The 144,179-nt window shown below is 45.3% G+C and overlaps 2 protein-coding genes across 4 annotated transcripts; one reads left to right on the top strand and one right to left on the bottom strand.

The window, feature by feature from the left end:
• Positions 1-31,745: 31,745 nt before the first annotated feature.
• On the bottom strand, positions 31,746-68,889 carry LOC121291627. 2 transcript variants are annotated; one of them, XM_041213080.1, is made up of 13 exons: positions 68,592-68,889; positions 63,112-63,212; positions 61,525-61,669; positions 59,970-60,233; positions 56,213-56,319; positions 54,161-54,236; positions 53,647-53,901; positions 52,494-52,588; positions 51,855-51,936; positions 50,238-50,477; positions 35,584-35,695; positions 34,610-34,722; positions 31,746-31,992 (listed from the first exon to the last, which is right to left on the bottom strand). In XM_041213080.1, the coding sequence occupies exons 1-11, from the start codon at positions 68,798-68,800 to the stop codon at positions 35,626-35,628; spliced, it is 1,644 nt and encodes a 547-aa protein (XP_041069014.1). In that variant the 5' UTR covers positions 68,801-68,889; the 3' UTR covers positions 31,746-31,992; positions 34,610-34,722; positions 35,584-35,625. The 2 variants fall into 2 exon arrangements, with proteins under 2 accessions (XP_041069014.1, XP_041069015.1); XM_041213081.1 differs by having other exon boundaries at positions 34,610-34,725; positions 68,592-68,888.
• Positions 68,890-69,218: 329 nt separating this feature from the next.
• On the top strand, positions 69,219-92,283 carry LOC121291098 (zinc transporter SLC39A7-like). Of its 2 annotated transcripts, XM_041212148.1 has the most exons (8): positions 69,227-69,396; positions 79,305-79,766; positions 84,866-85,034; positions 86,092-86,175; positions 86,485-86,613; positions 88,988-89,116; positions 90,455-90,651; positions 92,010-92,283. In XM_041212148.1, exons 2-8 carry the CDS (start codon positions 79,320-79,322, stop codon positions 92,259-92,261), a joined length of 1,407 nt encoding a protein of 468 aa, XP_041068082.1. In that variant the 5' UTR covers positions 69,227-69,396; positions 79,305-79,319; the 3' UTR covers positions 92,262-92,283. The 2 variants fall into 2 exon arrangements, with proteins under 2 accessions (XP_041068083.1, XP_041068082.1); XM_041212149.1 differs by lacking the exon at positions 86,485-86,613 and having other exon boundaries at positions 69,219-69,396.
• Positions 92,284-144,179: the final 51,896 nt, after the last annotated feature.

Genomic DNA, 144,179 nt, shown 5'->3' with positions numbered 1-144,179 from the left:
TATGTGTGTGTGGGAATGAATGAGAGTGGGAGTGTGAGTGGGTGTGTGTGTGTGTGGGGGAGTGAGAAAGTCTGTGTGTGGGAGTGAGTGAACCTGTGTGTGTGAAGAAGAGAGCGAGTGTGTGAGAGTGATAAAGCGAGTGATTTTATATATGTGGGGGGGTGAGTGAGTGAGTGTGTGTGTGGGAGAGTCAATGAGTATGTGTGTGGGGGAGTGAGAGTGATTTTGTGTGTGTGAGAGAGAAAGTGGGACAGTGAGTGTATGTGCATGTCTGTGTGTGTGTATGAGGGGAGAGGGAGTAAGTGTGCTTGTGTGTGTGTGGAAGAGTGACTGACTCTGTGTCTGTGTATATAGAGAGCGAATGAGTGTGTGTGGGGCGGGGGGAATGGGAGAGAGTGAGAGTGTGTGTGTATGTGTGTGTGTGCCTGAGTGTGTGTGAGGGAATGAGAGAGTGTGTGTGTGCGCGCGCGTGTGTTGGGAGTGAGATAGAGTATTTGTGGGAGTGGGTGTGTGGGAGTGAGAGAGAGTATGTGTTTGTGTCTGAGTGTGAGAGAGAGAGAGAGAGAGTATGTCTGTGAGTGGGAGAGTTAGTGAGTGTGTGTGTGTGTGTGTGTGGGGCAGGGGAAATGGGGGAGAGTGAGAGTATGTGTATGGGAGTGTGTGTGTGTGTGTGTGTGTGTGTCTGAGTTTTTTCTAGGAGTGAGAGAGAGTGTGCGTGTGGGAGTGAGAGAGGGAGAGTGTGTGTGTGGGAGTGGAAGAGAGAGTGTGTGTGTGTGCACGTGTGTGGGAGTGAGTGCTTGTGCGTGTGTCTGTCGGGGAGGGGGGAAATGAGAGAGTGAGTGTGTTTGGGAGTGAGTGTGTTTGGGAGTGAGTGTGTGTGTCTGAGTGTGTGTGTCTGAGTGTGTGTGTCTGAGTGTGTGTGTGTTGGAGTGAGAGAGAGAGAGTGTGTGTGTGTGTGTGTGTGTGTGTGTGGTGGGGGGAGGGGGGAAAATGAGAGAGTGTGTGTGTGTGTGTGTGGGAGTCTGAGACTGTGTGTATCTGCCTTACTCCCTGTCTCAGGTTTCTCACTCACTCACTCTCACCACCACACACCAACACATACACACATCCACTCACAGCGGGTGAGGGTGAGTGAGTGAACTAGACTGGAGCCTGGTACGCACACACTCTGACACTCTCAAACTCTGATCATTTTTATGAATGACTTTTTTTTCAATCTTTACAATTTATTGCTATGACATTGCTTAACTTTTGCTCAGCAATTGTTTCTTTTCTTAAGCCTATTTTTTGAAATTCAGTTTAAAGTTGTGCCAAACCTTGTCTTTCCAAAATTTGCTCATCACCCCTTGAGTGAGAGAAGAAAATGGAAACATATACTCTCCCAACCCCAAGAGAAAAGATTGGACAAGCCAGGTCTACCGCAATGTTCTTGCTAAGTGCAGCCACATGGCTGGAAAGCAACACAAATGTTCTTCTGCGCAAGTGGCTTCACAAAAAATTTAAGGGGCTTGTGTACTTGAACAAATTGGCTGCACATTTCAAAAGAAATAGTGGCTATGTTGTTCTACAGTTATCCAGTTACATATTTCTTCCTTCTTGATCATAGAAGTGAATTAGGGAGAGTACCAAGGTCTTGGAGAAAGTGCACAGGAAGTTTACCAAAGGTACCAGGGGTGAAGCACTTCAGCTAATGTGGAGAGACTGGAGAAGCTGAGATTTCTCTTCTTAGAGCAGAGAAGGTTGCAAGGAGATCAAATGGAGATGTTTGATATCGTGATGGGCTTAGCTCAGCGGTCCCCAAACTATGGTTCGTGACCCCAATTGGGGGTGGCTAGCTTCCCCTCCTCCAAGAATGTGCCCTGCACCGGCATCAAGGCCCAGGTGGCATCCGGCCCTGCCCTCGCCCTGCTCGTCTCTCTCTCTCTCTGAGCCTGTTGCCGCTTCGCTAGGTGGCGATGCCTCCACTGCTGAGTGCAACCTGTCTGAGCTCAACCCCGTGAGCCTGGCGAAGCAGAAAGACCTGGGCTCCAACACCAGTCACCTCAAGACCCTCAGCCCGAGCTTCTGCTACTTCCTGGTCAAAGTCCATGAGCTGGAACGGCTCAGATGAATTAATAGACTGGTGAGTACTTAAAATAATAATATTTTTACAAACCACATTAAAAGCACAGATTTTCAGATTTATATGTTGGTCCATAATATGTGAATTTTAATAATTATATGCTGAAAGTTACTATGCTGTTTTGTTTTTCCAGACATCTGGGGGTAAATTAATTTTCAAGTGTTTAAATTAAGTTGTTTTGGAAAATAGCTTGGGAAGCACTGGATTAGATAAAGCAAACTGATGGATCTACCCAATTTTACAGAATCACAGAATTGTTATGGTGAAGGAGGCCATTCGGTCCATCATGTTGTACCTGCTGTCTGAGCATTTTAATTAGTGCCAATCTCCTGCCTTTTCCCCGTAACCCTGCACATTGTTTCTATTTAGATAATCATCCAATGCCCTCTTGAAAGCCTCAATTGAACCTGCCTCCCCCACACTTCCAGGGAGTGCATTTCAAACCCTCAATGTGTGAATAAGTTTTTTCTCACCTCACATTTGCTTCTTTTGCAAAACATTAAAACTGTGCCCTCTATTTCTCGATCCATTTACGAGCGGTAACAATTTGTCCCTATCTACTCTGTCCAGACCCCTCATAATCTTGAAAACTTCTATCAAGTCTCCTCTCAGCCTTCTCCTCTCCAATGGAAACAGTCCCAACTTCTCCAATCTTTCCTCATAAATGAAGTGTCTCATCCCTGGTACCATTCTCGTAAACCTCTTCTGCACTCGCTCCAACGTGTTCACATCTTTCCTATAGTGTGGTACCCAGAACTATACACAATACTCCAGCTGAAGTCTAGCGAGTGTTATATATAAGTTCCTCATAACCTGTCTGCTCTTGTACTCTATGCCCCTATTAATGAAGCCTAGGATACTGTATGCTTTAGAAACAGCTCTCTCTACCTGTCCTGCCATCTTTATTGGCTTATGAACATATACACCCAGGTCTCTCTGCTCCTGCACACCCTTTAGAATAGTATCCTTCATTTTAAACTGTCTCTCCATGTTCTTTGTACTAAAGTATATCAACCTACACTTCTCTGCATTGAACTATCTGCCCACTCCACCAATGTGTCAATGTCCTTTTGAAGTTCTACACTGTTCTCCTTACAGTTTACAATTCTCCCAAGTTTTGTGTCGTCCACAAACTTTGAAATTGTCCAAGCAAGGGTCCCAAAACCGACCCTTGTGGAACTCCACTACAAACCTTCTTCCAGTCCGAAAAATACCCATTAACCATTACTAATATAAAAACAAAAAAACTGCGGATGCTGGAAATCCAAAACAAAAACAGAATTACCTGGAAAAACTCAGCAGGTCTGGCAGCATCGGCGGAGAAGAAAAGAGTTGACGTTTCGAGTCCTCATGACCCTTCGACAGAACTTGAGTTCGAGTCCAGGAAAGAGCTGAAATATAAGCTGGTTTAAGGTGTGTGTGTGGGGGGCGGAGAGATAGAGAGACAGAGAGGTGGAGGGGGTTGGTGTGGTTGTAGCGACAAACAAGCAGTGATAGAAGCAGATCATCAAAAGATGTCAACAACAATAGTACAATAGAACACATAGGTGTTAAAGTTAAAGTTGGTGATATTATCTAAACGAATGTGCTAATTAAGAATGGATGGTAGGGCACTCAAGGTATAACTGCCCCGGTAGACCGATCGTCTCAGCTTGCTCCTGCCCCACAGAACTCATTTCTCGTTATCTTGACTCCCTTCTCTCTCCCCTTGTCCAGTCCCTTCCCACCTACATCCGTGATTCCTCTGACACCTTACGTCACATCAACAATTTCCAGTTCCCTGGCCCCTACCGCTTCCTCTTCACCATGGACGTCCAATCCCTCTACACCTCCATCCCCCACCAGGATGGTCTGAGGGCCCTTAGCTTCTTCCTCGAACAGAGGCCCGAACAATCCCCATCCACCACTACTCTCCTCCGTCTGGCTGAACTTGTTCTCACGCTGAACAATTTCTCCTTCAACTCCTCTCACTTCCTCCAAATAAAAGGTGTGGCTATGGGTACCCGCATGGGCCCCAGCTATGCCTGTCTCTTTATGGGGTATATGGAACATTCCTTGTTGCAGTCCTACTCCGGCCCCCTTCCACAACTCTTTCTCCGGTACATCGATGATTATTTCGGTGCTGCTTCATGCTCTCGTCAGGACTTGGAAAAATTTATTAATTTTGCTTCCAATCTCCACCCCTCCATCATTTTCACGTGGTCCATCTCTGACACTTCCCTTCCCTTCCTTGACCTCTCTGTCTCAATCTCTGGTGATAGACTGTCCACCAATATCCATTACAAACCCACCGACACCCACAGCTATCTCGACTACAGCTCCTCACACCCCACTTCCTGTAAGGACTCCATCCCATTCTCTCAGTTCCTTCGCCTCCGTCGCATCTGTTCCGATGATGCTACATTCAAAAACAGTTCCTCTGACATGTCCTCCTTCTTCCTTAACCGAGGTTTTCCACCCACGGTCGTTGACAGGGCCCTCAACCGTGTCCGGCCCATCTCCCGCGCATCCGCCCTCACTCCTTCTCCTCCCTCCCAGAAACATGATAGGGTCCCCCTTGTCCTCACTTATCACCCCACCAGCCTCCGCATTCAAAGGATCATCCTCCGCCATTTCCGCCAACTCCAGCATGATGCCACTACCAAACACATCTTCCCTTCACCCCCCTTATCGGCATTCCGTAGGGATCGCTCCCTCCGGGACACCCTGGTCCACTCCTCCATCACCCCCTACTCCTCAACCCCCTCCTATGGCACAACCCCTTGCCCACGCAAAAGATGCAACACCTGCCCCTTCACTTCCTCTCTCCTCACCGTCCAAGGACCCAAACACTCCTTTCAAGTGAAGCAGCATTTCACTTGCATTTCCCCCAACTTAGTCTACTGCATTCGTTGCTCCCAATGTGGTCTCCTCTACATTGGAGAGACCAAACGTAAACTGGGCGACCGCTTTGCAGAACACCTGCAGTCTGTCCGCAAGAATGACCCAAACCTCCCTGTCGCTTGCCATTTTAACACTCCACCCTGCTCTCTTGCCCACATGTCTGTCCTTGGCTTGCTGCATTGTTCCAGTGAAGCCCAACGCAAACTGGAGGAACAACACCTCATCTTCCGACTAGGGACTTTACAGCCTTCCGGACTGAATATTGAATTCAACAACTTTAGGTCGTGAGTCCCCTCCCCCATCCCCACCCCCTTTCTGTTTCCCCCTTTTTTTTTTCCCAATAAATTATAAAGATTTTCCTTTTCCCACCTATTTCCATTATATAAAATAAAAAAAAACCCACTAGAGCTATACCTTGAGTGCCCTACCATCCATTCTTAATTAGCACATTCGTTTAGATAATATCACCAACTTTAACTTTAACACCTATGTGTTCTATTGTACTATTGTTGTTGACATCTTTTGATGATCTGCTTCTATCACTGCTTGTTTGTCGCTACAACCACACCAACCCCCTCCACCTCTCTATCTCTCCGCCCCCCACACACACACCTTAAACCAGCTTATATTTCAGCTCTTTCCTGGACTCGAACTCAAGTTCTGTCGAAGGGTCATGAGGACTCGAAACGTCAACTCTTTTCTTCTCCGCCGATGCTGCCAGACCTGCTGAGTTTTTCCAGGTAATTCTGTTTTTGTTTTTTCATTAACCATTACTCCCTGTTTCCTATCCCTCAGCCAATTTTGTATCCACGTTGCTACTGCCCCATTTGTTCCATGTCCTATAACTTTCCTCACAAGTCTGTTATGTGGCACTGTATAAAACACCTTTTCGAAGTCTATATACACCACATCAATGGCCTTGCCCTCATCAGCTACCTCTTCAAAAAACTCTAGCAAGTTAGTTAGACAAGCTTCTCCTTTAACGAATCCATGCTGCCTCTTCCCAATCAATCCAAATGTTTCCATGTGACTATTAATTCTATCCCGAATAATTGTTTCTAGAAGTTTCCCCACCACTGAAGTTAAACTGATTGGTCTATAATTACAGGACAGATCTTTGCAATCTTTTTTGAACAAGGGGGTAGTGTTTGCAATTCTCCAGTCTTTCAGTACCTCCCCCGAATCCAGGGAACATTGAAAGTTTATTGCCAGCACCTCTGCAATTTCCACTCTCACTTCCTTCAATATTCTTGGATGCATTTCATCCGGTCCCACTGCCTTATCAGCTTTAAGTATCGACTTATCCAGTATCTCCTCCTTATCAATTTTAAGCCCTTCTAGTGACTGAGTTTCCTGTCACCATGGCCTGGGCAGCATCTGCTTCATAGGTAAAGACAGATGCAAAGTATTCATTTAACACCTCAGCCATGCCTCTTGCCTCTATGTGTAAATCCCCTTTTTGGTCCCTAAGCGGCCCCACTCCTCCTTTTAAAACTGTTTTACTATTGACGTGCTTATAGAATATTTTGGGATTTCCTTTTATGTGAGCTGCCAGTCTTTCTTCACAATCTCTCTTTGCTTCTCTTATTTGCTTTTTCAGATCCCTTCTAAACCTTCTGTAGTCAGCTTGGTTCTCAATTGTATTTGCTGCCTGACACCTGTCTAAAGCCCACTTTTTCCTTCTTTAACTTAATTTCTATCTGCTTTGTGATCCTGGGAGCTCTGGATTTGAATGTCCTACCTTCCCTTTACTCCTGACTTAAGGGCTAATATTGAGTGTTAAACCAGCATTCTACCTGACCCCGTGTCTTCCCCGCTTTCTGAGTTACATTAAAGCAGATGCTTCCCCCACCCAGGAGACATTATACAATGCACAAGGGTCGCGAAAGGTTTGCTGCAGCAGTTACCCATTTTGAAGGATGGTGTAGGGCATTCGGTTAGCGTTCAGTTGCGGCACAGACACGCAGGTATCGGTGAAGATCTGGACGCCAGTGTCAGCAGTCTCTGCCTCCATCTGGACGAACAGCGTCCCATCCAGCTCAGCTTGATAGGGGAATTGCAGGATGGGGTCGTCGAAATTTACGGAGTGAAAGAACTGAAAGGATACATTATAGTGTCCAAAACGAACCAGGTGGTTGGTCTGCAGCATGAATCCCATAGTCACACTCTCGTTCAGCGACATCTCGCATTTGATCTCGATCTCCAGGCGGTGGATTGGGGCCTGAGGGATGCTGCCATAAATGGTGTTTACGTAGACGATCTTTCCAGTTTCATTCTGCCACAAGAGGAATTTTGATCATTGCAAACGTTTGTAGCAAGCGCAACAAGCCGAGGCCAAAGAAAGATAATCGGACTACTAACAGCAATAAGGGATTAATGCAATTCCAATCAAGTGCCTGATAACTACACCAGGATTTTGTTTTCACGTGGTCCGCCATAGCGTGGAATTCGGTATAACGTGGGTCTGTCTTGGATTTTTATTTAAATAGGATTTGTCCGGCATGGTTTTTAAAACAATGGAAGTCAGGAAGACTGGTCACTGAGCTCTGTTAAGGCAGCAGTAAAGGCATTTCAGTTGGCCCCAACCACCCCTGTGTTAGAAAAGAGCCAAATCTGCTCATGCTGCTGCTGGCTATCCAGTAATCCCAGCTAGATCGTGCATCATGGGCATTAGGTAAGGATGAAAGTTCCCATTGGCTTGAGAGGTCATAGGCCCACATTGTCTGGACCGGGTCCACCATTTCTGACTAATCTAATCAGTCACTCTCAAAATGCAGCCACACACCGTCCTCCCCTTCCCTACTTTGGGTGGCAAGGTGGACCAGTGACCAGAGGCCCAGACTAATGCTCTGGGGATACGGGTTCAAATCCTACCACAGCAGCTGGTGGAATTTAAATTCAATTAATAAGATCTTGAATTGAAAGCTAGTTTCGGTAATGGTGACCATGACAATTATCGATTGTTATAAAAACCCATCTGGTTCACTAATGTCTCTTACGGGAAGGAAATCTGGCATCCTTACCTGGTCTGGTCTCTATGTGACTCCAGACCCACAGCAATGTGGTTGGCTCTTAAATGCCCTCTGAAATGGCCGAGCAAGACACTCAGTCTTGAGGGCAATTAGGGATGGGCAACAAATGCTGGCCTTGCCAGCGACGCCCACATCCCATGAAAGAATTTTTAAAAAACTGTGGCAGTACACTTCCCACATGCTTTCCTGCAAATGCTTCCCCCTCCTCCTCCAGCAACTGCAAACACACCCACCCACTTTAAAAAATAAAAATTAAAACCAGCCATTTAAATATTTGCTATTTCTTTGTCAGTCATTCTTGGGATATGTGCCTCGCTGGCTAGGCCAGCATTTATTGCCCATCCCTAATTGCCCTCGAGGAGGTGGTGGTGAGCCGCTGCAGGTATGCCCACAGTGCTATTTGTTTTTGGAGTTGTTTGATCCAACTGAGTATCTTGCTCGGCTATTTCAGAGGGCAGTTCAGAGTCAGCCACATTGCTGTGGGTCTGGGGTCACACGTGGGCCAGACCAGGTAAGGACGGCAGATTTCCTTCCCTAAAGGGGCATTTGTGAACCAGATGGGTTTTTACAACAATCTGGTAGTTTCATGACCATTATTAATGAGCCGAACTTTTTATTTCAGATTTTTTTTTTGTTAAACTTAAATTCTCCCCAGCTGCCGTGGTGGAGTTTGAACTCATGAGGCCCTGAGAATTATTTCAGGTCTCCGTGTTACAAGTCGAGTAACACTACCACTATGCTACCATCCCCCTCAAGGAGCGGGTCTGGAAACTATGGAGATATGCAAAGAATATTGGTCCTGGCACTGGCACAGTCAAGCCTTGGCACTAGGCACCAACACATGCATCCCATGCATAGACTTCTTCCTGGACTGGGAGGAAATACTTATTGATCTACGAAACAAAAATAATGTGGTCTGACCTATAGCATGGCCTCAAGTTATGGCCCTCAGAGGCGGCATTGTAGTATAGTGTAGTTAACACTGATTCTGGACCTGCTGATGCCTATCTTACTCTCTACTTACCAGTCACTTCATAATGCCAAGGTTTAAGGTTCAAGCACCAAGTCCAGGCCAACACACTGAATGCAGTACTGAAGGAGTGCTGCACTGCTGGAGATGCCACCTTTGAGAGGAAACATTAAACTGAGCCCCACCCCACCCAAACCCCCACCCACCCACCCCCCAACCCAACCCACTCAACCCCGCACACCACCCCCCGCAATCTGCCTTGTGTGGTGGGCATGAGAGTTCCGTGTGACAGTTGAGGGGAAACCGCTGCACCCAGCACAGTGAGAAGGTGGACCTCACTGCCACACAGAGTAAAGGGACAAAGAAAGAAATGAGAAATAAATTAAAGCAGCAAAAAAAAAATCGCACAAAACCAAAAAATGGAGGCAAGATCCAGTGATGACCTGTTCAAAAACTTGGACACAACCCACGTGTAACTCCCTCTCCAACCTATTCCCCCGGTCCCATGACCAGCAGAGCGGCCCTTTCAATTTGAACTCCCATTGCAAACCCATTAAATTCAACACCCCTTGTTTCAAGTGTCACTCCCACCAATCTGCCCTTCCCCGCCCCTCCCCCCATCCCACTCTATCCCACGCCACCCCTCCCCCGACCCCTCCACACCCGCCCCTCCCCACACCGCCTCTCGTCCCACCCCATCCTACCCCACCCCATCCCACCCCCATCCCCCCACCCCATCCCTCCCTACACCCTGCCCCCACTCCGCCCCCCACCCCATCCCTCCCCACACCCCGCCCCCACCCCACACCCCACACCCCATCCCACTCCTCCACACACTCCGCCCCCCACCCCGCCCCACACCCCACCCTGCCCCACCACCCCATCCCATCCCACCCTTCCCCACACCCCGCTCCCACCCCACTCCTCACCCCGCCCCCCCCCACCCTATCCCACCCCACCCCTCCACACCCTACCCCTCCCCCCACCCCACCCCTCCACACCCTACCGCTCCACACCCCACACCCCCCCCCACCCCACAGCACCCCCTCACCCTCCCCCCCCCCCCCCCCCCCCCCAACGACCCCAAATGCAGCCGAGATTAGAGTGGCCCGACTTTTCTCGCCAGCGGCCCTGGTTGCCAGTCAGCCAGCCAGCCGGACGGGTACTTACGCTGATGGTGGTGCCGCAGGCATCGAAGGGCGCGGTGATGACAATCCAGTTCTCATCCTGCCGCTGGGCGCGGCATGTGGGGTCAACCAGGTGGACGTCAGTGACCGTCACCCCCGCGCTGGCGAGCATGCTGGACGGAAAGGTGTACTCGGCGGCCTGGGCCAGGCAGACGAAGGTGGCCGACTTTCTGTTTTCTGGAGCGGGAGGGAACAAGCAGGGGCGGGGTGCGAGGGGGGTGGTTTCAGTCAATGGCACCGACAGAGAGGAGCCCGAGTTTCTGTTCCCCCTAATGCTTCAAAGGCTTGGCCTAAATAGCCAAGTGGTTATGGTACTGGGTTTGTAATCCCAAGATCAAGAGTTCAAATCTCACAATGGCAAACTATGAAACAATGTAACTTCATCTGGAACAGATGGAAATTGGTTTGTACTCGAAAGAGTTACACCATTAATACAGAGATCTTTGCTTGGCCTAAATAGCCAAGTGGTTATGGTACTGGGTTTGTAACCCCAAGATCAAGAGTTCAAATCTCACAATGGCAAAACTATTTATCCCAATTTTGTTGATTTGGTTTTCATTTAAAAGATTATCAAGAGTTTAAATCTCACAATAGCAAACTATGAAATAATATAACTTCATCTGAAACAGATGGAAACGTGTTTGTACTCGATAGAGTTACAGGTATAGCAAGTAATTAAAGAAGCTAATGCTTCAAAAGCTCAAGGTCCAATTGAGCGCAGCCACATTCTAAGAGTCGGTCGGCGGGCTGGTGGGCGGGGGGGGGGGGAAGAGAGTGGGGGTCTCTCCTTTATTTCTCACTCTCTCTTCCCCCCCCCCCCCCCCCCCCACCCCCCCCCACCACACACACACACCCCAAAGCCTCTCGTGGATCTTCTGCCGAAGCCAGGAGATTCGCGATGGGCGGTATGTGCCCGCCGTCCGGTTTTCCGTCCCACCAGAACAGGAGGAGGCCAATTCAGGCCCTCAAGCCTGTTCTGCCATTCAATGGCTGATTGGCAACCTACTTCCATACATCCGCATTTACCCCCCATTTCCCTTCCTACCTTCGACAAACAAAAAATCTCACATTTAACACTGAACAATTGACCGAATAGTAAACTCCGTTTACAGAACAGAGTTCCAACCTTCTGCCACCCTTTGTGTGTAGATGTGTTTCCCAGTATCACCCCTGAAAGGTGTGGCTCTCATTTTTGGACTATGTCCCTTAGTTGTAGACTCTGAAGTGGGATAACTGAAATGATTTCACATTAAGATTGATATTAAAACATACATTATTAGGTTTTGCATTAATAATAGGTTTTAGACTAGACAAATTTAGAATAGACAAGTGTGAGAACTCTTTCTAAGCATGATGGGAAATTTAACCAATACTATAGGCATGATGGGATTTGTAGCTAGTACTGTGGGAATCTAGTTAACCATAAAACTTAATGGCCTTCACAAGTTGTGAAACAGGCAGGGAGTCATTAGGCCCCAGACACAAACCTCCAGACACCAAACGCTGAGATAACAGGGAACCTCTGCAAGCATGAACTGCCCCGCTCATTGATTAGGTTGTGATGTATGTGCTAAGGCAACATCAGTGATTGAGTACTGTACCAGAGAGCGTATTGCAATGTGAGAACCAGGAACTACAAATTGTGACACAGACTTTGTATGATTGAGAAATCCTTGGGAAAGCGACCAGTATAGACATAGTCTCTCCCAGCATATGCTTGAAAAAAAACCTTTGCTTCCTCGAACTCATAGACTCGAGAGTGGTCATTTTACCACAATGACTCTAAACAGTGGCAAGTTTCTTTCTATCTTACATGTTTCCCTTTGCATACTAGGTGGGCTCCATAACTGGGGGCTCAAGTGGGACCAAATTTCTCCTCTTTTGTCTTGATTGATCTCCGCTGCTGTGCATGAATACCCAAGTGTGAAGGGGCGAAGCACTTACCACTGTTGTTCCTCTTGCCGCCCATCGAGTATGCATAGGACTCACCACGTGCGATCCCATAGACATAAATCCCGAACAGCGAGTCAGCGTGAAATATAACATAGCGGCCCGCAGTTTTGCCCAGGTAAACACGGGTGGCTGTGAAGTCCCAGAAGGTGATGTTCTCCGTGGGGAAGTTGGACAGGGGCTTGCCATCCAGAATGATCTGGTTGGAGGTCGGCGTGGACGAAACGATCAGGATGTAATTGTAAAAGTTGGCCATGGTCACAAACACGTAATATGCGCTGAAATAGGCTGGCGAGATGATGTTCACCAGGGAGGGGTCAAAGGTCTGAACCAGGGGCGTGCTTCCTCCTGTTGACAGGTAGACCACCATGACTGCTTTAGCTGAGTTTACAATCATGCCCCCCATCACGGTGAGGTTCACGTGGCCCCCCTCCTGCAGGATGAAATTCAGGCTGCCCTCGTTGCGGTAGATGTTCACGGTCGTCTCGTTCTCGGCGGACACGATGGTGACGGTGTCCAGGCTCTCCTTGTCCAGCAAGGGGAAGATGGCGAACGAGTAGGACCACTTGTCCACTGGGTGCAGCTGCTCGGCAATGTGGTCGCAGTCGCTGGAGGAGATCATGATGCACCGGCTGCCGGTGAACACAGCCACGGGTTTGGTGGACACGACCTTGGTGCCCGTCATGTCGACTTCGCTCTGGAACTGAACGGCCTGGCTGGGCTCCATGGCGAACGTGAAGACCTGGCCTCCCGCGTACTCCGTCTTGTTGAACTCCACCAGGCCCGCCACGGTTAGGGTGACCTGGACCCGCTCGCTGGCGCTGGGGTTGGCGATGGCGAACTGCTTGTGGTTGGGCCTGACTCCGTTGTGGGTGACGATGTAATAGGTGGTCCCCAGGTTAACGAGGGGCAAGCTTAAAAAGGCATCCGGGGTATTGTACCGCGTGTTGAGCACCACGACCGTGATGTCCTCGTCTGAGGTGATGGTGATCACTTTTTCGGAGATGTCGTTGCCTTTCAGCATGTAGGAGGGCTCCAGGGTGATGACTGCACTGCTGCCGGCCCTAACTGCTTGGGAACGATGGAAATGGGGTTTGCGAACCGAGACAGTCACATTAGCTACTTTGTCGTACGTGATAATATTCAAGGCCAGGACTGCCGAGTTGGAGTGGTTTTCCAGGAAAATGGTGACAAATTTTCTTCCGGAAATAATTAGCCCAGGAGAACCTGTTAATAATGCCACAAGCGAGTTAGAGAATAGAAGCGGCTGGTGAGAATTGAACACATGAGGCTTTTTACAAACTGGGTCAGCCAGACGTTGACCTTTCTGCCGTTGCGATAAAGGTCGGCTTGGGTTACAAACCGCAAGTGACATGTACTGATCGTAAACGTTAGTCCCATAAAGTCGTTTCCAAGGCCCCCAGGGACAAAAAATGGCAATTGGGCCTAATTTTAACCGAAGGGTGGGAAAACATTGCCATCACCGAGTGCCCCACTATTAACATTTGGGGGGCTTGCCTTTGGCCAGAAACTGAAGTGGGCCAGCCATATAAGTAGTGTGGCTACAAGAGCAGGTCAGAGGCTGGGAATCCTGCAGTGAGTAACTCACCTCCTGACTCCCCAAAGCCTGTCCACCGTTTATAAGGCACAAGTCAGGAGTGTGATGGAATACTCCCCACTTGCCTGGATGAGTGCAGCTCCCATTACACTCAAGAATCTCAACACCATCCAGGATAAAGCAGCCCTATTGATTGGCAACCCATCCACCACCTTTAACATTCACTTCTCCACCACTGACACACAGTAGCAGCAGTGTGTATCATCTACAAGATGCACTGCAGGAATTCACTAAGGCTCCTTAGGCAGCATCTTCCAAACCTGCGGTCTCCACTACTTTGGAAGACAGGGGCAGCAGACACATAGAAACACCAATACCTGCAAGTCCCCTCCAAGTCACACACCATCCTGACTTGGAACTATATTGCTTTTATTCACTGTCACTAGGGCAAAATCCTGGACACCTACAGTGCTGTTAGGGAGTTTCAGGTTTCAGATCTAGTGACAACAAAGTTCCAAATCAGGATGGTGTGCAGATTAGAGGGGAGCTTGCAAATGGTAGTGTTCCCATGCACATCCTGCCCTTGTCCTTCTAGGCGGTAGAGGTCACAGATTTGGTAGATGCTTTATAAGGAGTCTTGGTGAGTTTATTGCTGCCACTGTGCATTGGTGATGGGGGGAGTGAACGTTGAAGGTGGTGGATGTCAATCAAGCAGCTGCTTTGTCACAAGAATGCAAAAACACAAGGAATAGGAGCAGCAGTAGACCACATGGCCCATCAAGCTTGCTCCATCATTCAATATGATCAAAACTGATTTTAGGCTTCAACTCCATCCTCTTCCCAAATCCCTTAATTCCCTGGGAGACCAAAGGCCTGTCTACCCCAGCCTTAAATATATTCAGCGATGGAGCATCATAACCCTCTGGGGTAGAGATTCACAATCCTTTGAGTGAAGTAATTCCTCCTCATCTCAGTCCTAAATGATCAGCCTCTTCGCCTGAGGCTGTGTTCCCATGTTTTTGATTCCCCGACCAGTGAAAACAATCACTCAGCGGCCACCCTGTCAAACCCCTTCAGAATCTTACACATTTCAATGAGATTGCCTCTCATTCTTCTCAACTCCAGAGAAAATGGACCCGGTTTGTTCATCCTCTCATCCCTCCTCAGCCCAGGGACCAATTTAATGAACATTCAACCTTGCACAAACTGATCTATCAATCAATGGATTTGTTCCACCTCCCTTTTATCAATATAGAATTGATATTAACTGTACTCCAGCTCTCTGGTCCTATCCTCTTGTCTATTACATGGTTTAAATTCCAATGCCTTTGTTATATTTTTCCAAGTTTCTTTGACTAAAGGAATGTTTTAAGGTTGCTATGTCCACATTCACAATGGAATCTGCCATTGCATTTACACCCACCTGCTAGTGGTGCCAATCTTAACTATGTGGCTCATGCACCGAAGACAGATTCTCCAAGAATTGTCCTGGTGTCCCTCGGGATTAAAGATTAATCTCTGTTTTCGGACAACACGGGGTTCAAAATCATAGGGGCATCAGGTTTTGCTGAATAGCTTTGTTGGTTCATTATTAGGCTGGGGAAGAGTCAGCTGATGAATGGGAGGAGGGAGAGTGGAGATGGGCCATATGGAGGTGATGTGGTAAAACCTGCCGGAATATGTCCACCCAGAATTCTCAACATACGTGCCCTTTCTGCCCAAGTGATCTGAACACTGGTTAATGAGGAGGGGCAATGCCAACTCTGGTTAATGAGAAGGGGCAGTGCCAACACTGGTTAATGGGATGGGGTAGTGCCAACGCTGGGTAATGAGGGACAGTGTCCTCACTTTGCACCCAACCAGACTCCGCATTCAGAGGATCATCCTGCCAACCCCAGCATGATGCCACCACCAAACACAGCTTCCCCTCACCCCCACTGTCGGCATTCCTCCTGGAAACCCTGGCTCACTCCTCCATCACCCCCAACACCTCATCCCTCTACCACAGCACCTTCCCATGCAATCGCAGAAGGTGCAGCACCTGCTCCTTTACCTTCTCCCTTCTCACCGTCCAAGGACCCAAATATTCCTTTCAAGGGAAACAGCGCTTCACTTGCATCTCCTTCAATTTAGTCTACTGCATTCATTGCTCCCAGTGCAGTTTCCTCTGCATTGGAGAGACCAAACGCAGACTGGGTGACCGCTTTGCGAAACACCTTCAGTCTGTTCACAAGCATGACCCAGAACTCCCTGTCGCTTGCCATTTCAACACGCCACCCTGCTCTCATGCCCACATGTCCATCCTTGGCCTGCTGCAATGTTCCAGTAAAGCTCAACGCAAACTGGAGGAACAGCACCTCGTCTTCCGATTAGGCACTTTACAGCCTTCCAGAATTAATATTGAGTTCAACAACTTCAGACCATGAACTCCCTCCTCTGTCCTCACCCCTTTTTGCCCACTGTTCTCAATATTCATTCTTATTTTTATTTTTTATCCACTTTTTATTTATTCATTGTTTTATCCCTACCTTTTTATCCTATTTTCGATCTTTTTCACTGTCCCCTCCCCCCACCCCACCCCACATCTGTCACTTGTTCATGTTGTTATTTTCTGAGTGCTTACCCTTGTCCTGATATTATCACATTCTGCTTTCTTACCTCAGTGCCATTATCAGCACCTCCTCTATCCCTTACCACTACCATTAACACCCCATTTGTCCTTTGCTACATGTCAACCTTTCCTTTGCCCCCACCTATTGCTGGCCTTCTATCCAGCTTCACCTGCTCCACTCCCCTTAAACAGTATAAATTTAATCACATTTTTACTTTTCTTTAGCTCTGAAGAAGTCATACGGACTGGAAACGTTAACCCTGTTTTTCTCTGTTAGATCTGCTGAGTTTCTCCAGCGCTTTACGTTTTTATTACCTTTCCACCTAGCTTTCTATCATCAGCAAACATTTCTCTCTGTCTCTTCATCTAAGTCATTAATATAGTTTGTAAATGGATGAAGCTCTGTGGCTCCGTGCTCCCAGCTGGTCAACTTACTGCCTCTCTTGATTCCTGTCACCTGAAAACTTGACTGTACAACTCTGGATTTCTTAATTAGGGTGAAAAGTTAAGGCCCCTGTATGGATTCTCAAATGGGACACCATTGCACCTATCAGAGAAAGGTCTTTTTAACCCTTTTGTCGAGTTCCTACCTCTCAACCAGTTTCTGACCTATTTCATGAGGTTACCTCCAATTCAGCTTAGTTTCATTTTTGCTAACAATCATTTGGGCGGAACCTTATCAAAGCCTTTGAAAGTCCAGATAAAGAACATCCATCGAAACCTTTGATCAGTCATGCTAGTGACCTCCTCAAAAAATTCAGCGTGATTGGCAATTCCCACGTCCATGCTGATTCTCTGAGATTGGTCCATAATCGTCCAAGTATTCAGTCAGTCTGCCCCTGATGATAGGTTCCAGTAAGTAAGTAAGTAGCCATAGTCCACAAAGGACCATAGGCATCTCTCTCTATTGGAGGGAGACAAGTGGGTGAATATAGCTTGAGGGGCATCATTCCACAAGCATGGTAACTCCCCCAAAACTGATGTTAAACTGGCAAGTGTGAGGTTTTCTGGATTCTCTCGTCCCTCTTTTTAAGCAAAGGTGTTCCACGAGCAACTTTCTAAGCCAAGGACACAATTAGAGGAGTGTAAAACAAGAGGTCCTTGGAAAGGTTGCGGAGGAAATTTACCAAAGTAATAAATACCAAGGATGAGAAGCTTCAATAATGCTGAAGACATTAGAAAATGTTCCTTTCCTGAGGTGAGTGGGTTCGGACGAGTTTCAGTCGAAGCGATCAAGGTTAGGAGGGGCTTTGAAAGAGTAGGAGGGGAAACTGAGGGTCACTAACCAGAGCACCACAGATTTAAGGGAACTGGCAAAAGGGTCAGAGGACCAGAAGCGAAGATTTTCTTTTTATACGGCAAGTTATGATTTGGTGTGCACTGCCTGAAGGGGTAATGGAAGCAGATTCCATAGTAACTTTCAAAGGAGAATTGGATTTATACTTGAAAAGGTGCAGGGCAATGGGGAAAGAGTCAGGAGTGTAGGACTAATTTCAAAGATTTGGCCCAGGTCTGATGGCCTCTAGCTGTGCTACAAGCTTACACAGCTATCAAATTTAGAGAAGCGACATAAAATAACAACTAACCCATCTTGAATTTACTGACCTATCTAATACTTCAGCATTGAACTTGAATATTTGTCAACCTTACATCCTCGCATTTCTCTAATTACCTTTATCATTTCTCCCCCTGTAGGTTCCACCACAACAGTGACTTGCCCCCCCCCCTTTTTGAAAATGGATACAAAGTCCTTATTTAACAAGTCTACCATTTCCTTGATGCCCATTGCAGTGTCCCTCCAATCATCTTCAGTCAGCTTGCATTCTATTTTACCATTATATATTTATATATTTTTTTGTTCTCTTATCTCTCATAGCCATTGCAAGTTGTCTTGGCCCACTTTGTTATGGCCGATTCACTCCTCAGCCCTTGAAAGCCTGCCTCGAGTTCCATTTAAAACTCTGGTTTATGACCACCACCCCCCCCGCCCCACCCCACCCCAAGAAGTGTTACCTGTGACTAAGTAGGTAGCTCTCTTGCTTCTGATTCACAAAATTCTGTGTTCAAATCCCACTCCAGGGACTGAGTGCAAAAAACAAACACCCCAAAGATGACGCTCTCGCACAGTACTGAGGAAGTGCTGCATTGTCAGAAGCGGTGTCTCTCTGAGGAGGCAGTAAACTTGAGGCGCCGTTTGGGTGGTTGCAAATGATCGCTACTTTGAAGAGGACAGGGAGGTTATATTTATCCCCAATATTTATCCCCTCACTCAACATCAGGAAAACAGATCATAGCTGTTTGTGGGAGCTTGCTGTGCGCATGTTGGCAGCCCCGCGCTTGCTTCCTACACGACACTGGGAAGCTGCTTGGAAGTTTACAGCCCTGAGGAGCTGTTTTGAAAATAAACCAAAAACAGAGTCCGCCGTTGGCTATAAAGCGCATGGAGACAGCTGGTGGCCAGGCAAAAGCACCGTGCAAATGAAAGCTCTGTCTCTTTTTTTTTAAATTACTATTTCTCCCTCTCAAAAACCTCAAACTCACCCCAAACTCAGTCAGATGGCGGTCGCTATTCGCACGACCATCAAGATGGTTAACGAATCCTGATCGCGAAATCGAGTCCGGTCTCACCGTCCACTGGACCTGCTTGCTGCCCGTGTCTGGGGTGATTCCAATGTTGCCAAGAGGGGCAGTGGTGCATGAAAACCCTTCACACAGGAGGAACACTGCTTCCTCCCGCTCGCACGGATAGGGCCGGCGGGGCGCTCCGGCTAATTTAGCTCGGTTATTGAGCGGCACTAATCGCCGCTGAGGCTTCACAGTCCGTCTCCCCACCACCACCTCCCCCCCCCCCGGCCCCCCCCCCCCCCCCCCCCCCCGCCTTAATGAGTAACTGCGCCACGGAAAGCGTGAAGCGGGTGGCCACGACCTGACCAGGGATATTCATTGAGTCATCCCGCTTCATCCGAATTTGGGATATTGGTTACGCTGAAGATTGACAGACTCGAAACCGCGTTCAGCGCCAGGCGCAGCGCTGGCAGCGAGTCCGATCCCATTCTTTGATGCAAGGAGTTTGCGCTGAATAAGGGGGCAGAATGGAAGCGCATCACTTTCAAGTCCAACACGCGGACTGGGAACAGTGCCATTTCCTGTGCTTAGCAGGAATGAATGCAGAATCTTGCTCACCTCTCCAAATCCACTCTCGGACCCAGCACGTCCTTGGCAAGCGAGGGACCCTGTTCAATGGGCAATAGCGACCCCTTTATCCATCGCCTCCCACTTCCATTCGCCAAGCTATTTGGAAACGTGGGTCAGGGGCGCGCGGCGGAGAATGAAAGGAGGGGAGAGGGCACGGTAATTCGGGTGTAAGGGGGGGTTGGGGACGGGATTATTCATCATAAAAATCTTACCAGCAGCAGATCCACTGGAGGCGGGAGAAGCGCTCCATTTGCCATTGAACTCTGAAAGAAAAGCGAGAGCAGCTCTGTCAGATTTTGGGTGACGGTGAGGGGGAGGGGGGGGGGGGTGAGGTGAGAGGGGTGAGAGTGGTTGTGGGGGTTGAGGGTGAGGTGAGAGGGGTGAGGAAGGGGAGGAGGTGGGGTGGGGTGAGGTGAGGGGAGGGGGTCGATGCTTCGGCTTGCAGCTAAGACTGATCGATCGCCACTTTATACTCACCGTTCCAGCTGAGCAAGATACAATGCAGCAGAAAGTGCAAAGAGTTCCTGTGCCCCCAGGTGCCCATCTCCAGCCTCCCGTTTACGCCTGAGCCTCTTCAGTGGACTTCGGCGGCTTTCCTCGCTGAAGACTGGCGGCAATTTTCGTGGTTTTTGACAGGTTGGAAAGGCGGGGGGAGATAATTAGTCAGGCAGCAATAATATAGTCCGATGACATGTCCTTTTTAAGCTAATGTCCTGAATGGGAAACCCCAATACCTCCTCCCCCACACCCCAATCCCGGTTTGACGCTTAGTCCCACTGACTGCAATGTGGACGAAAATCGGGCGGCATTCACGCTCCTGCCCGTCTGCCAGCTTAAAATCGCGCCCCGTCCCAAATGCAGACGGGACAAAGGTTTCCCAATCTCCCATCCCACACGCCATGTTCATGGGAAACGTGTGGGGGGGGGGGGGGTGGGGGTGGTGGTTGGCGCTGTTGAGATCTCTTACTTACCAAAAATTCGTTGTCAAAGCTGCAGATTTAAGTCCTAACTTTACATTTACTTGTTATGCAGAGAATGGTCGCAGTTGCAAAGAAAAAGCGCTCCAAAAATGTGTTTGTTGTTTAAAGTTGGGTGTTATAGAGGGCTGGTCATTTTTTTTGTGTGCGGTTGCGATGATTGTGGAAACTCCCCCATTCCCCTCACCCCCACCTCCCCCTCCCCCACCCCCCACAGCCCCTTCGTCTCCCTTTCCAGCTGAAAGCGTTAGTAGTGTCACAGGAGTTGGAAGGAATTGAAAGAAAAGCGCTTTGGGTGGATGGAGATTGCAGCCTTTTTCTTTGGTAAAACATTCACCCGCCCCGAATCACACCTTGTTCTCCTTAATGCAGGTAATGTTCCTGGCTGGGGGAACATACTGAACCTGGCCAGGGTCAGAACCACCGCCCCCCCCCCCCCCCCCCCCCCCCACTCTCCACCCCCCTTCCCCCAAGCACAGCTTTGTGTACACAGTAGGCAATTTTAATTCTGGTAACAATAACAATGGATAATAATCCCCTACCTGTATTGAAAAAAAATCCCCTCCATATTGACACAAGATGGACAATTGCTTCCCAGTCCAAAATGTGACTGTAATTCAATATGTTTATTTTTTTTAACTCTTTGAGTTCCCCCTTTCAGATCAAATCATGAATGGGACACATTTCTCCCGCTTCTGCACAACTAACTTGAGTTTGTGTAGCGCCCTTCACGGCCTTGTGGAGGATGGGGGTGCCAGGAAAGGGTTGTCCCAAAGTGCTCCCTGGCCATTGACGTACTTTTGGAGTGTGGTCACTGCTGGCTTGTCACGGTTGCTGTTTGTGGGAGCTAGCTCTGCACAAATGGAAACCTCCCCCACTCAATAAAGGCAAGAGGGCACAGAGGAGACTGAGCAGGATGGGACCAGGGATGAGGGATTCAGTCTTGTGGAGAGACTGGGGAAACCCGGGATTATTCTCTTTAAGGGGAGATTCACTTCAGAACAAAAAGAGGCCATTTTAGTCCTTTGAGCTTGTTTCGCCAGTCACGCAGGCCATGGCTCATCTTTACCTGAACTCCACTTACAAACTTTGGTTCTGTAACCCTCGATACCTGTACTCAACAAAAAAATCTATCAGTCTCAGTTTTGAAATATTTAGTAGGCCCCCAACCTTAACAGTGTTTGGGGGGCGGGGGAAGATAGTTCCAGATTTCCACGACCATATGCATGACGAGACGATTCTTGACATCAGCCCTCAATGGCCTAGATCTAATTTTAATCTAATTTAATTTTTATACCCACTAGGTCTGGCCTCCACCTCCAGAGGAAATAGCTTCTCTCTATCTGCCCAATCAAATCTTTTATTCATTAAAAACTCTTCCATTGGATAACCCCTTAATCTTCTATATTCAAAAGAATATAAGCCTAGCCTGAGCAAACTCTTTACATTATTTACAAAACAAAAACAAAAATACCTGGAAAAACTCAGCAGGTCTGGCTGCATCTGTGAAGAGGAACACAGTTAATGTTTTGAGTCTGCATGACTCTTCAACAGAACTAAGGAAAAATAGAAAAGGGGTGAAATATAAGCTGGTTTGGGGGGGGGGGGTGGTGGGACAAGAAGAGCTGGATAGAGGGCCAGTGACAGGTAGAGATAACCAAAAGATGTCACAGACAAAAGGACAAAGAGGTGTTGAAGGTGGTGATGTTATCGAAAGGAATGTGCTAATTAAGGGTAGAAAGCAGGATGAGCAAGGTATAGATAGCTCTAGTGGGGGTGGGATGGGGTGAAGGGATCGAAAAAGGCTAAAAGGTAGAGATAAAACAATGGATGGAAATACATTTAAAAATAATGGAAATAGGTGGGAAAAGAAAAATCAATATAAGTTATTGGAAAAAACAAAAATGAGGGGGATGGAGGAGAGAGTTCATGATCTAAAATTGTTGAACTCAATATTCAGTCTGGAAGGCTGTAAAGTGCCTAGTTGGAAGATGAGCTGCTGTTCCTCCAGTTTGCGTTGAGCTTCATTGGAACAATGCAGCAAGCCAAGGACGGACATGTGGGCAAGAGAGCAGGGTGGAGTGTTGAAATGGCAAGCGACAGGGAGGTTTGGGTCATTCTTGTGGACAGACCGAAGGTGTTCTGCAAAGCGGTCACCCAGTCTGTGTTTGGCCTCTCCAATGTAGAGGAAACCGCATTGGGAGCAATGAATGCAGTAGACTAAGTTGAGGGAAGTGCAAGTGAAATGCTGCTTCACTTGAAAGGAGTGTTTGGGCCCTTGGACGGTGAGGAAAGGGGAAGTATAGGGGCAGGTGTTGCATCTTCTGCGGTTGCATGGTAAGGTGCCATGGGAGGAGGTTGAGGAGTGCTGGAGGAGTGGACCAGGGTGTCATGGATGGAACGATCCCTACGGAATGCTGCCGGTGGCGGGGGGTGGGGGAGGGGGGTTCGGTGAAGGGAAGATTTGTTTGGTGGTGGCATCATGCTGGAGTTGGCAGAAATGGCAGAGGGTGATCCTTTGAATGCGGAGGCTGGTGAGGTGATAAGTGAGGACAAGGGGGACCCTATCATGTTTCTCAGAGGGAGAAGAAGGTGTGAGGGCGGATGCGTGGGAGATGGGCCGGACACGGTTGAGGGCCCTGTCAACCACCATGGGTGGAAAACCTTGGTTAAGGAAGAAGGAGGACATGTCAGAGGAACTGTTTCTGAAAGTGGCATCATCAGAATAGATGCAACGGAGGTGAAGGAACTGAGAGAATGGGATGGAAGTGGGGTGTAAGGAGCTGTAGTCGAGGTAGCTGTGGGAGTCGGTAGGCTTGTAATGGATACTGGTGGACAGCCTATCACCAGAAATTGAGACAGAGAGGTCAAAGAAGGGAAGGGAAGTGTCAGAGATGGACTATGTGAAAATGATGGAGGGGTGGAAATTGGAAGCAAAATTAATAAATTTTTCCCGGTCCAGACGAGAGCATGAAGCAGCACCAAAGTAATCATTGATGCACCAGAGAAAGAGTTGTGGGAGAGGGCCGGAGTAGGACTGGAACAAGGAATGTTCCACATACCCCATAAAGAGACAGGCATAGCTGGGGCCCATGCAGGTACCCATAGCCACACCTTTTATTTGGAGGAAATGAGAGGAGTTAAAGGAGAAATTGTTCAGTGTGAGAACAAGTACAGCCAGACGGAGGAGAGTAGTGGTGGATGGGGATTGTTTGGGCCTTTGTTCGAGGAAGAAGCAGAAAGCCATCAGACCATCCCGGTGGGGGATGGAGGTGTAGAGGGATTGGACGTCCATGGTGAAGAGGAAGCGTTTGGGGCCAAGGAACTGGAAATTGTTGATATGATGTAGAGTATCAGAGGAATCACGGATGTAGGTGGGAAGGGACTGGACAAGGGGAGAGAGAATGGAGTCAAGCTAGCAAGAAATGAGTTCCATGGGGCAGGAACCGGCTGACATGATCGGTCTGCTGGAACAGTCCTGTTTGTGGATTTTGGGTAGGAGGTAGAAATGGGCCGTCCGAGGTTGGGAGACTATCAGGTTGGAAGCTGTGGAAGGAAGATCTCCAGAGGAGATGAGGTCAGTAACAGTCCTGGAAACAATGGCTTGATGTTCAGTGGTGGGGTCATGGTCCAAGGAGAGATAGGAGGAAGTGTCTGCGAGTTGACGCTTGGCCTTTACATCATTTATTTCTTTTAGCCCTGGTATCATTCTGTGCTGAACATTCTCTGACGCCACTATGTCCTTCCTGGGATGCAGTGCCCAGAACTGAACGCTGTGCTCTGGATGGGGTCTAAATAGAGCTATATATAACTGAAGTATGACTTCCACCCTTCTGTGTCCCAGTTCTCCAAAGGCTACCGATCTTTACTCTTCTAAATTGTTTGTACTTGTCCACTGGTTTTTTGTGATTTCTGCACACAGACTTCTACAATCCTCGCTGCTTCTGACATAGCTCTTTGCATCCCACCATTTAGAAAATATCTTCCTCACGTCCAAATCCTTAAACTTCCCCACATGGATCTGCCGCAGTTTTGCTTGCCACGTTAATCTATCAGTGTATCTTTTCTGCAGCTATTCTTTTTTCATATTCATTCATGGGATGTGGGCTTGCAGCCTAGGCCAGCATTTATTGCCCATCCCTAATTAAGGGTCAGCCACATTGCTGTGGGTCTGGAGTCACATGTAGGTCAGTCTAGGTAAGGGTGGCAGATTTCCTTCCCTAAAGGACATTAGTGAACCAGATAAGGCTTTACAATCATCAACAATGGTTTCATGGTCCAAATATTCATTGAATTCAAATTCCAACATCTGCCATGGTGGGATTTGAATCTGAGTCCCCAGAGCGTTACCCTGGGTCTCTGAATTACCAGCCTAGTGACAGTACAACTACACTACACCACCACCAGCATCACCACCACCACCCCCTGTCTCCCCTCTCCCCCGCACCCCCTACATCTACAGGACCTACGTGGCACATTAACACTTTTGTTTACTAGAGGTGTTTATAATTACTAAGAATTTTAATCGAGTAAATACAGATAAGATGTTTCCAGTGGCAGAGAGCAAATAACTAAAGGGCATATTGAAGGTAATTGGTGAATGAATCAGGGATGAGGAGATTTTGTTTCTTTACACAGCTAGCTGTCATGATCTGGAATGTACTGCCTGAAGAAGTGATGGAAGCAGATTCAATACTGACTTTCAAAAGGCAATTCATTATGCACTTGCAAAGGGAAGATATGGTCTATGGGAAACGGACAAATGAGTCGGGCTTATTGGATAGCACCAAAGGGCCAGCACAGATGCGATGGGCTCGATGGTCATTTTGCTATTCGAATTCATACATACCTTTCCTCCCTTTCTTTCTGTCTTTCTCTCTCTCTCGGTTTTGGGTTGCCTTTCACTGATGGAGACTTGCTATTGCCCTGTCACATTTAGGAAGAAATATTGTAATATTGAACATATGAACTAGGAGCAGGAGTAGGCCACTTGAGCCTGCTCCGCCATTCAATAAGATCATGGCTGATCTGATTGTAACCTGAACTCCACATTCCCGCTTACCCTCGATGATCTTTCATTCCCGTACTTACCAAGAATCTATCTAGCTCTGCCTTAAAAATATTCAAAGACCCTGCTTCCACCGCCTTTTGAAGAAGAGTTCCAAAGACTCATGACCCTCCGAGTGAAAAATTCTCCTAAAATGAGTAACTTTAAATGAGTAACCCCTTATTTTTATTTTTAAACAGTGACCCTTAATTCTGGATTCTCCCACAAGAGGAAACATCCTCTCCATATCCACCCTCAGGATCTTATATTATTCAACCATGTCGCCTCTTACACTTCTAAACTCCAGTGGATACACCAAACCTATCCAATCTTTCCTCATAAGACAACCCTCCCATTCCATGTATTAGCCTAGTAAACCTTCTCTGAATTGCTTCCAATGCATTTACATCCAAAGATTTCAAGAGCTTTTACAAATATGTAAAAAAAAGGAAGAAATTAGCGAAAGTAAACATGGGTCCCTTGCAGGCAGAGACAGGAGAAATTACAATTGGGAATAAGAAACCAGCAGAGGTTTTAAACAAATACTTTGTCTTCACAGTAGAAGGCACAAAGAACCTACCAGAAAGTATGGGGAGCCAAGGGTCTGATGAGAGTGAGGAATTTAAGATAATTAATATTAGTAAAGAAAAAGTACTGAAGAAAGTAATGGCATTAAAAGTCGACAAATCCCCTGCACTTGATGACCAACATCCTAGGGCTTTAAAGGAGGCTACAGAGACAGAGGCAGAGAGAAAGCTGTAAACTATCGGCCAGCTAACTTGACATGAGTCAAAGGGAAAATACTAGAATCTATTAATAGAGACTTGGTAACAGGGCATTTAGAAAATCATATAAGGCAGAATCACATCAGCTTTATGAAAGGGAAATCATTTTTGACAAATGAGTTTTTTAAGCTAAAAAGGTGGATAAGGGGGAACTAGTGGCTGTAGTATATTTGGATTTTTAGAAGAATATTTAAGAAGGTGCCACATCAGAGATTGTTATACAAGATTTGTGCGCACGGGATTGGGTAAAGTCTTAGCACTGACTGAGGATTGTTTTATGGACACAAAAAAAAGTAGGAATAAACGGATCATTTTCAGGTCGGGAGGTGGCAGTTAGTAGGAGTCAGTACTTGGTCTCAGCTATTCACAATCTATTTCAACAACTCAGATGAGGCGACTGAGTGTAATATAGTCAACTTTGCTGGCGATACAAAGTGAAGTAGGAAATTAAGCTTTGAGCAGGACGCAGAGAGCATTCAAAGGTGCACAGGCCAGTTAAGTGACTGGGCAAGAAGGTGGCAGGTAAAATATATTGGGAGGGAATGTGAAATTATCCACTTTTAGTAGGAGTCACAGAGGTTTACAGCACAGAAAAAGGCCCATTGAGTCTGCGCCAGTCAAACAAGTACCTAACTATTCTAATCCCATTTTCCAGCACTGGGCCCATAGCCTTGTATACCATGGCATCGCAAGTGCACATCCAAATACTTCTTAAATGTTGTGAGGGTTTCTGCCTCTACCACCCTTTCAGGTAGTGAGTTCCAGATTCCCACCACCCTCTGGGTGAAAAAATTCTTCCTCAAATCCCCCCTAAACCTTCTGCCCCTTACCTTAAATCTATGCCCCCTGGTTATTGATCCCTCCACCAAGGGGAAATGTTCCTTCCTGTCTACCCTATCTATGTCCCTCATAATTTTATACACATCAATCATGTCCCCCCTCAATCTCCTCTGCTCCAGGGAAAATAACCCCAGTCCATCCAATCTCTCCTCATAACTAAAACTCTCCAGCCCAGGCAACATCCTGGTAAATCTCCTCTATACTCTTTCTAGTGCAATCACATCCTATCATGTGGATTCCAGAACTGCACACAATACTCTAGCTGTGGCCTAACCAGTGTTTTATACAGTTCCAGCATAACCTCCCTGCTCTTATGTTCTATGCCTTGGTTAATAAAGGCAAGTATCCCATATGCCTTCTTAACCACCTTATCTACCTGTCCCACTCCTTAAGGGACTGGTGGACATGCACACCAAGGTCCCTCTGATCCTCGGTACTTCCCAAGGTCGTACCATTCATCGTGTATTCCCATGCCTTGTTTGTCCTGCCCAAGTGCATCACCTCACACTTATCCAGATTATCCAGAGCATTTCCCACTGATCAGCCTATCTGACCAGCCTGTCTATATCCTCCTGTAATTTAAGGCTATCCTCTTCACTATTTTCACCAATTTTCATGTCATCCGCGAGCTTACTGATCAACCCTCCTACATTCAAGTGTAAATCATTTATATCTACCACAAACAGCAAGGGGGCCAACACCGATCCCTGTGGAACCCCACTGGACACAGGCATCCAGTCACAAAAACACCCCTCGACCATCACCTTCTGCTTCCTGCCACTCAGCCAATTCTGGATCCAATTTGCCAAATTGCCTAGGGTACCATAGGCTCTTACCTTCGTTATCAGTCCTTATCAAAAGGGACCTCATCAAAAGCCTTGCTGAAGTCCAAGTAGACTACGTCAAATGCATTACCCTCACCTACACACCTGGTCACCTCTTCGAAAAATTCAATCAAATTGGTCAGACATGACCTCCCCTTAACAAAACCATGCTGACTGTCCTTGATTTATTCCTCCCTCTCCAAGTGTAGATTAATTCTGTTCCTCAGAATTGCTTCCAATAGTTTCCCCACCACTGATACTGTTAGACTGACTGGCCTGTGGTTCCCTGTTTTATCCCTTCCTCCCTTCTTGAATAATGGTATCACATTGGCTGTCCTCCAGTCCTCTGGCACCTCTCCTGTGGCCAGAGGGGTATTGAAAATTATTGCCAGCGCCCCTGCTGTCTCCTCCCTTGCCTTGCTCAACAGCCTGGGTTACATTTCATCTGGAGATGTATCTACTTTTAAGCCTGCCAGACCACTTAGAACCTCCTCCCTTTCTATGCTAATTTATTTAATTATATCACAGTCCTTCTGCCTGATTTCCATACCCACGTCATCCCTCTTACTCGTGAACACCGACACAAAGTATTCATTTTGAACCCTTGCTACGTCTCCGGCTCCACACACAAATTACCACTGTGGTCCTTAACGGGCCCTACTCTTTCCCTAGTTACCCTCTTTCTCTCAATGTACTTGTAAAATAACTTTGGATTTTCCTTTATTTTACCTGCCAATATTTTTTCATGCCACTTAAGCTGTTCAGTGACATCCTTGACCCTGGCACCAGGGAGGCAACATACCATCCTGGAGTCACGTCCACGGCTGCAGAAACGCCTGTCTGTTCCCCTAACTATCAAGTGTCCTACCACTATTGCTCTTCCCCTCTTTTCCCTCCACCCCTGTGCCGCTGAGCCACTCACGGTGCCATGAGCGTGGCTGCACTCCCCAGAGGAACCATCAGTCTTACCGTTTTCCAACACAAAAAAAGGTTCTCGAGCTAGATGCACCGTAGGGATTTCCTGACTACCTGCCTGACACCTTTCTTCTGATTGATGGTCACCCATTCCCTCTCTGTCTGCACTTCCATAAGCTGTGGGGTGACCATATCTAAAAATAGACTATCAATGAAACTCTCAGCCTCGCGGATGCACCTCAGTGCCTCCAGCTGCCGTTCAAGCTCCGAAACCTGGAGCTCAGGTAGCTGCAGCTGGTGGAAATTCCTGCACCTGTGGTCGGTCAGAGCACAAGGAGCGTCTAGGACTTCCCACACGTTGCAGGCTGTACATAACACGGGACTGAGCTGCCCTGCCTTGCATCTAGTTGAAAAAACTCCTTACTTTAAGTTAAATACAGTAAAAAGTTAAATTATTTCTGTACTTTAAATAAAAACTAGAACTCTTACCTTTCCTTAGCTTAATCTATTTTAAACGGAGAAAAAACACTTACGCACAACTCACCAATCAGCTCTCATCTTTGTGCTGATGTCACTTTTTGAAGCTTCCCTGCACTGGTGCTGGTTCTGATATTTCTGCCGCTCTCTCGTGATGTCACTCGTTATTTTCAACAAGAACTGACTGCTGGACACTCTTCCCAGTCTGCTTCACTGCAATGCTGACTGCAAGACGCTCTTCCCAGTCTGCTTCACTACAATACAGACTGCAGGACACTCTTCCCAGTCTGCTTCACTGCAATGCTGACTGCAAGACACTCTTCCCAGTCTGCTTCACCACGATGCAGATTGCAGGGCACTCTTCCCAGCAATTTTTTTTTACTGGGGAAAAAGAAAATAGTGAAGAGCAGTAGGAAGCGTGGAAAATCGGAATATTTTTTAAAAGGTGAGAGGTAAACGATGGCATTCGAAGGGAAACAAAAACAGAATTACCCGGAAAAACTCAGCAGGTCTGGCAGCATCGGCAGAGAAGAAAAGAGTTGACGTTTCGAGTCCTCATGACCCTTCTGTGAATTTTTCCAGGTAATTCTGTTTTTGTTTTGGATTTCCAGCATCCGCAGTTTTTTGTTTTTATATCTAGGCATTCAAAGGGATTTGGATGTCCTTGTACAAGAATCACAGTAGGTTAATATGTACATACAGAAAGCAATCAGGAAGGCAAATAGTACTTACACCTTTTTGGTGATGGATTTGAGTATAAGAATAAGAAAATTTTGCTGCAATTACATAGGGCTTTAGTGGGAATATACCTGGAGTAGTGCACAGTTTTGTTTTCCTTACCTCAAAGACATAGTTGTTTTAGAGAGGGAGCAATGAAAGTTCACTAGATCAGTTCCTGAAATGACAGAGCTGACCCATCAGGAAAGATTGAATACATTGGGCCCATATTCCTTGGAGTTTAAAAGAATGTCAAGTGATCTCATTGAAACATACAAAATTCTTAAAGGATTAAGCAAGGTGGATGCTGAGGCACTATTTCCCCTGAAGAGAGATTAGAACTGGGGTTCACAATCTCAGATTAAGAGGTCAGCCATTCAGGACTTAGATGAGGAGAAATTTCTCCTTGTATAGGATACTAGTTAGACATCAGCTGGAGTATTGTGCACAGTTCTGGGTGCCACACTTTAGGAAGGATGTGACTCATTGGAGAGAGTATAGAAGAGGTTTACAAGAATGGTTCCAGGGATGAGAAACTTGAGTTATGAAGTTAGGTTGGAGAAGATGGGACTATTCTCCTTGGAGAGGAGAAGGCTGAGAGGAGATTTGATAGAGGTGTTCAAAATCATGAGGGGGCTGGACAGAGTAGATAGGGAGAAACTATTCCTGCTTGGAAATGGATCAAGCATGAGGTGGCACAGATTTAAAGTGTTTTGCAAAAGAAGCAAATGTGATGTGAGAAAAAACTTTTTCACACAGTGAGTGGTTCGGGTCTGGAATGCACTGCCTGGCAATGCGGTAGAAGCAGGTGCATGAAGCATTCAAGAAGGCATTGGATGATTGTTTCTATTTAAATGATGTGCAGGATTATGGGGAAAAGGCAGGAGAATGGCACTGAGTCATAATTTTCATTCGGAGAACCGGTGCAGACATAATGCGCCAAATGGCCTCCTTCTGCACTGTAACAATTCTGTGAATCTTCACTCAAAAGATAGGGAATCTTTGAAATTCTGTCACCCAGAGGACAGTGGATACTCAGTCGTCAACTCTACTCAAGAGATGGATAGATTTTTTTGGACATAAGTTCAAGGGAATCGAGGGATTATTTTTATTGAATGGCGGAGCAGGTTTGAGGATTTGTGTGACCTGCTTCTAACAGGAACACCAGCAGATGGAGACAGAGAGAGAGGAGTGGAGTCAACGTGTGAATGTAGACAGTGTGTGAGAGATGCAGGGTATGTCCAAAAGTGGTGGAGGGGGGGGTGGGGTGGGGGGGGAAATTGCTGAAGGTATCTATTTATAAAGTCACGGTTTAATAAGTTCCCCCATCACATTGAGCTCTGATGACGTGCAGTGGGGGGAAAGCGATCAGTTCTGTTCCTGCATCCAGAACAATGCACGATAAGAGGGTTTGATTGAAGACAGCCTGACTGAGGGTGAGGGGTGAAGAGACACTCACAGTGACACGGAGTGACAGGAGTAAAGCTGACTGAAGATCCTCCATTTCAAAAGAGTTCCCACAGCCTTTTACATGAAGGTGAACCAAGTGACTTTGTACAGCAATCACCCTGTGCCTGTGAACCCCTCACTACAAGGATATGTGACAGAAGCTTTAAACGCCTTCAAGCAGCAGCCAACGCCTTGTAAAACTGGAGAAACTTTATTTTTATCTGCGATAGAAAATCTTTACAAAAATACTGTACAATACACACACAAACTAATATATGTACATGTAAATATAAATAAATAAACACATTATTCAACTGTCTTGTGTCACATCTTGATCAAAGCTGCTCAAGCGCATGCTGTACTCGGCTTGCCCTCAAACGACCCAACACAAGAGGTTAAAGGTGACGGAGCGTGCTCTGGTCAGGGCGGACTCAGGCTCACAGATCCGGTACACTGCAATAAAATGGACAAAATGGCATCAGCCAACATCAGTCACTCTACAACAGCAAAGGGTTAAAGACATTAGATATCTGTCCAATGGGAGCCCTGTGTTAAAGGGAAAGGCACTGCATATTCAGCCAATGGCATTATAGGGGTAAAGGGGAAGGATTTGGGTATTCATCCAATGGGAGCACAGGATTAGAGGGTTTGAGCTGCAGACATTTACCAGGGAGAAGAATGGAGTCAATGGCCAGGAAATGCAGTTTGTGGAAGGGACTGAAGCTCAAGTTTCTTTGATCTTCCCATGGTATTCAACCAATGGGACTAGAGAGTTAAAGGGAAAGGTATTGTGTATTCAGCCAGTGGGAGCACAGGCGTGGAAGATATTGGGTGTTCATCCAATGGCAGTACAGAGTTAAATGAGAAGCGATTGTATTCAGCCAATGGAAGTACACGGTTAAAGGATACGGCATTGGGTATTCAGCCAATGGCAGTTAAAGCATTAGATGTTCATCCAATGGCAGCACAAGGTTAAAGGGGCAGGCATTGGGTATCCAGCCAATAGCAGTTAAAGCTTGGGTGTTCATCCAATGGCAGCACAGAGTTAAATTGGAAGGGATTGTATTTAGCCATTGGCAGTACAGGGTTAAAGGGAAAAGAATTGGATGTTCATCCAACGGCAGCACAGGGTTAAAGGGGAAGGCAATGGGTATTCAGCCAATGGCAGATAAAGCTTGGGTACTCAGCCCAATGGCAATACAGGGTTAAAGGGGCAGGCACTGTATTCAGCCAATTGCAGTTAAAGCATTGGATGTTCATCCAATGGCAGCACAGTTAAATTGGAAGGGTTGTATTTAGCCAATGATAGTACAGGGTTAAAGGGAATGGAATTGGGTGTTCATCCAATGGCAGCACTTTGCAGTTGGGCCTCCTCTTGGAGCTGCTGTAGTGTTGGGGTTAGGATCAAAAATTCCAGGATTTGGTGCCAATGATGAAGAAGGAATGGCAGGTGCTGCACATTCTTCAACCCCCAACACTCTCTCTCTCTCTCTCTCTCTAGGTCTCCAGTCCAGTTGTGATTTGTCACGCTGCTGCAATGACATTCAGTTTTAGACGAGGAGGAAGGAATGGGAAGATCAAAAACACTTCAGCTTCAGTCCCCTCCACAAACTGCATTTCCTGGCCAATGACTCCATCCCTCTCCCTGGTAAATGTCTGCAGCTCAAAACCCTGACATCCTATTTGACCCTGAGCTGACCTTCTGACCCCATATCAGTGCCATCACCAAGACTATCTGCTTTCACGTCTGCATTATTGCCTGTCTCTGCCCCTGCCTCAGCTCATCGGCTGCTGAAACCCTCACATGTCCATACCTCCAGACTCGACTATTCCACCTCCATCTTCTATCCAAAACTCTGCTGCCCGTGTCCTCTAACTGGCACCGAGTCCCGTACACCCGTCACCCCCTGTTCTCACTGACATACATTAAATTTTGGCCCCACCAACACCTCAATCTTAAAATTCTCACCTCTAAGCTCAAGTCCCTCCTCCCTATGTCTGTAATCTTCAGCCCTATCAAGGTAGCTGCACCGCTGCAACTCTGGCCTCTTGTGCATCCCGAATTTAATCTTGCAACGTTTGGACCCCTCTGCAATGTGTGTGTGCAAGCGCCTGTGTGTGTGCGTGAGGACAGTGTGTGATGTACTGAAAATACCCAGTAGAGGGGGATTGCTGAATGTATTTGTGTGCAGGTGTGCATGTGAGAGAGAGAGAAAGCTACGAGTCTGAAATCTTTAAATTAAAAATTCTGAAACAACTATTTAAACCTAGGAAGATTGCATTAAAACATCAAATTTCTGCCAACATTGATCTGGAGTCTATGGCGTGATGCCACTCACATTAAGTGCCTGTACAACCTCAGTGATAAGAGAGTGCCAAGATCTCCTCTCCCTCTGTACCCACCGCCACCCGCAGGAAAAACAGAGACAAGAACTGTCAAGATGGAAGGTGAAACAAATGACATCTTATTGGGGGCAGCAAATACCCTTTTGCCAGAATTCTGAGGTAGTTGTTTCATGTAACTTTGTGTAAACCTGAGGTGCTCAGTGAAAGATTTTTAACAATCTATTTTCCTCCTTTATACACTGTTGCAATGTTAAAACTGGTCCCGTAAATCAAATTACCTTGAACGATTACAGGCTAAAAACCCTCAACTTTCACTTTGTTACATCCAAACTTGACCATTTCACCTCCTGTCTGTGGAATTGAGCTCTTCCAAACCTCTGATGCCCATGTCCTCGAACTGGCACCGAGTCCCGTTCAACTATCACCCTCTGTGCTCGCTGATGTACATTGGCTCCTGGTCCAGCAACACCTCAATCTTAACATTCTCATCCTTGGTGTACAATCCCTCCATGGCTTTGTTCTCTCCCAGCACTGCAATATCTGAACCCCTGCAATTTCGGCCTCTCATTCATCCCCGGTTTTAATTGCTCCGGCGTACTGAGTAATGAGACGGCAGAGATGGGGAAGAGCTCGTGAAGAGTGTTGGGTGGGGGTGGGGGGGGAAACGACCCGCTAATGCAGACCAACTTCCCTTAAACACCAGTTGCCCCTTGCAAAGCAGTACCTGCCCAAGTGTGAGCTGCCAGCTCCCGACTCTGATCCCAAGGCACGACGCAGGCAGTGCTCGGGTCCTCTGGCGCCAAAGGTTCCCGTCCAGAAACACCTCACTGTTCCAAACTGCTGTAACAGAGAGAGAGAGGAAGATTGATGACCAATTCAGAAAAGTTGAAGCAGATTAAAAAGATGCCACATCCTTCTGTGCCAACAGCCTGCACTTTTCACCAGACTATTCCGCTGCGGCGGTGGGACTGCCCTGTGAGGAGAGATTGAGGAGACTGCGCCTGTGAATCTCTAGAGTTTCGAAGAATGAGAGGCGACGTCATTGAAACTTACAAAATACTTAAAGGGATAGACAGGGTAGATGCAGGATGTTTCCCCTGGGGGTTGTGGGGAGGGTAAAACCAAGAGACGCAGTCTCAGAATAAAGGGCAGGTCATTTAGAACTGAGATGGGGAGGAACTTCCTCACTCAGAAGGTGGTGAATGTTTGGAATTCTCTGCCCCAGAGGGCAGTGGAGGTTCAGTCGTTGAGTCTGTTCAGTGCAGAGGTTGATAGGTTTCTAGATGCTAATGACATTAAGGGATAGGCGGTTAGCCCGGGGAAGGTGGTGTTTGAGGTAGAAGGTCAACCATGATCTAGCTGTAATGGTGCAGCAGGCTTGAGGGGCTGAATGGCCTACTCCTGCTCCCAATTGTTAGGTTCCCCATCTGTCAAAGCTCCCAGGTTGCAACGTCAGATGACAGACTGCAGGACGGGACCTCAGTCAGGACAAATCGAGGGGGGTTAGTCGCAGCAAGGCTGCTCTCACACAGGTCAGTGGGACGCAGGGGGAAAGCACTCAGTGGCCACCGAGGACGTGGGCCATCCACTGGGCAGCAGGTGGATCCAATGAATCAGGCTGGAGCCCGGAGAGAGGGAGGGGTGGAGAGAGGGAGGCAGGGGAACAACTGGAAGGAAAGGTGTTACTGGCACCCTGACCTGACCGAGTGGCTGTAACCATCTTGCTGCAGCAGGGAGCCCTCACACCTTCTTCACAAACGCAGACAGTGTGGTCAGCGGGCTAGAGGAGATGGAGTGTGTCTTGGTATATCTGTAAAAAAACAAACACAAAAAAAGCACCAAACATGGTCAGTCACTAACTCACACAGTCCCATTATACACACACAATCTCCTATTATACACACACACACACCCCCTCCCATTTGACACACACATACACACACCCTCCCATTATACACACACACCCTCCTATTATACACACGCACCCCTCTCCCATTTTACACACATACCCTGCCATTATAAATACACACACACCCTCTCCCATTATACACGCACACATACACACCCTCCTATTATACATACACACACCCCCTCCCATTTGACACACACATACACACACCCTCCCAATTTACACACACACCCTCCCATTATACACACACCCTCCTATTATACACACGCACCTCTCTTCCATTTTACACACATACCCTGCCATTATAAACACACACACACCCTCTCCCATTATACACGCACACACTATTATACACACACACACCCCCTCCCATTTGACACACACATACACACACCCTCCCATTATACACACGCACACCCACCCCCTCCCATTATACACACACCCCTCCCATTATACACACACACACCCCCTCCCATTTGACACACGCATACACACACCCTCCCATTATACACATGCACACACACCCCCTCCCATTATACACATGCACACACACCCTCCCATTATACACATGCAAACACACCCCCTTCCATTATACACATGCAAACACACACCCCCATTATACACATGTAAACACACCCCCTCCCATTATACACATGCACACACACCCACTCCCATTATACACATGCACACACACCCACTCCCATTATACACATGCACACACACCCACTCTCATTATACAGATGCACATATACCCCCTCCCATTATACACATGCACATACACCCACTCCCTTTATACACATGCACACACACCCACTCCCTTTATACATATGCACACACACCCCCTCCCATTATACACACACACCTCCTCCCATTTAACACACACATACACACACGCACCCTCCCAATCTATACAGAAACACACCATCCCATTATATACAAACACACACCACCTCCCATTATAAAAAAACACACACCCCCTCCCATTGTACACACACAACCCCCTCCCATTATATACACACACACCCTCCCATTATACACTCACAGCCTCGCATTATACGCAAACACACCAACTCCCACTATACACACACATCCCCTCCCATTATAAACACATACACACTCCCGCCCATTATAAACATATACACACACACACCTTCCCACTATATACACACACGCCCACCCCCCTCCTATTATATATACACACACACCCTCCCATTTAGAACCATAGAAAAGTTACAGCACAGGAGGCCATTCAGCCCATCTTGTCCATGCCAGCCCGAGGACACCCAGGTGCCCTTTCTAATCCCACCTTCCTGCACCCGGCCCATAGCCCTGCAGCTTACAGCACTTTAGGTGCAGATCCAGGTGCTTTTTAAAAGAGTTTAGAGTTTCTGCCTCTACCATCAACTTGGGCAGCGAATTCCGGACACTCACTACCCTCTGCGTAAAAAAGTTCTTCCTCATGTCCCCCCTACACCTTCTGCCACTTATCTTGAATCTATGTCCCCTGGTTCTAGAATTCTCCATCAAGGGAAACAATTTTATCCTGTTCACTCTATCTATTCCCCTCATAATTTTGTACACCTCAATCAAGTCACCTCTCAGCCTTCTTTGTTCTAAGGAAAATAACCCCAACCTATCCAATCTCTCCTCGTAGCTACACTTTTCTAACCCTGGCAACATTCTTGTAAACCTCCTCTGCACTCTCTCTAGAGCTATTATGTCCTTCCTGTAATATGGTGACCAGAACTGCACACAATGCTCCAGTTGTGGCCTCACCAGTGTTTCATACAATTCCAACATTATATCCTTACTTTTATATTCTATACCTCTGCCAATGAAGGACAGCATTCCATATGCCTTCTTTACAACCTTGTCTAATTGAACTGCTGCCTTCAGGGACCTGTGTACTTGTACGCCAAGATCTCTCACTTCATCTACCCCTCTTAGTATATTCCTATTTATTGTGTAATCCCTATAACTGACCTCCCTATATGTATGACCTCACACTTCTCTATGTTAAAATCCATCTGCCACTTTACTGCCCACTCCACCAACCCATCTATATCGTTTTAGAGATTATGGCTCTCCTCTACACTATCCACTACTCGGCTAATCTTTGTGTCATCTGCAAATTTCCCAAACGTGGGGGGACGTTCACATCCAAATCGTTAATATATAACACAAACAGCAAGGGTCCCAACACTGAGCCCTGTGGAACACCACTTGAGACAACTATCCATTTGCAAGGGCATCCATTGACCATTACCCTTTGTTTCCTGTTACAAAGCCAGCCTTTTATTCAGTTTGCCACATTACCCTAAATCTCATGGGCTTTTACTTTCCTGACCAATCTGCCATGTGGGACCTTGTCAAATGCCTTGCTAAAATCCATGTACTCAACATCCACTGCACTACCTTCATCAAACCTTCTTGTCACTTCCTCAAAGAATTCAATCAAATTTGTAAGGCAAGACCTTCCTTTAACAAATCCATGCTGACCATCCCTGACTATTCCATGCCTTTCCACATGACAGTTTATCCTATCTCTCAGGAATGTTTCTACTAATTTGCTCACCACCGATGTAAGACTAACTGGCCTATAATTGTTTGGCATTTCCTTTGATCCCTTTTTAAACAATGAAACTACGTTTGCATTTCTCCAGTCCTCCGCTACCTCCCCTGTATCTAGTGAAGATTGGAAAATTATCCTCAGGGCATCTGCTATCTCCTCCCTGACTTCCTTCAGCAGCCTTAGAAACAATCCATCTGGCCCTGGTGACTTATCAACTTTCAAGGATTTCAACCCTTCGAGTACTTCCTTTCTCGTTATGACTATCCCGTCCAATATCTCGCAGTGTTCCTCCTGGACTACTATATCTACATCCTCCCTTTCCTTTGTAAACACAGAGACAAAATATTCATTCAAAACCCTTCCCACAGCCTCTGCATCTACACACAAGTTTCCATCTTCATCTCTGATAGGTCCCACTTTTTCCTTAACTGACCTTTTAGCATTAATGTATTGGTAAAACATCTTTGGGTTATCTTTAACTTTACTTGCTAAATTTTTTTCATGCCCTCTCTTTGATTTCCTTATTTCCTTTTTTACTTCGTCCCTGCACTTCCTATATTTGTCTAGGCTATCTGGAGTTAGTTCTTTGTGCCTATTGTACACTTTCTTTTTCTGTTTGATCTTCCCCTCTATTCCTCTAGACAACCAGGGAGGTCTAGATTTGGCAGTACCACTCATACTTTTGTAGGGGACATGTCTACTTTGTACAATTAGGATCCCGCTTTTTAATGCTTCCCACTGGTTTTCCACTGTTTTATCCTCCAGCAGTGCTGTCCAGTCCACCTTAGCTAAGTCCCTTCTCATTTCTGCAAAATTTGCCTTCCCCCAGCTCAAGACTTTTACTCCTGTGTTATCTCTGTCCTTTTCCTTGGTAATGCTAAATCTAACTGACTTGTGATCACTGTCCCCGATATGGTCACCAACTGTCACTTCAACCACTTGCCCTTCTTCGTTCCCCAAGACTAGGTTTAGAATTGCATCTCCTCTCGTTGGGTTTGTCACTAAATGGTTGAAAAAATTCTCCTGGACACACTGCATGAATTTTTCTCCCTCAGTGCCCCTTATATTGTTTGAATCCCAGCTGATATTAGGATAGTTGAAGTCTCCTACTATTATTGCCCTCTTATTCTTACAAGCAGAAATTTGCCTACATATTTGTTCTTATTTGACACACACATACACACACGCACCCTCCCAATCTATGCACACACACATACCCCTCCCATTATACACAAACACACCATCCCATTATACACACACACACAACCGTCTCCCATTTTATACACACACCTCCTTCCCATTATATAGACACACCTCCTTCCCATTATATACACACACCCCCTCCCATTATACACACACATCCCCTCCCATTATACACACACATCCCCTCCCATTATAAACACACACACACACTCCCGCCCACAATAAACACATACACACACACGCCCCTCCCATTATACACAAACACACACCCCCCTCCCAATATTCACACATACCGTCCCATTATACACACCATCCCAGTACACACACACATACCCTCCCATTATAAACACACATACATGCAAACACCCTCCCATTATGCATATGCGCACCCTCCCATTATACACACACCCTCCCATTGTATACACGCACACAACCCTCTCCCATTTTATATACACATACACAACCCTCTCCCATTTTATACACACACCTCCTTCCCATTCTATATACACGCATACCCTCCCATTATACACACACACACTGCCTCGCATTATATACACACCCCCCTCCCATTATACACACACATCCACTCCCATTATACACACATACACACACACTCTCGCCCATTATAAACACACACACATATGTCCCTCCCATTATACACAAACACACACCCCCTCCCATTATTCACACATACCGTCCCATTATACACACCATCCCATTACACACACACATAACCTCCCATTATAAACACACACATACATGCAAACACCCTCCCATTATACACACACACTCACCCTCCCATTATACACACACACTCACCCTCCCATTATACACACAGACACACCCTCCCATTATACACACAGACACACCCTCCCATTATACACACAGACACACCCTCCCATTATAAACACACCTTCCCATTATACACACACACACACACCCTCTCCCATTATATACACACACACACCCTCCATTATACACACACACACACACTCCCATTATACACACACACCCTCCCATTATAAACACACACCCTCCCATTATACACACACACACACCCTCCCATTATACACACACACACACACCCTACCATTATACACACATACACACCCTCCCATTATACACACACACCCTCCCATTATACACACACACACACCCTCCCATTATACACACACACACACACACACACACCCTACCATTATACACACATACACACCCTCCCATTATACACACACACACACCCTCCCATTATACACACACACACCCTCCCAATATACATACACACACACCCTCCCATTAAACACACACACACCCTCCCATTATACACACACACACACCCTCCCATTATACACACACACACACATCCTCCCATTATACACACACACACACACCCTCCCATTATACACACACACACACACCCTCCCATTATACACACACACACACACCCTCCCATTATACACACACACACACCCTCCCATTTTACACACACACACACACCCTCCCATTATACACACACACACCCTCCCATTATACACACACACACACCCTCCCATTATACACACACACACACACCCTCCCATTATACGCACACACACACCCTCCCATTATACACACACACACACCCTCCCATTATACACACACACACACCCTCCCATTTTACACACACACACACCCTCCCATTATACACACACATACACTCTCCCATTATACACACACACACACCCTCCCATTATACACACACACACACTCTCCCATTATACACACACACACACCCTCCCATTATACACACACACACACCCTCCCATTATACACACACACACACCCTCCCATTATACACACATACACCCTCCCATTATACACACATACACCCTCCCATTATACACACACACACACCCTCCCATTATACACACACACACACCCTCCCATTATACACACACACACACACACCCTCCCATTTTATATACACACACACACACACCCTCCCATTAGACACACACCCTCCCATTATACAAACACACACACACACCCTCCCATTATACACACACACACACTCCCATTATACACACACCCACACACCCTCCCATTATACACACACACACACTCCCATTATACACACACACACCCTCCCATTATACACACACACACTCTCCCATTATACACACACACACACCCTCCCATTATACATACACACCCTCCCATTATACATACACACCCACCCATTATACACACAGACCCTCCCATTATACACACACACAGACCCTCCTATTATACACACACACCCTCCCATTATAAACTCACACACACCCTCCCATTATACACACACACACACCCTCCCATCACACACACACACACCCTCCCATCACACACACACACACCCTCCCATCACACACACACACACCCTCCCATCACACACACACACACCCTCCCATTATACAAACACACACACACACACCCTCCCATTATACAAACACACACACACACCCTCCCATTATACACACACACACACTCTCCGATTATACACACACACACACACACTCCCATTATACACACACACACACACTCTCCCATTATACACACACACACACACCCTCTCAATATACACACACACCCTCCCATTATACACACGCCCTCCCATTATACACACATACGCACCCTCCCATTATACACACACACACACACACCTTCCCATTATACACACACACCCTCCCATTATACACACACACACCCTCCCATTATACACACACACCCTCCCATTATACACACACACACCTTCCCATTACACACACACCCTCCCATTATACACAGACACACTCACCCATTATAAACACACACACACCCTCCCATTATACACACACCCTCCCATTATACACACACACACACCCACCCTCCCATTATACACACACACCCCCTCCCATTATACACACACACACCCCCTCCCATTATACACACACACACCCCCCCTCCCATTATACACACACACACCCCCCCTCCCATTATACACACACACACACACCCCCTCCTATTATACACTCACACACCCTCCCATTATACACACACACACACCCTCCCATTATACACACACACACCCCCTCCCATTATACACACACACACACACCCCCATTATGTACACACACACACCCTCCCATTATATACACACACACACCCTCCCATTATATACACACACACACACCCTCCCATTATATACACACACACACACCCTCCTATTATATACACACACATACCATCCCATTATACACACACACATACCATCCCATTATATACACACACATACCATCCCATTAAATACACACACATACCATCCCAATACACACACACACAAAGCATCTCATTACACACACAGACACAATCCCATTTTATATACACCCATTCACACCCCATCCCATTATATATGCGCGCACACACAAACCATCCCATTATACACACACAAACACAAACCATCCCATTAAACACACAGTCCCATTTTATATACACACACACACTATCCCATTACACACACCATTCCATCATACACACATACATCATCCCAGTATACATACACACTCACGCACACGTGCAACACACACACACACACAGGGCTGCACAGTTCCCCACTGATAGCAGCGTTCCAACCTCCGGGCCCACAAGGGGTACGTGTCCAATAATACGTTAATTGCTAACAATTAGTAGCAAGGGCGGGTTATAGACTGTTCTCCCGCAATGAATGCTAGTGGGCAGGATGTCTGATCTCCAAACTGTAGGTCCTGACCTGGAACAAGGTAATGGCCAGCACTATAAAAGACCCCCTGGCATGGGACAGTGTCAGGTGACCCATCAGTTGCGCAATCTAGTGGGTTTATTATAGAGAGAGAAGATTTGTGCATCTTCCAGTCTGGCCAGGTAAGTACATTTAAATTTTAGCTTAACAATGTCAATCTTTATTGGTGGGAGAAATTTTAAAGAACTGCAAGTCTCCCACCTTTAGGCATTGAGGAGTTGTCCATTTGTTACACATAGATGTCTGTGCCATCAGAACAAGGGGAGAGGTATTCTAGAAAGGCTGAACCAGCCCCTAGATTCAGTGAGGCCGCCCTTGGTGCCCTCCTGTGTGCAGTTTATGATCGATGTGACCAGCTCATGCCAACCACTAGCAAGAGGAGGAAGCCCAGCCAGACACGTGCTGTGTGGGAGGTGGTGGCCAAGATGGTCAACAGGGTTGGCGTGGTGAGAAGGACTTGGTCCTAGTGCCTCAAAAGGTTCAATGACCTCATCAGGTCGGCCAGTGTAGGTGTGGTCTCAGTCAGAGCAATCTTGGTCCAGTGTGCTACAGGTCTCGCTAGCGAATGCAGGAGGTAATTGAGGTTTGCTGCTCCTCAAAGGCTGCATGATTCCACAAGGGCACAGCTGTCCTAGACCATGACATTGTGCATTTTGAGCAATGGTCTAGCTATTACTGCCAGTTCTTGGCAGGATCATCTTATGATGCATGAGCATAGGCTATCCATCGGCTCTGTCCATTTGACCTTAGACCTCCTAAGTGAAGTGGATGTAATTCCCAACCCTTCAGAACATTGTATCTGTGCACATCTTGATGTAATGGTGAGCAGCAGGCTGTGTTAACCCACGGAGGTCTCTACAGGCTGCCTGGAATGAGCCTGTTGTGAAGATTTTCAGCGCCACTGTCACCTTCAATGTGACAGGAATCATGTGGCCCACCCCCAGGCAGCTGATATCTCCCCTGCGAGCATCTCACAAAGTGATGTCATCGTGCCTCTTGAAAGCTTGAGTCTCGTCCTGCACTGAGTCCTGCTCAGTTGCAGGAAGTGAAATCTCTGCCTGTCTGCTCTTGGGGCAGCATAAGATCGTCTGTGCCTCCGCTGAGGGTTTCTGGATTCTCCTGACCCTCAGGGTCTGGCGTTTCTCTGTCCTCTTCCTGAGGAACCACAGCAGCTTCCCGAGCCTCCCTGTGTTCCCTTCTTCCTCTCATCCTTCTCCTGCTCCTCCTAACCCTTCTCTCCTCCTCACTGCAGGATGTGTCTCCAACTGAGACCACAATGTCCATCTGTCTCAGAGACTTTCCAACCCTAGAATAATCAATCGAGAGAGCCCTCTGAAACAGAGGAGAGTCCTTCTAATGAAACAATCTCCAAAAGCTTCCTCTGCTCATTCACATGAGTCCCTGTGGCCAGTGGAGTGTTAACTGAGAAGCTGAGACCCTGGCCTCAGCTGCAGTTTTAAAACCCACCCAAAAAGCTCACCCTTAAAAAACGGATTCCCCGCCTAGTGTGATTCTCACCCTGAAGCCATATTATTGCATTCTGACCGTATTATTGCCTTCAGAGTCTATAGTTGCTGTCAGTTGGGTTGTTGACGCTCTTTATTGCCTTTTCAACTGCCATTTGAATAACTCGGGCGGGTTCCCGACTTTTTGACCTGCCTGCGTACGGTATTATCACAAACCTATGTGATGACATTGGAAATGGCACCCGACATCATTAAACCCCATATTACACTCCACACACGGTCCAATTGTGTATACACACACAAACATGGTCCAATTGTACACACAGACACACAATGCCATTATATACACACACACACACATACACAGTCCAATTGTACACACACACTGTCCAATTTTACACACATAAAATGCCATTATACACACACACACGGTCCAATTGTACACACACATACAAAATGCCATTATGTACACACACACAATGCCATTATATATACACACACATACGCACACACACACACACACAATGCCATTATATATACACACACACACACACACAATGCCATTATATATACACACACACATACACAATGCCATTATATAAACACACACACACACACACAATGCCATTATATATACACACACACAATGCCATTATATACGCACACACACACACACAATGCCATTATATTCACACACACAATGCCATTATATACACACACACACAATGCCATTATATATACACACACACACACAATGCCATTATATACACACACACAATGCCATTACATACACACACACACACAATGCCATTATATACACACACACAATGCCATTATATACACACACACACACACAATGCCATTATATACACACACACACACACAATGCCATTATATATACACACACACACAATGCCATTATATACACACACACACACAATGCCATTATATACACACACACACACAATGCCATTATATACACACACACACACAATGCCATTATATACACACACACAATGCCATTATATACACACACACACACAATGCCATTATATACACACACACACAATGCCATTATATACACACACACACAATGCCATTATATACACACACACACACACACACACACAAAATGCCATTATATATACACACACACACAAAATGCCATTATATACACACACACACACAAAATGCCATTATATACACACACACACACACAGTGCCATTATATACACACACACACACACAATGCCATTGTATACACACACACACACACACACACACAAATGCCATTATATACACACACACACACACACACACACACAATGCCATTATATACACACACACAATGCCATTATATACACACACACACACAATGCCATTATACACACACACACACAATGCCATTATACACACACACACAATGCCATTATATACACACACACACACACACAATGCCATTATACACACACACACACACAATGCCATTATACACACACACACACACACACACACACACAATGCCATTATATACACACACACACACACACAATGCCATTATATACACACACACACAATGCCATTATATACACACACACACAATGCCATTATATACACACACACACACACAATGCCATTATATACACACACACAATGCCATTATATACACACACACACAAAATGCCATTATACACACACACACACACACAAAAATGCCATTATACACACACACACACACAAAATGCCATTATACACACACACACACAAAATGCCATTATACACACACACACACACACACAAAATGCAATTATACACACACAAAATGCCACTATACACACACAAAATGCCATTATACACACAAACACACACACAAAATGCCATTATACACACACACACACAAAATGCCATTATACACACACACAAAATGCCATTATACACACACACACACAAAATGCCGTTATACACACACACACACAATGCCATTATACACACACACACACACACAAAATGCCATTATACACACACACACACAAAATGCCATTATACACACACACACACAAAATGCCATTATACACACACACACACACACACACACAAAATGCAATTATACACACACAAAATGCCACTATACACACACAAAATGCCATTATACACACAAACACACACACAAAATGCCATTATACACACAAACACACACACAAAATGCCATTATACACAAACACACACAAAATGCCATTATACACAAACACACACAAAATGCCATTATACACACACACACAAAATGCCGTTATACACACACACACACAATGCCATTATATACACACACACACACACACACAATGCCATTATACACACACACACACAATGCCATTATATACACACACACACACAATGCCATTATATACACACACACACACAATGCCATTATATACACACACACAATGCCATTATATACACATGCACACACACAATGCCATTATATACACACACACACAATGCCATTATATACACACACACACACACAAAATGCCATTATATATACACACACACACACAATGCCATTATATATACACACACACACACAATGCCATTATATATACACACACACACACAATGCCATTATATATACACACACACACACAATGCCATTATATATACACACACACACAATGCCATTATATATACACACACACACACACAATGCCATTATATACACACACACACACAATGCCATTATATACACACACACACACAATGCCATTATATACACACACACACACAATGCCATTATATACACACACACAATGCCATTATATACACACACACACACACACACACACACACACACAATGCCATTATATACACACACACAATGCAATTATATACACACACACACACAAAATGCCATTATATACACACACACACACAAAATGCCATTATATACACACACACACACACAATGCCATTTTATACATACACACACACAATGCCATTATATATATACACACACACACACACACACAATGCCATTATACACACACACACACACACACACACACACACACAATGCCATTATACACACACACAATGCCATTATATACACACACACACACAATGCCATTATACACACACACACAATGCCATTATATACACACACACACACACAATGCCATTATACACACACACACACACACACACACAATGCCATTATATACACACACACACACACACACAATGCCATTATATACACACACACACAATGCCATTATATACACACACACACAATGCCATTATACACACACACACACACACAATGCCATTATATACACACACACAATGCCATTATATACACACACACACAAAATGCCATTATACACACACACACACACAAAATGCCATTATACACACACACACACAAAATGCCATTATACACACACACACACAAAATGTCATTATATATACACACACACAAAATGCCATTATATACACACACACACACAAAATGCCATTATATACACACACACACACAAAATGCCATTATACACACACACACACAAAATGCCATTATACACACACATACACACAAAATGCCATTATATACACACACACACAAAATGCCATCATACACACACACACAAAATGCCATTATATATACACACACACAAAATGCCATTATATACACACACACACACAAAATGCCATTATATACACACACACACACAAAATGCCATTATACACACACACACAAAATGCCATTATACACACACATACACACAAAATGCCATTATACACACACACACACAAAATGCCATTATACATACACACACACACACACAAAATGCCATTATACACACACACACAAAATGCCATTATACATACACACACACACAATGCCATTATATACACACACACACAATGCCATTATATATACACACAAACAATGCCATTATATATACACACACACACGCACAATGCCATTATATATACACACACACGCACAATGCCATTATATGCACACACACGCACAATGCCATTATATGCACACACACAATGCCATTATATATACACACACAATGCCATTATATATACACACACACACACAATGCCATTATATATACACACACACAATGCCATTAAATACACACACACAATGCCATTATATATACACACACACAATGCCATTATATACACACACACAATGCCATTATATACACACACACAATGCCATTATATACACACACAATGCCATTATATACACACACAATGCCATTATATACACACACACAATGCCATTATATACACACACACAATGCCATTATATATATACACACACACAATGCCATTATATATATACACACACACACAATGCCATTATATATTTACACACACACAATGCCATTATATATGTATACACACACAATGCCATTATATATATATACACACACAATGCAATTTTATATATAAACACACACAATGCCATTATATACGCACACAATGCCATTATATACACACACAATGCCATTATATACACACACACACAATGCCATTATATACTCACACACACAATGCCATTATATACACACACACACACACAACGCCATTATATATACACACACACACACAATGCCATTATATACACACACACACAATGCCATTATATACACACACACACACAATGTCATTATATATACACACACACACACAATGCCATTATATATATATACACACACACAATGCCATTACATATATACACACACAATGCCATTATATACACACACACACACACAATGCCATTATATACACACACACACACACACACACACACACACACACACACAATGCCATTATATACACACACACACAATGCCATTATATACACACACACACACAAAATGCCATTATATACACACACACACAGACAATGCCATTATATACACACACACACACAATGCCATTATATACACACTCACAATGCCATTATATATACACACACATACACACACACACACATATACTCAGTATGATTATACAAACACACACACACTGTCCCGTCATAATTTGCACCTAGTTAGCATTTGAAAGGCCGAAAAATGCCCCAAATGGAGGAATAATGGAAAAACAGTTGTTGCCCAGGCAAAGGAGGGGATATTAGAACAGAGTCACAGCTTGGTCAATGAGGTTTTCACAGGAGGGGAAAGTATAAAGGTGACGGGGATTACACAGAGAATTCCACAGCTTACAGATACATCGAGGCTCCCTTGCATTGACAACCTACACTTAAGAACCTACAAGAATTTGTGTATAGACTAGTCACCGCACCTAACCCTCATCAAATCCTTTCCCTCGTAAACAGCTATTCCGTGACAGCTCCTGAAGAAGGACTGGTGTTATTCTGTTTTATTTTGGAAAAGGTGAATGGGTTCTTACAAGTCCAGGAGTGCTCTGGCCATCTCTTCGTCACTCTTCAGCTTCAAGCGTTCCTTCACCAAGTTCCAACGCTCGATCTGTTCTCCGATGTCCAGCGTCCCAGGTCGCTCACACCCGCAATTCCGGCCCGGGCGAACCGGCTGCTTTCTCCTCCTGGCCGCCTCTGTCTCTGGCCCATCGGTCTCGCTCTCAGATAGTGCGGCCATGCCAAGCTGGCAATCCTCTTCGAGGCTGAGATCACTGGCAGACGGAGGAAGAGTATTGATTCAGAGAGAGAGAAAGAGAGAACGTGAAGGGGTTTGGATAGATAGAGGGGAGCGGGGAGAGACACTTTCCAGCGGCAGGAGGCTCAGTAACCAGAGGACACCGATTTAACATAATTGGCAAAAGGACTGGGGGAAGGTAGGTGGAGTGGGAGAGGGGGTGACGTGCAGAACTTCTACTTTTTAAAAAATAAACAACAAATTATTAGAATCTGGAAGTTGCTGCCTGAAATGGTGGTGGAAGGAAATTCACCCAGGAAGGGAATTGGAAGAATTGTGGAGGAGACAGAGGTGTAGTGGTAATGTCACAAATTTCCAAGGGGGAACTGGTGGCCTAGTGGTACTGCCACTGGGCTAGTATTCCAGAGACCCAGGGTAATGTTCTGGGGACCCAGGTTCAAATCCCTCCACAGCAGATGATAAAATGTAAATTAAATAAAAAAGTCTGATGATGACCATGAAATCATTGTCATTAAAAACCCACCTAGTTCCGTAATACCCTTTAGGGAAGGAAATCTGTCTGGCCTATACCCACAGCAATGTGGTTGACTCTTGAATTTTTTAAAAATATCAGTGTGGTAGCAACTGGTGGAATTTAAACTGAATTAATAAATCTGGAAGTGGAAGCTAGTTTCTGGTATTGGCGATCGTGAAACGATCATCGATTTGTTTAAAATTATCCACTTTGGTGAAGTCAATATGCCATCTGGCCAACATGCGAGTTCAGACCCACAGCAATGTGGTTGACTGCTCTCTGAAATGGCCGAGCAAGCCACTCAGTTCAAGGGCAATTAGGGATGGGCGACACAAATGCTGGCCTTGCCAGCGACACCCACATCCCATGCAAAGAAGAATTGGGGAATAAAAGGCCTCCCTGAAAAGGGTTAGGATTTGGCAAGGGTTCTGGGGAAAGAGCAGGGCGAGCGGGACTAACTGGACAGCTTGATTGATGAGCTGGCACAGGCGATGGGCCGAATGGCCTCCATCTGTTCCGCAGCATTTCGTGGAGACACATGTAAATAGATCGTTGTGGCAATTCATGTGCAGAACAGCCATGGTGATTCACAGGCTGATTAACGTCAATGCTCCCCCTCCACCATCACAGCTGTAACTGTTTCTACACCAGCCGATAGGGCGATAGCCCTACACAAAGGGAGGATTTGAGGCCTCATCACCTTTACACTCCCATTTTTCCAGGTATGTGCGACCTCCCTCGCATCGTCACCTCGCATTTCCCCATGTCGACGCTCATTTGTCAATCATGCGGCCTACCCCCCCCTTGCTAGTTTCCCCTCATGTGCCCTGACCCCTGTGAAACACTGAATAAGTGGGTTGGGGGGGTCTGCTCCTTTACCTGCTCGGATGTGATAACGTGACTGTGGACTCGGATCCCCCTGAGGCCACTGGTGAAGGAGAGCTGCACAGATCCTCTTGCTCTGTGGAAAAATCAAGACAGCAAGACATTGGTTAAAAGGCTGCCATTTAAATTGAGCGCCCTATGACAGCTCTCAGCAACGACGCCAAAGCGCTCCCCCCCACCCCCACCACCCAGACCACAAAGTGCAGTGCCTCAGGGTTATGGACGCAAATTGCAGCAGCCTCTTTTCACAGGCCAAAGTCCTGATTCGATCTTGGGGAGGGGGGGAACCAGGCAGGGCAAAACTGGGCAGTGGGACCTATTGGACAACTCCCTCAAAGAGCCAGCACACCTGTGATGGGCTGAGAGGCCTCCTTCAGTGCCGTCTATATAGCTCAGCATTGTGCCCTGTTACAATGTATTTGACTCTTCATTGTCCTCTGAAGTGGCCGAGCAAGCCACTCTGTTCAAGGGCAATAAGGAATGGGCAACAAATGCTGGCCCTGCCACCAACGCCTACATCCCATGAAAAGAATAAGTAAGGAGCTTATCATCCATCCAGTACCTACAACAAGTGCACACGAGTCCTGAGGGATGCACGTCACTGAACCACGTTAAACTCTCAGGAACTCCTACCTATTTTGACTGCAGGACAGGTCTGCCCGGCACCTCCACCACCAACGCAGACTGGGATAATTTCCCCAATGGAAGATCGACGCCGCTCGGGAATTCTGGAGGACGGAAACACGGAGTTTGGTGACTGTTTTAACAAAAGGTGAGTGGTGATGCAGTACCTGGCCCCCCTCACCCTCAACCCCGCTCAAAACCACCGCACGCACACACGGTCGAATTGGGTGATGCCATTGAACATAGGGAGGCAGGAATGTGGGAGTCACTGGAGCGGGACTTAAACCCACAGCCTTCTGGCCCAGAGGTGAGTGTGCGACCCACTGAGCCACAGCTGACACTGGCAGCTCAGGGCTCTCCTACAACATATTGGGGTTTCCACGTCCAATCTAAACAACACGAATTATACAGAAACTGTTGGCACTACAGAGAATCACTGCCGACAAAAACAATTTATCTTTGGGTGACAGTGGTTTTTTTCCCCATTTTTTCACAGGATACATGGTGAACTGCCTTCTTGAACCGCTGCAGTCCATGTTGTGTAGATATACCCACAGTGCTGTTAGGGAGGGAGTTCCAGGATTTTGACCCAGCGACAGTGAAGGAATGGCGATATATTTCCAAGTCAGGATGGTGAGTGCCTTGGAGGGGAACTTCCAGGTGGTGGTGTTCCCATGTGTCTGCTGCCCTTGTCCTTCGAGGTGGCAGAGGTCATGTTTTGGAAGGTGCTGTCGAAGGAGCCCCAAAGAATGCCTGCAGTGCATCTTGTAGATGGTACACACTGCTGCCACTGTGCGTGGATGGTGGAGGGAGTGAATGTTTGTGGATGGGGTGCCAATCAAGTGGGCTGCTTTGTCCTGGATGGTGTCAAGCTCCTTGAGTGTTGTAGGAGCTGCACTCATCCAGGCAAGTGGGGAGTATTCCATCACACTCCTGATTTGTGCCTTGTTGATGGTGAACAGACTTTGAGGAGTCAGGAGGTGAGTTACTTGTTGCAGGATTCCTAGCCCCTGACCTGCTCTTGTAGCCACAGTATTTATATGGCTGGTCCAGTTCAGTTTCTGGTCAATGCTAACCCCCAGGATGTTGATAGCTGTGCCCATGTATTCCCTTGCTCGTGAAAGGAAGGGAATCACTCAAAAAGAGCGTCAGTATTACTTACGCTTCCGATGGGACAGTCGGTTCCATTTCTGTGTTTCTTGGATAAGGATCTCTGTTTTTGGAATTGTGGTGATCAAACCTGTGGCCTTCGCTGTCTGACTCCCATTCCTCAGGTCCCACCTTTCCTCCAGGATTGGGGAGTGCCAGACACTCGGGCCTCCTGCTCGCCATCCCTGGAGATTTCCAAACGCTCTCCGACAGGGAGTCGGCGCCGCTGAAGAGGGAGATGTCTGTGTCATCCTCAAAGCTGCCGATACTGAGAGGAGAGAGAACATCAGAGAGCAGAGACCGAGGAGAGAGAGGGAGAGAGAAATCGGGGAACATCGAAAAGGTGGAGAACGACAACGGGAACCATGAAACCGGGGGTATTGCCGGGATAGCGCACGGACTTCTCAGTACAACTGACGCGTACACAGGGCACGAACCGCCCATGGGAATACTCCGACACACCCATTGTTGGGGGTGGGGGAGGGATGGTGTTTCATTGTTTCACTGACATTTGAGAGGTACGGTACCTGCTGGGGTGTGATAAGGTCACAGTCGACTCTGATCCTGCTGACAGTGAGGGGATGCTGTCCAAGTCATCTTGTTCTAGGGGAAGATTGGCAAAAAAGAACAATTAAAACACGTACCGATGTCTGGAAAAGACTAGAAGCAATCAGAAAACCTTTGTGTTTCTACAGCACCGTTCACAACCTCAGGAGGTCCCAAGGCACCTTGCAGCCAATGACATACTTTAGAATTCACTTTCGGAACAGGCAGAGCTATTGTCAGCCTACAAGACACTGTTTGCATTTCTGCAGAAGCCAGCTATAGCCTTTCTCGTGCCAGAGATGCTCTCTGCGTCCAGAAGGTCAGCCAGGTTTCGATTCATTGTGCACATCTCTGCGGGCTCAAAAAACAAAACCGCTTCTGCGTTTTTGTGTATGTGAGATGTGAACGTCCTCGCCAGTTTACACGCGTGTGCAGAACCCCGCGTCTTCAAGTGTCAAGGTCGCTGTCAAAACGTCAGGAGGAAACTTGGAATGGACACACGTGCACCTGAAGGAGTGGTGGACGCAGGGGTGTCCATGGCAGATAGATGGAAACACCACCGCCTGGAAATTCTCCTCCAAGTCACTCACCATCCTGACTTGGAAATATATCGCCGTTCCTTCACTGTTGCTGGGTCAAAATCCTGGAATACCCTCTCTAACAGCACGATGGGTGTACCTACGCCACATGGACTGCAGCGGTTCAAGAAGGCGGCTCACCACCACCTTCTCAAGGGCAACTAGGGATGGGCAATAAATGCTGGCCCAGCCAGCGAAGCCCACATCCCATGAAAGAATTAAAAAAACGCAGCTTCCTGAATGAGCTACAGGACATGCTCGCGATCTCCAGGGTTCCTGCACCATCAGTAAAATAAAATTCCATGACTTTTCCACAACATATCTTTAACCAAATTGAGGTATTTCACAAACATTTTCTCTTTCTAATACATCCACAAATTCTGGTATTTGAGGCTTCATACAAACATGGGAACTTTGTTTGTCACTTATCTAATAACCTCAACTTCTCACAAGGCTATATTGTTTTTGCATACAAAGTGCTTATGGGATCAACTGTCTATTCTGGATGGGCAAAGCACCTTGACATTCAATGGTATTACCATTGCTGAACACTCCACTATCAACATCCTGGGGTTACCATTGACCAGAAACTGAACTGGACCAGCCAAATAAATACTGTGGCTATAAGAGCAGGTCAGAGGCAGGAATTCTGCAGCGAGTAACTCACCTCCTGACTCCCCAAAGCCTGTGTGATGGAATATTCCCCACTTGCCTGGATGAGTGCAGCTCCCACAACACTCAAGAAGCTTGACACCATCCAGGACAAAGCAGCCCACTTGATTGGCATCCCATCCACAAACATTCACTCCCTCTACCACCGACGCACAGTAGCAGCAGTGTGTACCACCTACAAGATGCACTGCAGGAACTCACCAAGACTCCTTAGACAGCACCTTCCAAACACACGACAGCTACCATCTAGAAGGACAAGGGCAGCAGACACATGGGAACACCACCGTCTGCAAGTTCCCCTCCAAGCCACTCACCATCCTGACTTCGAACTAAATCGATGTTCCTTCACTGTTGCTGGCTCAAAATCTATATCCCAAGAACGAACATAAAAAAAAAGCAAACATTACGGAGAGGGAGAAGCGGATGTTGGAAAAACATTGGAAAAGGTTGGAATTCTGCCAAAGTCAGAAAAGTCTCATCTCTGTCTTTATAAAATTCCATGGCTTTTCAATGACTTTGGGCCTCTTTTGGAAATTCCTCATGACTTTTCCAGGTTTTTCATGAGCCACGGGAACTCTGGAGCTGACTTTTCTCCATTGCTCCCTGGTTTCATCCAGGCCAAAGGAATAATTGAGTGGACTTATTCTTATATACAGAACAAAGCTTGCGTTTTAGGGCGTTTGGACTAAGTTGGCACTCGTGCCCGACTCCTTCTGTCTCTAGCCCTCTACCCAACCTCTGTCACATCCAGAGTATACCAAAGAATCTTAAGGAAATACAAACCGTTATCTTCCTTGACGGAATCGCGAGTAACGTCCGCTTCTTCATTGAGGCCCATCTCCCGGACAGTGCAACTGGGTCCTGGCTGATTCATTCGCTTCTCTATAAACCTTGAGAATTCAAGAAACTTAGATTAAGTCTTAACCTGCCAAGGAAGTCGGGACAGGGTGTTTCGAACACTCTTGTGATACTGAGGTTAAACTAAGGGAATTGGGGGCAGGTCTTTGAGGTGACCCACATGAGTATTAGGATCATATTAAAACAGGGAGGATTCCTCCATATTGTGGCCTGAAATCAGGTCACCTCTGTCCTGAGCTGGTCTGCTCTGCCATGTCGCATCAGACTGGAGTTCCGTACAACTTGGAGAACAGCGAAGTGTAACTGGCTCCCTCCCAAACCAGTACCAAATCCCTCAATACTGTCCCCCTTCTGCCCTCAATCAGAGCCAATTATTCGCCTCCAGCCTGCCATTTTGAAGAGAACTGTTGCACCCCACTGACCCCACTTCACCTACCTTCTTCAAACTTGGCTCTATCAGAGTTTGTCTCCAAAATGTGGAAGGGGGAAGAGTTGAGAAGGTTGGAGCCTGCACCCACTGGAGTTGAGAAGAGCGAAAGGCAATCTTACTGAAACACCTAAGATTCTGAGGGGGGCTCAACAGGGTGAATGTTGAGAGGATGCTTCCCCTAGTGGGGGAATCTAGAACTACGGGACACAGTTTAAAAATGAAGGGTTTCCCATTTAAGATGGAGGTGAGGAGGGTTGTTGGCATTTAGAATTCTCTTCCTGTTGAGGAGTGGAGGCTGGGTCATCGAATATGTTCAAGTCTGAGGTAGACAGATTTTTGATTAACCAGGAGGTTAAGGGTTATGGTGGGGCAGACAAGAAAGTGGGGTTAAGGGCACAATCAGATCAGCCATGTCCTTAATGACAGATGGAACAGGTGTGAGGGGCGGAATGGCCTGCTCCCATTTCTTATGTGCTTAATTTCTGGCGCTCCATCAGCTTGGAGATCCTGCCTGGAATCCAGAGGCATCCTTGACTGATTGAACGACTCTCCCCTTCCACCTGTCCACAATACAACCAGCAACATGGACTGGGGTCTGCTGCTGCAAGGACTAACTTCCTGAGGCACTTTACAACTAACTCCGCTAGGCGTAGTCACTGTTGTGATGTTGGAAACGCAGCAACCGGTTTGCGCACAGCAAGATCCCATGAGCAGGCACGTGATCATGGGTGGGTCATTTTATGGTTTTTTTTAAGCTGCGGTTGGGTGAGGAGTTCAATGTTGGTCCAGCGCACATGGTAGAACACTCCTTCACTTCTTCATGCAGTGGGTCCTGGGATCTAGCCAAAAGGACAACCGGGTCCCTCGGTTTAATGTTGCAAATGGAAAGTGGCACCTCTGACAGTGCAGCACCCCCGCACTGCCAGTCTGACTTATACGCTCAAGTGTTTGGAATGGGACTTACTACCCACTGATCCACAGTTGGCAGGCTTAAGGTACAATGATGTAGTGGTTATGTTACTAGACTAGTAATTTTGAGACATGAATTCAAACCCTCCCATAGCAGCCTGTGAATTTTAATTCACTTGAAAAAAGGTGCTTACCACTTGATCTGTACCCTATCCACATTCACTCCATCCACCACTGATGCACAGCGGCAGCAAGTGTGGACCATCTATAAAATGCACTGCAGCAACTCACCAGGCTCCTTAGATAGCACCTTCTACCACCTAGAAGGACAAGGGCAGCAGATGCCTGGGAACACAACCACCTGAAGTTCCCCTCAAAACCACTCAGTGTGCTGACGTAAGGGGATTAGTGGTAATGTCACTGGACTAGTAATCCAGGCTAATGCTCTGGGTACACGGTTGGAATTGAATTGAATTGAATAAATAAGTCTGGAATATAAAGCGAGTCTCAGTGACGGTGACCATGACAACTATCATCGATTGTTGTAAAAACTCATCTGGCTCACTAGTGCCCTTTTAGGGAAGGAAATCTGCCGTCCTTACCTGGTCTGGCCCACACATGACTCCAGACCCACAGCAATGCGGATGACTCCTAAATGCCCTCTGAAATACTCCAGCAAGCCATTCAGTTCAAGGGCAATTAGGGATGGGCAACAAATGCTGGCCTTGCCAACAATGCCCATATCCCATGAAAGAATAAAGAGGAACTTGGAAATATATCGCCGTTCCTTCACTGTTGCTGGGTCAAAATCCTGGAACTCCCTTCCTAACAGCATTCTGGGCGTACCTACACCACGTGGACTGCAGCAGTTCAGGAAGACAGCTCACCGCCACCTTCTCAAGGGCAACTAGGGATGGGCAATACATGCAGACAAGAAGCTCTGAAAAACCAGCATCCATGGCCACTGAATTGTGATCACTGCAAATTTAACTTCACTGAGGCCTTGTCAGTCACAGCTCCAGCACCCGCCTAAAAGCTATTGGGAGCAGCAAGCCGAAATTTTGGCATTTCTAAACCAAATACATGGCGAGTTGCCAAGCATCTCCGGTAGAATGCATACTATGCATGTATAAGAAATAAAATAGATGTTAAAAAACAACAAAACTAAAATTGGCCAAACTCTGAATAACGCGTTTTTGACGTGCTTTGTGTAATTTAAAAAAATTTTCTTCTCTTTGTATTCCCAGTATCTGCATGTTCAGGTTTTATACATCAATTTGTGCGAATTGCATAATTAAGACAATTGAGATGAAAATGTAAAACAGTCAACCATTATTAATTGAATGGAAAAACAGCACGTTTCCAATTTGAATTTTGCCAGTAAAGGCATCTTTAAAACAGACTTCAACTTAAGATGCATAGAATTATGGCAATTTTCGAAGGCTATTGATTCTTGTGATTAAAAAAAAACTTCTAATAGCTCATTCAGAATAATTCATCATCCCAGCTATATTAGAGACAAGGATGGTCTCAACCACAAAACCTGCTCCTCAAACCAAAGGCATTAGCTATAATCACCGTGTCACTGTACCACTCAAACAGGTTTATTTGGAGCAAAATGATGTTTTTCGTTAAAATAATCATTTGCAATCGCAGCTCAATGTTTCTCCTTTATCCTTACAATAAAAATATAGCTCTAACTTTTCTTGACTTAATTTTCTTTTTAGACTTTCCCATGTTAATGTGATCAAACTGGAAAAGGCTGAGAGCTGAAATTTATTTTATTTTTCCATGGGATGTGGGCGTCGCTGGCTGGGCCAGCTTTCGTTGCCCATCCCTAATTGCCCTCGAGAAGGTGGTGGTGAGCTGCCTTCCTGAATCGCTGCAGTCCGTGTGATGTAGGTACACCCACAGTGCTGTTAGGAAGACGACTCCAGGATATTGACCCAGTGACAGTGAAGGAATGGCCGATATATTTCCAAGTCAGGATGGTGTGTGGCTTGGAGGGGAACTTCCAGGTGGTGGTGTTCCCATCTATCTGCTGCCCTTGTCCTTCTAGATGGTAGAGGTCACAGGTCTGGAAGATGCTGTCTAAGGAGTCTTGGTGAGTTGCTGCAGTGTGTCTAGTATACAGTACACACTGCTGCCATTGTGCCTTGGTGGTGGAGGGAGTGAATGTTTAAGGTGCCGATGAAGCAGGCAGCTTTGCCCTGGATGAGGTGTTAAAGAGTTGCAGGTGGCTCCGGAGCTGCAGGTTGCAGACTCCCGGTCTGGGGCAGTCCCGAGGATTTTCTGAGCTCGCAAGGCAGGGGAACAGCGGGGAGAGGGCGATGAAGGACTTACACATCCAGCAGAACCCTGGCCATCTCCTCGTCGCTCGGCATGCCCAGGTCGGCCTTCAGTGAGTTCCACCGAGCCGCCTGGTCACCGATGAAGACCCTGCTTCTCAGCCGCGGACCGTCCCGTCTCGGCCTGCCGGGGGTGGCCTCTTCCAGAGGGAGCGGGAGTCTCCCCAGTGGCACCCTCCCGCCCACCTGCAGGGCATGCTCGCTTTCAGGCGCTGCCTTCGGGAGATCAGGCGAGCTGCTGCTTCCGGCCCTCGCCAACCTGGGAGAGCGAATGACATGTTATCCATGAGCCAGCTCCCCTCGGTCATCACCTATGTCCCTCCCCCTCCCTTTGAGATTCAGTCAATCCGATTTGCCAGGGGAAGGTAGCGAATGATGATGGTGTTTTTGTCAAGAAACACATTTGCAGCCCAAATGCTGAATTGCAGTGTGACTTACACTGAAAAATTCATAAAGAGACTAAGTAATCCCGTTAAAAACATGCAAACACACACCAATCATGTAGTAACATAAATAATCAAATTCAGCAGGTAACAGGGAAGTGGTTGATGGGATATTAAACAAAAGGATAATGTTGAATTAAAATTACAAACCAATCCTACATTACAGATACTGAAGTACATATAACATGTACACATGTCAGGGGAGATGGTGGCATAATGGTAATGTTGCTTGACTAAGAATCCATAGGCCCTGGGGGGACGAGGGTTCATAATCCCACCACGGCAGCTGGTGGGATTTAAATTCAGATAATAAATCTGAAATTATTAAAGCTAGTCTCAGTAATAGTGACTGTTGTAAAAACCCATGTGGTTCACTAATGCTGCCTTATTCTACCTATTAAATGTTCAATTTAGCCATTTAATGATGTCAGGTCGGCTGCAGTCTGTTAGATATGTGTTCCCAAGGGACTAAGGGTGAAATCAAGCCCAAATCGAAAGGACCACAGCAACATGAGGAAAAGGGTCACGCCATTCAATTTGATCCCAGCTTTGTCCCCGGTTCCCTAACTCTGTGCCTCTGTTTCGCATGCTCCAACCGTGATTGCAGGTCGAGTTGGAAAAAAAAAATTGCGCTTTTTATGACCACTCACAGCCCATGAAGTGCTTTTTTTGTGAAGCGCAGTCACTCAAGAAACGTGACAGCCAATTTGCGCCCAGCAAGCTCCCACAAACACAGCAATGTGAGAAAGTCTGGATAATCTGGTTTTTTTTGCCCATGTTGGCTGAGGGATAAATATTGGTCAGGGCAACGGGGATAACTCCCCAGCTCTTCTTCGAAATGGTGCCAAGGGATCTTGTACATTCGCCTAGAGGGTTGTGTTTTAAGATCTCATCGAAAGACAGTGCAGCACTCCCTCAGCACGACTTTACATAGCCCACAACCTTCTGACTTAGAGGTGGAAGTACCAGCCACTAGCCAAAAGGCATACGACACTTAAAACCGTAGAATATGCACCCACTATTAGTCTTCATCAGGCAGCATCGAGAGACAGAGGCCATTCAATTCCTCTGACCCAGAATTTTATCCTACACAATGTTGTACCGCACCTATCTGAACGGGACCTTTTCCCTCTGGGCTTCGATTCGCTGGGAACTTCCATTTTCCAGGACGCAGGCGGTGAGGTGTGTGTCCTTTCATTGCCGACTGCAGCCGATGGCCAGAAGGGAGTGGTGCTGTGGGCATCCTCCTGTTCTAGAAAAAGACAAGCAAAAAGGAACACATTGACCAACCACCTGACTCGTGGCTTGCCCCAGCATCAGAATGCAACAACTCTCTCTCTCTCAGCTTTAATAAATAACCTTTCATCGAAAAGAGTCAGATTAGCCGTGTGGTAGCATTCTCACCTCAGAGATGGAAGGTTCTGGATTCATGTGAGATCAGAGTCAGTGCTGAGGGAGTGCTGCACTGTCAGAGGGGCAGTACTGAGGGAGTGCTGCACTGTCAGAGGGGCAGAACTGAGGGAGTGCTGTACTGTCAGAGGGTCAAGACTGAGGGAGTGCTGCACTGTCAGAGGGATAGTACTGAGGGAGTGCTGCACTGTCAGAGAACTAGTATTGAAGGAGTGCTAGACTGTGGAGAGACTACTGAGGGACACAACACTGTGGGAGTATTAGTATGAAGGGAATGCTGCACTGTTGGAGGGTCAGTTTTGATGGAGTGCTGCTTTGCCAGATGGACAGTACTGAGGTAGCATTGCACTGGCGGAGGGGCAATATTAATCCCTCAATTGACATGAGAAACAACTCATCTGGTCCTTACCTCATTGCTACTTTTGGGATCTCACTGTGCACAATTTGGCTGCTGTGTTTCTCTACCTTATAACTCAATTGGAAGTAAACCACTGAGGGGTGGCCTGTACGTTACCTTATTATGGTGGGCGGGGTATGTAGCTGCTCTGATAGCACTCCAATGGGAGAATAAGCTACCAGCCTCCCGAGTCCCATGTGAAATGGTCATGAGTGGGGTGTGGGATGAACGAAGGACAAGGGGACACAATCTTCGAATGTGAGCTGGTCTATTCGGCAGTAGAATCAGGAAGAACTACCCTCCATACAAAGAGCCCTGGAAATCTCTCACCCAAACAAAATGTTGTGGATGCTAGGGGTCAGGTAAAGACTGGGAGGGATAGGTTTGCATTTTCTAAGGGATATGGAGCACAAGTAAATGGGAGCTCATAGAATAGGGGAGCAGACTCAAGAGGCTGAATGGCCCCCCTCCTCATCCAGGGCGGAGATGGTAGCGCCTGGCGACAGTGGCAATGTCACTGGTCTAGTAATCCAGAAGCCCAGGCTAATGTTCTGGGGAGAGACGTGGGTTCAAATCCCACCATGGCTGCTGGGGAAATTTAAATTTAATTAATGAATCTGGTTTTAAAAGCTAGACTCAGTGACGGTGGCCATGAAACCATTGTCGATTGCTGTAAAAACCCATCTGCCTGCCCTGCTCTACCTGTGGCTCCAGACCTACAGAAATGGCCACTCAGTTCGAGGGCAATTAGGGATCGGCAGCACATGCCAGCGACTGCCCACATCCCACATTATAATTCCACACCAGCAGCCTTCAGGAGGAGATCAGAGAAAGGGTGGGGAGGGCACAGAGGGAGACCATGTTGATTCGTATTCAGTGAGGTTTACCTTTCCTGATGGCACCGTGTGTCACCACGCCTTCATCACGGATGCAGACTTGAAGCACGGCCTGGTTTGGGCTGGATGGGCTGACGTGGATCTTTACAAACCTGAGAGAAATGAGACACCCTTTAGCACTTGAACCTGACAGAGGGAACTCACCACTGCAGCACTCGATGCAGCCGGAGGGAGAGGGAGGTGGGGGGAGGGGCTGGAGGGCATTCAAAGGCCCATCCCGCAATGCCTGCTGTCAGTAGGTTGGGCACAGACCTGGACACAGGATTTGACAGTGCGGGAGGCCATTCGGGCCATCGTGCCTGCGCTGGCTCTCTGACAAGTTGCCCAATTAGTCCCAGCTCCTGCTCTTTCCCCACAGCTCTGCGAATCTTTCTTTTTCACAGGATTTATCCAATTCCCTTTGCAAAGACATTGCTGGATCTGCTTCCATTGCTCTCTCATGCAGCGCTTTCCAGGTTTTTAAAAAAAATTCATTCATGGGATGTGGGCGTCGCTGGCTGGGCCAGCACTTCCCTAAAGGACATTAGTGAATCAGATCGGTTTTTACAACAATCATCAATGACTTCGTGGTCATCTGACTTGTTCCAGATTTTTATTGAATTCAAGTTCGAACCTTGGGCCTCCAGAGCAATACCCTGGGTCTCTGGACTACCAACACCACTACGCCACTGCCTCCCCCGATCACCACAAAACGTAGGATGAAAACATTTCTCCTCTGAAAGTTAACACGCAGGTACAGAGAGCAATTCAGGAAGGCAAATGATATGTTGGCGGCCTTCTTTACTAAGTGGTTGGAGGAGAAGAATAAGCAGGACTCGCTGCGGTGACACAGGGTTTTGGTGAGGCCGCACCTGGAGCATTGTGCGCAGTTTTGGTCCCTTTACCTAGGAAAAGACATACTTGCCCGCAAGAGAGTGCAGCAGTGGCTCACTAGACTGGCTCCTGGGATGAGGAGATTGTCCTCGTAAGAGAGATCAAGTCGGATATGCTCACTGGAATTTAGAAGAATGAGAGGCAATCTCACTGAAATGCATAAAATTCTTGGGAGATGTTTGATTAGGACAGGTTGTTTCCCAATGGCTGGGGAATCTAGAACTCCCAGGGTCAGGGGTCAACCATTTTCAACCAAGGAGGAGGAGAAATTTCTTCACTCCAAGGGCTGAGAGTTTTCGGAATTCTCTACCCCAGAGAACCCTCGTTGGGTATATTCAATACAGGGATTGATGGATTTTTGGACATTAAGGGAATTTAGGAATATGGGGATAGGGTGGGAAAGTGGAGCTCCTAAGCAGTGTATGAACTTCAACAGCACTCTTGATCCTACAGCCTGATGACCAAGGGCCGGAGTGGAGAAAGGTTAAGGTGGTATGTGAGCAGGAGGCTTCAAAATTGAGCAATGTGGAGAGTCTGGAGAAGCTGGGGTTGTTTGCCCCACAGGTCAAAGAGAGATTTATTAGAGGTTTAACAGAATTACACAAGAAAGTCCTGTGGTGCAGTGGGTAGCGTCCCTGCCTCTCAGCCAGACACTCCAGGTTTGAGTCCCGCTCCCGGACATGGCGACAAAGGAAGGTGTGCTCGTGGTGTGGGCCTAACAGGTTGAGCAGCAACCTGCAAATCCTTCCAACACAAACCAACAGCAGGCAGTAAGGACAGGAGAGATTCCAGGTCAGGAATGTGATTAAAAATAAAGTTGGAACCTCTGTGATGGCTATCCATAGCTCCCGACTACAACATGCATGTAAAAGCGCATGTCACCACAGCTACTTGGACTCCCTGAATGACACAGTGCAACCACACAATGGCATGTTGTTACAGTAAATGTTTCCAGTGGCAAGACGATCAGAAATAACTGTCAGAAGAACCATAATTTGTATATATATAAAAAACACACATGTGCAGCGGGTCTGGAATGCAATGCCTGCCTGAAAGCTTCAGGTACATGGGAAAAGACCAGGGGGGAGAGAGACTAACTGGACAGCTCCTTCAGTGAGCCAGCACAGGCACGATGGGCTGAATGGTTTTCTGCTGCCCCGTATGATCCTGTAAAAAGCACTAGGTGTCGGGATACATTTACAGCTCCACTTGGTTCATGAGACGTTTCGGGAAGTAAAGTTAACAAGCGCCTGGTGAATGGAGACATTTATCAACGGGTGTGGTAGTTTTTGCCACGCCAATCAAAAGTCCTCCTCATTTTGCCCACGTTAAATAGACAACTATTAATTCGGTCATGATCAACATCCTGGGAGTTACCATTGACCAGAAACTGAACTGGACTAGCCATATAAATACTGTGGCTACAAGAGCAAGTCAGAGGCTAGGAATCCTGTGGTGAGTAACTCACCTCCTGACTCCCCAAAACCTAACATTGAAACTAGGAGCAAGAGTAGGCCATTCGGCCCTTTGAGTCTGCTCTGCCAGTCATTATGATCATGGCTGATCATACAACTCAATAGCCTGCTCCCCATACCCTTTGATTCCTTTCGCCCCAAGAGCTATATCTAACTCCTTCTTGTAAGCATACAATGTTTTGGTCTCAATTACTTTCTGTGGTAATAAATTCCACAGGCTCACCACTCTCTGGGTGAAGAAATTTCTCCTCATCTCAGTTCTAAATGGTCTACCCCATATCCTCAGACTGTGACCCCTGGTTCTGGACTCCCCCACCATCAGGAACATCCTTCCTGCATCCATCCTGTCTAGTCCTGTTAAAATTTCCATGAAATTCCCTCTTCATTCTTCTGAACTCCAGCAAATATAATCCTAATCAACTCAATCTCTCCTCATATGTCAGCCCTGCCATTCCAGGAATCAGTCAGGTAAACCTTCGCTGCACTCCCTCTATAGCAAGTACATCCTTCCTCTGATAAGGAGACCAAAACTCACACAACATTCCAGGTGTGGTCTCACCAAGGCCCTGTACAATTGCAGCAAGACATCCCTGTTCCTGTACTCGAATCCTCTGGCTATGAAGGCCAACATACCATTTGCCTTCCTTACCGCCTGCTGCACCTGCATGCTTCCGTTCAGTGGCTGGTGTACAAGGACACCCAGGTCTCGTCGCACATTCCTGTCCACCATCTACAAGGTATAAGTCAGGAGTGTGATGGAATACTCCTCACTTGCCTGGATGAGTGCAGCTCTAACAACACTCAAGAGGCTCAACACCATCCAAGGCAAAGCAGTCCGCTTGATTGGCACATCCACAAACATTCACTCCCTCCACCACCAACACACTGACAGCAGTGTGTACCATCTTCAAGAAGCACTGCAGCAACTCATCAAGGGTCCTTAGACAGCACCGTCCAAACCAGCGACCTCTACCACCTAGAAGGACAAGGGCAGCAGACTCAAGGGAACACCACCACCTGGAAGTTCCTCTCCAAATCACTCACCATCCTGACTTGGAAATATATCGCTGTTACTTCACTGTCACTTGCTCAAAATCCTGGAACTCTCTCCCTAACAGCACTGTGGGTGTACCTACACCACATGGACTGCAGGGGTTCAAGGTGGCAGCTCACCACCACAAGGGCAATTAGGGATGGGCAATAAATGTTGGTCCAGCTAGTGAAGCCCACATCCCCATGAATGAATAAAATAATATCGTGCTGCGAATCTGTCACTGATTGTATAATGGTTCTGTTGGGATATCTAGATGCTTACCTCTTCCTACAGTGGGAACACTGCAGCAAAGTCATTACTCAGCATTTTCCTCAGTTGGAACAGCTTTCAATCAGGGTTTACAATCCCGACTGCTACCTGTGTCAGAAACTACAAATTGGGAGGGGCAGGTGGGTGCGGAAAGGAATCAGACTCAGGTGGGATGCCACCCCTTGTGAAACAGTCTATGAACACCCACAGCCCAGATCACTCCCCTGAAGAATGGGAGCTCGGATGAGGTACCAGAAGATGAGCGTGAAGTGTGAAAAAAACGACAGACGAACTTGCGGGAACACCGAAATTCATCAAATTAGCAGTGGGTGCAGTTATCATCTGACTGGAGATGTGCTCCATCACCAAGATAATCTGCAGCAATCTCTGTAATATCACTCCACACGCTCATCACCCCTGCACTTGCTGACCTTTATTAATTCCCAGTGCAGCAATACCTTGATTTTAAAATTCCCACCCTTCACTGTAAATCCCTCCATGACTGCGCCCCCTCCTGTTCTCTGTAACCTCCTCCAGTTCCACATCCCACCAAGATCTCTGTGCTCCTCTAATTCTGACCTCTTGAGCATCTCTGATTTAAATCGCTCCACTGTTGGTGGCCGTGCCTTCAGCTGCATGTGCCCGAAGCTCTGGCATTCCCTCCCTAAACCTCTCCACCTCACTTTCCTCCTTGAGGAAGATCCTTTAAACCTCCTTCTTTGACCAAGCTTGTGCCATAATTTCTCCATGTGTGGCTCGAGATTGAAGGTCTGATAATTTCTCATACGAGGTGACTTAGCATCTTTTAGACTGTTAAAGGTGCTTTATAAATACAAGTTGTTGTTATTATGGGCACTGTATAAATGCATGTTGCTATTGTTAGCGATGCCGTATAAATGCAACTTGTTGTCGTTAGAAGCGCTGTACAAACGCAACTTGCAGTCGTTAGCGGCGCTGTACGAATGCAACTTGTTGCCGTTAGAGGCGCTGTACGAATGCAACTTGTTGCCGTTAGAGGCGCTGTACGAATGCAACTTGCTGTCGTTAGAGGTGCTGTACGAATGCAACTTGCTGTCGTTAGAGGCGCTGTACGAATGCAACTTGCTGTCGTTAGAGGCGCTGTACGAATGCAACTTGTTGCCGTTAGAGGCGCTGTACGAATGCAACTTGCTGTCGTTAGAGGCGCTGTACGAATGCAACTTGCTGTCGTTAGAGGCACTGTACGAATGCAACTTGCTGTCGTTAGAGGCGCTGTACGAATGCAACTTGTTGTTGTTAGAGGCGCTGTACGAATGCAACTTGTCGTTAGAGGCGCTGTACGAATGCAACTTGCTGTAGTTAGAGGCGCCGTACGAATGCAACTTGTTGTAGTTAGAGGCGCCGCACGAATGCAACTTGTAGTTAGAGGCGCTGTACGAATGCAACTTGTTGTAGTTAGAGGCGCTGTACGAATGCAACTTGTTGTAGTTAGAGCCGCTGTACGAATGCAACTTGTTGTAGTGAAAGGCGCAGTACGAATGCAACTTGTAGTGACAGGCGCTGTACGAATGCAACTTGTTGTAGTGAAAGGCGCAGTACGAATGCAACTTGTAGTGAGAGGCGCTGTACGAATGCAACTTATAGTGAGAGGCGCTGTACGAATGCAACTTGTTGTAGTGAAAGGCGCAGTAGAATGCAACTTGTTGTAGTGAGAGGCGCTGTATGAATGCAACTTGTTGTTTAGGGCCAGGATCCCTCTCTCAATGTGAACCAGATGCATCGTTTTGAATAGATTCCCGGTTCTGACGGGCCCGGGGCAATGAGGAGACCCCCGGACTCACGCGTCCAGCAGTCTCCGGGCCATTTCCTCGTCGCTCTGCAGGTTCAGCTGTCTCTTGAGGCGGTTCCAGCGGTGAATCTGGTCACCAAGTTGGACCAGGCCGCGGCTCCCCCTGCGGCCTCTCCCTGTCCCCCGTTGCCGCTGCCGGCCGTCCCCCTCGGCCAGGCCAGACCTCCCGAAGCCTCTATCGTGCAACCCTGGCGACGCCATCTTTATGACTGGCGCCGCCACCCAACCCGCGGGCGGCCAGCATGAAAGATGGGACCTTGCGGGGCAGCCTAACCCTCCCGTGGCATCGTGGCTGTTTCCTCTGCCAGCCATATTGGTGCGGGGCAGCCGAACACCTGGACACAGACTTTTTCCGGTAGCAGCCATATTAGTGCGGGGCATCTGTTCCGTTTTAGACGCCCGGTTTTCGATCGCAGCCATGTTATTGCGGGGCAACCGGACACCCTAACAACAATTGTTCCTGGTGGCAGCCATGTTAGTGCGGGGCAACCTTTCCCCACTTCATACCAGCTGTTCCCTCGGCAGCCATGTTGTTGCGGGATAGCCCTTCTTCCATTGACACTAATGTTTCTGATGATAGCCATTTTGGTGCGTGGCTGCCAAACCCATGGGCGCTGGCAGTTTCCCCTGGCAGCCATATTTCTGCGGGGTATTCGGCCCAATGGTAGACATGTTGGTGCGGGACATTGTGTAGGCGGGGGCGGGTGCGGCCTCCTCTCTTCCCTTCGCGACATTTCCGGGGCGATTGCCGGCTTCTCGCGGTACTGTTGGCCCCAGCAGTGCCACGTCTGTCTCAGGTAAGGGCACCTGAAGGGGCTATAAGAGTGGGCACCAGCTTCAGCTGCCCCATTGGGGGCTGTTGCACCAATTACCAACCCCTCCCCTCCCCTTGCAACCTTCCTTGGAGGTGAAAGGGATTTTAAAGTTGCACTGGGGCTGCATTGAAGATTGCATTGGGGAGGTGAAAAGAGAGTTTAAAGTTGCACTGGGGTTGCATTGAAGATTTCATTGGGGGAGGTGAATGGGGGTTTAAAGTTGCACTGGGGCTGCATTGAAGATTGCATTGGGGGAGGTGAAAGGGAGTTTAAAGTTGCACTGGGGCTGCATTGAAGATTGCATTGGGGGAGGTGAATGGGTGTTTAAAGTTACACTGGGGCTGCATTGAAGATTGCATTGGGGGAGTTGAAAGGGAGTTTAAAGTTGCACTGGGGCTGCATCGAAGATTGCAGTGGGGGGAGGTGAAAGGAGCTTTAAAATTGCACTGGAGGAAGCAAAAGGGGCTTTAAAATTGCACTGCAGCTGCATTGAAGATTGCATTGGGGAAATGAAAGGGGTTTTAAAGTTGCACTAGGGCTGCATTGAAGATTGCGTTGGGGGAGGTGAAAGAGGTTTTAAAGTTGCACTGGGGCTGTATTGAAGATTGCATTGGGGGAGGTGAAAGGGGTTTTAAAGATGCACTGAGGCTGCAATGAAGATTGCATTGGGGGAGGTGAAAGGGGTTTTAAAGTTGCACTGGGGCTGTATTGAAGATTGCGTTGGGGGAGGTGAAAGGGGTTTTAAAGTTGCTCTGGGGCTGCATTGAAGATTGCGTTGGGGGAGGTGAAAGGATCCTTAAAATTGTACTGCAGCTGCATTGAAAATTGCATTGGGGGAAGTGAAAGGGGTTTTAAAGTTGCACCGGGGCTGCATTGAAGATTGCGTTGGGGGAGGTGAAAGAGGTTTTAAAGTTGCACTGGGGCTGCATTGAAGATTGCGTTGGGGGAGGTGAAAGGGGTTTTAAAGTTGCACTGGGGCTGTATTGAAGATTGCGTTGGGGGAGGTGAAAGGGGTTTTAAAGTTGCACTGGGGCTGCAATGAAGATTGCGTTGGGGGAGGTGAAAGGGGTTTTAAAGTTGCTCTGGGGCTGCATTGAAGATTGCATTGGGGGAGGTGAAAGGAGCCTTAAAATTGTACTGCAGCTGCATTGAAGATTGCATTGGGGGAAGTGAAAGGGGTTTTAAAGTTGCACCGGGGATGCATTGAAGATTGCGTTGGGGGAGGTGAAAGGGGTTTTAAAGTTGCACTGGGGCTGTATTGAAGATTGCGTTGGGGGAGGTGAAAGGGGTTTTAAAGTTGCACTGGGGCTGTATTGAAGATTGCGTTGGGGGAGGTGAAAGGGGTTTTAAAGTTGCACTGGGGCTGCAATGAAGATTGCGTTGGGGGAGGTGAAAGAGGTTTTAAAGTTGCTCTGGGGCTGCATTGAAGGGGGTGGTGGACTCGTGTCCACAGCCCCTCTCGCAATTGCAGTGCACTGTGCAATTCCTGCAGTTGGCACACTGACTTGCAGGCTTCAGCCAGTTGCTGGTTCAAGTGGTTAAGGAGTTAACAGGATCAGGACAGTGAGAGAGATGATTTATCACCAGTGTGCTGGCAAATGCATCTGCAGCCATGTGTTCAGACCGACCGGCTACATCCAAGAGATTGCGTTGGATATTTTGTAGCCCTTTCGTTTCCTCTTTTAATTAGCGCCAGACATGGCTCTTTGGGCCAGCTGTCTCGCCTCCCGAGTCCCAAGGTTGTGAGTTCAATGCCGCACACCAGACACTCAAGTACAAAAATCAAGGCTGATGTGTACTCTGGCATGGCACCGCCTGAGATGCCATCTTTCAGGTGAGACGTCTGTTCCCTTCGGTGGCAGGAAAAGGTCCCTTGGCTGCTATCTTGAAAATGAACAGGGGAGTTGTCCCTGGTGACCCGACCAATGTTTATCCATAATCGAAATCACAAAAACAGACCATCTGGTTGTTATCGCAATGCTTTTGGTGGGAACTTGCTGTGTGCAAATTGGCTGCCATGTTTCTGACTTTAAAATATAAGTACAAGTTTTATTTTTAAATCCCTGCTCCAGGGGTAGTGAGAGTATTAATGGACTGGGTTCACTGGATTAAGTCAAAGTCAAACACCCTGTCACAGCTAACAAAATGTTGGAAGAGTGATGATTGGAGTTATACTGCACCTGATGTGAGACCTGAGCAGTGCAAGGTCACCTGCTGGAGATTGGTCTCGTACTCATCTAAGATTCTCAGTTATCCTCCTGTTGGCACCTTTAAGGGCATCCAAAATGACTGTGCATTAAGATGAAAGCAGGGGTGTAAATGCATCAGGTGCCATGAGCAATTAGGAAGGCCAATGGCATGTTGGCCTTTCTTGCAAAGGGATTGGAGTAAGGAAGAGAAGAAAAGAAAGACTTGCATTTATATAGTGCACTTCCCGTCCAGTGGATGTTCTCAATGTGCTTCATAGCTAATAAAGTACTTTTGAAGTTACTGTTGCAGTGTAGGAAATATGGCAGCCAAGTTGAGCACAGCAAGCCCCCACTAGCCATAATGTGAGAATAATGAGATTGTTTGTCTTTTCTTGTGCTATCAATTGAGGGATAAGTATTGGTCAGGACACAGGGGATAACTCCCCTGCTCCTCTTCAAAATAGCACCATGGGATCTTTTACATCCTCCCAAGCAGGCAGGTGGGGTCTCTGTTTAACATCTCATTTGATAGACAGCACCTACTCCGACAGTGCAGCATTGGAGTGCCAGCCTTGATCTTTTGAGTACAAGAGTAAATGGGCCGGAAATGAGGAAGAATGAGAGGGGATCTTATTGAAACATATAAAATCCTGAAGGGGCTTGAGAGAATAGATACTGAGAGATTGTTTACATGGCTGGGAAATTAAGAACACGGGCAGGGGGTGGGGGGTTGGGGGGGTGGCATGGGGGCTGTGGGGGGTGTGGCATGAGGGTTGGGGGGTGGCATGGGGTTGGGGGGGTGGCATGGGGGCTGTGGGGGGGTGTGGCATGGGGGTGGGGGGTTGGGGGGTGGCATGGGGGTTGGGGGGTGTGGCATGGGGCTGAGGGGTTGGGGGGGCACGGTGTCGGGATGAGGGGGAGGCACGGTGTCAGGGTAATGGGCAGGGGGCACGGTGTCGGGGTAACGTGGGGGGCCCGGTGCCGGGGTAACGTGGGGGACTCAGTGACAGGGTAATGGATAGGGGGCACGGTGTCAGGGTGATGGGGGAGGCAACTTGTCGGGGTAATGGGGGGGCACGGTGTCGGGGCAGTGGGGGGGGCACGGTGTCGGGGTAATGGGGGGGCATGGTGTCGGGGCAGTGGGGGGGGCACGGTGTCGGGGCAGTGGGGGGGGCACGGTGTCGGGGTAATGGGGGTGACACGGTGTCGGGGTAATGGGGGGGGGGGGGGACATGGTACCAGGGTAACGGGCGGGGGGGACATGGTGCCAGGGTAATGGGGGGGGGGCACAGTGTCAGGGTAACAGGTGGGGTGACACGGTGTCAGGGTAATGGGGGGGCACAGTGTCGGGGTAATGGGGGGCACGGTGTCGGGGTAATCGGCAGGGAGCATGGTGTCGGGGTAATGGGGGGGGGACACGGTGTCAGGGTAATGGGGGGACACGGTGTCAGGGTAATGGGGGGACACGGTGTCGGGGTAATGGGGGGACACGGTGTCAGGGTAATGGGGGGACACGGTGTCAGGGTAATGGGGGGACACGGTGTCAGGGTAATGGGGGGCACGGTGTCAGGGTAATGGGGGGACACGGTGTCAGGGTAATGGGGGGACACAGTGTCGAGGTAATGGGGGGACACGGTGTCGGGGTAATGGGGGGACACGGTGTCGGGGTAATGGGGTGACACGGTGTCGAGGTAATGGGGGGACACAGTGTCGAGGTAATGGGGGGACACGGTGTCGGGGTAATGGGGGGGCACGGTGTCGGGGTAATGGGGGGGCACGGTGTCGGGGTAATGGGGGGACACGGTGTCGGGGTAATGGGGGGACACGGTGTCGAGGTAATGGACAGGGAGCATGGTGTCGGGATAACGGGGGTGCACGGTGTCGGGGTAATGGACAGGGAGCACGGTGTCGGGATAACGGGGGTGCACGGTGTCGGTAATGGGCAGGGGGCACGGTGTCAGGGTAATGGGGGGCACGGTGTCGGGATAAGGGGGGGCACGGTGTCAGGGTAATGGGGGGGCACGGTGTCAGGGTAATGGGGGGGCACGGTGTCAGGGTAATGGGGGGGCACGGTGTCAGGGTAATGGGGGGGCACGGTGTCGGGGTAATGGGGGGCACGGTGTCGGGTTAATGGGGGGCACGGTGTCGGGTTAATGGGGGGGCATGGTGTCGGGGTAATGGGCAGGGTGCATGGTGTCGGGGTAATGGGGGGCACGGTGTCGGGGTAATGGGCAGGGTGCATGGTGTCGGGGTAATGGGGGGCACGGTGTCGGGTTAATGGGCAGGGCCACGGTATCGGTTTAATGGGCAGGGGGCACGGTGTCGGGTTAATGGGCAGGGGCACGGTGTCGGGGTAATGGGCAGGGGGCACAGTGTCGGGGTAATGGGGGGCACGGTGTCGGGTTAATGGGCAGGGGCACGGTATCGGTTTAATGGGCAGGGTGCATGGTGTCGGGTTAGTGGGCAGGGTGCATGGTGTCGGGTTAATGGGCAGGGTGCATGGTGTCGGGTTAATGGGCAGGGGCACGGTATCGGTTTAATGGGCAGGGGCACGGTGTCAGGTTAATGGGCAGGGTGCATGGTGTCGGGTTAATGGGGGGGTATGGTGTCAGGGTAATGGGCAGGGGCACGGTGTCAGGGTAATGGGCAGGGGCACAGTGTCGGGTTAATGGGCAGGGGCACGGTGTCGGGTTAATGGGCAGGGGCACAGTGTCAGGATAAGGGGCCACTCATTTAGGACTGAGATGAGGAGAGATTTCTTCACTCGGAGGTTTGTGCATTTTGGAATTATCTGTCCCAGAGGGTTGTGGATGCTCCAGCGTTGAGCAGTCAATTGGGGAAGATGGTGGTATTGTGGTAATGTCACTGGACTCGTACTCCAGAGGCTCAGGGCTGGGCTCTGGGGACACAGGTTCAAATCCCTGGAATTTAAATTCAATTAATTAAACCTGGAATTTGAAAGCCAGTCTCAGTAATGGTGACCATGAAACTATCATCGATTGTTGTAAAAACCCATCTGGTTCACTAATGCCCTTTTTAAGGGAAGGGAATGTGCCGTCTTACCTGGTCTGGCCTGCATGCGACTCCAGACCCACAGCAATGTGGCTGATGGTGAGCTGCCCTCTGAAATAGCTGAGCAGGGCACGCAGTTCAAGGGCAATTAGGATGGGCAACCGATGGTGGCCTTGTCAGTGACGCCACTGAATAAAACTAAATGAAAATAAATGACTATCTAAGGCAGAGATAGGCAAGTTTTTGGTGTCTCAGGGAATCAAGAGATATGGGGAATGGGCAGGGAGTGCAGTTGAGGCAGAAGATGAGCATACTGAATGGCAGAGCAGGCTCAAGGGGCCAAATGCTCTACTCCTGCCCCTATTTCTTATCTCCTGTGTCCTTAGCTCTGGATTTCCTTTCAATTGCACTGATTCATTGTATTGAGGGCTGAGGGGGAGCCAAGCTAAGCCTTCTATATTTAAAAAAAAACTGATCTGCAATCGGGTGCCAGAGGCTGAATCTGGGGTGGGCTGGCACTAATTGTTTGTCCACTGCCCTCCTCCCAATATGTAGTGGATATCTTCACTTGGTGGTACTGAGTGTTGCTGAAGAAAGAGACGTGCTGTCGAAGCTTTTCATCTTGCACCCATCAGAACAGGGTTGCAAGTGTACCAAATTACATGCAATGTGGTCTATGAAAGTCATTGTGGTGCCAGGTATGTCGGCCGTATGTCCCAATGATTGTATCAAATGGCACTCCCTTCGGCTCTTCGCACCAGACAAAGTACTGGCCGTGCTCAGCCAACCCGTGCTTGTAAAACTCAGAACATAGGGCCCAATATTAGATGTGATTCTGCGGTTGGACAGCACTTGCTGAACAATCCCAAGTATGTCAAGAATTACACTGACAACCAATTTAAGATCATCGGTCGGGCTTCCAATGTAGCTCACTTATGCATGCTAGAAGCCACATATATTCACGTACACAGGGCCCTGTCGTTTGCAAACAGAAGGAGCATGCCCACGCTTTGTGCTTTTTTCCAACTAAACATAAGCCTGGGGGACAGGCATTTCCTAGTTCATTTCCCGTGGCAATTTGCCTGGTTTTAATTTAAACAAAGACTTGAGAATAAGTTGCCTGGTGCATTCTCCCTGGCAACACTTTGACCAATCAGAGTCCACTTGCTAAGCAACCAGCACCCCTTTCTCGCGCAGTGTAAATTGTGGTTCCTTTTGAGATTTGGCATTCTTGCTATTCTGTCCTGATGAGTGCAGGACGAGAAGCTTCCACGGCTTGTCTCCTCTTCCTTTTTCTCAGCAATGCTGTGGGAATGTCGAACAGGAGGCCAACTCAGAGAAGCACATTGTGGATCAAGTGGCAACTCTGAAGGTTCAGCAGTCGATCGCAAACTGTGCAGGAAGGCAGACTGAGAGTGCCAGAAGTAGGAATCAGTGGGTTGGAGGTGACTGGGTGGGTGTGGAGTTTGGGAAATAAGAGCACAGATTTGCAGGGAGAGTTTTCCGTGACTGAGGTGGGTGTGTGTGGACCGTGGAATGGACAGTCTGTGTGGAACAAATTGCTTCTTCTTTACACTTCCACACCATGCTTTTTGTGACTTCGGGTTTCGCATGTGGGTTTAAGTTTGTGCCATTTTTTCTTTGATGGCACAATTCAGTTTTTCATGTGTAATGTTAGCTTTTGTCTCCCTGGAATACAAAACTGAACGTGGCACAAACTCGTGGCAGTGGACAGCTACCCATTATGCACAGTGTCAGCTGTTCATTGCCACTAGTGGAATTCAGGTTCAGGCGCTGTGTGTCTCTACCCTATTATGCTTCCCCTGTCCCTGTTGGCTTTGATCTCTCGCATCTGGGTCTTTATTTGAATATCATCAAGTTGAAAGGTTTAGCCGTGTCGGGAGGTTGATCCCATAGGATTGGAAGGGGGGCCTCCTGTGTCCCGGGAGCCCAGGAATATAGGTCGTCACCTCCCTCCCCGGCTGGAACTCACCATAATGTAGAGAGGCTGCCTGGATTCACTTCTTGTTTCGTTGTCGGGTGTTGCGAAACAATTTGCTTTAACGTGAATGCTGAGTGTCCACGTTCCAGCAAATTGTTTTGCTGCGCAGAGCCAAAATTCAAACCTTGTCGATGCTACCAAACTCAGCCATGTGGCAGACCATGAGGACGATACTAGCGGACTGCAACAGGACATACAGAGGCTCGTGAAGTGGGTGGTCAAGGGGCAGATATAATTGAACACAGAGAAGTGTGAGGTGATGCATTTTAGCAGAAGGGATAGGGAGAGGCGATAGTTTTAATGGCACAATTCTAAAGAATTGCAGGGACGGGAGGACTTGGGGGTGCATGTATATCGATCGTTGAAGCTAGCAGGACATAATTGAGACAGTAATTGGCAAAGCAAATGATACCTGGGCTTCATAAATAGAGGCATTGAGGACAAAAGCAGGGAAGTTATGCTGGGCCTTTATGAAGCTCTGGGTAGGCCCCACACTTCAGCAAGGATGTGAAGGCTCTTGAGAGGGCGCAGAGGAGATTTACTGGAACGGTTCCAGGGATGAGGGATTTGAGCTCCTAGGTTAGGTCAGAGAGGCTGGGGTTGCTCTCCTTGGAGCAAAGGGGATTGAGGGGAGATTGGATTGAGGCGTACAAGATTATGACGAATTTGGAGAAGCTTTGATGAGGAAAAGCTGTTCCCGTTAGCTGATGGTGTAAAGACTAGCGGGACACAGATTTACAGTTTTGGGTGAAAGATGCTGGGGAGGGGCTTTCTATTTCACTGTGAGTGGTAGCGACCTGGAACTCGCTGGCCCCGAGAGCGGTGGAAGCAGAGATGATGAACCATTTCGAAAGGAGATTGGATGGGCCCTTGGGGGGGAATAAACTTGAAGGGCTACGGGGATGAAGCAGCGGTGGTGGTGGGGCAAATGGACGGCTGAGAATGCTCTGCGGAGAGCCAGCATAGACTCGGTGGGCCGAATGGCCTCCTTCTGCACCATATTGACTCGATGTCCTTTCCATTTTGATTGTTTGGTGGGGAGGGTGGTTTTCTGCGGGGTGGGGGGAGGGGTTTGAATGTTATTGGCAAGCAGGCCCCCATGATTCTCAATCCCCACCCTCCCACCCCCCACCCCTCCGGCTACAGCATTCTGAGTTTTGCATTCTGATAATAAGCGTTACCATAGTGATGGAACTCTCTGATGTCGCCCTGATGTGAATGGGGGGAGGCTGGCATCACTTGTACTTTGCCTTCAGGGAGGTCCTTTGAATTTCTTTCCAAACCCCTTGCTGGAGCTGGTTGTGCAGCTGTAATCCAGGTTTTGCTGACGCTACTGAGCTGTGCGGGGAAGGTAAACAATGAGGAGGACATGGAGGCTGCGGAGGGATATGGACAGGTCAAGTGAGCGGGCGCGAAAGTGGCAGATGATGGAGTACGAAGTGATTCGTTTTGGCAGGAAATTATTTTTTTTTCTCTTTAAAAACTGGAATAGTCACTGATGGGGGAGATTGAGAAATGTTTGCAGTTGGAGGCGTGTCCTTTCTGGGTGACTCACAGGAAGTTAAGATGCAGGTACAGCAAGCAATTGGGAAGGTAAATAGTATGTCAGCTTTTGTTACAAAAGGGATTGGAGTGTAAGAGTCTTACTACAATTATACAGGGCACTGGTGAGGCCTTACCTGTTATACTGTGTGCACTTTTGGTCTCCTTACCTAAGGAGGGACATAGTTGCCATAGAGGGAGTGCAACAAAGACTGATTCCTGGGATGAGGGGATTGTCCTATGTGGAGAGGTTGAGCAGACTAGGCCAATATTCTCTGGAGTTTAGAAGAACTCATTGAAACGTATAAGATTCCGAAGGGATTTGCTAGGAATTTTTTTATTCGTTTTTATGGGATGTGCTAGGCCAGCATTTATTGCCCATCCCTAATTGCCCTTGTTCAGAGGCCATTTGAGAGTCAACCACATTGCTGTGGGTCTGGAATCACATGTAGGCCGGACCAGGGAAGCATTAGTGAACCAGATGGGTTTTTATGACAATTGGCAATGGTTTTGTGGTGGTCATCAGATTTTTAGTTCCCAGATTTTTACTGAATTCAAATTTCACCATCTACCATGGTGGGATTGGAACCCAGACCTCCAGAGCATTACCCTGGGTCTCTGGAATACTAGTCCAGTGACAATATCACTATTGAGTAGACACTGAGCGATTGTTTCCGCAAGCCGGGGAATCTAGAACATGAGGGCACAGGCTCAGGATGAGGCATCGGCCATTTAGGACCGAGATGAGAAATTTCTTCATTCGGAGGAGATGAATCTTTGGAATTCTCTATCCCAGAGGGCTGGGGAGGCTCAGGCATTGAGTATGTTGATGGTAGAGGTCGATAGATTTTAGGGCACTAAGGGAATTCAGAGATATGGGGAAAGTGCAGGAAGGTGGAGTTGAGACAGAAGATCAGCCATGATGGTATTGAATGGAGGAGGAGGAGGCTCAAGGGCCGAATGGCCTCATCCAGCTCCTGTTTCTTTTGTGATTCTCCAGTTGATGTCTCCGTCCTGGTCTTTCAGTGGTGATGGTGCAGGGGGGAGCCTGACCGGTGTGAGCAATTGTGAGCCTGTTGGGTTTTGTATTGCAAGCTGGGGTTTCCATGGCTGACGGTCCTGTCTCCTCCTTTTCTGCCTCGCAGCGCTTTGTCCGACCCATGCAAAGAAAGAAAATGGCTGCCACACGGAAACTGCTGCGACCAAGGGGCCTTCCCTCCTTGCTTACCCATCTCTTCTGCTGCGGGCTGGCCCTTCAGATGGTGGCGGGCCACGGACATTCCCATGGGGACGACCAGCATGGGCACTCGCACGACCACCATGGGCACTCGCACGACCACCATGGGCACTCGCACGACCACCATGGGCACTCGCACGACCACCATGGGCACTCGCATGACCAGCACGGGCACTCGCACGGGCACCACGGCCACTCGCACGAGCACGTCGACGATCTAACTGGCCATTCCTACCTGCATGATCAACATGCGCACTCCCAACAGTATCTGAAGGAACACGAGGGGAAGAGCCGCTGGACACAGGCCGCTGCGCCGGAGGTGCCAGGAGGCCGGCCGGAGGTGTCCAACCCAGTTGAGCTGTGGTCACAGGTGGGTGTCTTGTTCCAATCCAATCCCACCAGTCACACTCTGTCCTGTCCGACCAGCTATTCCAAACCAGGCCAGTCCCAAGGCAGGTCAGTGTGGTCTTCCAGTCGGATCCATCAGTCCAGTTCATCGGCAGAGGGGGAGGCCACTTGCCTTCTCAACCCAGTTCCAGCAATGCAGCGAGATCGCTGCTGCGAGATCATGGTCTGAACTATGTCCGATCCCCATATACTCTTGATACCTTTTGGATAACAAAACTCAAATCAGTCTCAGATTTAGAAATTAACAATTGACCCAGCACGAGTTGCCATTTGCGAAACGTTCCAAAATGTTTGAAAAGCAAGCTTTGCGTGTGTAGAAGTGTTTCCGGACTTCACTTTCGAAAAGCTGACTCTAATTTTTAGACTATATACGCTACTCTTAGACACCCCCACCCACCCCCACCACACACCACCCCACCTCAAGCCAACTATTTACCTCAAAACTTCCGTCAAATCACCCCCTTAACCATCTAAATTCCAGGGATACAACCCTACTTTGTGTAATCTCCCCTTGTAATTTAACCCTTGGGGGTTGACGTATAATTCTGGTAAATCTAAACTGCACCCCCCCCCCGCCCTCCCCACCAACTCCAGGGCCAAAAATTCCCTCCTGAGATGCCGTATTGAGAACTGCTCATTTTACCCCAGATGTGGTGAAACCAGAGCTTTGTATAGCTGAAGTGTGACTTCTAACCCCATGTATTCCAGTCCTCCAGATGGAAAGGCCAGCATTCCATTGGCCTTGTCGAGTATCATCTGTACCTGTCCTTCACGGTTTAATGATCTGTGTACCTGGGCCCTCCGGTCTCTTTGGGCCTCCGCTGTTTCTTGCTCTCCATCATTTAGAAAGTTCCCTTCTGTGGTGTTCCAATTCAGTGGCTTATTTGGCATTTGTATGATGCTCCCATGCTTGTGTCATAGAAATTCCCAAATTCCTCTCACGTTTTTCACCCAGCGCCTCCAGCCTCGGTGTAGAACGTTCCGTAGCACCAGAGTCTCATGGCGCGCGCAGAGCTGCCTGGACAGGGCTCGGGAAGCAGGAGGCCCGAGACGACAAACTCAACCCACAGACTTGGGAATGTGCTGATCACTGTGGGCCGAGGAATGATCCAGGCGGTGTATTTGCCAACGGTGTCACCAAGGCAGCTGTTGTGAGCAGTTTTGTTGTCAAGTCTGAGTGGGTGGAAGTAAATATTGAGCCAAGTTGTGAACTTTTATCGGTGGGTGACAGAGAAGAATGCTCCAGTTTTTGAAAGGGGGCCTTTCTGGTTCTCAGTGTCACAGAGTCATAGCATGGAAAGAGGCCCTTCAGCCCATCGTGTCCACACCAGTCATCAAGCCCCTATCTGTTCTAATCCCATTTTCCAGCATTTGGTCTGTAGCCCTATGTGCTATGGCATTTCAAGTGTTCACCTGAATATTGCATCAATGTTGTGAGGGTTCCTGCCTCTACCACCCCGTCAGGCAGTGAGTTCCAGATACCTCCCAGCCTCTGGGAGAAAAAAATTTTCCTCACATCCCCTCTAAACCTCCTGCCCCTTACCTTAAATCCATGCTCCCTCCACTGGGGAAAAGTTCCTTCCTATCCAACCTATCTATTATGCCCCTCATAATTTTGTACACCTCTATCAGATCCCCCCTCAGCCTTCTCTGCTCTAAGGAAAGCAACCCTAACCTATCCAGTCTCTCTTCATAGTGCAAACGCTCCAGCCCAGGCAACATCCTGGTGAATCTCCTCCGCACCTCTTCTCTGAATCTCCAGTGCTTTCCATTGTTCTGATGCAGGGTGGAAAGCTGCTCCATGTCAATGATCAGGTGCAGCTCAGGACAGTGGTGCCCTATCCTGTCACACATGGGCCATTCCTTCTCCCATCCCCCCCACTCCATACTCTCCCAAATACGATATTTTGGTATTTCCCTTGGCATCACATCATTTGTCAACTCACAGCGGACGGCCTGGTGACCTGGCAGCGGACGGCCTGGTGACCTGGCAGCGGACGGCCTGGTGACCTGGCAGCGGACGGCCTGGTGACCTGGCAGCGGACGGCCTGGTGACCTGGCAGCAGACAGGCTGTGACCTCTCAAAGCCTGATGACCTCACAGTGGACAGGCTGTGACCTCCCAGCGGACGGGCTGTGACCTCATAGCCTGGTGACCTCACAGCGGACGGGCTGTGACCTCATAGCCTGGTGACCTCGCAGCGGACTGACTGGGACCTCGCAGCGGACGGGCTGTTACCTCACAAAGCCTGGTGACCTCGCAGCAGACGGGCTATGACCTTACAAAGCCTGGTGACCTCGCAGCAGACGGGCTGTGACCTTACAAAGCCTGGTGACCTCGCAGCAGACGGGCTGTGACCTTACAAAGCCTGGTGACCTCGCAGCAGACGGGCTGTGACCTCGCAGCAGACGGGCTGTGACCTCACAAAGCCTGGTGACCTCACAGCAGACGGGCTGTGACCTCACAAAGCCTGGTGACCTCACAGCAGACGGGCTGTGACCTCACAAAGCCTGGTGACCTCACAGCAGATGGGCTGTGACCTCACAAAGCCTGGTGACCTCACAGCAGACGGGCTGTGACCTCAAAAAGCCTGGTGACCACTCGATCTGAAGCTCCACTTGTTGGGGCTCCCAGCACTAGACCAGGATCACTCACCCTGGTCGCCCTGCACAATGTTGGAGGCCAATCCCAGCTGCTTGGTGAGACTATCGTGAGGACAAATGGTACCTCGGCATAAGTCTCATTGGAAAGTTGGCACCTCAGACATGTGTCTTGCGTCCTGCAGTATACCCCCACCCCCCTCCTGACAGCACGGCGCTCACTCTGCACCGAGCCCCGGGCAGCACACCGTGGTGCTCACTCTGCACCGAGCCCCGGACGGTACAGCACAGCGCTCACTCTGCACCGAGACCTGGGTGGCGCAGCGTTCACTCTGCACCGAGCCCCGGGCGGCACAGCGCGGCGCTCACTCTGCACCGAGCCCCGGGCGACACAGCGCGGCGCTCACTCTGCACCGAGCCCCGGATGGCACAGCGTGGCCCTCACTCTGCACCGAGCCCCGGGCGGCACAGCGCGGCGCTCACTCTGCACCGAGCCCCGGGCGACACAGCGCGGCGCTCACTCTGCACCGAGCACAGGATGGCACAGCGCGGCCCTCACTCTGCACCAAGCCCCCCTCTGATAGCGCGGCACTCACTCTGCACCGAGCCCCGGGTGGCACAGCGCAGCGCTCACTATGCACTGAGCCCAGGACAGCACCGCGCAGCGCTCACTCAGCACCGAGCCCCAGACAGCACAGCGCAGTGCTCACTCTGCACCGAGCCCCAGACAGCACAGCGCAGCACTCACTCAGCACCGAGCCCCAGACAGCACAGCGCAGCGCTCACTCAGCACCGAGCCCCAGACAGCACAGCGCAGTGCTCACTCTGCACCGAGCCCCAGACAGCGCAGCGCAGCGCTCACTCTGCACCGAGCCCCAGACAGCGCAGCGCTCGCTCTGCACCGAGCCCCAGACAGCACAGCGCAGCGCTCACTCTGCACCGAGCCCCAGACAGCACAGCGCAGCGCTCACTCAGCACCGAGCCCCAGACTGCACAGCGCAGCGCTCACTCAGCACCGAGCCCCAGACAGCACAGCGCAGCGCTCGCTCTGCACCGAGCCCCAGACAGCACAGCGCAGCGCTCCCTCTGCACCGAGCCCCAGACAGCACAGCGCAGCGCTCACTCTGCACCGAGCCCCAGACAGCACACCGCAGTGCTCACTCAGCACCGAGCCCCAGACAGCACAGCGCAGCGCTCACTCTGCACCGAGCCCTGGGCGGCACACTGCCCACTCAGAACCGAGACCCCCCTATGACAGTGCGGTGCTCACTCTGCACCAAGCCCCAGGCAGCACCGCGCAGCGCTCCCTCTGCACCGAGCCCCAGACAGCACAGCGCAGCGCTCACTCTGCACCGAGCCCCAGACAGCGCAGCGCTCGCTCTGCACCGAGCCCCAGACAGCACAGCGCAGCTCTCACTCTGCACCGAGCCCCAGACAGCACAGCGCAGCGCTCACTCAGCACCGAGCCCCAGACAGCACAGCGCAGCGCTCACTCAGCACCGAGCCCCAGACAGCACAGCGCAGCGCTCACTCTGCACCGAGCCCCAGACAGCACAGCGCAGCACTCGCTCTGCACCGAGCCCCAGACAGCACAGCGCAGCGCTCACTCTGCACCGAGCCCCAGACAGCACAGCGCAGCGCTCACTCTGCACCGAGCCCCAGACAGCACAGCGCAGCGCTCCCTCTGCACCGAGCCCCAGACAGCACAGTGCAGCGCTCCCTCTGCACCGAGCCCCAGACAGCACAGCGCAGCGCTCACTCTGCACCGAGCCCCAGACAGCACAGCGCAGTGCTCACTCAGCACCGAGCCCCAGACAGCACAGCGCAGCGCTCACTCTGCACCGAGCCCTGGGCGGCACACTGCCCACTCAGAACCGAGACCCCCCTATGACAGTGCGGTGCTCACTCTGCACCAAGCCCCAGACAGCACCGCGCAGCGCTCACTCTGCACCGAGCTCCAGACAGCACAGCGCAGCGCTCACTCTGCACCGAGCCCCAGACAGCACAGCGCAGTGCTCACTCAGCACCGAGCCCCAGACAGCACAGCGCAGCGCTCACTCTGCACCGAGCCCTGGGCGGCACACTGCCCACTCAGAACCGAGACCCCCCTATGACAGTGCGGTGCTCACTCTGCACCAAGCCCCAGGCAGCACCGCGCAGCGCTCACTCTGCACCGAGCTCCAGACAGCACAGCGCAGCGCTCACTCTGCACCGAGCCCCAGACAGCACAGCGCAGCGCTCACTCTGCACCGAGCCTTGGACGGCGTGGCGCTTGCTTGGTACTGCATCGCAGTGTCAGCTTTGATTTTTTTTTGTGCTCAAATCTCTGGTCTGAGATTTGAACCCATGAACTTCTGACCAGGAGTGAAAGTGCTGTTCCACAAGCCACAGCAGCTGGGAATCGTGTGACTGAAACACACAGTCTTCTTGCTGTAAGCTGACATGTCTCTGTGTCCCGCAGGCTATTGGAGCAACCGTGTTGATCAGTGCCGCCCCTTTCTTCATCCTCTTCTTTATCCCTGTCGAGTCAAACACCTCCAAACACAAATGCCTTCTCAAAGTGCTGCTGAGTTTCGCCTCGGGAGGCCTGCTCGGAGACGCCTTCCTCCATCTCATCCCACACGCACTCGGTAAGTCAGCGTGTCCCTCCTGGTCTATGTAAGAGACTAGAGAAGAGTGGAGGGGCTGGGGGAATGTGGGCGATGCGACGGGCTATGGGGAGAGGGAGGAGGGGGAGTGAAGGGGCTGTCGGGGCAGGGATAATGGAGGAAGTGGTTCACTGAGGGGTGGTGAGGGGGTTATCGAGGGAGAGGCAGTGAGGGGTCATCGGGAGAGGGGCAGTGAGGGGGCATCAAGGGGAGGGGGAGTGAGGGGGCATCGAGGGGAGGGGCTGTGAGGGGCGTATCGCGGGGAGGGGCAGTGAGGGGGATATCGGGGCCGTGCAGTGAGGGAGATATCGGGGGAGGGGCAGTGAGTGAGGTATTGTGGGGAGCGTGGTACCGTGGGGAGGGGCAGTGAGGGGGATATCGGGGCCGTGCAGTGAGGGAGATATCGGGGGAGGGGCAGTGAGTGAGGTATTGTGAGGAGCGTGGTACCGTGGGGAGGGGCAGTGAGGGGGATATTGGGGAGGGGCAATGAGGGGGCTATCGGGGAGAGACAGTGAAGGGGGTATTGTGGGGAGGGGCAGTGAGTGGGGTATCAAGGGAGGGTGGTACTGTGGGGAGGGGCAGTGAGGAGGATATTGAGGAGGGGCAATGCGGAGGGTATCAGGGGAGAGACAGTGAGGGGATATCGGGGAGAGACAGTGAGGGGCATATTGTGAGAGGGCCGATTCCGGGGAGGGCCAGTGAGGGGAGTATCCAGGGAGGGTCAGTGAGGGTGTTATCTAAGGAGGGGTGGGGCAGGATACCAGGGGCAAAGGCGGTGAGGGGGCATCGGGGGAGGGCATCACAGGATGGGCAGTGAGGGGGGTATTGGGGAGGGGCAGAGAGAAGGACTATCAGGGAACGGATGATGATGAGTGGGATAGAGTTTAGGGTGTTTAAAGGGAGGGAAAGGTCATGAGAGCAGGAGTCGGGTGCGTCACTGTGTAGGGAGGGTTTGAAGAGTTGGGACTGTGAGGAGAAGAGATTGTTGGATGAAGACATTTGTTTTGGAAAGTAATGTGTGTTTGTTTTTTTTTTGCAGAGCCACATTCGCACAGTGAGGCCCCTGAACCCTCACACAGTCACTCAGGGAATCCGGATATCAATCATGATCACTCGCATGGGGGTAAGAGAGCAATAGAATCACCGTACTCTCCTGACAGTGCCGCTGACCCTCTGCCAGTGCGGTGCTCCCTCGCCGCTGCCCCCTTTGACAGTGCTCCCTCAGTATTATGCTGGGAGTTTTGGCTGGATTTAGGGGCTTAGGCCTCTGGAGTGTTGGCTGTAAACCTCCTGACTGGGTGAGGCGAGCGCCGTCCCTCCTTCAGGCTGCAGTGCAGCGTGAGATACGCTCTGTGTCGGTTCGGATCTGTGTCCCAGGGATTTGGAATAATGACAGGGTTGGTCACCGTGCTCTCTCTCCGCTCTCCTGCAGATCATGGCCACGACCATTCCCACGTGATGTCCGTCGGCCTCTGGGTCCTCGCTGGAATCATCGCCTTCCTCGTGGTAGAAAAGTTTGTCCGTCATGTGAAAGGAGGTCACAGTCACGGCCACACTCACGGTGCGCTGAAGAATGTGGCTGTTCACCTGCCGTTGTCCGCACCTGTGGTTTGGCCGGGGGAGGGGGTGTGGACCTGTGGTCTGAGTGGTGCGGGGGAAGGGGGCGAGGACCTGTGGTCTGAGTGGTGTGGGGGAGGGGGGTGCGGAGCTGTGGTCTGAGTGGTGTGGGGGAGGGGGGTGCGGAGCTGTGGTCTGAGTGGTGAGGGGGAGTGGGGTGCGGACCTGTGGTCTGTGGTGCGGGGGAGGGGGGTGCGGAGCTGGGGGGTGCGGAGCTGTGGTCTGAGTGGTGTGGGGGAGGGGGGTGCGGAGCTGTGGTCTGAGTGGTGAGGGGGAGTGGGGTGCGGAGCTGTGGTCTGAGTGGTGTGGGGGAGGGGGGTGCGGAGCTGTGGTCTGAGTGGTGAGGGGGAGTGGGGTGCGGACCTGTGGTCTGAGTGGTGAGGGGGAGGGGGGTGCGGAGCTGTGGTCTGTGGTGCGGGGGAGGGGGGTGCAGAGCTGGGGGTGCGGAGCTGTGGTCTGAGTGGTGCGGGGGAGGGGGGTGCGGAGCTGGGGGGTGCGGAGCTGTGGTCTGAGTGGTGAGGGGGAGGGGGGTGCGGAGCTGTGGTCTGTGGTGCGGGGGAGGGGGGTGCAGAGCTGGGGGGTGCGGAGCTGTGGTCTGAGTGGTGAGGGGGAGTGGGGTGCGGACCTGTGGTCTGTGGTGCGGGGGAGGGGGGTGCAGAGCTGGGGGGTGCGGAGCTGTGGTCTGAGTGGTGTGGGGGAGGGGGGTGCGGACCTGTGGTCTGTGGTGCGGGGGAGGGGGGTGCGGAGCTGGGGGGTGCGGAGCTGTGGTCTGAGTGGTGTGGGGGAGGGGGGTGCGGAGCTGTGGTCTGTGGTGCGGGGGAGGGGGGTGCGGAGCTGGGGGGTGCGGAGCTGTGGTCTGAGTGGTGTGGGGGAGGGGGGTGCGGAGCTGTGGTCTGAGTGGTGTGGGGGAGGGGGGTGCGGAGCTGTGGTCTGAGTGGAGTGGGGGAGGGGGGTGCGGAGCTGTGGTCTGAGTGGTGTGGGGGAGGGGGGTGCGGAGCTGTGGTCTGAGTGGTGTGGGGGAGGGGGGTGCGGAGCTGTGGTCTGTGGTGCGGGGGAGGGGGGTGCGGAGCTGTGGTCTGAGTGGTGTGGGGGAGGGGGGTGCGGAGCTGTGGTCTGAGTGGTGTGGGGGAGGGGGGTGCGGAGCTGTGGTCTGTGGTGCGGGGGAGGGGGGTGCGGAGCTGGGGGGTGCGGACCTGTGGTCTGAGTGGTGTGGGGGAGGGGGGTGCGGAGCTGTGGTCTGAGTGGTGTGGGGGAGGGGGGTGCGGAGCTGTGGTCTGAGTGGTGAGGGGGAGGGGGGTGCGGAGCTGTGGTCTGTGGTGCGGGGGAGGGGGGTGCGGAGCTGGGGGGTGCGGAGCTGTGGTCTGAGTGGTGTGGGGGAGGGGGGTGCGGAGCTGTGGTCTGAGTGGTGTGGGGGAGGGGGGTGCGGAGCTGTGGTCTGAGTGGTGTGGGGGAGGGGGGTGCGGAGCTGTGGTCTGAGTGGTGTGGGGGAGGGGGGTGCGGAGCTGTGGTCTGAGTGGTGTGGGGGAGGGGGGTGCGGAGCTGTGGTCTGAGTGGTGTGGGGGAGGGGGTGCGGAGCTGTGGTCTGAGTGGTGTGGGGGAGGGGGGTGCGGAGCTGGGGGGTGCGGAGCTGTGGTCTGAGTGGTGTGGGGGAGAGGGGTGCGGAGCTGTGGTCTGAGTGGTGTGGGGGAGGGGGGTGCGGAGCTGTGGTCTGAGTGGTGAGGGGGAGGGGGGTGCGGAGCTGTGGTCTGAGTGTGAGGGGGAGTGGGGTGCGGACCTGTGGTCTGTGGTGCGGGGGAGGGGGGTGCAGAGCTGGGGGGTGCGGAGCTGTGGTCTGAGTGGTGCGGGGGAGGGGGGTGTGGAGCTGGGGGGTGCGGAGCTGTGGTCTGAGTGGTGCGGGGGAGGGGGGTGCGGAGCTGTGGTCTGAGTGGTGTGGGGGAGGGGGGTGCGGAGCTGTGGTCTGAGTGGTGTGGGGGAGGGGGGTGCGGAGCTGTGGTCTGAGTGGTGTGGAGCTGGGGGGTGCGGAGCTGTGGTCTGAGTGGTGCGGGGGAGGGGGGTGCGGAGCTGTGGTCTGAGTGGTGTGGGGGAGGGGGGTGCGGAGCTGTGGTCTGAGTGGTGTGGGGGAGGGGGTGAGATGTGCGACACAGGCACTGGGTGACAGAGTTCACATACAACCCAATGTTGGTATCTCCCTTTTTCTGCTTGGGGGCGAGGGTGAATTTGAACCTGTCAGTGAGTGGGCAGAATCCTCCGGCTGGCAGGAGCTGAGTAGGTGCAATCGTCAGCCTTGCCGTTTGACTCTATGTTAATTGTTCCTTCAGCTGCTGCTCCAAAGGCCAAAGAGAGCTCGGAGGAAGAGGACAACAAGCATGGTGAACCACGGGGTGGTGTCAGGCGCAGGAAGCCTGAAGTGCCCAGCACCAAGACAGAAGCCAAGGTGCAGGGACGCGGTGAGTTCTCTGGGTCACAGTAATGGGTGGAGTGGGGAATGGTGACGGAGGAGCAGGGTCAGATCCTGCCACTTTGGAGCAATGAGTCTTGCGAGTGGTGAAACAGGTCGCAGCCCCTGCCCAGGGTGGGGGTGGGTTTGGGGCGGGGGTTTGCGACCTCCTGTGGAGCACAGTGGCGGCTGTGCCCTGATCGACAGGGTTTGGGGCGGGTGGAGGGTGGGGGCATATGACACACAATCAATTCGGGGGCAGGGAGAGGATGTCACCGTTTGCGGCAGAACACGTGACATTTGAGAACACGGGACAGCCGGGATAACGACACCAGGGAGACGAGACATCATGTAGGGACACACACACACACAAACAGACAGACTGTCTCTCTCAGACGCGCACACGCAGACACACACTCTTAAACACACGCAGACATGCTCAGGCATGCACAGACGCACGCAGACACACGCACGCACGCAGACACACGCACGTACACACGCACGCAGACACACGCACGCAGACACACGCACGCAGACACACGCACGCAGACACACGCACGCAGACACACGCACGCAGACACACGCACGCAGACACACGCACGCAGACACACGCACGCACGCAGACACACGCACGCAGACACACGCACGCACGCAGACACACGCACGGACACACACGCAGACACACACGCACGCAGACACACACGCACGCAGACACACACGCACGCAGACACGCACGCAGACACGCACGCAGACACGCACGCAGACACGCACGCAGACACACACGCAGACACACACACGCAGACACACACACGCAGACACACACACGCACGCACGCAGACACACACACGCAGACACACACGCACGCAGACACACGCACGCACGCAGACACACGCACGCAGACACACGCACGCACGCAGACGCACGCACGCACGCAGACGCACGCACGCACGCAGACGCACGCACGCAGACACATGCACGCAGACACACGCAGACACACACACGCACGCAGACACACACGCATGCACGCAGACACGCACGCAGACACGCACGCACGCAGACACGCACGCAGACACACACACGCAGACACGCTGTCTCAAACACACGCAGACACGTGCGCACACCCAGACACAGAGACAGACAGCAGCTCACCACGTCGTGCCGCAAGCAAAGTGCCGAGCTATGTCACACGTCGAGAGGCCAAGCCTCGGGGCATGTGATTGCCGGGGGACAGGGAACAAGCGCGATACTGTGACACGGCAGGCTTCCCACAAACCATCATCTCACAAACTGTTCCCCCCCTCCCTCCCTCCCTCCCTCTCTCTCTCTCCCCCACCCTCCATGGCCTCAGATATTAAAGTGTCCGGATACTTGAACCTGGCGGCAGATTTCACCCACAACTTCACGGATGGCCTGGCAATCGGCGCCTCCTTTCTGGTCAGCACCAACGTGGGGGTTGTCACCACCATCACCATCCTGCTTCACGAGATCCCTCACGAGATCGGAGACTTTGCCATACTGGTGCAGTCCGGCTGCAGCAAGCACAAAGTAAGTGGCGAGGAGGGGGAGGTAGGTGTGGCCGAGAGCAGTCCGGCTGCTCAGTGAGATCGAAGCTCCACACCGCTGCCGTCGTGCACTCCAGCTTTCACTCCTGCAGCCGCACCGGGTCCCGTTTAGCCCCCATCTCAAGCAACACCCCGAGTTTAAAATTCTTGTCCGTGCATTTCAATCGCTCCGTGACCTTGCCCCTCCCCGTCTCCACAACCCTCCTGAAATCTCTGTGCTCCTCTAATTCCGGCTTCTCGAGCACCCCCCCCCCCCCGCCCCCGATTTTAATCGCTCCACCCTTGGCTGCCGTGCCTTCAGCTGCCCGGGACCCCAAGCTCTGGAATTCCCTCTCCGCCCCCCTCTCCTCTTTTAAAAGGCGCTCCTTAAAACCTTTCTCGCCGACCCAGCTTTTGGTCGCCTGTCCGGACCTTTGCTCGTCGCCTCGCACTCCCCTGCAACCAGATTGTCGAATGATGCTGCACCGCAGGAGGCCGTTCAGCCCATCCTGCGAGTGTCGGCTCTTTGGAGCTACCAATCACTCCCACTCCCCTGCTCTTTTTCCCCTTCAAGCATTTATCCAATTCCCTTTGGTTTCTCCATCACCGTTTCTGGGGATGGATAGTCTACTAATATACATTACAAGCCCACCGACTCCCACAGCTACCTTGACTACACTATTGAATCTGACTCCACGGACCTATCAGGCAGCGCATTCCAGATCGCAACTATTCACTGCTTTAAAGGAAAGAATGTTTTCTCATGCCCCTCACCCCTCTTCTGGTTCTCTTGCCAATCAGCTTTAATCCGTGCCCTCTGGTTATCCTTTCTCCTGCCACTAAAAACAGTTTCTCCCTACTGACTCGATCACAACCTCTCATAATTATCATTGTTAATTTTCCCCTTGACCTTCTCTACTCTAAGGAGAACAAGCCCAGCTTCTCAGTCTCTGCAGATTAACTGAAGTCCATCGTCCTTGAGGACTGAGCTGCAGACCTCAGACCCAGTGTCTGACTATAACGTGTCTCCTTCACCCACCCCCCGCTATCCCCACCACCCACCCCCTCCCCTCCCCTCAATGACATGATTTCTGTTGGAGTCCCTCTTAAGTCCTCTCTCTGTCTCTCACCCCTCCCTCCCTCTCCCCCCCCCCCCCCCCAACTCCGTGCCCGATTGCCCCCTCACGATTTACTAGATTTCTAGTAAATCTTCGCAGCGCCTTCTGCACGTTCTTGACACCCTTCCTCAACTGCGCTGCCCAGAATTGGGACACGGGTTCACACCAGAGGCTTAGCGATAACGGGCTCAGTTTGGTGCGGCTCTGATCGATTGATTTTCTCTCTCTCTCTCTCCCCCCCCAGGCAATGATGCTGCAGCTGATCACTGCCCTCGGCGCGCTGGCCGGCACCGCCTGCTCCCTGATGGCCGAGGGGATTGGGGAGGCCGCCACTGCCTGGATCCTCCCCTTCACTGCGGGGGGGTTCATCTACATCGCCACCGTGTCCGTCATCCCGGAGCTGCTGGACGACTCGAAGCCCCTGCAGTCGCTGCTGGAGATTGCGGCTCTGCTGGTCGGGGTCCTGATGATGGTCCTGATCGCCGAGTACGAGTAGGATGTGAGGGGGGGCCGATTGGGCACGGAGTGGGGGGGGAAGGGAGGGAGGGGTGAGAGACTGACAGAGGATTTGTGAGGGACTCCGACAGAGGCCATTTCATGAGGGAGGGGTGGGGGTGGGGATAGCGGGGGTGTGTGAAGGAGACATGTTATAGGAACCACTGGGTCTGAGGTCTGCAGCTCAGTCCTCAACCTGCTGCGCTCGGGACTCCTCCTGGGGTGTTGCGATGAACATTCAGGAGTGGAATGTGTATCAGCTGATAATCAGTTTTTTATATATATATATATATATATATAAATACATATATTTTTTAATGAAATGTCATTGTGCTGGTCTGGGTGACCTTCCAGACCTCCCTTCTGAACCCACGTTGCTGTGTGCGTGGAGAGCGTCAGCCAGGAGCACAAGCAAAAATTCGGTGGGGTGGGTTCTGGATGGTAGCCGCCAGGATGCTCTGTATCAGGAATCGGTCATCAGGCCCCAAGTCCTGTGCTGTTTGCGTCAGCGATCTTGCTTTCCTGGCCTTTAGTGGTGGAAGAGGACTGGTACGGGGGAAGAGGCAGGAAAGTAAGTCTCCTCCTGTAACCGACAGGGGAGGGACACTGGCTGCATTGCCCATGCGCAGGTGGAAAATGGCCCCACACCAGGAAATAGAAAAACCTTTCTGTGTCCTCGTCATTTCTGACTGGCCAGTGCAGATCACTTCATTCTGCCAATTGTTTCATTTCTTCTGAATGTGAGGTGGGTTGGGGAGTGGGAGGGGGAGAAAAAAACTGACAAATCGGTGGAGATTTAACCTGACTGTAAACAGGCGAGTGGAGAGTTGGGTTAAAATTGCCCCCATTTTGTGTGTATATATAATATGCATAAATATGTAATTGTGTTTTTTTTTTAATAGTGACCTGAAGTTTATGGGTTCTTTAATGCGTAGTTTTTCTTTGGTTAAAGTACTGTAAGCGGACTCCGCGTAGGAGAAGACGCATTGGAAGATAATCATGTCCTGTCATTTTCTTTTGGCTGCACAAATCCTGTATCAATTGCTCTGAAGTGATCAAAATAAACCTCAATCCTTTGCATTCAATAAACTCGCAGAACAAACTCGCATATGTATACACACTAGCTGTGTGGAGTCTGTGTGTTGTGACCTGATCCCTCAGGTTCCTCCAGCTTCCGTTTCGCCTTGAACTTGTACCTTGGTCCAGTTTCTCTCCTCTCGCTCTGTGATCTGTTACTGCAGTCCCTGGGCTCGTGCCATTCAACGCAAAGGGGATTGGAAAGGTTTGGTGGCTGCACCATCACCAGGCTGGCACCGGAGGGCAGCGCTGCATGGTGCTGGCAGCATGAGCAGGGAGACCATGGTCTTGGGGGCTGCTTCTTATTTACCTGCTCAGTTGCTGACTGCACCTACATTAGAAATTATCGGCTTGGCCTAGATAGCCAAGTGGTTATGGTACAGGGTTTATAACCCCAAGATCAAGAGTTCAAATCTCACAATGGCAAACTATGAAACAATGTAACTTCGTTGCTTGGCCTAAATAGCCAAGTGGTTATGGTACTGGGTTTGTAACCCCAAGATCAAGAGTTCAAATCTCACAATGGGAAACAATGTGACTTCATCTGAAACAGATGGGAACGGGTTTGTACTCGAAAGAGTTACATTAGAAATTATCGGCTTGGCCTAGATAGCCAAGTGGTTATGGTACAGGGTTTATAACCCCAAGATCAAGAGTTCAAATCTCACAATGGCAAACTATGAAACAATGTAACTTCGTTGCTTGGCCTAAATAGCCAAGTGGTTATGGTACTGGGTTTGTAACCCCAAGATCAGGAGTTCAAATCTCACAATGGCAAACTATGAAACAATGTAACTTCATCTGAAACAGATGGAAACATGTTTACTCAAAAGAGTATCAAGAGTTCAGCAGTTTTGGGCTTGGCCTAAATAGCTAAGTGGTTATGGTACTGGGTTTGTAACCCCAAGATCAAGAGTTCAAATCTCACAATGGCAAAACTATGAAACAATAGCTTGGCCTAAATAGCCAAGTGGTTATGGTACTGGGTTTGTAACCCCAAGATCAAGAGTTCAAATCTCACAATGGGAAACAATGTGACTTCATCTGAAACAGATGGGAACGTGTTTGTACTCAAAAGAGTTACATTAGAAATTATCGGCTTGGCCTAGATAGCCAAGTGGTTATGGTACAGGGTTTATAACCCCAAGATCAAGAGTTCAAATCTCACAATGGCAAACTATGAAACAATGTAACTTCGTTGCTTGGCCTAAATAGCCAAGTGGTTATGGTACTGGGTTTGTAACCCCAAGATCAAGAGTTCAAATCTCACAATGGCAAACTATGAAACAATGTAACTTCGTTGCTTGGCCTAAATAGCCAAGTGGTTATGGTACTGGGTTTGTAACCCCAAGATCAAGAGTTCAAATCTCACAATGGCAAACTATGAAACAATGTAACTTCATCTGAAACAGATGGAAAACGGGTTTGTACTCAAAAGAGTTACATTAGAAATTATGCTTGGCCTAAATAGCCAAGTGGTTATGGTACTGGGCTTGTAACCCCAAGATCAAGAGTTCAAATCTCACCATGGCAAATTATGAAACAATGTAATTTCATCTGAATAGGAACAGATGGAAAATGTGCTTGTACTCGAAAGAGTTACATTAGAAATTATCGGCTTGGCCTAGATAGCCAAGTGGTTATGGTACAGGGTTTATAACCCCAAGATCAAGAGTTCAAATCTCACAATGGCAAACTATGAAACAATGTAACTTCGTTGCTTGGCCTAAATAGCCAAGTGGTTATGGTACTGGGTTTGTAACCCCAAGATCAAGAGTTCAAATCTCACAATGGGAAACAATGTGACTTCATCTGAAACAGATGGAAACGGGTTTGTACTCGAAAGAGTTACATTAGAAATTATCGGCTTGGCCTAGATAGCCAAGTGGTTATGGTACAGGGTTTATAACCCCAAGATCAAGAGTTCAAATCTCACAATGGCAAACTATGAAACAATGTAACTTCGTTGCTTGGCCTAAATAGCCAAGTGGTTATGGTACTGGGTTTGTAACCCCAAGATCAGGAGTTCAAATCTCACAATGGCAAACTATGAAACAATGTAACTTCATCTGAAACAGATGGAAACATGTTTACTCAAAAGAGTATCAAGAGTTCAGCAGTTTTGGGCTTGGCCTAAATAGCTAAGTGGTTATGGTACTGGGTTTGTAACCCCAAGATCAAGAGTTCAAATCTCACAATGGCAAAACTATGAAACAATAGCTTGGCCTAAATAGCCAAGTGGTTATGGTACTGGGTTTGTAACCCCAAGATCAAGAGTTCAAATCTCACAATGGGAAACAATGTGACTTCATCTGAAACAGATGGGAACGGGTTTGTACTCGAAAGAGTTACATTAGAAATTATCGGCTTGGCCTAGATAGCCAAGTGGTTATGGTACAGGGTTTATAACCCCAAGATCAAGAGTTCAAATCTCACAATGGCAAACTATGAAACAATGTAACTTCGTTGCTTGGCCTAAATAGCCAAGTGGTTATGGTACTGGGTTTGTAACCCCAAGATCAAGAGTTCAAATCTCACAATGGCAAAACAATGAAATGGAAGAGACATTGAACAAATATTTGCTTGGCCTAAATAGCCAAGTGGTTATGGTACTGGGTTTGTAACCCCAAAATTGAGAGTTCAAATCTCACAATGGCAAACAATGTAACTTCATCTGAAACAGATTTGTACTTGAAAGAGTTACATTAGAAATTATCGGCTTGGCCTAGATAGCCAAGTGGTTATGGTACAGGGTTTATAACCCCAAGATCAAGAGTTCAAATCTCACAATGGCAAACTATGAAACAATGTAACTTCGTTGCTTGGCCTAAATAGCCAAGTGGTTATGGTACTGGGTTTGTAACCCCAAGATCAAGAGTTCAAATCTCACAATGGGAAACAATGTGACTTCATCTGAAACAGATGGGAACGGGTTTGTACTCGAAAGAGTTACATTAGAAATTATCGGCTTGGCCTAGATAGCCAAGTGGTTATGGTACAGGGTTTATAACCCCAAGATCAAGAGTTCAAATCTCACAATGGCAAACTATGAAACAATGTAACTTCGTTGCTTGGCCTAAATAGCCAAGTGGTTATGGTACTGGGTTTGTAACCCCAAGATCAGGAGTTCAAATCTCACAATGGCAAACTATGAAACAATGTAACTTCATCTGAAACAGATGGAAACATGTTTACTCAAAAGAGTATCAAGAGTTCAGCAGTTTTGGGCTTGGCCTAAATAGCTAAGTGGTTATGGTACTGGGTTTGTAACCCCAAGATCAAGAGTTCAAATCTCACAATGGCAAAACTATGAAACAATAGCTTGGCCTAAATAGCCAAGTGGTTATGGTACTGGGTTTGTAACCCCAAGATCAAGAGTTCAAATCTCACAATGGGAAACAATGTGACTTCATCTGAAACAGATGGGAACGTGTTTGTACTCAAAAGAGTTACATTAGAAATTATCGGCTTGGCCTAGATAGCCAAGTGGTTATGGTACAGGGTTTATAACCCCAAGATCAAGAGTTCAAATCTCACAATGGCAAACTATGAAACAATGTAACTTCGTTGCTTGGCCTAAATAGCCAAGTGGTTATGGTACTGGGTTTGTAACCCCAAGATCAAGAGTTCAAATCTCACAATGGCAAACTATGAAACAATGTAACTTCGTTGCTTGGCCTAAATAGCCAAGTGGTTATGGTACTGGGTTTGTAACCCCAAGATCAAGAGTTCAAATCTCACAATGGCAAACTATGAAACAATGTAACTTCATCTGAAACAGATGGAAAACGGGTTTGTACTCAAAAGAGTTACATTAGAAATTATGCTTGGCCTAAATAGCCAAGTGGTTATGGTACTGGGCTTGTAACCCCAAGATCAAGAGTTCAAATCTCACCATGGCAAATTATGAAACAATGTAATTTCATCTGAATAGGAACAGATGGAAAATGTGCTTGTACTCGAAAGAGTTACATTAGAAATTATCGGCTTGGCCTAGATAGCCAAGTGGTTATGGTACAGGGTTTATAACCCCAAGATCAAGAGTTCAAATCTCACAATGGCAAACTATGAAACAATGTAACTTCGTTGCTTGGCCTAAATAGCCAAGTGGTTATGGTACTGGGTTTGTAACCCCAAGATCAAGAGTTCAAATCTCACAATGGGAAACAATGTGACTTCATCTGAAACAGATGGAAACGGGTTTGTACTCGAAAGAGTTACATTAGAAATTATCGGCTTGGCCTAGATAGCCAAGTGGTTATGGTACAGGGTTTATAACCCCAAGATCAAGAGTTCAAATCTCACAATGGCAAACTATGAAACAATGTAACTTCGTTGCTTGGCCTAAATAGCCAAGTGGTTATGGTACTGGGTTTGTAACCCCAAGATCAGGAGTTCAAATCTCACAATGGCAAACTATGAAACAATGTAACTTCATCTGAAACAGATGGAAACATGTTTACTCAAAAGAGTATCAAGAGTTCAGCAGTTTTGGGCTTGGCCTAAATAGCTAAGTGGTTATGGTACTGGGTTTGTAACCCCAAGATCAAGAGTTCAAATCTCACAATGGCAAAACTATGAAACAATAGCTTGGCCTAAATAGCCAAGTGGTTATGGTACTGGGTTTGTAACCCCAAGATCAAGAGTTCAAATCTCACAATGGGAAACAATGTGACTTCATCTGAAACAGATGGGAACGGGTTTGTACTCGAAAGAGTTACATTAGAAATTATCGGCTTGGCCTAGATAGCCAAGTGGTTATGGTACAGGGTTTATAACCCCAAGATCAAGAGTTCAAATCTCACAATGGCAAACTATGAAACAATGTAACTTCGTTGCTTGGCCTAAATAGCCAAGTGGTTATGGTACTGGGTTTGTAACCCCAAGATCAAGAGTTCAAATCTCACAATGGCAAACTATGAAACAATGTAACTTCGTTGCTTGGCCTAAATAGCCAAGTGGTTATGGTACTGGGTTTGTAACCCCAAGATCAAGAGTTCAAATCTCACAATGGCAAACTATGAAACAATGTAACTTAATCTGAAAAACAGATGGAAACGTGTTTGTACTCGAAAGAGTTACATTAGAAATTATAGCTTGGCCTAAATAGCCAAGTGGTTATGGTACTGGGTTTGTAACCCCAAGATCAAGAGTTCAAATCTCACAATGGCAAACTATGAAACAATGTAACTTCATCTGAAACAGATGGAAAACGGGTTTGTACTCAAAAGAGTTACATTAGAAATTAAGCTTGGCCTAAATAGCCAAGTGGTTATGGTACTGGGTTTGTAACCCCAAGATCAAGAGTTCAAATCTCACAATGGCAAACTATGAAACAATGTAACTTAATCTGAAAAACAGATGGAAACGTGTTTGTACTCGAAAGAGTTACATTAGAAATTATAGCTTGGCCTAAATAGCCAAGTGGTTATGGTACTGGGTTTGTAACCCCAAGATCAAGAGTTCAAATCTCACAATGGCAAACTATGAAACAATGTAACTTCATCTGAAACAGATGGAAACGTGTTTGTACTCGAAAGAGTTACATTAGAAATTATCGGCTTGGCCTAGATAGCCAAGTGGTTATGGTACAGGGTTTATAACCCCAAGATCAAGAGTTCAAATCTCACAATGGCAAACTATGAAACAATGTAACTTCGTTGCTTGGCCTAAATAGCCAAGTGGTTATGGTACTGGGTTTGTAACCCCAAGATCAAGAGTTCAAATCTCACAAAGGCAAACTATGAAACAATATAACCTCATCTGAAACAGATGGAAACGGGTTTGTACTCGAAAGAGTTACATTAGAAATTATTGGCTTGGCCTAGATAGCCAAGTGGTTATGGTACAGGGTTTATAACCCCAAGATCAAGAGTTCAAATCTCACAATGGCAAACTATGAAACAATGTAACTTCGTTGCTTGGCCTAAATAGCCAAGTGGTTATGGTACTGGGTTTGTAACCCCAAGATCAAGAGTTCAAATCTCACAATGGCAAACTATGAAACAATGTTACTTCATCTGAAACAGATGGAAACGGGTTTGTACTCAAAAGAGTTACATTAGAAATTATCGGCTTGGCCTAGATAGCCAAGTGGTTATGGTACAGGGTTTATAACCCCAAGATCAAGAGTTCAAGTCTCACAATGGCAAACTATGAAACAATGTAACTTCGTTGCTTGGCCTAAATAGCCAAGTGGTTATGGTACTGGGTTTGTAACCCCAAGATCAAGAGTTCAAATCTCACAATGGCAAACAATGTAACTTCATCTGAAACAGATTTGTACTTGAAAGAGTTACAGTTAGTTACTCAGGGAGCCTGAGTTGCTGTGGAACATGGACTACTCGAAAGAGTATCAAGAGTTCAAATCTCACAATGGCAAACTATGAAACAATGTAACTTCATCTGAAACAGATGGAAACGGGTTTGTACTCGAAAGAGTTACATTAGAAATTATGCTTGGCCTGAATAGCCAAGTGGTTATGGTACTGGTCTTATAACCCCAAGATCACAAGTTCAAATCTCACTAATGGCAAACTATGAAACAATGTAACTTCATCTGAATAGAAACAGATGGAAAAATGTTTGTACTCAAAGGAGTTACAGGTGGATTAAATGTATTTCCCAAAATGGATGCATAAAAAGATAATGTGGAATGAGCATTGATAAACAATGAAATCTCAGGTTCGTGTCTTTCAGATGATAGTGGGTTTAATTGAATAGCCCTGCCTCCTCATTGGGCTTGGCCTAAATAGCCAAGTGGTTATGGTACTGGGTTTGTAACCCTGAGATCAAGAGTTCAAATCTCACAATGGCAAACTGTGAAACATGTAACTTCATCTGAAACAGATGGAAACAGGTTTGTACTCGAAAGAGTATCAAGAGTTCAAATCTCACAATGGCAAACTATGAAACAATGTAACTTCATCTGAAACAGATGGAAACAGGTTTGTACTCAAAAGAGTTACATTAGAAATTATGCTTGGCCTAAATAACCAAGTGGTTATGGTACTGGGTTTGTAACCCCAAGATCAAGAGTTCAATTCTCACAATGGCAAACTATGAAACAATGTAACTTCATCTGAAACAGATGGAAACAGGTTTACTCAAAAGAGTATCAAATGGCATAACATGTTGCTTGGCCTAAATAGCCAAGTGGTTATGGTACTGGGTTTGTAACCCCAAGATCAAGAGTTCAAATCTCACAATGGCAAACTATGAAACAATGTAACTTCATCTGAAACAGATGGAAAACGGGTTTGTACTCAAAAGAGTTACATTAGAAATTAAGCTTGGCCTAAATAGCCAAGTGGTTATGGTACTGGGTTTGTAACCCCAAGATCAAGAGTTCAAATCTCACAATGGCAAACTATGAAACAATGTAACTTAATCTGAAAAACAGATGGAAACGTGTTTGTACTCGAAAGAGTTACATTAGAAATTATGCTTGGCCTAAATAGCCAAGTGGTTATGGTACTGGGTTTGTAACCCCCAGATCAAGAGTTCAAATCTCACAATGGCAAACAATGTAACTTCATCTGAAACAGATGGAAACGTGTTTGTACTCGAAAGAGTTACATTAGAAATTATGCTTGGCCTAAATAGCCAAGTGGTTATGGTACTGGGTTTGTAACCCCAAGATCAAGAGTTCAAATCTCACAATGGCAAACTATGAAACAATGTAACTTAATCTGAAAAACAGATGGAAACGTGTTTGTACTCGAAAGAGTTACATTAGAAATTATGCTTGGCCTAAATAGCCAAGTGGTTATGGTACTGGGTTTATAACCCTAAGATCAAAAGTTCAAATCTCACAATGGCAAACTATGAAACAATGTAACTTCATCTGAAACAGATGGAAACGGGTCTGTACTCGAAAGAGTTACATTAGAAATTATGCTTGGCCTAAATAGCCAAGTGGTTATGGTACTGGGTTTGTAACCCCAAGATCAAGAGTTCAATTCTCACAATGGCAAACTATGAAACAATGTAACTTCATCTGAAACAGATGGAAATGGGCTTATACTCGAAAGAGTTACATTAGAAATTATGCTTGGCCTAAATAGCCAAGTGGTTATGGTACTGGGTTTGTAACCCCAAGATCAAGAGTTCATATCTCACAATGGCAAACTATGAAACAATGTAACCTCATCTGTATAAACAGATGGAAACGTGTTTGTACTCGAAAGAGTTACATTAGAAATTATGCTTGGCCTAAATAGTCAAGTGGTTAAGGTACTGGGTTTGTAACCCTGAGATCAAGAGTTCAAATCTCACAATGGCAAACTATGAAACAATGTAACTTCATCTGAAACAGATGGAAATGGGCTTATACTCGAAAGAGTTACATTAGAAATTATGCTTGGCCTAAATAGCCGAGTGGTTATGGTACTGGGTTTGTAACCCCAAGAGCAAGAGTTCAAATCTCACAATGGTGAAACAATGTAACTTCATCTGAAACAGATGGAAACGGGTTTGTACTTGAAAGAGTTACTAGCTCAAATAGCTTGGCTTAAATAGCCAAGTGGTTATAAAAAAAGCTTGGCTTAAATAGCCAAGTGGTTATGGTGAGGGGTTTGTAATCCCAAGATCAAGAGATCAAATCTCACAATGGCAAACTATGAAACAATGTAATTTCATCTGAAACAGATGGAAATGGGTTTGTACTCAAAAGAGTTACATTAGAAATTATGCTTGGCCTAAATAGCCAAGTGGTTATGGTACTGGGTTTATAACCCTAAGATCAAAAGTTCAAATCTCACAATGGCAAACTATGAAACAATGTAACTTCATCTGAAACAGATGGAAACGGGTTTGTACTCGAAAGAGTTACATTAGAAATTATGCTTGGCCTAAATAGCCAAGTGGTTATGGTACTGGGTTTGTAACCCCAAGATCAAGAGTTCATATCTCACAATGGCAAACTATGAAACAATGTAACCTCATCTGTATAAACAGATGGAAACGTGTTTGTACTCGAAAGAGTTACATTAGAAATTATGCTTGGCCTAAATAGCCAAGTGGTTATGGTACTGGGTTTGTAACCCCAAGATCAAGAGTTCAAATCTCACAATGGCAAACTATGAAACAATGTAACTTCATCTGAAACAGATGGAAAACGGGTTTGTACTCAAAAGAGTTACATTAGAAATTATGCTTGGCCTAAATAGCCAAGTGGTTATGGTACTGGGTTTGTAACCCTGAGATCAAGAGTTCAAATCTCACAATGGCAAACTATGAAACAATGTAACTTCATCTGAAACAGATGGAAATGGGCTTATACTCGAAAGAGTTACATTAGAAATTATGCTTGGCCTAAATAGCCGAGTGGTTATGGTACTGGGTTTGTAACCCCAAGAGCAAGAGTTCAAATCTCACAATGGCAAACTATGAAACAATGTAACCTCATCTGTATAAACAGATGGAAACCTGTTTGTACTCGAAAGAGTTACATTAGAAATTATGCTTGGCCTAAATAGCCAAGTGGTTATGGTACTGGGTTTGTAACCCCAAGATCAAGAGTTCAAATCTCACAATGGCAAACTATGAAACAATGTAACTTCATCTGAAACAGATGGAAAACGGGTTTGTACTCAAAAGAGTTACATTAGAAATTATGCTTGGCCTAAATAGCCAAGTGGTTATGGTACTGGGTTTGTAACCCTGAGATCAAGAGTTCAAATCTCACAATGGCAAACTATGAAACAATGTAACTTCATCTGAAACAGATGGAAATGGGCTTATACTCGAAAGAGTTACATTAGAAATTATGCTTGGCCTAAATAGCCGAGTGGTTATGGTACTGGGTTTGTAACCCCAAGAGCAAGAGTTCAAATCTCACAATGGCAAACTATGAAACAATATAACTTTGCTTGGCCTAAAAAGCCAAGTGGTTACGGTACTGGGTTTGTAACCCCAAGATCAACAGTTCAAATCTCACAATGGCAAACTATGAAACTATGTAACTTCATCTGAAACAGATGGAAACGGGTTTGTACTCGAAAGAGTTACATTAGAAATTATGCTTGGCCTAAATAGCCAAGTGGTTATGGTACTGGGTTTGTAACCCCATGATCAAGAGTTCAAATCTCACAATGGCAAACTATGAAACAATGTAACTTCATCTGAAACAGATGGAAACAGGTTTACTCAAAAGAGTATCAAGAGTTCAAATCTCACAATGGCAAACTATGAAACAATGTAACTTCATCTGAAACAGATGGAAACAGGTTTACTCAAAAGAGTATCAAGAGTTCAAATCTCACAATGGCAAACTATGAAACAATGTAACTTCATCTGAAACAGATGGAAACGGGTTTGTACTTGAAAGAGCTACAGAGCTTGGCTTAAATAGCCAAGTGGTTATGGCACTGGGTTTGTAACCCCAAGATCAAGAGTTCAAATCTCACAATGGCAAACTATGAAACAATGTAACTTCATCTGAAACAGATGGAAATGGGTTTGTACTCAAAAGAGTTACATCCTTGGGCTTGGCCTAAATAGCCAAGTGGTTATGGTACTGGGTTTGTAACCCCACGATCAAGAGTTCAAGCTTGGCCTAAATAGCCAAGTGGTTATGGTACTGGGCTTTTAACCCCAAGATCAAAAGTTCAAATCTCACAATGGCAAACTATGAAACAATGTAACTTCATCTGAATAGGAACAGATGGAAATGTGTTTGTACTCGAAAGAGTTACATTAGAAATTATGCTTGGCCTAAATAGCCAAGTGGTTATGGTACTGGGTTTGTAACCCCAAGATCAAGAGTTCAATTCTCACAATTTCAAACTATGAAACAATGTAACTTCATCTGAAACAGATGGAAATGGGCTTATACTCGAAAGAGTTACATTAGAAATTATGCTTGGCCTAAATAGCCAAGTGGTTATGGTACTGGGTTTGTAACCCCAAGATCAAGAGTTCATATCTCACAATGGCAAACTATGAAACAATGTAACCTCATCTGTATAAACAGATGGAAACGTGTTTGTACTCGAAAGAGTTACATTAGAAATTATGCTGGGCCTAAATAGCCAAGTGGTTATGGTACTGGGTTTGTAACCCTGAGATCAAGAGTTCAAATCTCACAATGGCAAACTATGAAACAATGTAACTTCATCTGAAACAGATGGAAAACGGGTTTGTACTCAAAAGAGTTACATTAGAAATTATGCTTGGCCTAAATAGCCAAGTGGTTATGGTACTGGGTTTGTAACCCTGAGATCAAGAGTTCAAATCTCACAATGGCAAACTATGAAACAATGTAACTTCATCTGAAACAGATGGAAATGGGTTTATACTCGAAAGAGTTACATTAGAAATTATGCTTGGCCTAAATAGCCGAGTGGTTTTGGTAATGGGTTTGTAACCCCAAGAGCAAGAGTTCAAATCTCACAATAGCAAACTATGAAACAATGTAACTTCATCTGAATAGGAACAGATGGAAATGTGTTTGTACTCGAAAGAGTTACATTAGAAATTATCGGCTTGGCCTAGATAGCCAAGTGGTTATGGTACAGGGTTTATAACCCCAAGATCAAGAGTTCAAATCTCACAATGGCAAACTATGAAACAATGTAACTTCGTTGCTTGGCCTAAATAGCCAAGTGGTTATGGTACTGGGTTTGTAACCCCAAGATCAAGAGTTCAAATCTCACAATGGGAAACAATGTGACTTCATCTGAAACAGATGGGAACGGGTTTGTACTCGAAAGAGTTACATTAGAAATTATCGGCTTGGCCTAGATAGCCAAGTGGTTATGGTACAGGGTTTATAACCCCAAGATCAAGAGTTCAAATCTCACAATGGCAAACTATGAAACAATGTAACTTCGTTGCTTGGCCTAAATAGCCAAGTGGTTATGGTACTGGGTTTGTAACCCCAAGATCAGGAGTTCAAATCTCACAATGGCAAACTATGAAACAATGTAACTTCATCTGAAACAGATGGAAACATGTTTACTCAAAAGAGTATCAAGAGTTCAGCAGTTTTGGGCTTGGCCTAAATAGCTAAGTGGTTATGGTACTGGGTTTGTAACCCCAAGATCAAGAGTTCAAATCTCACAATGGCAAAACTATGAAACAATAGCTTGGCCTAAATAGCCAAGTGGTTATGGTACTGGGTTTGTAACCCCAAGATCAAGAGTTCAAATCTCACAATGGGAAACAATGTGACTTCATCTGAAACAGATGGGAACGTGTTTGTACTCAAAAGAGTTACATTAGAAATTATCGGCTTGGCCTAGATAGCCAAGTGGTTATGGTACAGGGTTTATAACCCCAAGATCAAGAGTTCAAATCTCACAATGGCAAACTATGAAACAATGTAACTTCGTTGCTTGGCCTAAATAGCCAAGTGGTTATGGTACTGGGTTTGTAACCCCAAGATCAAGAGTTCAAATCTCACAATGGCAAACTATGAAACAATGTAACTTCGTTGCTTGGCCTAAATAGCCAAGTGGTTATGGTACTGGGTTTGTAACCCCAAGATCAAGAGTTCAAATCTCACAATGGCAAACTATGAAACAATGTAACTTCATCTGAAACAGATGGAAAACGGGTTTGTACTCAAAAGAGTTACATTAGAAATTATGCTTGGCCTAAATAGCCAAGTGGTTATGGTACTGGGCTTGTAACCCCAAGATCAAGAGTTCAAATCTCACCATGGCAAATTATGAAACAATGTAATTTCATCTGAATAGGAACAGATGGAAAATGTGCTTGTACTCGAAAGAGTTACATTAGAAATTATCGGCTTGGCCTAGATAGCCAAGTGGTTATGGTACAGGGTTTATAACCCCAAGATCAAGAGTTCAAATCTCACAATGGCAAACTATGAAACAATGTAACTTCGTTGCTTGGCCTAAATAGCCAAGTGGTTATGGTACTGGGTTTGTAACCCCAAGATCAAGAGTTCAAATCTCACAATGGGAAACAATGTGACTTCATCTGAAACAGATGGAAACGGGTTTGTACTCGAAAGAGTTACATTAGAAATTATCGGCTTGGCCTAGATAGCCAAGTGGTTATGGTACAGGGTTTATAACCCCAAGATCAAGAGTTCAAATCTCACAATGGCAAACTATGAAACAATGTAACTTCGTTGCTTGGCCTAAATAGCCAAGTGGTTATGGTACTGGGTTTGTAACCCCAAGATCAGGAGTTCAAATCTCACAATGGCAAACTATGAAACAATGTAACTTCATCTGAAACAGATGGAAACATGTTTACTCAAAAGAGTATCAAGAGTTCAGCAGTTTTGGGCTTGGCCTAAATAGCTAAGTGGTTATGGTACTGGGTTTGTAACCCCAAGATCAAGAGTTCAAATCTCACAATGGCAAAACTATGAAACAATAGCTTGGCCTAAATAGCCAAGTGGTTATGGTACTGGGTTTGTAACCCCAAGATCAAGAGTTCAAATCTCACAATGGGAAACAATGTGACTTCATCTGAAACAGATGGGAACGGGTTTGTACTCGAAAGAGTTACATTAGAAATTATCGGCTTGGCCTAGATAGCCAAGTGGTTATGGTACAGGGTTTATAACCCCAAGATCAAGAGTTCAAATCTCACAATGGCAAACTATGAAACAATGTAACTTCGTTGCTTGGCCTAAATAGCCAAGTGGTTATGGTACTGGGTTTGTAACCCCAAGATCAAGAGTTCAAATCTCACAATGGCAAACTATGAAACAATGTAACTTCGTTGCTTGGCCTAAATAGCCAAGTGGTTATGGTACTGGGTTTGTAACCCCAAGATCAAGAGTTCAAATCTCACAATGGCAAACTATGAAACAATGTAACTTAATCTGAAAAACAGATGGAAACGTGTTTGTACTCGAAAGAGTTACATTAGAAATTATAGCTTGGCCTAAATAGCCAAGTGGTTATGGTACTGGGTTTGTAACCCCAAGATCAAGAGTTCAAATCTCACAATGGCAAACTATGAAACAATGTAACTTCATCTGAAACAGATGGAAAACGGGTTTGTACTCAAAAGAGTTACATTAGAAATTAAGCTTGGCCTAAATAGCCAAGTGGTTATGGTACTGGGTTTGTAACCCCAAGATCAAGAGTTCAAATCTCACAATGGCAAACTATGAAACAATGTAACTTAATCTGAAAAACAGATGGAAACGTGTTTGTACTCGAAAGAGTTACATTAGAAATTATAGCTTGGCCTAAATAGCCAAGTGGTTATGGTACTGGGTTTGTAACCCCAAGATCAAGAGTTCAAATCTCACAATGGCAAACTATGAAACAATGTAACTTCATCTGAAACAGATGGAAACGTGTTTGTACTCGAAAGAGTTACATTAGAAATTATCGGCTTGGCCTAGATAGCCAAGTGGTTATGGTACAGGGTTTATAACCCCAAGATCAAGAGTTCAAATCTCACAATGGCAAACTATGAAACAATGTAACTTCGTTGCTTGGCCTAAATAGCCAAGTGGTTATGGTACTGGGTTTGTAACCCCAAGATCAAGAGTTCAAATCTCACAAAGGCAAACTATGAAACAATATAACCTCATCTGAAACAGATGGAAACGGGTTTGTACTCGAAAGAGTTACATTAGAAATTATTGGCTTGGCCTAGATAGCCAAGTGGTTATGGTACAGGGTTTATAACCCCAAGATCAAGAGTTCAAATCTCACAATGGCAAACTATGAAACAATGTAACTTCGTTGCTTGGCCTAAATAGCCAAGTGGTTATGGTACTGGGTTTGTAACCCCAAGATCAAGAGTTCAAATCTCACAATGGCAAACTATGAAACAATGTTACTTCATCTGAAACAGATGGAAACGGGTTTGTACTCAAAAGAGTTACATTAGAAATTATCGGCTTGGCCTAGATAGCCAAGTGGTTATGGTACAGGGTTTATAACCCCAAGATCAAGAGTTCAAGTCTCACAATGGCAAACTATGAAACAATGTAACTTCGTTGCTTGGCCTAAATAGCCAAGTGGTTATGGTACTGGGTTTGTAACCCCAAGATCAAGAGTTCAAATCTCACAATGGCAAACAATGTAACTTCATCTGAAACAGATTTGTACTTGAAAGAGTTACAGTTAGTTACTCAGGGAGCCTGAGTTGCTGTGGAACATGGACTACTCGAAAGAGTATCAAGAGTTCAAATCTCACAATGGCAAACTATGAAACAATGTAACTTCATCTGAAACAGATGGAAACGGGTTTGTACTCGAAAGAGTTACATTAGAAATTATGCTTGGCCTGAATAGCCAAGTGGTTATGGTACTGGTCTTATAACCCCAAGATCACAAGTTCAAATCTCACTAATGGCAAACTATGAAACAATGTAACTTCATCTGAATAGAAACAGATGGAAAAATGTTTGTACTCAAAGGAGTTACAGGTGGATTAAATGTATTTCCCAAAATGGATGCATAAAAAGATAATGTGGAATGAGCATTGATAAACAATGAAATCTCAGGTTCGTGTCTTTCAGATGATAGTGGGTTTAATTGAATAGCCCTGCCTCCTCATTGGGCTTGGCCTAAATAGCCAAGTGGTTATGGTACTGGGTTTGTAACCCTGAGATCAAGAGTTCAAATCTCACAATGGCAAACTGTGAAACATGTAACTTCATCTGAAACAGATGGAAACAGGTTTGTACTCGAAAGAGTATCAAGAGTTCAAATCTCACAATGGCAAACTATGAAACAATGTAACTTCATCTGAAACAGATGGAAACAGGTTTGTACTCAAAAGAGTTACATTAGAAATTATGCTTGGCCTAAATAACCAAGTGGTTATGGTACTGGGTTTGTAACCCCAAGATCAAGAGTTCAATTCTCACAATGGCAAACTATGAAACAATGTAACTTCATCTGAAACAGATGGAAACAGGTTTACTCAAAAGAGTATCAAATGGCATAACATGTTGCTTGGCCTAAATAGCCAAGTGGTTATGGTACTGGGTTTGTAACCCCAAGATCAAGAGTTCAAATCTCACAATGGCAAACTATGAAACAATGTAACTTCATCTGAAACAGATGGAAAACGGGTTTGTACTCAAAAGAGTTACATTAGAAATTAAGCTTGGCCTAAATAGCCAAGTGGTTATGGTACTGGGTTTGTAACCCCAAGATCAAGAGTTCAAATCTCACAATGGCAAACTATGAAACAATGTAACTTAATCTGAAAAACAGATGGAAACGTGTTTGTACTCGAAAGAGTTACATTAGAAATTATGCTTGGCCTAAATAGCCAAGTGGTTATGGTACTGGGTTTGTAACCCCCAGATCAAGAGTTCAAATCTCACAATGGCAAACAATGTAACTTCATCTGAAACAGATGGAAACGTGTTTGTACTCGAAAGAGTTACATTAGAAATTATGCTTGGCCTAAATAGCCAAGTGGTTATGGTACTGGGTTTGTAACCCCAAGATCAAGAGTTCAAATCTCACAATGGCAAACTATGAAACAATGTAACTTAATCTGAAAAACAGATGGAAACGTGTTTGTACTCGAAAGAGTTACATTAGAAATTATGCTTGGCCTAAATAGCCAAGTGGTTATGGTACTGGGTTTATAACCCTAAGATCAAAAGTTCAAATCTCACAATGGCAAACTATGAAACAATGTAACTTCATCTGAAACAGATGGAAACGGGTCTGTACTCGAAAGAGTTACATTAGAAATTATGCTTGGCCTAAATAGCCAAGTGGTTATGGTACTGGGTTTGTAACCCCAAGATCAAGAGTTCAATTCTCACAATGGCAAACTATGAAACAATGTAACTTCATCTGAAACAGATGGAAATGGGCTTATACTCGAAAGAGTTACATTAGAAATTATGCTTGGCCTAAATAGCCAAGTGGTTATGGTACTGGGTTTGTAACCCCAAGATCAAGAGTTCATATCTCACAATGGCAAACTATGAAACAATGTAACCTCATCTGTATAAACAGATGGAAACGTGTTTGTACTCGAAAGAGTTACATTAGAAATTATGCTTGGCCTAAATAGTCAAGTGGTTAAGGTACTGGGTTTGTAACCCTGAGATCAAGAGTTCAAATCTCACAATGGCAAACTATGAAACAATGTAACTTCATCTGAAACAGATGGAAATGGGCTTATACTCGAAAGAGTTACATTAGAAATTATGCTTGGCCTAAATAGCCGAGTGGTTATGGTACTGGGTTTGTAACCCCAAGAGCAAGAGTTCAAATCTCACAATGGTGAAACAATGTAACTTCATCTGAAACAGATGGAAATGGGTTTGTACTTGAAAGAGTTACTAGCTCAAATAGCTTGGCTTAAATAGCCAAGTGGTTATAAAAAAAGCTTGGCTTAAATAGCCAAGTGGTTATGGTGAGGGGTTTGTAATCCCAAGATCAAGAGATCAAATCTCACAATGGCAAACTATGAAACAATGTAATTTCATCTGAAACAGATGGAAATGGGTTTGTACTCAAAAGAGTTACATTAGAAATTATGCTTGGCCTAAATAGCCAAGTGGTTATGGTACTGGGTTTATAACCCTAAGATCAAAAGTTCAAATCTCACAATGGCAAACTATGAAACAATGTAACTTCATCTGAAACAGATGGAAACGGGTTTGTACTCGAAAGAGTTACATTAGAAATTATGCTTGGCCTAAATAGCCAAGTGGTTATGGTACTGGGTTTGTAACCCCAAGATCAAGAGTTCATATCTCACAATGGCAAACTATGAAACAATGTAACCTCATCTGTATAAACAGATGGAAACGTGTTTGTACTCGAAAGAGTTACATTAGAAATTATGCTTGGCCTAAATAGCCAAGTGGTTATGGTACTGGGTTTGTAACCCCAAGATCAAGAGTTCAAATCTCACAATGGCAAACTATGAAACAATGTAACTTCATCTGAAACAGATGGAAAACGGGTTTGTACTCAAAAGAGTTACATTAGAAATTATGCTTGGCCTAAATAGCCAAGTGGTTATGGTACTGGGTTTGTAACCCTGAGATCAAGAGTTCAAATCTCACAATGGCAAACTATGAAACAATGTAACTTCATCTGAAACAGATGGAAATGGGCTTATACTCGAAAGAGTTACATTAGAAATTATGCTTGGCCTAAATAGCCGAGTGGTTATGGTACTGGGTTTGTAACCCCAAGAGCAAGAGTTCAAATCTCACAATGGCAAACTATGAAACAATGTAACCTCATCTGTATAAACAGATGGAAACCTGTTTGTACTCGAAAGAGTTACATTAGAAATTATGCTTGGCCTAAATAGCCAAGTGGTTATGGTACTGGGTTTGTAACCCCAAGATCAAGAGTTCAAATCTCACAATGGCAAACTATGAAACAATGTAACTTCATCTGAAACAGATGGAAAACGGGTTTGTACTCAAAAGAGTTACATTAGAAATTATGCTTGGCCTAAATAGCCAAGTGGTTATGGTACTGGGTTTGTAACCCTGAGATCAAGAGTTCAAATCTCACAATGGCAAACTATGAAACAATGTAACTTCATCTGAAACAGATGGAAATGGGCTTATACTCGAAAGAGTTACATTAGAAATTATGCTTGGCCTAAATAGCCGAGTGGTTATGGTACTGGGTTTGTAACCCCAAGAGCAAGAGTTCAAATCTCACAATGGCAAACTATGAAACAATATAACTTTGCTTGGCCTAAAAAGCCAAGTGGTTACGGTACTGGGTTTGTAACCCCAAGATCAACAGTTCAAATCTCACAATGGCAAACTATGAAACTATGTAACTTCATCTGAAACAGATGGAAACGGGTTTGTACTCGAAAGAGTTACATTAGAAATTATGCTTGGCCTAAATAGCCAAGTGGTTATGGTACTGGGTTTGTAACCCCATGATCAAGAGTTCAAATCTCACAATGGCAAACTATGAAACAATGTAACTTCATCTGAAACAGATGGAAACAGGTTTACTCAAAAGAGTATCAAGAGTTCAAATCTCACAATGGCAAACTATGAAACAATGTAACTTCATCTGAAACAGATGGAAACAGGTTTACTCAAAAGAGTATCAAGAGTTCAAATCTCACAATGGCAAACTATGAAACAATGTAACTTCATCTGAAACAGATGGAAACGGGTTTGTACTTGAAAGAGCTACAGAGCTTGGCTTAAATAGCCAAGTGGTTATGGCACTGGGTTTGTAACCCCAAGATCAAGAGTTCAAATCTCACAATGGCAAACTATGAAACAATGTAACTTCATCTGAAACAGATGGAAATGGGTTTGTACTCAAAAGAGTTACATCCTTGGGCTTGGCCTAAATAGCCAAGTGGTTATGGTACTGGGTTTGTAACCCCACGATCAAGAGTTCAAGCTTGGCCTAAATAGCCAAGTGGTTATGGTACTGGGCTTTTAACCCCAAGATCAAAAGTTCAAATCTCACAATGGCAAACTATGAAACAATGTAACTTCATCTGAATAGGAACAGATGGAAATGTGTTTGTACTCGAAAGAGTTACATTAGAAATTATGCTTGGCCTAAATAGCCAAGTGGTTATGGTACTGGGTTTGTAACCCCAAGATCAAGAGTTCAATTCTCACAATTTCAAACTATGAAACAATGTAACTTCATCTGAAACAGATGGAAATGGGCTTATACTCGAAAGAGTTACATTAGAAATTATGCTTGGCCTAAATAGCCAAGTGGTTATGGTACTGGGTTTGTAACCCCAAGATCAAGAGTTCATATCTCACAATGGCAAACTATGAAACAATGTAACCTCATCTGTATAAACAGATGGAAACGTGTTTGTACTCGAAAGAGTTACATTAGAAATTATGCTGGGCCTAAATAGCCAAGTGGTTATGGTACTGGGTTTGTAACCCTGAGATCAAGAGTTCAAATCTCACAATGGCAAACTATGAAACAATGTAACTTCATCTGAAACAGATGGAAAACGGGTTTGTACTCAAAAGAGTTACATTAGAAATTATGCTTGGCCTAAATAGCCAAGTGGTTATGGTACTGGGTTTGTAACCCTGAGATCAAGAGTTCAAATCTCACAATGGCAAACTATGAAACAATGTAACTTCATCTGAAACAGATGGAAATGGGTTTATACTCGAAAGAGTTACATTAGAAATTATGCTTGGCCTAAATAGCCGAGTGGTTTTGGTAATGGGTTTGTAACCCCAAGAGCAAGAGTTCAAATCTCACAATGGCAAACTATGAAACAATATAACTTTGCTTGGCCTAAAAAGCCAAGTGGTTATGGTACTGGTCTTATAACCCCAAGATCAAGAGTTCAAATCTCACAATGGCAAACTATGAAACAATGTAACTTCATCTGAAAACAGATGGAAACATGTTTGTACTCAAAAGAGTTACATTAGAAATTATGGGCTTGGCCTAAATAGCCAAGTGGTTATGGTACTGGGGTTTATAACCCCAAGATCAAGAGTTCAAATCTCACAAAGGCAAACTATGAAACAATGTAACTTCATCTGAAACAGATGGAAACAGGTTTGTACTCAAAAGAGTTACATTAGAAATTACGGCTTGGCCTAAATGGCCAAGTGGTTATGGTACTGGGTTTGTAACCCCAAGATCAAGAGGTCAAATCTCACAATGGTAAACTATGAAACAGTGTAATTTCATCTGAAACAGATGGTAACGTGGTTGTACTCGAAAGAGTTACATTAGAAATTATCGGCTTGGCCTAGATAGCCAAGTGGTTATGGTACAGGGTTTATAACCCCAAGATCAAGAGTTCAAATCTCACAATGGCAAACTATGAAACAATGTAACTTCGTTGCTTGGCCTAAATAGCCAAGTGGTTATGGTACTGGGTTTGTAACCCCAAGATCAAGAGTTCAAATCTCACAATGGGAAACAATGTGACTTCATCTGAAACAGATGGGAACGGGTTTGTACTCGAAAGAGTTACATTAGAAATTATCGGCTTGGCCTAGATAGCCAAGTGGTTATGGTACAGGGTTTATAACCCCAAGATCAAGAGTTCAAATCTCACAATGGCAAACTATGAAACAATGTAACTTCGTTGCTTGGCCTAAATAGCCAAGTGGTTATGGTACTGGGTTTGTAACCCCAAGATCAGGAGTTCAAATCTCACAATGGCAAACTATGAAACAATGTAACTTCATCTGAAACAGATGGAAACATGTTTACTCAAAAGAGTATCAAGAGTTCAGCAGTTTTGGGCTTGGCCTAAATAGCTAAGTGGTTATGGTACTGGGTTTGTAACCCCAAGATCAAGAGTTCAAATCTCACAATGGCAAAACTATGAAACAATAGCTTGGCCTAAATAGCCAAGTGGTTATGGTACTGGGTTTGTAACCCCAAGATCAAGAGTTCAAATCTCACAATGGGAAACAATGTGACTTCATCTGAAACAGATGGGAACGGGTTTGTACTCGAAAGAGTTACATTAGAAATTATCGGCTTGGCCTAGATAGCCAAGTGGTTATGGTACAGGGTTTATAACCCCAAGATCAAGAGTTCAAATCTCACAATGGCAAACTATGAAACAATGTAACTTCGTTGCTTGGCCTAAATAGCCAAGTGGTTATGGTACTGGGTTTGTAACCCCAAGATCAAGAGTTCAAATCTCACAATGGCAAACTATGAAACAATGTAACTTCGTTGCTTGGCCTAAATAGCCAAGTGGTTATGGTACAGGGTTTATAACCCCAAGATCAAGAGTTCAAATCTCACAATGGCAAACTATGAAACAATGTAACTTCGTTGCTTGGCCTAGATAGCCAAGTGGTTATGGTACAGGGTTTATAACCCCAAGATCAAGAGTTCAAATCTCACAATGGCAAACTATGAAACAATGTAACTTCGTTGCTTGGCCTAAATAGCCAAGTGGTTATGGTACTGGGTTTGTAACCCCAAGATCAAGAGTTCAAATCTCACAATGGCAAACTATGAAACAATGTAACTTCATCTGAAACAGATGGAAAACGGGTTTGTACTCAAAAGAGTTACATTAGAAATTAAGCTTGGCCTAAATAGCCAAGTGGTTATGGTACTGGGTTTGTAACCCCAAGATCAAGAGTTCAAATCTCACAATGGCAAACTATGAAACAATGTAACTTAATCTGAAAAACAGATGGAAACGTGTTTGTACTCGAAAGAGTTACATTAGAAATTATAGCTTGGCCTAAATAGCCAAGTGGTTATGGTACTGGGTTTGTAACCCCAAGATCAAGAGTTCAAATCTCACAATGGCAAACTATGAAACAATGTAACTTCATCTGAAACAGATGGAAACGTGTTTGTACTCGAAAGAGTTACATTAGAAATTATCGGCTTGGCCTAGATAGCCAAGTGGTTATGGTACAGGGTTTATAACCCCAAGATCAAGAGTTCAAATCTCACAATGGCAAACTATGAAACAATGTAACTTCGTTGCTTGGCCTAAATAGCCAAGTGGTTATGGTACTGGGTTTGTAACCCCAAGATCAAGAGTTCAAATCTCACAATGGCAAACAATGTAACTTCATCTGAAACAGATTTGTACTTGAAAGAGTTACAGTTAGTTACTCAGGGAGCCTGAGTTGCTGTGGAACATGGACTACTCGAAAGAGTATCAAGAGTTCAAATCTCACAATGGCAAACTATGAAACAATGTAACTTCATCTGAAACAGATGGAAACGGGTTTGTACTCGAAAGAGTTACATTAGAAATTATGCTTGGCCTGAATAGCCAAGTGGTTATGGTACTGGTCTTATAACCCCAAGATCACAAGTTCAAATCTCACTAATGGCAAACTATGAAACAATGTAACTTCATCTGAATAGAAACAGATGGAAAAATGTTTGTACTCAAAGGAGTTACAGGTGGATTAAATGTATTTCCCAAAATGGATGCATAAAAAGATAATGTGGAATGAGCATTGATAAACAATGAAATCTCAGGTTCGTGTCTTTCAGATGATAGTGGGTTTAATTGAATAGCCCTGCCTCCTCATTGGGCTTGGCCTAAATAGCCAAGTGGTTATGGTACTGGGTTTGTAACCCTGAGATCAAGAGTTCAAATCTCACAATGGCAAACTGTGAAACATGTAACTTCATCTGAAACAGATGGAAACAGGTTTGTACTCGAAAGAGTATCAAGAGTTCAAATCTCACAATGGCAAACTATGAAACAATGTAACTTCATCTGAAACAGATGGAAACAGGTTTGTACTCAAAAGAGTTACATTAGAAATTATGCTTGGCCTAAATAACCAAGTGGTTATGGTACTGGGTTTGTAACCCCAAGATCAAGAGTTCAATTCTCACAATGGCAAACTATGAAACAATGTAACTTCATCTGAAACAGATGGAAACAGGTTTACTCAAAAAAGTATCAAATGGCATAACATGTTGCTTGGCCTAAATAGCCAAGTGGTTATGGTACTGGGTTTGTAACCCCAAGATCAAGAGTTCAAATCTCACAATGGCAAACTATGAAACAATGTAACTTCATCTGAAACAGATGGAAAACGGGTTTGTACTCAAAAGAGTTACATTAGAAATTAAGCTTGGCCTAAATAGCCAAGTGGTTATGGTACTGGGTTTGTAACCCCAAGATCAAGAGTTCAAATCTCACAATGGCAAACTATGAAACAATGTAACTTAATCTGAAAAACAGATGGAAACGTGTTTGTACTCGAAAGAGTTACATTAGAAATTATGCTTGGCCTAAATAGCCAAGTGGTTATGGTACTGGGTTTGTAACCCCCAGATCAAGAGTTCAAATCTCACAATGGCAAACAATGTAACTTCATCTGAAACAGATGGAAACGTGTTTGTACTCGAAAGAGTTACATTAGAAATTATGCTTGGCCTAAATAGCCAAGTGGTTATGGTACTGGGTTTGTAACCCCAAGATCAAGAGTTCAAATCTCACAATGGCAAACTATGAAACAATGTAACTTAATCTGAAAAACAGATGGAAACGTGTTTGTACTCGAAAGAGTTACATTAGAAATTATGCTTGGCCTAAATAGCCAAGTGGTTATGGTACTGGGTTTATAACCCTAAGATCAAAAGTTCAAATCTCACAATGGCAAACTATGAAACAATGTAACTTCATCTGAAACAGATGGAAACGGGTCTGTACTCGAAAGAGTTACATTAGAAATTATGCTTGGCCTAAATAGCCAAGTGGTTATGGTACTGGGTTTGTAACCCCAAGATCAAGAGTTCAATTCTCACAATGGCAAACTATGAAACAATGTAACTTCATCTGAAACAGATGGAAATGGGCTTATACTCGAAAGAGTTACATTAGAAATTATGCTTGGCCTAAATAGCCAAGTGGTTATGGTACTGGGTTTGTAACCCCAAGATCAAGAGTTCATATCTCACAATGGCAAACTATGAAACAATGTAACCTCATCTGTATAAACAGATGGAAACGTGTTTGTACTCGAAAGAGTTACATTAGAAATTATGCTTGGCCTAAATAGTCAAGTGGTTAAGGTACTGGGTTTGTAACCCTGAGATCAAGAGTTCAAATCTCACAATGGCAAACTATGAAACAATGTAACTTCATCTGAAACAGATGGAAATGGGCTTATACTCGAAAGAGTTACATTAGAAATTATGCTTGGCCTAAATAGCCGAGTGGTTATGGTACTGGGTTTGTAACCCCAAGAGCAAGAGTTCAAATCTCACAATGGTGAAACAATGTAACTTCATCTGAAACAGATGGAAACGGGTTTGTACTTGAAAGAGTTACTAGCTCAAATAGCTTGGCTTAAATAGCCAAGTGGTTATAAAAAAAGCTTGGCTTAAATAGCCAAGTGGTTATGGTGAGGGGTTTGTAATCCCAAGATCAAGAGATCAAATCTCACAATGGCAAACTATGAAACAATGTAATTTCATCTGAAACAGATGGAAATGGGTTTGTACTCAAAAGAGTTACATTAGAAATTATGCTTGGCCTAAATAGCCAAGTGGTTATGGTACTGGGTTTATAACCCTAAGATCAAAAGTTCAAATCTCACAATGGCAAACTATGAAACAATGTAACTTCATCTGAAACAGATGGAAACGGGTTTGTACTCGAAAGAGTTACATTAGAAATTATGCTTGGCCTAAATAGCCAAGTGGTTATGGTACTGGGTTTGTAACCCCAAGATCAAGAGTTCATATCTCACAATGGCAAACTATGAAACAATGTAACCTCATCTGTATAAACAGATGGAAACGTGTTTGTACTCGAAAGAGTTACATTAGAAATTATGCTTGGCCTAAATAGCCAAGTGGTTATGGTACTGGGTTTGTAACCCCAAGATCAGGAGTTCAAATCTCACAATGGCAAACTATGAAACAATGTAACTTCATCTGAAACAGATGGAAACATGTTTACTCAAAAGAGTATCAAGAGTTCAGCAGTTTTGGGCTTGGCCTAAATAGCTAAGTGGTTATGGTACTGGGTTTGTAACCCCAAGATCAAGAGTTCAAATCTCACAATGGCAAAACTATGAAACAATAGCTTGGCCTAAATAGCCAAGTGGTTATGGTACTGGGTTTGTAACCCCAAGATCAAGAGTTCAAATCTCACAATGGGAAACAATGTGACTTCATCTGAAACAGATGGGAACGGGTTTGTACTCGAAAGAGTTACATTAGAAATTATCGGCTTGGCCTAGATAGCCAAGTGGTTATGGTACAGGGTTTATAACCCCAAGATCAAGAGTTCAAATCTCACAATGGCAAACTATGAAACAATGTAACTTCGTTGCTTGGCCTAAATAGCCAAGTGGTTATGGTACTGGGTTTGTAACCCCAAGATCAAGAGTTCAAATCTCACAATGGCAAACTATGAAACAATGTAACTTCGTTGCTTGGCCTAAATAGCCAAGTGGTTATGGTACTGGGTTTGTAACCCCAAGATCAAGAGTTCAAATCTCACAATGGCAAACTATGAAACAATGTAACTTCATCTGAAACAGATGGAAAACGGGTTTGTACTCAAAAGAGTTACATTAGAAATTAAGCTTGGCCTAAATAGCCAAGTGGTTATGGTACTGGGTTTGTAACCCCAAGATCAAGAGTTCAAATCTCACAATGGCAAACTATGAAACAATGTAACTTAATCTGAAAAACAGATGGAAACGTGTTTGTACTCGAAAGAGTTACATTAGAAATTATAGCTTGGCCTAAATAGCCAAGTGGTTATGGTACTGGGTTTGTAACCCCAAGATCAAGAGTTCAAATCTCACAATGGCAAACTATGAAACAATGTAACTTCATCTGAAACAGATGGAAACGTGTTTGTACTCGAAAGAGTTACATTAGAAATTATCGGCTTGGCCTAGATAGCCAAGTGGTTATGGTACAGGGTTTATAACCCCAAGATCAAGAGTTCAAATCTCACAATGGCAAACTATGAAACAATGTAACTTCGTTGCTTGGCCTAAATAGCCAAGTGGTTATGGTACTGGGTTTGTAACCCCAAGATCAAGAGTTCAAATCTCACAATGGCAAACAATGTAACTTCATCTGAAACAGATTTGTACTTGAAAGAGTTACAGTTAGTTACTCAGGGAGCCTGAGTTGCTGTGGAACATGGACTACTCGAAAGAGTATCAAGAGTTCAAATCTCACAATGGCAAACTATGAAACAATGTAACTTCATCTGAAACAGATGGAAACGGGTTTGTACTCGAAAGAGTTACATTAGAAATTATGCTTGGCCTGAATAGCCAAGTGGTTATGGTACTGGTCTTATAACCCCAAGATCACAAGTTCAAATCTCACTAATGGCAAACTATGAAACAATGTAACTTCATCTGAATAGAAACAGATGGAAAAATGTTTGTACTCAAAGGAGTTACAGGTGGATTAAATGTATTTCCCAAAATGGATGCATAAAAAGATAATGTGGAATGAGCATTGATAAACAATGAAATCTCAGGTTCGTGTCTTTCAGATGATAGTGGGTTTAATTGAATAGCCCTGCCTCCTCATTGGGCTTGGCCTAAATAGCCAAGTGGTTATGGTACTGGGTTTGTAACCCTGAGATCAAGAGTTCAAATCTCACAATGGCAAACTGTGAAACATGTAACTTCATCTGAAACAGATGGAAACAGGTTTGTACTCGAAAGAGTATCAAGAGTTCAAATCTCACAATGGCAAACTATGAAACAATGTAACTTCATCTGAAACAGATGGAAACAGGTTTGTACTCAAAAGAGTTACATTAGAAATTATGCTTGGCCTAAATAACCAAGTGGTTATGGTACTGGGTTTGTAACCCCAAGATCAAGAGTTCAATTCTCACAATGGCAAACTATGAAACAATGTAACTTCATCTGAAACAGATGGAAACAGGTTTACTCAAAAAAGTATCAAATGGCATAACATGTTGCTTGGCCTAAATAGCCAAGTGGTTATGGTACTGGGTTTGTAACCCCAAGATCAAGAGTTCAAATCTCACAATGGCAAACTATGAAACAATGTAACTTCATCTGAAACAGATGGAAAACGGGTTTGTACTCAAAAGAGTTACATTAGAAATTAAGCTTGGCCTAAATAGCCAAGTGGTTATGGTACTGGGTTTGTAACCCCAAGATCAAGAGTTCAAATCTCACAATGGCAAACTATGAAACAATGTAACTTAATCTGAAAAACAGATGGAAACGTGTTTGTACTCGAAAGAGTTACATTAGAAATTATGCTTGGCCTAAATAGCCAAGTGGTTATGGTACTGGGTTTGTAACCCCCAGATCAAGAGTTCAAATCTCACAATGGCAAACAATGTAACTTCATCTGAAACAGATGGAAACGTGTTTGTACTCGAAAGAGTTACATTAGAAATTATGCTTGGCCTAAATAGCCAAGTGGTTATGGTACTGGGTTTGTAACCCCAAGATCAAGAGTTCAAATCTCACAATGGCAAACTATGAAACAATGTAACTTAATCTGAAAAACAGATGGAAACGTGTTTGTACTCGAAAGAGTTACATTAGAAATTATGCTTGGCCTAAATAGCCAAGTGGTTATGGTACTGGGTTTATAACCCTAAGATCAAAAGTTCAAATCTCACAATGGCAAACTATGAAACAATGTAACTTCATCTGAAACAGATGGAAACGGGTCTGTACTCGAAAGAGTTACATTAGAAATTATGCTTGGCCTAAATAGCCAAGTGGTTATGGTACTGGGTTTGTAACCCCAAGATCAAGAGTTCAATTCTCACAATGGCAAACTATGAAACAATGTAACTTCATCTGAAACAGATGGAAATGGGCTTATACTCGAAAGAGTTACATTAGAAATTATGCTTGGCCTAAATAGCCAAGTGGTTATGGTACTGGGTTTGTAACCCCAAGATCAAGAGTTCATATCTCACAATGGCAAACTATGAAACAATGTAACCTCATCTGTATAAACAGATGGAAACGTGTTTGTACTCGAAAGAGTTACATTAGAAATTATGCTTGGCCTAAATAGTCAAGTGGTTAAGGTACTGGGTTTGTAACCCTGAGATCAAGAGTTCAAATCTCACAATGGCAAACTATGAAACAATGTAACTTCATCTGAAACAGATGGAAATGGGCTTATACTCGAAAGAGTTACATTAGAAATTATGCTTGGCCTAAATAGCCGAGTGGTTATGGTACTGGGTTTGTAACCCCAAGAGCAAGAGTTCAAATCTCACAATGGTGAAACAATGTAACTTCATCTGAAACAGATGGAAACGGGTTTGTACTTGAAAGAGTTACTAGCTCAAATAGCTTGGCTTAAATAGCCAAGTGGTTATAAAAAAAGCTTGGCTTAAATAGCCAAGTGGTTATGGTGAGGGGTTTGTAATCCCAAGATCAAGAGATCAAATCTCACAATGGCAAACTATGAAACAATGTAATTTCATCTGAAACAGATGGAAATGGGTTTGTACTCAAAAGAGTTACATTAGAAATTATGCTTGGCCTAAATAGCCAAGTGGTTATGGTACTGGGTTTATAACCCTAAGATCAAAAGTTCAAATCTCACAATGGCAAACTATGAAACAATGTAACTTCATCTGAAACAGATGGAAACGGGTTTGTACTCGAAAGAGTTACATTAGAAATTATGCTTGGCCTAAATAGCCAAGTGGTTATGGTACTGGGTTTGTAACCCCAAGATCAAGAGTTCATATCTCACAATGGCAAACTATGAAACAATGTAACCTCATCTGTATAAACAGATGGAAACGTGTTTGTACTCGAAAGAGTTACATTAGAAATTATGCTTGGCCTAAATAGCCAAGTGGTTATGGTACTGGGTTTGTAACCCCAAGATCAAGAGTTCAAATCTCACAATGGCAAACTATGAAACAATGTAACTTCATCTGAAACAGATGGAAAACGGGTTTGTACTCAAAAGAGTTACATTAGAAATTATGCTTGGCCTAAATAGCCAAGTGGTTATGGTACTGGGTTTGTAACCCTGAGATCAAGAGTTCAAATCTCACAATGGCAAACTATGAAACAATGTAACTTCATCTGAAACAGATGGAAATGGGCTTATACTCGAAAGAGTTACATTAGAAATTATGCTTGGCCTAAATAGCCGAGTGGTTATGGTACTGGGTTTGTAACCCCAAGAGCAAGAGTTCAAATCTCACAATGGCAAACTATGAAACAATGTAACCTCATCTGTATAAACAGATGGAAACCTGTTTGTACTCGAAAGAGTTACATTAGAAATTATGCTTGGCCTAAATAGCCAAGTGGTTATGGTACTGGGTTTGTAACCCCAAGATCAAGAGTTCAAATCTCACAATGGCAAACTATGAAACAATGTAACTTCATCTGAAACAGATGGAAAACGGGTTTGTACTCAAAAGAGTTACATTAGAAATTATGCTTGGCCTAAATAGCCAAGTGGTTATGGTACTGGGTTTGTAACCCTGAGATCAAGAGTTCAAATCTCACAATGGCAAACTATGAAACAATGTAACTTCATCTGAAACAGATGGAAATGGGCTTATACTCGAAAGAGTTACATTAGAAATTATGCTTGGCCTAAATAGCCGAGTGGTTATGGTACTGGGTTTGTAACCCCAAGAGCAAGAGTTCAAATCTCACAATGGCAAACTATGAAACAATATAACTTTGCTTGGCCTAAAAAGCCAAGTGGTTACGGTACTGGGTTTGTAACCCCAAGATCAACAGTTCAAATCTCACAATGGCAAACTATGAAACTATGTAACTTCATCTGAAACAGATGGAAACGGGTTTGTACTCGAAAGAGTTACATTAGAAATTATGCTTGGCCTAAATAGCCAAGTGGTTATGGTACTGGGTTTGTAACCCCATGATCAAGAGTTCAAATCTCACAATGGCAAACTATGAAACAATGTAACTTCATCTGAAACAGATGGAAACAGGTTTACTCAAAAGAGTATCAAGAGTTCAAATCTCACAATGGCAAACTATGAAACAATGTAACTTCATCTGAAACAGATGGAAACAGGTTTACTCAAAAGAGTATCAAGAGTTCAAATCTCACAATGGCAAACTATGAAACAATGTAACTTCATCTGAAACAGATGGAAACGGGTTTGTACTTGAAAGAGCTACAGAGCTTGGCTTAAATAGCCAAGTGGTTATGGCACTGGGTTTGTAACCCCAAGATCAAGAGTTCAAATCTCACAATGGCAAACTATGAAACAATGTAACTTCATCTGAAACAGATGGAAATGGGTTTGTACTCAAAAGAGTTACATCCTTGGGCTTGGCCTAAATAGCCAAGTGGTTATGGTACTGGGTTTGTAACCCCACGATCAAGAGTTCAAGCTTGGCCTAAATAGCCAAGTGGTTATGGTACTGGGCTTTTAACCCCAAGATCAAAAGTTCAAATCTCACAATGGCAAACTATGAAACAATGTAACTTCATCTGAATAGGAACAGATGGAAATGTGTTTGTACTCGAAAGAGTTACATTAGAAATTATGCTTGGCCTAAATAGCCAAGTGGTTATGGTACTGGGTTTGTAACCCCAAGATCAAGAGTTCAATTCTCACAATTTCAAACTATGAAACAATGTAACTTCATCTGAAACAGATGGAAATGGGCTTATACTCGAAAGAGTTACATTAGAAATTATGCTTGGCCTAAATAGCCAAGTGGTTATGGTACTGGGTTTGTAACCCCAAGATCAAGAGTTCATATCTCACAATGGCAAACTATGAAACAATGTAACCTCATCTGTATAAACAGATGGAAACGTGTTTGTACTCGAAAGAGTTACATTAGAAATTATGCTGGGCCTAAATAGCCAAGTGGTTATGGTACTGGGTTTGTAACCCTGAGATCAAGAGTTCAAATCTCACAATGGCAAACTATGAAACAATGTAACTTCATCTGAAACAGATGGAAAACGGGTTTGTACTCAAAAGAGTTACATTAGAAATTATGCTTGGCCTAAATAGCCAAGTGGTTATGGTACTGGGTTTGTAACCCTGAGATCAAGAGTTCAAATCTCACAATGGCAAACTATGAAACAATGTAACTTCATCTGAAACAGATGGAAATGGGTTTATACTCGAAAGAGTTACATTAGAAATTATGCTTGGCCTAAATAGCCGAGTGGTTTTGGTAATGGGTTTGTAACCCCAAGAGCAAGAGTTCAAATCTCACAATGGCAAACTATGAAACAATATAACTTTGCTTGGCCTAAAAAGCCAAGTGGTTATGGTACTGGTCTTATAACCCCAAGATCAAGAGTTCAAATCTCACAATGGCAAACTATGAAACAATGTAACTTCATCTGAAAACAGATGGAAACATGTTTGTACTCAAAAGAGTTACATTAGAAATTATGGGCTTGGCCTAAATAGCCAAGTGGTTATGGTACTGGGGTTTATAACCCCAAGATCAAGAGTTCAAATCTCACAAAGGCAAACTATGAAACAATGTAACTTCATCTGAAACAGATGGAAACAGGTTTGTACTCAAAAGAGTTACATTAGAAATTACGGCTTGGCCTAAATAGCCAAGTGGTTATGGTACTGGGTTTGTAACCCCAAGATCAAGAGTTCAAATCTCACAATGGCATGAAACAATGTAACTTCATCTGAAACAGATGGAAATGTGTTTGTATTCAAAAGAGTTACATTAGAAATTATGCTTGGCCTAAATAGCCAAGTGGTTATGGTACTGGGTTTGTAACCCCAAGATCAAGAGTTCAAATCTCACAATGGCAAACTATGAAACAATGTAACTTAATCTGAAAAACAGATGGAAACGTGTTTGTACTCGAAAGAGTTACATTAGAAATTCTGCTTGGCCTAAATAGCCAAGTGGTTATGGTACTGGGTTTATAACCCTAAGATCAAAAGTTCAAATCTCACAATGGCAAACTATGAAACAATGTAACTTCATCTGAAACAGATGGAAACGGGTTTGTACTCGAAAGAGTTACATTAGAAATTATGCTTGGCCTAAATAGCCAAGTGGTTATGGTACTGGGTTTCTAACCCCAAGATCAAGAGTTCAATTCTCACAATGGCAAACTATGAAACAATGTAACTTCATCTGAAACAGATGGAAATGGGCTTATACTCGAAAGAGTTACATTAGAAATTATGCTTGGCCTAAATAGCCAAGTGGTTATGGTACTGGGTTTGTAACCCCAAGATCAAGAGTTCATATCTCACAATGGCAAACTATGAAACAATGCAACCTCATCTGTATAAACAGATGGAAACGTGTTTGTACTCGAAAGAGTTACATTAGAAATTATGCTTGGCCTAAATAGCCAAGTGGTTATGGTACTGGGTTTGTAACCCCAAGATCAAGAGTTCAAATCTCACAATGGCAAACTATGAAACAATGTAACTTCATCTGAAACAGATGGAAATGGGTTTGTACTTGAAAGAGTTACATTAGAAATTATGCTTGGCCTAAATAGCCAAGTGGTTATGGTACTGGGTTTGTAACCCCAAGATCAAGAGTTCAAATCTCACAATGGCAAACTATGAAACAATGTAACTTCATCTGAAACAGATGGAAAACGGGTTTGTACTCAAAAGAGTTACATTAGAAATTAAGCTTGGCCTAAATAGCCAAGTCGTTATGGTACTGGGTTTGTAACCCCATGATCAAGAGTTCAAATCTCACAATGGCAAACTATGAAACAATGTAACTTCATCTGAAACAGATGGAAACAGGTTTACTCAAAAGAGTATCAAGAGTTCAAATCTCACAATGGCAAACTATGAAACAATGTAACTTCATCTGAAACAGATGGAAATGGGTTTGTACTCAAAAGAGCTACAGAGCTTGGCCTAAATAGCCAAGTGGTTATGGTACTGGGTTTGTAACCCCACGATCAAGAGTTCAAGCTTGGCATAAATAGCCAAGTGGTTATGGTACTGGGCTTTTAACCCCAAGATCAAAAGTTCAAATCTCACAATGGCAAACTATGAAACAATGTAACTTCATCTGAATAGGAACAGATGGAAATGTGTTTGTACTCGAAAGCGTTACATTAGAAATTATGCTTGGCCTAAATAGCCAAGTGGTTATGGTACTGGGTTTGTAACCCCATGATCAAGAGTTCAAATCTCACAATGGCAAACTATGAAACAATGTAACTTCATCTGAAACAGATGGAAACAGGTTTACTCAAAAGAGTATCAAGAGTTCAAATCTCACAATGGCAAACTATGAAACAATGTAACTTCATCTGAAACAGATGGAAACAGGTTTACTCAAAAGAGTATCAAGAGTTCAAATCTCACAATGGCAAACTATGAAACAATGTAACTTCATCTGAAACAGATGGAAACGGGTTTGTACTTGAAAGAGCTACAGAGCTTGGCTTAAATAGCCAAGTGGTTATGGCACTGGGTTTGTAACCCCAAGATCAAGAGTTCAAATCTCACAATGGCAAACTATGAAACAATGTAACTTCATCTGAAACAGATGGAAATGGGTTTGTACTCAAAAGAGTTACATCCTTGGGCTTGGCCTAAATAGCCAAGTGGTTATGGTACTGGGTTTGTAACCCCACGATCAAGAGTTCAAGCTTGGCCTAAATAGCCAAGTGGTTATGGTACTGGGCTTTTAACCCCAAGATCAAAAGTTCAAATCTCACAATGGCAAACTATGAAACAATGTAACTTCATCTGAATAGGAACAGATGGAAATGTGTTTGTACTCGAAAGAGTTACATTAGAAATTATGCTTGGCCTAAATAGCCAAGTGGTTATGGTACTGGGTTTGTAACCCCAAGATCAAGAGTTCAATTCTCACAATTTCAAACTATGAAACAATGTAACTTCATCTGAAACAGATGGAAATGGGCTTATACTCGAAAGAGTTACATTAGAAATTATGCTTGGCCTAAATAGCCAAGTGGTTATGGTACTGGGTTTGTAACCCCAAGATCAAGAGTTCATATCTCACAATGGCAAACTATGAAACAATGTAACCTCATCTGTATAAACAGATGGAAACGTGTTTGTACTCGAAAGAGTTACATTAGAAATTATGCTGGGCCTAAATAGCCAAGTGGTTATGGTACTGGGTTTGTAACCCTGAGATCAAGAGTTCAAATCTCACAATGGCAAACTATGAAACAATGTAACTTCATCTGAAACAGATGGAAAACGGGTTTGTACTCAAAAGAGTTACATTAGAAATTATGCTTGGCCTAAATAGCCAAGTGGTTATGGTACTGGGTTTGTAACCCTGAGATCAAGAGTTCAAATCTCACAATGGCAAACTATGAAACAATGTAACTTCATCTGAAACAGATGGAAATGGGTTTATACTCGAAAGAGTTACATTAGAAATTATGCTTGGCCTAAATAGCCGAGTGGTTTTGGTAATGGGTTTGTAACCCCAAGAGCAAGAGTTCAAATCTCACAATGGCAAACTATGAAACAATATAACTTTGCTTGGCCTAAAAAGCCAAGTGGTTATGGTACTGGTCTTATAACCCCAAGATCAAGAGTTCAAATCTCACAATGGCAAACTATGAAACAATGTAACTTCATCTGAAAACAGATGGAAACATGTTTGTACTCAAAAGAGTTACATTAGAAATTATGGGCTTGGCCTAAATAGCCAAGTGGTTATGGTACTGGGGTTTATAACCCCAAGATCAAGAGTTCAAATCTCACAAAGGCAAACTATGAAACAATGTAACTTCATCTGAAACAGATGGAAACAGGTTTGTACTCAAAAGAGTTACATTAGAAATTACGGCTTGGCCTAAATAGCCAAGTGGTTATGGTACTGGGTTTGTAACCCCAAGATCAAGAGTTCAAATCTCACAATGGCATGAAACAATGTAACTTCATCTGAAACAGATGGAAATGTGTTTGTATTCAAAAGAGTTACATTAGAAATTATGCTTGGCCTAAATAGCCAAGTGGTTATGGTACTGGGTTTGTAACCCCAAGATCAAGAGTTCAAATCTCACAATGGCAAACTATGAAACAATGTAACTTAATCTGAAAAACAGATGGAAACGTGTTTGTACTCGAAAGAGTTACATTAGAAATTATGCTTGGCCTAAATAGCCAAGTGGTTATGGTACTGGGTTTATAACCCTAAGATCAAAAGTTCAAATCTCACAATGGCAAACTATGAAACAATGTAACTTCATCTGAAACAGATGGAAACGGGTTTGTACTCGAAAGAGTTACATTAGAAATTATGCTTGGCCTAAATAGCCAAGTGGTTATGGTACTGGGTTTCTAACCCCAAGATCAAGAGTTCAATTCTCACAATGGCAAACTATGAAACAATGTAACTTCATCTGAAACAGATGGAAATGGGCTTATACTCGAAAGAGTTACATTAGAAATTATGCTTGGCCTAAATAGCCAAGTGGTTATGGTACTGGGTTTGTAACCCCAAGATCAAGAGTTCATATCTCACAATGGCAAACTATGAAACAATGCAACCTCATCTGTATAAACAGATGGAAACGTGTTTGTACTCGAAAGAGTTACATTAGAAATTATGCTTGGCCTAAATAGCCAAGTGGTTATGGTACTGGGTTTGTAACCCCAAGATCAAGAGTTCAAATCTCACAATGGCAAACTATGAAACAATGTAACTTCATCTGAAACAGATGGAAATGGGTTTGTACTTGAAAGAGTTACATTAGAAATTATGCTTGGCCTAAATAGCCAAGTGGTTATGGTACTGGGTTTGTAACCCCAAGATCAAGAGTTCAAATCTCACAATGGCAAACTATGAAACAATGTAACTTCATCTGAAACAGATGGAAAACGGGTTTGTACTCAAAAGAGTTACATTAGAAATTAAGCTTGGCCTAAATAGCCAAGTCGTTATGGTACTGGGTTTGTAACCCCATGATCAAGAGTTCAAATCTCACAATGGCAAACTATGAAACAATGTAACTTCATCTGAAACAGATGGAAACAGGTTTACTCAAAAGAGTATCAAGAGTTCAAATCTCACAATGGCAAACTATGAAACAATGTAACTTCATCTGAAACAGATGGAAATGGGTTTGTACTCAAAAGAGCTACAGAGCTTGGCCTAAATAGCCAAGTGGTTATGGTACTGGGTTTGTAACCCCACGATCAAGAGTTCAAGCTTGGCATAAATAGCCAAGTGGTTATGGTACTGGGCTTTTAACCCCAAGATCAAAAGTTCAAATCTCACAATGGCAAACTATGAAACAATGTAACTTCATCTGAAACAGATGGAAACAGGTTTACTCAAAAGAGTATCAAGAGTTCAAATCTCACAATGGCAAACTATGAAACAATGTAACTTCATCTGAAACAGATGGAAACAGGTTTACTCAAAAGAGTATCAAGAGTTCAAATCTCACAATGGCAAACTATGAAACAATGTAACTTCATCTGAAACAGATGGAAACGGGTTTGTACTTGAAAGAGCTACAGAGCTTGGCTTAAATAGCCAAGTGGTTATGGCACTGGGTTTGTAACCCCAAGATCAAGAGTTCAAATCTCACAATGGCAAACTATGAAACAATGTAACTTCATCTGAAACAGATGGAAATGGGTTTGTACTCAAAAGAGTTACATCCTTGGGCTTGGCCTAAATAGCCAAGTGGTTATGGTACTGGGTTTGTAACCCCACGATCAAGAGTTCAAGCTTGGCCTAAATAGCCAAGTGGTTATGGTACTGGGCTTTTAACCCCAAGATCAAAAGTTCAAATCTCACAATGGCAAACTATGAAACAATGTAACTTCATCTGAATAGGAACAGATGGAAATGTGTTTGTACTCGAAAGAGTTACATTAGAAATTATGCTTGGCCTAAATAGCCAAGTGGTTATGGTACTGGGTTTGTAACCCCAAGATCAAGAGTTCAATTCTCACAATTTCAAACTATGAAACAATGTAACTTCATCTGAAACAGATGGAAATGGGCTTATACTCGAAAGAGTTACATTAGAAATTATGCTTGGCCTAAATAGCCAAGTGGTTATGGTACTGGGTTTGTAACCCCAAGATCAAGAGTTCATATCTCACAATGGCAAACTATGAAACAATGTAACCTCATCTGTATAAACAGATGGAAACGTGTTTGTACTCGAAAGAGTTACATTAGAAATTATGCTGGGCCTAAATAGCCAAGTGGTTATGGTACTGGGTTTGTAACCCTGAGATCAAGAGTTCAAATCTCACAATGGCAAACTATGAAACAATGTAACTTCTTCTGAAACAGATGGAAAACGGGTTTGTACTCAAAAGAGTTACATTAGAAATTATGCTTGGCCTAAATAGCCAAGTGGTTATGGTACTGGGTTTGTAACCCTGAGATCAAGAGTTCAAATCTCACAATGGCAAACTATGAAACAATGTAACTTCATCTGAAACAGATGGAAATGGGTTTATACTCGAAAGAGTTACATTAGAAATTATGCTTGGCCTAAATAGCCGAGTGGTTTTGGTAATGGGTTTGTAACCCCAAGAGCAAGAGTTCAAATCTCACAATGGCAAACTATGAAACAATATAACTTTGCTTGGCCTAAAAAGCCAAGTGGTTATGGTACTGGTCTTATAACCCCAAGATCAAGAGTTCAAATCTCACAATGGCAAACTATGAAACAATGTAACTTCATCTGAAAACAGATGGAAACATGTTTGTACTCAAAAGAGTTACATTAGAAATTATGGGCTTGGCCTAAATAGCCAAGTGGTTATGGTACTGGGGTTTATAACCCCAAGATCAAGAGTTCAAATCTCACAAAGGCAAACTATGAAACAATGTAACTTCATCTGAAACAGATGGAAACAGGTTTGTACTCAAAAGAGTTACATTAGAAATTACGGCTTGGCCTAAATAGCCAAGTGGTTATGGTACTGGGTTTGTAACCCCAAGATCAAGAGTTCAAATCTCACAATGGCATGAAACAATGTAACTTCATCTGAAACAGATGGAAATGTGTTTGTATTCAAAAGAGTTACATTAGAAATTATGCTTGGCCTAAATAGCCAAGTGGTTATGGTACTGGGTTTGTAACCCCAAGATCAAGAGTTCAAATCTCACAATGGCAAACTATGAAACAATGTAACTTAATCTGAAAAACAGATGGAAACGTGTTTGTACTCGAAAGAGTTACATTAGAAATTATGCTTGGCCTAAATAGCCAAGTGGTTATGGTACTGGGTTTATAACCCTAAGATCAAAAGTTCAAATCTCACAATGGCAAACTATGAAACAATGTAACTTCATCTGAAACAGATGGAAACGGGTTTGTACTCGAAAGAGTTACATTAGAAATTATGCTTGGCCTAAATAGCCAAGTGGTTATGGTACTGGGTTTCTAACCCCAAGATCAAGAGTTCAATTCTCACAATGGCAAACTATGAAACAATGTAACTTCATCTGAAACAGATGGAAATGGGCTTATACTCGAAAGAGTTACATTAGAAATTATGCTTGGCCTAAATAGCCAAGTGGTTATGGTACTGGGTTTGTAACCCCAAGATCAAGAGTTCATATCTCACAATGGCAAACTATGAAACAATGCAACCTCATCTGTATAAACAGATGGAAACGTGTTTGTACTCGAAAGAGTTACATTAGAAATTATGCTTGGCCTAAATAGCCAAGTGGTTATGGTACTGGGTTTGTAACCCCAAGATCAAGAGTTCAAATCTCACAATGGCAAACTATGAAACAATGTAACTTCATCTGAAACAGATGGAAATGGGTTTGTACTTGAAAGAGTTACATTAGAAATTATGCTTGGCCTAAATAGCCAAGTGGTTATGGTACTGGGTTTGTAACCCCAAGATCAAGAGTTCAAATCTCACAATGGCAAACTATGAAACAATGTAACTTCATCTGAAACAGATGGAAAACGGGTTTGTACTCAAAAGAGTTACATTAGAAATTAAGCTTGGCCTAAATAGCCAAGTCGTTATGGTACTGGGTTTGTAACCCCATGATCAAGAGTTCAAATCTCACAATGGCAAACTATGAAACAATGTAACTTCATCTGAAACAGATGGAAACAGGTTTACTCAAAAGAGTATCAAGAGTTCAAATCTCACAATGGCAAACTATGAAACAATGTAACTTCATCTGAAACAGATGGAAATGGGTTTGTACTCAAAAGAGCTACAGAGCTTGGCCTAAATAGCCAAGTGGTTATGGTACTGGGTTTGTAACCCCACGATCAAGAGTTCAAGCTTGGCATAAATAGCCAAGTGGTTATGGTACTGGGCTTTTAACCCCAAGATCAAAAGTTCAAATCTCACAATGGCAAACTATGAAACAATGTAACTTCATCTGAATAGGAACAGATGGAAATGTGTTTGTACTCGAAAGCGTTACATTAGAAATTATGCTTGGCCTAAATAGCCAAGTGGTTATGGTACTGGGTTTGTAACCCCATGATCAAGAGTTCAAATCTCACAATGGCAAACTATGAAACAATGTAACTTCATCTGAAACAGATGGAAACAGGTTTACTCAAAAGAGTATCAAGAGTTCAAATCTCACAATGGCAAACTATGAAACAATGTAACTTCATCTGAAACAGATGGAAACAGGTTTACTCAAAAGAGTATCAAGAGTTCAAATCTCACAATGGCAAACTATGAAACAATGTAACTTCATCTGAAACAGATGGAAACGGGTTTGTACTTGAAAGAGCTACAGAGCTTGGCTTAAATAGCCAAGTGGTTATGGCACTGGGTTTGTAACCCCAAGATCAAGAGTTCAAATCTCACAATGGCAAACTATGAAACAATGTAACTTCATCTGAAACAGATGGAAATGGGTTTGTACTCAAAAGAGTTACATCCTTGGGCTTGGCCTAAATAGCCAAGTGGTTATGGTACTGGGTTTGTAACCCCACGATCAAGAGTTCAAGCTTGGCCTAAATAGCCAAGTGGTTATGGTACTGGGCTTTTAACCCCAAGATCAAAAGTTCAAATCTCACAATGGCAAACTATGAAACAATGTAACTTCATCTGAATAGGAACAGATGGAAATGTGTTTGTACTCGAAAGAGTTACATTAGAAATTATGCTTGGCCTAAATAGCCAAGTGGTTATGGTACTGGGTTTGTAACCCCAAGATCAAGAGTTCAATTCTCACAATTTCAAACTATGAAACAATGTAACTTCATCTGAAACAGATGGAAATGGGCTTATACTCGAAAGAGTTACATTAGAAATTATGCTTGGCCTAAATAGCCAAGTGGTTATGGTACTGGGTTTGTAACCCCAAGATCAAGAGTTCATATCTCACAATGGCAAACTATGAAACAATGTAACCTCATCTGTATAAACAGATGGAAACGTGTTTGTACTCGAAAGAGTTACATTAGAAATTATGCTGGGCCTAAATAGCCAAGTGGTTATGGTACTGGGTTTGTAACCCTGAGATCAAGAGTTCAAATCTCACAATGGCAAACTATGAAACAATGTAACTTCATCTGAAACAGATGGAAAATGGGTTTGTACTCAAAAGAGTTACATTAGAAATTATGCTTGGCCTAAATAGCCAAGTGGTTATGGTACTGGGTTTGTAACCCTGAGATCAAGAGTTCAAATCTCACAATGGCAAACTATGAAACAATGTAACTTCATCTGAAACAGATGGAAATGGGTTTATACTCGAAAGAGTTACATTAGAAATTATGCTTGGCCTAAATAGCCGAGTGGTTTTGGTAATGGGTTTGTAACCCCAAGAGCAAGAGTTCAAATCTCACAATGGCAAACTATGAAACAATATAACTTTGCTTGGCCTAAAAAGCCAAGTGGTTATGGTACTGGTCTTATAACCCCAAGATCAAGAGTTCAAATCTCACAATGGCAAACTATGAAACAATGTAACTTCATCTGAAAACAGATGGAAACATGTTTGTACTCAAAAGAGTTACATTAGAAATTATGGGCTTGGCCTAAATAGCCAAGTGGTTATGGTACTGGGGTTTATAACCCCAAGATCAAGAGTTCAAATCTCACAAAGGCAAACTATGAAACAATGTAACTTCATCTGAAACAGATGGAAACAGGTTTGTACTCAAAAGAGTTACATTAGAAATTACGGCTTGGCCTAAATAGCCAAGTGGTTATGGTACTGGGTTTGTAACCCCAAGATCAAGAGTTCAAATCTCACAATGGCATGAAACAATGTAACTTCATCTGAAACAGATGGAAATGTGTTTGTATTCAAAAGAGTTACATTAGAAATTATGCTTGGCCTAAATAGCCAAGTGGTTATGGTACTGGGTTTGTAACCCCAAGATCAAGAGTTCAAATCTCACAATGGCAAACTATGAAACAATGTAACTTAATCTGAAAAACAGATGGAAACGTGTTTGTACTCGAAAGAGTTACATTAGAAATTATGCTTGGCCTAAATAGCCAAGTGGTTATGGTACTGGGTTTATAACCCTAAGATCAAAAGTTCAAATCTCACAATGGCAAACTATGAAACAATGTAACTTCATCTGAAACAGATGGAAACGGGTTTGTACTCGAAAGAGTTACATTAGAAATTATGCTTGGCCTAAATAGCCAAGTGGTTATGGTACTGGGTTTCTAACCCCAAGATCAAGAGTTCAATTCTCACAATGGCAAACTATGAAACAATGTAACTTCATCTGAAACAGATGGAAATGGGCTTATACTCGAAAGAGTTACATTAGAAATTATGCTTGGCCTAAATAGCCAAGTGGTTATGGTACTGGGTTTGTAACCCCAAGATCAAGAGTTCATATCTCACAATGGCAAACTATGAAACAATGCAACCTCATCTGTATAAACAGATGGAAACGTGTTTGTACTCGAAAGAGTTACATTAGAAATTATGCTTGGCCTAAATAGCCAAGTGGTTATGGTACTGGGTTTGTAACCCCAAGATCAAGAGTTCAAATCTCACAATGGCAAACTATGAAACAATGTAACTTCATCTGAAACAGATGGAAATGGGTTTGTACTTGAAAGAGTTACATTAGAAATTATGCTTGGCCTAAATAGCCAAGTGGTTATGGTACTGGGTTTGTAACCCCAAGATCAAGAGTTCAAATCTCACAATGGCAAACTATGAAACAATGTAACTTCATCTGAAACAGATGGAAAACGGGTTTGTACTCAAAAGAGTTACATTAGAAATTAAGCTTGGCCTAAATAGCCAAGTGGTTATGGTACTGGGTTTGTAACCCCATGATCAAGAGTTCAAATCTCACAATGGCAAACTATGAAACAATGTAACTTCATCTGAAACAGATGGAAACAGGTTTACTCAAAAGAGTATCAAGAGTTCAAATCTCACAATGGCAAACTATGAAACAATGTAACTTCATCTGAAACAGATGGAAATGGGTTTGTACTCAAAAGAGCTACAGAGCTTGGCCTAAATAGCCAAGTGGTTATGGTACTGGGTTTGTAACCCCACGATCAAGAGTTCAAGCTTGGCATAAATAGCCAAGTGGTTATGGTACTGGGCTTTTAACCCCAAGATCAAAAGTTCAAATCTCACAATGGCAAACTATGAAACAATGTAACTTCATCTGAATAGGAACAGATGGAAATGTGTTTGTACTCGAAAGCGTTACATTAGAAATTATGCTTGGCCTAAATAGCCAAGTGGTTATGGTACTGGGTTTGTAACCCCAAGATCAAGAGTTCAATTCTCACAATGGCAAACTATGAAACAATGTAACTTCATCTGAAACAGATGGAAATGGGCTTATACTCGAAAGAGTTACATTAGAAATTATGCTTGGCCTAAATAGCCATGTGGTTATGGTACTGGGTTTGTAACCCCAAGATCAAGAGTTCAAATCTCACAATGGCAAACTATGAAACAATGTAACTTCATCTGAAACAGATGGAAAACGGGTTTGTACTCGAAAGAGTTACATTAGAAATTATGCTTGGCCTAAATAGCCGAGTGGTTATGGTACTGGGTTTGTAACCCCAAGAGCAAGAGTTCAAATCTCACAATGGCAAACTATGAAACAATATAACTTTGCTTGGCCTAAAAAGCCAAGTGGTTACGGTACTGGGTTTGTAACCCCAAGATCAACAGTTCAAATCTCACAATGGCAAACTATGAAACTATGTAACTTAATCTGAAAAACAGATGGAAAAGTGTTTGTACTCGAAAGAGTTACATTAGAAATTATGCTTGGCCTAAATAGCCAAGTGGTTATGGTACTGGGTTTATAACCCTAAGATCAAAAGTTCAAATCTCACAATGGCAAACTATGAAACAATGTAACTTCATCTGAAACAGATGGAAACGGGTTTGTACTCGAAAGAGTTACATTAGAAATTATGCTTGGCCTAAATAGCCAAGTGGTTATGGTACTGGGTTTGTAACCCCAAGATCAAGAGTTCAATTCTCACAATGGTAAACTATGAAACAATGTAACTTCATCTGAAACAGATGGAAATGGGCTTATACTCGAAAGAGTTACATTAGAAATTATGCTTGGCCTAAATAGCCAAGTGGTTATGGTACTGGGTTTGTATCCCCAAGATCAAGAGTTCATATCTCACAATGGCAAACTATGAAACAATGCAACCTCATCTGTATAAACAGATGGAAACGTGTTTGCACTCGAAAGAGTTACATTAGAAATTATGCTTGGCCTAAATAGCCAAGTGGTTATGGTACTGGGTTTGTAACCCCAAGATCAAGAGTTCAAATCTCACAATGGCAAACTATGAAACAATGTAACTTCATCTGAAACAGATGGAAACGGGTTTGTACTCGAAAGAGTTACATTAGAAATTATGCTTGGCCTAAATAGCCAAGTGGTTATGGTACTGGGTTTGTAACCCCAAGATCAAGAGTTCAAATCTCACAATGGCAAACTATGAAACAATGTAACTTCATCTGAAACAGATGGAAACAGGTTTACTCAAAAGAGTATCAAGAGTTCAAATCTCACAATGGCAAACTATGAAACAATGTAACTTCATCTGAAACAGATGGAAATGGGTTTGTACTCGAAAGAGTTACATTAGAAATTATGCTTGGCCTAAATAGCCAAGTGGTTATGGTACTGGGTTTGTAACCCCAAGATCAAGAGTTCAAATCTCACAATGGCAAACTATGAAACAATGTAACTTCATCTGAAACAGATGGAAAACGGGTTTGTACTCAAAAGAGTTACATTAGAAATTAAGCTTGGCCTAAATAGCCAAGTGGTTATGGTACTGGGTTTGTAACCCCATGATCAAGAGTTCAAATCTCACAATGGCAAACTATGAAACAATGTAACTTCATCTGAAACAGATGGAAACAGGTTTACTCAAAAGAGTATCAAGAGTTCAAATCTCACAATGGCAAACTATGAAACAATGTAACTTCATCTGAAACAGATGGAAATGGGTTTGTACTCAAAAGAGCTACAGAGCTTGGCCTAAATAGCCAAGTGGTTATGGTACTGGGTTTGTAACCCCACGATCAAGAGTTCAAGCTTGGCATAAATAGCCAAGTGGTTATGGTACTGGGCTTTTAACCCCAAGATCAAAAGTTCAAATCTCACAATGGCAAACTATGAAACAATGTAACTTCATCTGAATAGGAACAGATGGAAATGTGTTTGTACTCGAAAGCGTTACATTAGAAATTATGCTTGGCCTAAATAGCCAAGTGGTTATGGTACTGGGTTTGTAACCCCAAGATCAAGAGTTCAATTCTCACAATGGCAAACTATGAAACAATGTAACTTCATCTGAAACAGATGGAAATGGGCTTATACTCGAAAGAGTTACATTAGAAATTATGCTTGGCCTAAATAGCCATGTGGTTATGGTACTGGGTTTGTAACCCCAAGATCAAGAGTTCATATCTCACAATGGCAAACTATGAAACAATGTAACCTCATCTGTATAAACAGATGGAAACGTGTTTGTACTCGAAAGAGTTACATTAGAAATTATGCTTGGCCTAAATAGCCAAGTGGTTATGGTACTGGGTTTGTAACCCCAAGATCAAGAGTTCAAATCTCACAATGGCAAACTATGAAACAATGTAACTTCATCTGAAACAGATGGAAAACGGGTTTGTACTCGAAAGAGTTACATTAGAAATTATGCTTGGCCTAAATAGCCGAGTGGTTATGGTACTGGGTTTGTAACCCCAAGAGCAAGAGTTCAAATCTCACAATGGCAAACTATGAAACAATATAACTTTGCTTGGCCTAAAAAGCCAAGTGGTTACGGTACTGGGTTTGTAACCCCAAGATCAACAGTTCAAATCTCACAATGGCAAACTATGAAACTATGTAACTTCATCTGAAACAGATGGAAACGGGTTTGTACTCGAAAGAGTTACATTAGAAATTATGCTTGGCCTAAATAGCCAAGTGGTTATGGTACTGGGTTTGTAACCCTGAGATCAAGAGTTCAAATCTCACAATGGCAAACTATGAAACAATGTAACTTCATCTGAAACAGATGGAAACGGGTTTGTACTCGAAAGAGTTACATTAGAAATTATGCTTGGCCTAAATAGCCAAGTGGTTATGGTACTGGGCTTGTAACCCCAAGATCAAGAGTTCATATCTCACCATGGCAAATTATGAAACAATGTAATTTTTTTATGCTTGGCCTAAATAGCCAAGTGGTCATGGTACTGGGTTTGTAACCCCAAGATCAAAAGTTCAAATCTCACAATGGTAAACTATGAAACAATGTAACTTCATCTGAAACAGATGGAAACAGGTTTGTACTCAAAAGAGTTACATTAGAAATTATGCTTGGCCTAAATAGCCAAGTGGTTATGGTACTGGGTTTGTAACCTCAAGAGTTCAAATCTCACAATGGCAAACTATGAAACAATGTAACTTCATCTGAAACAGATGGAAAACGGGTTTGTACTCAAAAGAGTTACATTAGAAATTATGCTTGGCCTAAATAGCCAAGTGGTTATGGTACTGGGTTTGTAACCCTGAGATCAAGAGTTCAAATCTCACAATGGCAAACTATGAAACAATATAACTTCATGCTTGGCCTAAATAGTCAAGTGGTTCTGGTACTGGGTTTGTAACCCCAAGATCAAGAGTTCAAATCTCACAATGGCAAACAATGTAACTTCATCTGAAACAGATGGAAACGGGTTTGTACTCGAAAGAGTTACATTAGAAATTATGCTTGGCCTAAATAGCCAAGTGGTTATGGTACTGGGTTTGTAACCCTGAGATCAAGAGTTCAAATCTCACAATGGCAAACTATGAAACAATGTAACTTCATCTGACTAGGAACAGATGGAAACATGTTTGTACTCAAAAGAGTTACACATGCATGCAGCTTGGCCTAAATAGCCAAGTGGTTATGGTACTGGGTTTGTAACCCCAAGATCAAGAGTTCAAATCTCACAATGGCAAACTATGAAACAATGTAACTTCATCTGAAACAGATGGAAATGGGTTTGTACTTGAAAGAGTTACATTAGAAATTATGCTTGGCCTAAATAGCCAAGTGGTTATGGTACTGGGTTTGTAACCCCAAGATCAAGAGTTCAAATCTCACAATGGCAAACTATGAAACAATGTAACTTCATCTGAAACAGATGGAAAACGGGTTTGTACTCAAAAGAGTTACATTAGAAATTAAGCTTGGCCTAAATAGCCAAGTGGTTATGGTACTGGGTTTGTAACCCCATGATCAAGAGTTCAAATCTCACAATGGCAAACTATGAAACAATGTAACTTCATCTGAAACAGATGGAAACAGGTTTACTCAAAAGAGTATCAAGAGTTCAAATCTCACAATGGCAAACTATGAAACAATGTAACTTCATCTGAAACAGATGGAAATGGGTTTGTACTCAAAAGAGCTACAGAGCTTGGCCTAAATAGCCAAGTGGTTATGGTACTGGGTTTGTAACCCCACGATCAAGAGTTCAAGCTTGGCATAAATAGCCAAGTGGTTATGGTACTGGGCTTTTAACCCCAAGATCAAAAGTTCAAATCTCACAATGGCAAACTATGAAACAATGTAACTTCATCTGAATAGGAACAGATGGAAATGTGTTTGTACTCGAAAGCGTTACATTAGAAATTATGCTTGGCCTAAATAGCCAAGTGGTTATGGTACTGGGTTTGTAACCCCAAGATCAAGAGTTCAATTCTCACAATGGCAAACTATGAAACAATGTAACTTCATCTGAAACAGATGGAAATGGGCTTATACTCGAAAGAGTTACATTAGAAATTATGCTTGGCCTAAATAGCCATGTGGTTATGGTACTGGGTTTGTAACCCCAAGATCAAGAGTTCAAATCTCACAATGGCAAACTATGAAACAATGTAACTTCATCTGAAACAGATGGAAAACGGGTTTGTACTCGAAAGAGTTACATTAGAAATTATGCTTGGCCTAAATAGCCGAGTGGTTATGGTACTGGGTTTGTAACCCCAAGAGCAAGAGTTCAAATCTCACAATGGCAAACTATGAAACAATATAACTTTGCTTGGCCTAAAAAGCCAAGTGGTTACGGTACTGGGTTTGTAACCCCAAGATCAACAGTTCAAATCTCACAATGGCAAACTATGAAACTATGTAACTTAATCTGAAAAACAGATGGAAAAGTGTTTGTACTCGAAAGAGTTACATTAGAAATTATGCTTGGCCTAAATAGCCAAGTGGTTATGGTACTGGGTTTATAACCCTAAGATCAAAAGTTCAAATCTCACAATGGCAAACTATGAAACAATGTAACTTCATCTGAAACAGATGGAAACGGGTTTGTACTCGAAAGAGTTACATTAGAAATTATGCTTGGCCTAAATAGCCAAGTGGTTATGGTACTGGGTTTGTAACCCCAAGATCAAGAGTTCAATTCTCACAATGGTAAACTATGAAACAATGTAACTTCATCTGAAACAGATGGAAATGGGCTTATACTCGAAAGAGTTACATTAGAAATTATGCTTGGCCTAAATAGCCAAGTGGTTATGGTACTGGGTTTGTATCCCCAAGATCAAGAGTTCATATCTCACAATGGCAAACTATGAAACAATGCAACCTCATCTGTATAAACAGATGGAAACGTGTTTGCACTCGAAAGAGTTACATTAGAAATTATGCTTGGCCTAAATAGCCAAGTGGTTATGGTACTGGGTTTGTAACCCCAAGATCAAGAGTTCAAATCTCACAATGGCAAACTATGAAACAATGTAACTTCATCTGAAACAGATGGAAACGGGTTTGTACTCGAAAGAGTTACATTAGAAATTATGCTTGGCCTAAATAGCCAAGTGGTTATGGTACTGGGTTTGTAACCCCAAGATCAAGAGTTCAAATCTCACAATGGCAAACTATGAAACAATGTAACTTCATCTGAAACAGATGGAAACAGGTTTACTCAAAAGAGTATCAAGAGTTCAAATCTCACAATGGCAAACTATGAAACAATGTAACTTCATCTGAAACAGATGGAAATGGGTTTGTACTCGAAAGAGTTACATTAGAAATTATGCTTGGCCTAAATAGCCAAGTGGTTATGGTACTGGGTTTGTAACCCCAAGATCAAGAGTTCAAATCTCACAATGGCAAACTATGAAACAATGTAACTTCATCTGAAACAGATGGAAAACGGGTTTGTACTCAAAAGAGTTACATTAGAAATTAAGCTTGGCCTAAATAGCCAAGTGGTTATGGTACTGGGTTTGTAACCCCATGATCAAGAGTTCAAATCTCACAATGGCAAACTATGAAACAATGTAACTTCATCTGAAACAGATGGAAACAGGTTTACTCAAAAGAGTATCAAGAGTTCAAATCTCACAATGGCAAACTATGAAACAATGTAACTTCATCTGAAACAGATGGAAATGGGTTTGTACTCAAAAGAGCTACAGAGCTTGGCCTAAATAGCCAAGTGGTTATGGTACTGGGTTTGTAACCCCACGATCAAGAGTTCAAGCTTGGCATAAATAGCCAAGTGGTTATGGTACTGGGCTTTTAACCCCAAGATCAAAAGTTCAAATCTCACAATGGCAAACTATGAAACAATGTAACTTCATCTGAATAGGAACAGATGGAAATGTGTTTGTACTGGAAAGCGTTACATTAGAAATTATGCTTGGCCTAAATAGCCAAGTGGTTATGGTACTGGGTTTGTAACCCCAAGATCAAGAGTTCAATTCTCACAATGGCAAACTATGAAACAATGTAACTTCATCTGAAACAGATGGAAATGGGCTTATACTCGAAAGAGTTACATTAGAAATTATGCTTGGCCTAAATAGCCATGTGGTTATGGTACTGGGTTTGTAACCCCAAGATCAAGAGTTCATATCTCACAATGGCAAACTATGAAACAATGTAACCTCATCTGTATAAACAGATGGAAACGTGTTTGTACTCGAAAGAGTTACATTAGAAATTATGCTTGGCCTAAATAGCCAAGTGGTTATGGTACTGGGTTTGTAACCCCAAGATCAAGAGTTCAAATCTCACAATGGCAAACTATGAAACAATGTAACTTCATCTGAAACAGATGGAAAACGGGTTTGTACTCGAAAGAGTTACATTAGAAATTATGCTTGGCCTAAATAGCCGAGTGGTTATGGTACTGGGTTTGTAACCCCAAGAGCAAGAGTTCAAATCTCACAATGGCAAACTATGAAACAATATAACTTTGCTTGGCCTAAAAAGCCAAGTGGTTACGGTACTGGGTTTGTAACCCCAAGATCAACAGTTCAAATCTCACAATGGCAAACTATGAAACTATGTAACTTCATCTGAAACAGATGGAAACGGGTTTGTACTCGAAAGAGTTACATTAGAAATTATGCTTGGCCTAAATAGCCAAGTGGTTATGGTACTGGGTTTGTAACCCTGAGATCAAGAGTTCAAATCTCACAATGGCAAACTATGAAACAATGTAACTTCATCTGAAACAGATGGAAACGGGTTTGTACTCGAAAGAGTTACATTAGAAATTATGCTTGGCCTAAATAGCCAAGTGGTTATGGTACTGGGCTTGTAACCCCAAGATCAAGAGTTCATATCTCACCATGGCAAATTATGAAACAATGTAATTTTTTTATGCTTGGCCTAAATAGCCAAGTGGTCATGGTACTGGGTTTGTAACCCCAAGATCAAAAGTTCAAATCTCACAATGGTAAACTATGAAACAATGTAACTTCATCTGAAACAGATGGAAACAGGTTTGTACTCAAAAGAGTTACATTAGAAATTATGCTTGGCCTAAATAGCCAAGTGGTTATGGTACTGGGTTTGTAACCTCAAGAGTTCAAATCTCACAATGGCAAACTATGAAACAATGTAACTTCATCTGAAACAGATGGAAAACGGGTTTGTACTCAAAAGAGTTACATTAGAAATTATGCTTGGCCTAAATAGCCAAGTGGTTATGGTACTGGGTTTGTAACCCTGAGATCAAGAGTTCAAATCTCACAATGGCAAACTATGAAACAAT

The sequence above is a fragment of the Carcharodon carcharias genome, chromosome 19 (genome assembly GCF_017639515.1).
Source record: "Carcharodon carcharias isolate sCarCar2 chromosome 19, sCarCar2.pri, whole genome shotgun sequence".
NCBI lineage: Eukaryota > Metazoa > Chordata > Chondrichthyes > Lamniformes > Lamnidae > Carcharodon > Carcharodon carcharias.
Note: the sequence above shows the minus strand (reverse complement) of the source record. Positions and strands in the feature narration are given on the sequence as shown.

Bases quoted from the DNA above. Each gene is read 5' to 3' on its own strand.
- LOC121291627 (XM_041213080.1), bottom strand. From the start codon at position 68,800: ATGGCGTCGCCAGGGTTGCACGATAGAGGCTTCGGGAGGTCTGGCCTG. The intron at 60,234-61,524 runs GTGCGGTACAAC...TCGCTCTCCCAG, and splicing joins AAAAGGTCCCGTTCAGATAG to GTTGGCGAGGGCCGGAAGCA. The intron at 50,478-51,854 runs GTAAAGGAGCAG...TCCGTCTGCCAG, and splicing joins ACGTTATCACATCCGAGCAG to TGATCTCAGCCTCGAAGAGG.
- LOC121291098 (XM_041212148.1), top strand. From the start codon at position 79,320: ATGCAAAGAAAGAAAATGGCTGCCACACGGAAACTGCTGCGACCAAGG. The intron at 79,767-84,865 runs GTGGGTGTCTTG...TGTGTCCCGCAG, and splicing joins CAGTTGAGCTGTGGTCACAG to GCTATTGGAGCAACCGTGTT. The intron at 85,035-86,091 runs GTAAGTCAGCGT...TTTTTTTTGCAG, and splicing joins TCTCATCCCACACGCACTCG to AGCCACATTCGCACAGTGAG.